General features: G+C 34.9%; 2 long non-coding RNA genes across 8 annotated transcripts; both read left to right on the forward strand.

Annotated features, from left to right (window-relative positions):
• Window positions 1–7,924: 7,924 nt before the first annotated feature.
• On the forward strand, window positions 7,925–77,224 carry LOC102153892. Of its 7 annotated transcripts, none has more exons than XR_005381003.1 (8): window positions 7,925–8,010; window positions 11,167–11,261; window positions 38,585–38,655; window positions 50,808–51,117; window positions 54,271–54,549; window positions 62,091–62,297; window positions 71,837–71,959; window positions 73,064–77,224. It is a non-coding gene; the product is annotated as an uncharacterized LOC102153892 (long non-coding RNA). The 7 variants fall into 7 exon arrangements; XR_005381005.1 differs by having other exon boundaries at window positions 7,934–8,064; XR_005380999.1 differs by lacking the exons at window positions 7,925–8,010; window positions 11,167–11,261; window positions 38,585–38,655 and adding exons at window positions 27,135–27,246; window positions 28,215–28,407; window positions 28,562–28,659.
• Window positions 77,225–90,382: 13,158 nt separating this feature from the next.
• On the forward strand, window positions 90,383–102,117 carry LOC111093148. Its single transcript, XR_005381008.1, has 3 exons — window positions 90,383–90,567; window positions 100,721–100,801; window positions 101,738–102,117. It is a non-coding gene; the product is annotated as an uncharacterized LOC111093148 (long non-coding RNA).
• Window positions 102,118–144,179: the final 42,062 nt, after the last annotated feature.

Here is a 144,179-nt window from a genome sequence, read left to right on the forward strand (position 1 = left end):
CAAGATGTATCAATCTTTTGCCATCTACACTGCTATCACTCTTTTCCAGACTACCATCATTTCTCACTTGGATTATTCCAATAGCTACTGAATAGGTCTTTTTGTTTCCATCACACTCCCTGAAGCCTATTCTTGACATAGCACTAGACCAGTCCTGCTAGAACATAAGTCAAATTATGTCTTTGCTCTGCTCAAAGCCTTCCAATGACTTACCACCTCAATGAACATAAAAAACACAAATCATTCAACAGCCTATGACACGATCTTTGCCATACTCCCTACCTCTGTCCTCTGACCTGATCATTTACCTCTGACCCCCAACCACTTCAATTATCCTGATCTCCTCATGATTCTCCTACCAGACAGACTGCCCTGTCCCAGGGCACCACTCCTATATCCCCACTGCTTACTTCTCCACAGTATTTAACACCTGCTAACATATTGCATCATTGACCTACTGTGTTTATTGGTATTCTCTCCCTTTACATTGTAAACTTCAAAAGGGCAGAATTTGTGCATTTTGTTCAGTGTTTCCTACTTAGTAGGTACCTAATAAATGTTTGTTGAAAGTTTATTTACTTAAAGTTTAGTAAAATGGGTATTTCTTCAAATTGAAATATGTTTGCCAGTGAGATTTATGTTGCAATAATATTTAGATAAAATAATAGGCAAAATGGTGTTATAATTTCTTATTAATTAAAAGTGTAGAGGAAATAGGACTAGATTGGGGATAAGTTTATTTTGTTTTTTAGGCAGTTCTGCCAGTAAAACCCCTGTGGCTTCTAAACTTCCATTTGTGTTTGAAATATAAAAGTAATAATAGTAATAAAACTAAATTTCTCAGGGTAGTTGTGAGAATAAAATCAGATGATGAATTCAATCACATTTTCATTCAAGTGCAACAGGCATTGTTCCAGGTATCAATGCGAAAGCATTTTGTAAATGTAGAAAGCCCAATGTAAATATAAGGAAATACTATTTTCAATAGGAAAAAAGTTTTCAGTTGAGCAATTCTGAACTGCAATGCATATTTAAAAATGATTACAAATGTATATATATTATCTCTAAACTATAAAAATTGGAATATAAAGCTTTTATTAGTGAACTTTTACTAATCTTTTGAAAATATTCTGGAAAACTGAAAACATAAAACTACAAAGACAAGTGATTTGGGCATGTTTTACTCACCAAAATAAAGTTTCAGTAAATTGGTAACTTTCTTTTTGAATTAGCTAAACCTTAAACTAAACTTAAAAGCCAGCACACATAACTAATGCAAAACACAACAACAAAATAAACTCATGGAGCTCTTGAACTGAAAAATCTAAATTTTCCATAGATTTGGTTAAAGCCTCATATTCATGCCCTAAATCATATAATTATGAGATGATTTTTCATAAGTTGGGAATCTAGCCTATTGTTTTCAGCCCCCATACTCAATCAGGAAGACTTCTGATTGTGGCAAAATGTGACCACCTTAAGCCCTTCCCCCCACTTTTATATCATTTGGGTCAAACAGGATGGAAGTTTACAATCTTTTGAATTTGTCTAAATGTCAACTCAAGTGGACACATTTTGCTTTACTAGTTTCCATTACTGTAATGACTAGAAATAACTTTAATGAGATTTGAAAAAATTCTTTAAGTGATTATATTAAAATTGATCCTGCTGATCCTTTTTAATTTACAATGACATTTATACTCTAGTGATATGTCTGTCTATAGCACTCTTTAATTTATTATTTACATGAAAACTGAAAATGTTAAGGTCTTCAACCAAAATATTAAGTTCCAAAACTGAATGCAAAAAAAAAAAAAAAGAAGAAGAAAACTATGAAATTCACACTTGCATTAAAAGAAAAATTTTCAGCAATTTTTAAATTTATATAGGGTGAAGACATTGGCTCTGGTTTTTTTACATATCACAATACATGAGGTTACTCAGTAATCTTTAAAAAAATCATTTTAAAATCTTGCTACTCATTTTATTAAACAAAATGAAAAAGAAACAGGAAAAGTGAGTATCTTCAAATATTGTTTTTTAAAAATGGCAAATTAGAGGATGCTTGGGTAGCTCAGTCAGTTAAGCATCCAACTCTTGATTTCAGCTCAGGTCATGATCTCAGCGTCATGAGATTGGGTCCTGTTAGGCTCTGAGCACTTTCAATGGGGAATCTGCTTGTGATTCTCTTTCTCCCTCTCCCTCTGCCCCTCTCCCTCTGCTCTCTCTCTAAAATAAATAAATAAATCTTTTTAAAAAGTGGCAAATTAGCTAGCTAAATATTCATTAAAGGAGCTACCTGTAAAGAGATTTGAAGTACTGTATGGTTAGAAAAAAATAATGAAGTTTTATAAAAAAGATTGATTTTTTTCTTTCATTCTTTCTTTTTATTTATTTATTTATTTATTTGGTCTCCTGTTTATACTTTAAATACTAAGAAGGCTTAAAATAGGGCAGCAATAGTTTTTCACATTGCTTACATTCTGGGTATTTGATAGTATTTAGTATAATGCTACATTACCTTGTAGGTGCTCAGTAAAATGTAATTAAATTGAGTTGAATTTTATGGCTTCTTGGAAAATAGCTGTCTGATTGTAGACTATGAGGCACTATTCTCTGAACAGGACAGAATTCCATCTCCTTCCTCCATTTTGTAACTGTCTTTTGAAAAATAAATACCTAAATACATAACAGTACTTTGGCCTAATACAAGAATCCTTCCAACTGGCCAGAAGGAAGGACAAGCTACCCAACCTGTATAATAAAGCTAATGGAATAAATTCAGAAGCTAGCTTTGCTGACACTCTTGAAAAGACAATAAAAATAGGCACTGAGTTTTTTGGAAGTCCATTAACTTTAATGACTAAACCAAGAGCAGAATTCAACTATCATTTGATTAGAGAATGTGTGTGTGTGTGTGTGTGTGTGTGTGTGTGTGTGTGTGTGTGAATTAAAAAAGCAATCCAGAGGCAAAAGACCTATGTAAAACCATTTGATATTTGTTTAAGATCTTCTTGTTTAGGGCTAGAAATCAATTCTACTTGTTGAGCAACGAAGTATCACAACTGACATTATGAGATCCAAAGTAATTGAAACAAGTATGATTTCCTTTAACTTTGACCTTTCTTTCACCATCCCTAGAGTCTGATCGCATTCCTAGACATCCAGGGGAAAATGTCAGTTCCTCTAGCACAGGCTAGTATTTTTTCTACATTCCAATGGCTTAGTTTAGATTAAACAGAAGAATGACAGGAAAATCTTAAAAAGGGAACTATTTCTTCCCATCCCACTATCCATATATACAAACACTTGTCTCCACAGGCATTGCAGGAGCAATACCGTAGTCTGTTCATAGATTTTTGTTGTTGTGAATGAGAAAATCAGACATTGCCACGTGAGAAAAATGAATGAATTCCTAGAGTTGCAGATGAAAGCAGGTGTAGAAAGGCCTCTGCTCCCTTGTGGTAAGTGCCACCAGTTGACAGGAAGCTTCTCATTCTGCAGCATTAGAAATGATTTGGTCTCTGCCAGAAAATAACAGCTGCTTCAACCCAACTGTGTCCTTCAGCGTCTGATGAGCACCCATATACAACTAATTTCTATTCACTTTACAACCTGCATGGTTCCAGAAGGCGAACATGAGCAAGAGTGAGCTAGCAGGCAGTCCATAAATGTAAAGCTAGATGCTTCAATATATGGAAAGGTACTTTGTCAGATACCCACAGATCGATGAACTATATCTGTATATGTAAATTCACACACACGTCTAACTACATGCATACTTTTACAATATCAGATCTTCTTCTAGAAATGATTTAAGACAGCTAAATGAGCAAGGAATTCCCCTTTTTACTTTCATAGTCTAACGCATCTTTAGACAATGCTGAGACATATTTCTGTGGGAAAATTCCTATGAATTTACAGAAATAGAAAATATGATTATTCTTTTATCTGTTTTCTCTCACAAGTAAGGAAAATAGCAAGCATTTCTGCCATCAAATCTTTATCTAAATTAACAAGAAGTTTTGGGTTTTTTAAAATTATTTTGTTTTGTTTTTTCTTCTTATTGTCATAATTCCCTAGACCAAGGCCAAATCCTTTCCAGCAACTGGCTCCTGGTTTCCTCCACCAAACAATCCTAAGTTCAAATTCTTCTTTCCTAAGACCACATTCTTTGCTTAGTCCAGATTCTTTCTCTTTCTTTCATGTGTAGAGAGTAAATGCTATCCCTGCTGGGCATCATACTAACCTGCTGACTCATATGACTGCCACTGCCAAACATCTTGTAAAGGAAGGTCCTGAGCCACTGTGATGGACTTAGTAATCCCCACCAGTGTTGGGGTGGGAGGGCAGAGTGGGGGGGCCTTGACCTGGTTGTCAAGATTCAGGATTCTGGGAGCTTCATGATGTCACACTGGCACCTCGAAGCTAACCCTAGTAGGAGAATTTTCACAATGGAAATCAACAACCACGCAACTCAGACTTTCATTTCTCTTTTCAGATGGTCCACCAGAGCTTTGCTAACTGACACGTCTCACACAAGCAATGACAGTTCTTGTTACATTGCCATGTTCTTAAATCAGGTTACCTGGGTTCCAAGACCCAACTTACTATGTGACATGAATGAGTCAAGATACTTAACTTTCCAAACACTGGTCTCATAGTAATGGAGTTAATACTGGCTCCTACGTCATAGGGGTCTTGAGAGAACTAAATGAGATGATTCATATAAATATATGAAGGTACACAGCACTCAATAAATGCCAATTGATATTACTGTTGATGTTAGTATTATTTCTTCTTATTATTTTAATTTTTAATAAAATAAACTTCTGCATTCCATCTATGTTTGCAGGGAATTCCCATAATTTTTATCAGTAAGTATAAGAATAATGCCTTGTATGCAATCTAATGCTAAATCTGGCAGCATGGAATCAATTAATGAACTGCAGTAAAATGACACAAGCAAAAGGCTATTCACATGTGGATCTCACCTTGTTCTTCCATACCAGTAAAGAGTCCTGAATGCTGGATGGATGTATATCAGTTCCCTATACCCTTCTATTATAGCAGGAATAAAAAAAAATTCTCACAGAACTCTGTTCTACATAGAAGAAAGTGTTTACCACGCACTCGTTCTTTTAAATGTTAAGCATTTATTACATTTGACAACATGTTCGCAATCTTAGGGAAATAAAAGAATAACAGCTAAATTAATTGAGCACTGTGTGCCAGGTTCAATTTTAAGTATTTTACAATGTATGTAAGGTATGTGCAATTATCATTCTCATTTTGCAAATAAGAACAGTGAGGCACAGAGAAATGAAGTAACTTGAAGTCTATAGAACTTCACTCTAATAAACAGTGGAGTCAGGATTGAAGCTCAGAAATTCAGCTTCAATCATCAGTTGTACACTCATCTAAAACAACCCCAAGTCTTTACTCAAACCATTAGCCTGTTTCTGTGTCCAGGATCTGGCACCAGCCTTATCCATATTTTTTGTGAGAAAAGAAAATAAGCACAGAGTAATTTCTTTACAAATATCAGGGAAGTAATTATTCACATGCAGTCTATGAAATATACCATACACACTAGAGCACCATTCCAATAATTTCTGCTAAAATTCTGAAGAGCTGTATGTAAAAGAAAAGGCCATGATTACATACTGACAAACTCATGCATGTTCATCCTTTCGAAAATTGCGTGTATGCTGTGTGTGTGTGTGTGTAAGTATGGCAAATTATTGTGTCAGTCATACCATCATGTTCTTGGTGATGGAAAATCATCACGGTACCAGACAAATTCAATTCCTGTCCTCATAGAGCTTATGAGTTGAACACTTAAGTAATTATACAAGTAAAAATCAAGTATTATTTAGATGAGGCTTCAACGCCTTGCTACTTGAAGTGTGGTAATAGGATAGTTAAGAATCAATAAGTGTGCATTATGTATGAATCACAAAAATTAATGAACTATATTAATTTTGTAAAGGAGGCCATACAATATAATGGGATTAGAAGCACAAAAAACCAGTAAAGCATGTGATAATTAGACAGAGATATTTTTTAGCAAGAAGACAGAAACACCAAAGTTCAAGAAGATATTTAGAAGTTGTTTGAGGAGCAATCTAGGGAGAGGTATCATGGACACTCAATTGTATCTGACCACAAATGGGCAATTTACCTCTAGGTTACCAGAAAAAAACATAGCAATCTAATGATCCAAATATCTATTTAGACAAAGTCCTGGAGATACTCAACATGTTCTTTCAAATCTATTCCCCACACTTCACCCTATGGCCAAGTAAGCACCTGTGTTAAAATCAAACTCACCTGAATCAAGCAAAGGCAGGCTAAAACCAAATTCATTTGGTTTGGGGAGTATACAAGCCTTCTTTCAAAGTTTTCAAATATTAAATAGGCATCATAAAAGCATAATGGAGCAGACATTTTCTCTTTTTCATTAACTACATGGAATTAAAATTTTGGATCCAGTTCCAGGGTATTCCAGCTGTATCATAACTATAGGCTGAAATTATATAGATCCTAAAGTTCTTTGACTCTTAAGATTTTTAGTACGTTGCCGAATACACACACACACACACACACACACACACATACACATAACACTAAATAGGTAAATGAACAAGCAAATTATGAATGCATGCATGGCTCACATATTTCTGAGATGAGTCAAAATTCTGAATACTTTTTCCAAGTTCCATTCCAAGGGTCAACTCTAAAATGGGCATACCACCTTGTTCATTCCCTACCCTTTGTCAGCTTCATCTATTCTTACTTACTCTGTCCTTTCTCTGACCATAGGCTGAAATGCATTTAGGTTTTAAGGACTGTCTTCAGTTTGACCTTAACTACTAGGTACTCCTGAAACTAAATGAATTACCAGAAGTTGGTTGCCTAATTTAAATGATTTGGTTCATGTTTAGCACTCCTACATTTTCCCATTTCATTCTCTGTTAGAGAAGGAAGGAATCTGGGATTGTATCACTTGAAGATGTCTGCATTTAGTTTCTATTTGTGTCTCTAATTATAATTTTAATAGCACGAGGGTGAGGATCATGTCTCTTTATAACTATGCTAACTGCAATATCTAGCAAATTGTATGGTTATATAGTAAATACTTAATAAATCTTTACAGAAAAAAGTGTCACTTTCTACCCCACCCATGCAATAATCTCAACAAAGTACCCTTAGATATTTCTGACTCCTAAGGGGAAAAAAGGGAGAGAGAAAAATGTGTTGACATTAAATCGACAATAAAACAAAACATAGCTAGTATACAACTCTTCAAAACAGCCACTTAGCTTCTATATAGTATCCTGGAATCCTGTAATGTAAAACTAAGTTTTGAAGTCTCTAGAAGAGTGCTATCCATAAAAGTTTCTCCAGTGACATAAATGTTCTATACCTGCGCTGTTTGGTAGGGTAGACACTAAGGATGTAGCTATTGATCGCTTGACATATGACTAGTTCAATTAAGGAAATGAATTTATTTCATTTTCCTTCATTTAAATTAAGATTAAAATTACCACATGTGACCTGTGGCTATTATTTTATACAAAACAGTTCTAGGTTAAAAAAAACTGGCATTATTTCACATGCTGACATTTAGGGACGCCTTTGATGCCAAAGAACAATCTACACTCATCCCAAACAAATACTTTGGACATAAGACTAAGGAAAATCATATGCTAGCATGTTAACAAAATTATTTTTATTCTATTGTGACTGAAGAAAAATACTATCTTCTGAAAAATAACTCTTATTGAATTCAAGCCTTTAACTAATTAACAATAACCTCCAAGCTAAATAATTCAAACTTCCTTAATTTCTTCTTCTTTTTTAAGTCCCTTTAATTTCTTAAAGGCCAGCACAGTTCTATCTGTTGTCATCTGGTTGTCATGTCAGTGATGGAACTCAGAACATGCTTCTCTAAAATATGAAGCCCTGGCATATTGAATATTTTAAGTTGAAGGATTCTGAAAAATGGTAGGTGCAGGAAGGACACTGTGATCTCTCTTCTCCCCTGAACCAGGTGGAAAGGTGAGAGGTGCCTTCACGTGAGAGATGTCTTCCCTAAAATCTATGAAGACAGAATGATGCCCACAGGCATCTATAACAAAAAGGGCTTTCTAATTTCTCCCCCAGGTTACTATCCATAGCTCATATCTTTTTGTCCTATCATTTTTTCCATGACTCTTCACTCTTATCAAGCCTACTACAAAATAGGCTTAACCATTTGGGGGCGGGGGGCTCTTCATTTCCTTATGAAGCCTCCTGTGTCATGTAAAACTTATATTAAGTAATGTGTATGCTTTTCTCCTATTAATCTTTGTCAGCTTAATTTTCAAGCCAGTCAAGGACCATAAAAAGGTCAAGGAAAACACTTCCTGTCCGACACAGTCTCACAGGAGGCATGGGGAAGGAAGGGTGTTGTTGCCTATGACAATGGCATGGCAGAGATATCCAGAGTTGTAGATGACCACGTGTTACACCAGTATCCTGCCAATTCCACTGCATGAATTAGCAGTGAAAGTTGAGAGGAAGTGAGGAAATACAAGTGATAAATGGGAACAGGACAGGTGAAGGTATACAAAACAGAGGTGTGGGCAGCCATACTAGTCATAACACCATGAATGTATGTGCAATGTTGACAACTCTCAAAAATAAAATTTTTAAACTTCTTATCAACTTGAAGTTTATTAACATTAAGCCCTAAAATTGCCATGCTTGCTTGTTCTTTTAACATAATTATGCAGTCCTGGAGATGGGTCAATATTAATAATAGGGATAAAATATTATGATTCTCATTGAGGTCAAAAGAGCCTTAGTGCTTCCAGTGAGCCTGACCAGAAAGAGAAGGCAGACTCCACAGCTCACGTGCAGCATGCTAAGAGGTGTGAGTGTTTGTGTGTGAAGAAATCACTTTAATTTCAAACTGCACTGCTCCCTATTTCCTACTCTTTAGCAGGAGGTCTCTAGCCTGTTCAGAAGTAACAATACTCTAAACACAAAGAGGTATTTCCGAGTCTCTCCTAAAAGTGGCAGAGCCAGAGCCCTCCCGCAGGGCTGGGCTCCCCTTGCCTACCATTATTCATGGGCAGGCTGCTCAGAACCACTTCCACCATCTGCCTCCAGCTGTGTTGGCATAACAGAAAGTCAAATGTGCTGCAACAAGCTCCAACCCTGAATTTATTGTAAAAGCCACCATTTCTATTTCATTTGGCTAGTAAACAATCTCACACTATTAGGATGGTTAATTATAAATAACAGTCTAGCCTCTTTTAATTGAAATCTACATTTATTTAGAGCCTTTTCATGAGACTAGAATTAAGAAACAAAAAGCATTAGGAATGAATAGAAATGGACCACACTATTCAAACAGAAAAACCTCAAAAGCTAAGAATTAAAGTGCTTCTAAAAAGTAACAATATTTTCCACTTTAGCAGAAATTTTGTTCTCCTGTTCTCAAATTACATTGTCAGTGTTAAGTCATCCCACATTCCCGAACTGAAACAGGGGTTATCATTTTTGTTCTGACATTAAAATATACCTGTAGATATACGTATAACTGAATGGTACATAGAGGTGTTTTAAAGAAAATGAAGAAATTCATGAAAATCCATTCTTTTGTTAGAAAATACTTATTGATTGCCTATTATGTACAAATAACTGAACTAAATGCTGTAGGACTGTGATCTGGGAAATTTTGGTTGTAAGAGATTGTAAGAAACATATATTATGATGCAGTATACACTTACAAATATATTTATATGACTTAATACTTCTGAGACAATATTTAACCTTAATATGTGTGATATATCCTGATATTTTCAATTGTATTCTAATTAATAATGTATTATTATAATCTACCTAATAAAAATGATGATAAACCCACTGAATTAACTTAAAAACCCACTAATGGATTGAAATCTGTAGTTTGAAAACAATATTGAAGAGATAGCAAGGCAAATAATACTCCATTTCCTGCCCTTTAGGAGCTTATGGTCAAATAGGAAAAATAAAACAAAAAACAAAAAGAGGTAAGAAGAAGAAGAGGAGGAAAAGAAAGCAGCCTGAGACTTTAATTAAAGGAGAGAATATAATAAAAGAATATTGCAACATCATAAGAGTTGAAAAAAGAGATAGATCATATGCAGTCAAAGGAAGGTTTAATGAAGAATCTGATGTATATGATCTAACTTGAAAGCAGGTAGGATTTTGAGAGTCAGATATATAGAAGAGTAGAAATGATATTGCAGATGGAATTCACAGCATGGGCCAAGGCACACAGATGAATAGGAAAAGGATTTAGGAAACAGTGAGTCACCCATTTTGGCTGGAGAATAGTGTGTAATCTAAAGTAATAGAGAAGAATGTTGGAAAGATAAAAGGACTCTTTGATGTCAGAGTGAATATTATTTTAAAGTTTAGTAGGCAATGAAGGAAAATGTAAAACTGCCCATCCATCCATCCATCTATCCACCCAACAAGAATTTATTAAGTAGCAATAGGCAAGACCCTCTACAAGCTACTGGAGAAAATGAGTGAGCAAACATCCCAGCCCCTTTATTGTTTACATTCTTGAAAGAACTATAAAACTATTAAACAATTAGCAATAACACAAGAAGAAGCCATTTAAGAAAATTAATTTGGCAACCACTTGGAGAAGAACGTTGAACTATATAAGAGATTAAAAGCAGGAAAGCCAATTATGAAATGGAAAAGACTAATTGTCTAATAAGTTCAAAGGTGAAATGCAACTGTTGCTCTAAGTTTGCATGTTTTAGCTCTGCCATTCAAACTTCCTCTGTCCTCCTTTCACTGTGAAATTTGTATGAGTTCGGCCAGTCCAGCACTCTTCCGTCGTGATGGACTTACAGAACCACCCACCTATCCTCTACCACTCATTGGTTTATGGAGTATAATAGATGGGCATATATCTCTTTTGTCTGAGAGGTTTCATTTTAATGTCATTATTGAACCATTTTGGCCAGTCATGAGTTAAGTCTCAGCTGGAGATAGCATGCTCTCCCTCTTGTCTATTATTTTCCTTGTTTCAGTTTTTCTGTCATGGTGGATTTTAATAACACAAAAGTCAGGGTAGGAGATTGTTATTAAACAGATTTTTCTTTTTTTTTTTAGTTCACTTCGCCATTATGTCCAGTCAACCCGTGCCTGGTATTTCTAAACGTTATAGACGTCACAGTAACCTAACTACCTCTAGCACTAGGGGAAAGGTAAGCTTATTTTTTAGCTGCATGATTTATGTTTGGGATGATTATTATCTACTTTCCTTTTTTTTTCAAATCTATTGTATGATTTTTCTCTTTTATTTTAAAACAAATACTTTAATCCTTTTTATTTAGGGTAGTTGTAGTCGGTCATAAAAGGGGCCACTTGGTATCAGAACACCCTCACATATTTGCCTAATAATCCCTTTTAAGTAATCTGGCCCGTTGTTAATGGCTTTTTTTAAGCCAGTCATACACTTAGAATCAAAATTAGCATCTAAATGAGGATGTTTTAAAACGCATGCCTAGGGGTTGCTAGTTTCACCTTTTTTATAGTTTGCCATGTTAAATTATGTAAAATAGAAATGGTATTTTAGTATTTAATGAGCTAATGCAGAACCTATTGAGACAGCCTCCCATCCCCCCTTCTCTCTTGTACAGCCCACAAAATGCTTTTTAGGTATGAGAAATGGCCATGAATTTTAAAGCTTGTGTCAGAATGCAGAGAACCTTTCCTTCTCAACTACCCTGAATCAAAAGCAAGGTATTACTAGGAAAAATGCTAGTGTAGGAATTGGCTTTAGAATCAAACATTTTTTTCTGATGTTGTTATGCGCGATAAAATTAATTAATTTAGCATTTAGTTTTTCTAAAAAATGCATTATGGTTTATATAATGTTACAGTCTCAATTCAATTAGCAAAAAATATTAGTTAAAGCAAGAAATGATGGCACAAGCAGAAGAAAAATGAAACATCCATTCAAAAATATCCGAAGAACATGAAAAGAATTATGGTCAGAGAAGTTACAAATATTATGAAGAAAAGTGGAATGAATCAGACCCATGTATTTTAGCCTGACATCACGAACATTTCCAGAAAATTAGATCTATTATCTGGTAGTTTGTTCCTACAAGAGAAATAGGAGCTTCATTGTTTAAGTCATTTAGAAATAGAGGACCCCAAATGATAAGGACTGTGGTATAGAAGAGGGAAGAAGGGAATGATTAGATGAACTGGTAAATTGGTTCTCTCTGTAATTCCAAACACTCTCTTTTGTAGTGTAGAAAATCAAGGCAGAAGAATTTTTATGTGAGATTTGATAAAGATAACATTTTTTTCTGTTTAAATATTAAAGCAATCTTTGGAGAAAAGATCCTAGGAAAAAAATACATAGATCAAAAACCACAAGAGATTTGCAAATGATGAAGGCTTAAACCATCAATAGCACTCTGGAATTTCAAAGCCCTGGGATCTAAGGTGATTGTTTTCCTCTATTTCTCTTCTGTTTCCTGGGTTGTTTTTGTTCTTCATCATCCATTCTCTGTACACAATCTCCCCACTTCTATCTTAAAACCAACTTCTTGTTCACTTGGAAGATTGACTTTTTCTATTTAAATAACTTTGATTTTTGCTGAAAGAAAGCCAAAGTGACACAATCTTCATGGAAAATCATATTTTGCCTCCTTTTTTTTGAAGAATTTTTATTTAAAGTGGTATATTTGGTACAAAATTGTGCACCTTTGTCTAAGTAGAAATTAAGATTTTCCATTCTGCCCATATCACCATCCACTCCTTAAAAGTGGCTACTAAAAATATTTCTGTACGTATTTGATGTTCATGCAGACATTCCCATGTATATATGAGTGTTGTATACTACTTTTTACCTGGAATTTATCAATTCTTTGCTAATAGATACATTTATGTTGGTTCCAATAATTTACTATTACTTATGGCATTGTAATTATAGTCTTTGAATTTAAATACATGCTGAGTCAAATGTAAAATATTTGTTGGGTTGTATCTCTGAGTTTAATATCTTTTTTCCCAATTATCCTCCAAAAAGCTTGAATTAGTGGCCCAAATTATGTGAAACTTTCTCTTTCACATTCATATCTTCATCAAGAAAGAATTGATATTCAAATATTTTAATCTTTGCCAACCTAATATTTGAAAACTATTGTTGTCTTAATTTGTGTTTTTCTATTATGTGTAGCATCAGTCTTTTTTGTATGTGTTTATTGGCATTTATATTTCCTTTTTCTTTGAAGAGCCTTATTTAGACCTTTTGCCTATTTTATTGTTAGTTTCTTATCATGTGAAAACTCTTTGTATGTCATGTAAACTAGCCATTTGTGTGGTAAACATTTTTTCAGAATGTTGTTTGCCTTCAACCTTGTTATTTTTATAGAGTCAAATTTATTAACTCTAATTGCATTTATGATTTTTATTTTTCATGTCATGCTCACAATGGTAATGCTTGACATGGTATTTCAATAGAATCGCTTGGTCCTTGTTGCTCCCATTGTACTACCTTTTCTACAGGACTAGCAGGTTGTATTATAATTATCTGTTCCCTTCACTAGATTGTTGATTCCAAGCAGAACATGACACTGTCATATTTGTTTTTGTAGTTTAGTTAGCAGAAAAGCCAAAATGCCATTACATATAAATACTAGCTGGTAAATGATAAGTAAATAAACATAATTAAATGTAAATAAATGAATTAGTGAATGAACAAATGGATAAATAAAATCTGAAGCTTAGGATCAGCCAGATGTGAAATCTGGAAATGAACTCATAACCTTGTTATGAATTTATCCCATCCATTTATAAAATCATACAGTTTTAATTCCTAAAATTCATTATTATTTAATAATCATTTTCTATAGTACAGTTTAAAATTTTTCTTGAAATCTTTTCTATATCTCTAATTTTAATCTCTTCTTGATTCTTTTTTATTGTAATTATTTTTCTCATTTTATTAATTAGATAGTCCCATACTCTGGTTCTCCTTACTTTAGCAGGCATAGTATTTTATTAGTCACATGCTTTGCTAACAAGTTGAACTAGCTTTTAAAAAAAAATGCTGAATGCTTTGTCTAACCAAATATAGTCCTACTCAAAGTAGTTAAAAGTAGGGCACAGTTACCTTAGGAACAACAGAAACCAGGTATATGAAACCATTAGGACATCCTCCCTCATTCTACTCTACTTCTTCTGCTGTCAATTCATTCTCTGGTTTATCCTCAATACTAGAAACATATCCATTTGCACCTTTTGGGTTTAATATCCTCAAAGCTTACAGTAATCAGAAAAATAAGGACTATTGCCTCCTGGGTCTGTGTTAAAAAAATGAATGAATAGATAAATAAATAATAAAACAAGAGAAGGATTAATTGGCCAGGCAGCAGTCAAATACACCCTCTTGGAATAAGCACTGTGTATCTGTGGTGATGTTATACAATGATTGGGTGATTATGGGCCTCATAAAGAACAGATTCCATTAACAAAAAGAATAAAGGAAGGTCTCAGCAAGTGTCCTGATTAAAACCTATTTGTTGGAAGTCAGACAGACCTAGGCCTTATAGTGCTTTTGACTTAATCTTCCTGAGGCTACGTTTTGTCATCTATAAATGGAGTAATAAAAGTATACCTAATAAAGGGATGTTATTTAAAAATGCAATGATATAATATAGGTGCTTAGCATATTACTGCTCAATAAATCTTAGCTATCATCATCCTCCTCAACTTCATCCTTATTATCATCACTGATGAATAATCAGAAAGAAGTTTTAGAAATGGGAGAAGAATTTTTAAGAGGAACATACATGAGAAACTGAAAAGAAGAATATGGAGGATAATTTTTGCAAAAAGGCAAGTAAATTACAAGATGCAAATGCTCAAATACTTTAGATACTACAGAACCTAATAACAATAGTTATGTCATTAGCCCCTTACTACTGTGCTAACAGTAGTATATTGTTTCATTTCATCTTGCAACAACCCTAAGAGTCTGCTTAAGATTCTCTCTCTCCCTCTCTCCCTGTACCTCTCCCCCCCTCTAAAAAAAAAGATTCAGGAAAATTGTGCTCTGATTCTGAGTCCGCCTCCAGTAGGTGCATGGATATAAACAAATCATGCAACTTTTCTGAGATTTCATTTCTATACTTGTCATATCCAAATAATACCAGTCTCTACTGGAGAGTGCACACACAGCACTAGACATACCAATAACCCCTTTCTGCACAAAGAGCTAGAAACAATTTCTTTACCCTTGGGACTTTGTGCTAGACATGAAGGCCTGACATGAAATCAACACAAATAGATTGGTCCAACATTCATGGACACAGAAATACATGCAGGTAATAGGACTGACTGATATAAAAAACAAAACAAACACACACACAGAGAGAGAGAGAGAGAGAGAGAGAGAGAGAGAAAAGCCTGTAAGCTAAATCCATGAATCAATAGAAATCATGAGTCAGCAGGAACCATGAAGTTTAAAATAGAGAAGAGAGTACATCTTCCAGAGGCAGAGACATTGAGATAAGCATAAATAGATGTCTACCAACCCCAACCACTACTATCAAGAAGGGAGAAAAAACTTGCTTTCAGTTTATTGTCAAAAGTACATTAAATCAACTATGGAGATTTTGAAATCTAGGTTCTCTGACTTCTGTCTACAAGATTGTTAAGATGGTTTCTTTTTCATTTCCCTGTTGATCTCTACAATGCCCATTAGCTGAAGTAACCTGATCATGTTTCTGTAAATTGAAACCAGGAAGACTGACAAGCAGCCCTATGAGCCTCAAATAAGAATAAAATTAAATATGAAAAGGCTTTAAATATTAAAAACTAAACAAAACAGGATATTTTGATAGTAAAGGGATGTAACAACTGTATGTGTCTGAAGAGACCTAATTTAGTAAAGATTTAGAATGTCTTTTAAAAAAACTAATTATACTATTTACATTTACTGAAAGGTGAATATGAATGTGTTTGACAATCATTTTTAAGTTTCTGATTTCCTTCAGAGTTCTAATGAGGACAACTGTCAGGATATGTTTTCCCCCTCAAAAAAAAAAAAAAGAGTCAGAATAGTTTTCCATTAAAATATCTTAATTTCTCCATACTGTTCCTTGAGAAATAATTGAAGCTCCTTTGCTTGGAATACTGGTAGGGAAAATCATTAAAATATGCTGGAGGGAACTAGCCTGTACTATCCTGGGGATGGAAGAGTTGAATGTAAGTCCTTTCATCTTTATTTAGACTCTTCTGTAATATATTTCTTTTCTGAGAAAGAATTTATCTCCCTCCAACAACATGCTGGGGAAAATGGCAATACCAAACTATATCATAATGCAATAATCTATGTAATTAAATTATTTCATGGATCAATAGGAATGTGCAAATTGTGAAAAACTGTGAAATGTAATAATGTGTCTGACATTATAATTTCTGATGGCTTATTTATTCTTCAAGGGCTTTATACATTGATGCTCATTTGATTTCCCTGAACAAAGAAATGTTTCCTGGTTTGCTTTGGTTCTTCATTCCTTAGACAAATATATGTAGAGAGCATGTTCTGTGTAAGGCATTGTGTTAAGTGCTGTAGGGGATAAGAGGAAAAATAGGGTCTTTCTCCTTAAGGAGGCTATGTTCTAATACAGACAGAGAGACTGCATGGTACAGTAGAGAGAAAAGGACTCTGGGAACACACAGACTGCATTCAGATTCCATCTCTGGCCCTTGCCAGCCGGGTATCTGTCTTTTTGCATGTAAAATCATGATAAAAATGCCTCTCTGAGGTAACTGTTCTGAGAATGAGGAGATAATGTACATAAAGTACCTAGAGAAATATTCGTATTCAATTAATCAGTGTGACTTTCCTTACTCCTTAAAGAAACAACAACAACAACAAAAACTATAATCAGGTAATATGTGCTAAATATATAAATCAATTACCTAGAGAATAATGTGGGAACTTTGCTCTAAGTTTTTAAATATAGTGGCTGCCAACTAGGAGAGTGAACTATCAGAAACACCTGGGAAGCTTTTTTTTTTAACTCCTTCAACTATCCCAACTACCCCTCAATATCCACCCCACTCCCTACTACATCCATACATTCTAAAATGTGTCAATCAAGTAGAGAGACAACCAAGCAAGTAGGGAAATGCTGAGTTCTGACACTTACTGATTTTAGCCAAGACATTCAATCTAAGTTTTAGTTTAGGGCAAATACCATGATTGCAAAGGTTTTCCATTCCCTGTAAGTAACATTGTGAATGTCCTATATTAAATACCCAGCAACTGTTTCCCCATTAGCTAAATAAACTGTGAAATAGCAAAGTTGTAAGTATAGTACGGTATTACTCTAAGAATTAAAGTAGTTTCTGTAAAACACCTTCTCAGTGATGCACACACTTGATATTTAATAGCAATTATCATGGAAGGGAGAGACATCCAAGAAAAACATCCCAGAGGAAATAACATCGAACATAGCAGGATTCTGATATGCCAGAGTAGACTGGGATAACTTAGCAAGCACTGTGGCAGGGTCATGTATATTTGAGAATAGTGGATAAGCTAGTTTAACTGGTGTTTAAGATCCATAACAGCAGAACGTGGCAGATGATGTTGCAAAGTAGACTGTGGTCAGTATGTGAAAGTCCCTGAAAAAGCTATTGAGGAGATTTTATTACATCCACCGTGCAAGGTGAAGCAAACGAAGGTTGCAACACAAAAGAAAGAGAGACATGATTAGAACTTCGCTTTCAGAGGATTAATGTAGCACTTCTATTCAGGATGGGAGGAAACCTGACAAGAGGTGTGCACATTACCCAGGAAGCAAGAGTGTTTAAATAATGGTAGAAGTATTAATGGAAGGAACAGGTCAAGAGACATTTCAAGAGAGCAATCAACAAAGCTTGATAATATGGTGAGGTGATGAAAGGATGACAAAATGTTCTAGAATTAATTCAAAGTTTGGTAATTATTAGAATAATTATTCCCTTTACAAAAGCAGAGATGTCAACAGGAGAAACTGTTTTGGAAAAGGAAACTATTTGTTTAACAAAAAACTGTTAAGCATTTTAATTCGGTTTTGAACTTGATGCATTTGAGGTATCAGGAATTTATCCAGGAAAGAGTCAGAGATTGGGGCCAAAGATGTTTTTTGACCATCATTTCAATAGAAATTTTAAAAAGACTTCATGAAGGATTAAAGATAGGGCCTCAGGGACATTCATCTTTCAGAGGCAAGAAAAGAAGATAAACTTGTCTATTTTACCAAAATAAAATTGTCCTAGTACCATAATCACTTAAGACTATGCCTTCGATTTTATTTAAATGTGTATTTATGGCTTCACATTTGTATGACAGGAGATTTTTAAAAAACTACTGATTACTTTTATTTTCAACACAACTACTTATTAATTGTTTAAAACTCCCTTTTCAGAAGCTTTATTTACTTCATATAGGAATAATTCTCCAAATGGCCCTAGACAAGTTTTCCAGTTTACTTAACTCCAGGAATCCTGCATTTATTTTCTTAATGCCCTTGGTTCTTTTTGCCACCCATAGGATATTGTGAGAGGAATGATTCACAACAATTAAAACTCGGTTTGCAAGAGAATTGTAGACTTGGCAGATAGAAAGGGACCTGCATAATCAATCGTAAAACAGGTCTTCTGCCATCCATTAGGATTTTGACTTCAATATTAGAGCTACCATTCAGTTAATGAAAATTGCCTTATATGGAATTACATGTAAATGATACATATTATTTCCGCCATTTGAAGAAGTTATGCTAATCGGTACTTTGTGGTCTATTTAACAGTACAACCATGCCTGGTGGTGACTCAATCCAACTTTTCTAGATATTTTATTTCAGTGATAAGCAGAAAAAGGGCATTCCAGGAATTTTCAGGATGAAGGTCGAGATAACAGAGACTGGTGTGTGATTTTAATTAATCAATTAATTAAGCAGATATCTGCTAAATCCTAGAGTGCCAATGGCGAACAATACTTCTGCCTTCACAGAGTTTTCAGTGCAGCAGAAAGACTAACGTACCCAAAATCAATTTCAACGAAGGAGATGTACTTATGGGTGGGGTGGGGGTGGGGGGCCAGACAAAAATGCCACAGGGCCCAGAGCAGGGGCAGCTACTTAGCTCAGAGGTATTCTGGAATGTTGCCAGTAGCAAAGTGACATTTAAATTGAGGCCAGAAGAATGAATAGGAGCTGTCCAGGGAAAAGAGGAGAGAGGAAGTGGAGCAAAGCACTTCACCTCTCTGACCCTCAGTTTCATCACCTGTGAATTAGGGAACACAGACCTCACGTGCTTTTTGCAGGTATAAAACCCAATGCCCTAATTTAACGAGTTCTTCCTTATACCCAAAATGCCCTTCCGCCTAGTATCCTTCTTCCCCTGGATTGCCTGGTTAATTCCTATATGCCCTTAAAGACAACTCAAGACATCTTTTTTTTTTTTTAATTTTTATTTATTTATGATAGTCACAGAGAGAGAGAGAGAGAGGCAGAGACACAGGCAGAGGGAGAAGCAGGCTCCATGCACCGGGAGCCTGATGTGGGATTCGATCCCGGGTCTCCAGGATCGCGCCCTGGGCCAAAGGCAGGCGCCAAACCGCTGCGCCACCCAGGGATCCCAACTCAAGACATCTTAAAGCTCCTTCTTGAAGCTCTTTTTGAAGTCCTCCATGATTCCAGCAAGAGCTGCTCTCTCCTCCCTTACCAGCATTCCTGTCATTTTGCAGGATTCTTTTTTTGTCTACTTCTCTAACTAGATGGTGAGCTAACTGGGGCAATGACTGAGTTATATTTATCTTGATGTCCCTAGCATCTGTCCACATCTGGCATATAGTAGGGGTTCCATAAATCTTGAATAAATAAATGCATGATTTTAAGAACTCTCAAAAAAACATTTCAAGAAAAAAATCTTTTCTACACCCCTATACACAAAAAAGAACACAGTGGAAGGCAATAATAATGCTATTCTTTTGACAACTGGGAGGTCTATCAAAAGAGTTTTTCCAATATTATGGCAAAATTTAGAATTAGATATGAATCCATTGGAACTTTGGTGATCCAAAGCTTTATCAGACCCCACAATGGTCACTTTTGAGGATTACTATGCTTAAAAGTATAAGTATCTGTTTGGGATAAATTACTTTTTCTTATCTTCATACTTCACCTTCATTTTTATCATGAAACTACCTTATTATTCACAGTGGTTTTAAAAATCAATCATGCTGATATAAAAATAATCAATCATTAATTAAAAGAGCAAACAAAATTTATTTATGTGACACATAACTAAAAACAAACATTTAATTATAATGTTGAATATACATTTTGATAGTAAAATTAATATGTCACTGTTTTAGGAAGGATTAAAACTTTGGTTATCTATTCACTTTTTGAAGATTAAAAATGTTATCTCCTATTATGAAGGTCGAGAGTTTTATCAACTGAATTAGAAGGTAATTTTTATTAAGCATTGATTTAATACACTGGTTTTCCTTTTCTCAGCCTCATGACATGCCTAATGTGATTTCTGAAATTTCTTTATCAACAATAGGCAACTTTTCACATTTGCAGGAGTCCCTTGAATACCTTGTCAGACTAGCTTTCTCATAAAGGCCAATGAAAACTACAGTTGTAAAGAAAATCACAACCTCCTACTTTTAGTTCATTTAGAGACCCTTGAGTGTTCAATGACGTGAAAAGTGACATATATCTGTGAATTAAGGAACTTTAATTACACCAAGAGTGCACTTCATTATATAATACATAATTCAGGAGATGATTCTCTATGTTGAAAATTCAATCCACCTCCAGTGCTCAAATGTATCCCCTGCGTTCAGGCATATTCAAAATATTATAAAACAAGGATGAAAACTTTTGAGGCTCTATGCTGGACAGAGTCAGAAGAGGGAGGTCCACTGTGATGGATTTATCTAGAATGATTAAGAGTCACCAGACACAAATTTAGGAGCATGTTTTCCTTTAGCACAAGTGAACCCAAGAAATGGTGCCTTATAAGGATGCAGATTTCTGAGCCAGAATTTAATGAAGCCTTTCCTTCCATTCAACTACCTTCTGCCATTTTTCCATCATGTTAAGTGCCTCATCAGAAAATATCTCTCCCTTTCTCCATCTTAGAAGCAAAAGAATCACTAACACTGATAATTAGCTAAGTAGGAAATTACCAGTGTTACTGATTTATGGAATTAATGGTTAGTATTCACTGCTCAAGCTCCATCACAGAAACAACCATGGGATGGGATGGGATGGGAAATGACTGATAACAGAAAGAACCAGGAACCTAGTTCCTTCTAGTTTAGCTTCTGTAGTTTGGACAAATCTTTTAGCTTTGGGCAAACCTATTCAATGAGCTTGCTTTGTCTTCATTCTTTTACTTTTTCATTCATTCATTCACTAACTGTTTATATGGGCATTGGCAAAATCAATCCCTGAGAAAGGAGTTTACTATAAATACCAGCCACTCCTGCCTCAAAATGTTCTGAGGGGCTCTTAGTCCTGCCACATTATGAAGCAGCCAGGTCCCTTCCAGAGATTGATTTTTCTTCTTATTTAGTGAAAAGGAATCTAATTGTTCTCAGTGCAAATGAAGACAGAAAGTCCCACTGGAGTATACTTCAAGGGACCCTTCTCAGTTATATATTGTGTACAGTTGTGGTCCTCCAGAGGGACATAGACAAAGAGGTCCTCTTGAAATGTAATTCAGATCAAGTCTCTCCTCAGGTTCAGAACCTTCCAGGATCTCCATCTTTCCTAGAGAAGAGCCACAGTTTGTAAGACAACAAACCAGGCACTATGGACAGTTGACACCCCTCTCAACTGGATCCCCCTAACACCTCGGTTCTCTTAGCAACTCTCTTTTCCCCAGGTACCCTCCTGCCTCCAGGCCTGTGTACCTGTTCCCTTCCCTGTCTAAACTACTTTCTCCTCAGATGGACACATGGCTAGCTGGCTCCAATGTTTCTTTCAAGTCTTTATTCAAAAGTTACCTTTGTAGAGTCCTCTTCTGACTACCCTTTGTAATACCTAACTCCTTACCTTGAAACTCCACACACTTTTTCTTGTATTTTTTCTTTTCCTTAGTACTTATTACCATCCAGAAAACTGAACATTTTTTTTATTCATCTTGCCTAGTTTCTTTCTTTCCTAGGAGAACGTGAGTTCCATAAAGGCAAGATATTTATCTGTTGTGTCCTCTCCAACACCCCCAACATCTAGAAAGATAGACTCAGCACACAAAGGGTGCTTAGTAAATATATGTTGAAAAATCCTTTTGAGTTTGGTGTATCTTATCCAGGCCAGCCCTTCCTAAGGGGAAGAATGAGCTATTTTTTCTAAGAAGCCTAGGGAATCCCTTTGAGAAGAGATTGATATCAAACCTTTCAATAAGCACTGCAAAGCTGGGCACACTAAGTCACTTGTTTAATGAACAGCTTGATTTGAGGGTTAGCAATTTGCAAGTAGATGCTAGTTCTGTGTTGGCTTTTTCCTTTTCAGCAAGCACCTTCCACCACGGGGCTTAGGTTGTATGTGGCTGATCCATCCTCTGAAAAAGGTGCTTCTTGCCTGATGAACCCATTACCTAGTTCTCTCCTCACCCCTTAGATTTCAGCTCTAATGTCCCCAGGGGAACTTCTTCTGGCCCTGCTCATAGGACAGTGTCTTTTTCCTTAGCTGCGCTTTTCACTTACAATAATCCAAGTAGCTATGTGATTATTTTATTAAACTCTCCTCTTCACAGATTGTAAGCTCCACAAGGGCGGAGATAGAGTATACTTTTATTCACTATTCTTTGCCCAGCACAGATTTCAAACCACAGCACTGAAAGCAGCTTAACAAATATTTGATGAAAGAATTTTGAGTAAATGGAGAGAGCTGACTGACTCTGAATAAGAAACTTACATCACTGCTTGGACAAGCCAGACATAAGGAATGAAAAATGGCAATAGAAAGAAGAGAGAGAAGAGCAGCGAGTAAAGTGATTAAGATAGCACCCTTAAGAAAAAAACTTGAATTAAGCTCATTATATTTGTGAATACTTGGGCCTGAAAAAAATTTGGTCATGCAGTCTAAAGAGATAGGAAAGTCAGGGAGGCATAAGACTCCTTTCCATCCCCTCAAAGTCTTGGGGAGGGATTTGAACTTCCACCAGAGGTAAAAATGGGATTGAGTGTGGAACAAAGTAATTTCAATTAAAATCTAAGGCAAAAAGATCTGCAGATGAAATCTGGGTTATATATCTCCCATGTCCCTCCCTCTGTTCTCTCCAGTTCAGACTCTATAGTACACCATTAAGATCATGATCATAGGTCTCTCAAACACCACTGTCTGCTCTTTCAGTCTTCCACAGCCTGTAGAGAATGAGTGTAATCCAAACCCTAAACTGTATCCAGAGCTCTCCATAATCTAGCCCTTGCCTCTGATCTCTAGACTCAATTTTTAAACCATCCTCCCAGGTATAGACTGCTCTCCAGCCCAAATAAACTTCTCCAAACATAGCAGGCTGTTCTATGATCTCAAACCTTGGTATTTCTTATTTCCAATGCTAGGAATGTCCTATCACACATATTTACGTGATGTATTTCCATTAATCCTTCAAATCAACCTCCAAGATACAGGATGGCATCTTGGAATTTGCCCTAAGCAGAGTTACTGCCTTCAACCTTTGGGATTCCTTAGTACTTTGTTAACCCTTTATTACTGGGATCACTATGTAATTTGCAGTATTTCTACTAACTTGATTGTTCCACTAGGCTGTGAGGCACTTGAGAGCACAAATAGGGAGAGTATTTACATCAACATATTCCTAAACTTGAACACAGGAAAAGATATAGGATAACTGCTTCACAAGAAGTGGTTCAATTAATAAATTAATGCAAGCCTGTGTTGAAATAATGTGCAACAAAATTTGCAGTTTTAATGCAACCATATCTGAGACAGAGTATCATACCCAGAATAGGGATCACATTGTGATCCAGAGCTATACAACAGTTCAAGAATGTATTATAATGTTGTTCAAGTGTAATTTTTTTGAAAAATAAGGGGAAGTGAGGAAGTGCTAGGATGATTGATCTAAATAGTGTTGGTTTCCTTTATTTCAGGATATATTGATTAAATCCCTCTAATGCACAGGGACTTAAGGCTGCAGCAACAGCCCTTTCTTTGAATGTCTACATTTCTTCAGTGTTCTATGGAGTGACAATGCTATGTGGTATTGCCCAGGACTCCTGTAGTAATATTGTTCAGTACACAGGCTCATCAGTGTAAGAATACTTGAAATTTCAAAGTTTGTGTAAAGACCTTATATAGGGTTTCTCTCAGTGACAGTTATAGATGCAAAGTTGTAGATATATGTTAGATAAAGATTATATATATATATATATATATATATATATATATATATATATACACTTACATATAACGTATATAAAAGTTATAGAGTCAAAGACAGACATGTAATTATTCCAGGTCTTTGTAGACATCCTTCTCTATGATGACACCTCAGTCCTGTGACAAATATCCAACATCATGCCAGGCACTTGGCTCTCAGTAAGTGTTGATTGCATGAAGGAATTCACAAGTTTGTTTGTGGCATGGATAAGATATGTACATATTGAATTCCTGTGAATGTGGAAACTTTTCTGATTTCATATCAGTTAAGGGTTTCTAGTGTTTTTGAGTGCTAAATATTTCATGAGTGACTTTTAATACCCTAGTTGACTGTCATTGGGAATCCCAGCAAGTTATGTAATAGAACAATATGGAGAGGGGAAAAAAAATCAAAAAGTAAACTCCAAATTTAATTAATATTCACTCAAAATATAAAATGTGCCGGGTTCTTTGAAGGTACTTTCACACACATTGTTTCACTTAATTCTCATGACTCAATTAGATTTTTAACAGTGATGAGATTTAAGTAACTAAAAGCTTTCCTTAGCCTTCAAAAATAAGGTGCCTGTTATCCGTACTTTCATTAGATCCTCTTTCATATTTGGTTAACACTCTTATCCTAGAGCACTACAGTTTGTCATGATCAACATCTTCCCTACCATCATATAGGGAGATCATGTATTATGAGTTAGATTCATAATCTCTTTTAATCTAATGTTCACAATAGCACTTTCTGATAAATTATTTTTTAAATATTTATTTATTTATTTATTTATTTATTTATTTATTCATGATAGACATAGAGAGAGAGAGGCAGAGACACAGGCAGAGGGAGAAGCAGGCTCCATGCCAGGAGCCCGATGCAGGACTCAATCCCGGGACTCCAGGATCACGCCCTGGGCCAAAGGCAGGCACCAAACCGCTGAGCCACCCAGGGAACCCTGATAGATAATTTTTATTCTGATATAAACACAGAAGAAAACATAGTTGACAGTTTAGGTGACTTTTCCAAGTTCACAAAGCTTGGAGAGGTATACCCAGCTTTTGATTTTAAGTCTTCTGTCTCCATAGATCATGCTCTTAAACACTGGACTACAATGCTTCCTGTTGATTTTCTTCTCTGTCTGCTTCACTAAGCTGTCAATTGTTTGAAGGCATGAAGCATATATCATTCAATTTTAAGACCTCACAATAGATGCTCAATACATGTTTGCTGAATTAACAGAAAACTGCTTCCAAGCATATCTTCTTTTGCTAGATTTTCTATCCAATCTTGAGAAAAACTCTTAACCATTAGAAGCTTTCAAGAACATATGATATAAGCTGAAATTTTATATTTATTTATTTATTTATTTATTTATTTTTAAGGTTTTATTTATTCATTTGAGACACAGGGAGAGAGAGAGAGGTAGAGAGGCACAGGCAGAGGGAGAAACAGGCTCAATGCTGGGAGCCTGACATGGGACTCGATCCTGAGTCTCCAGGATCACACCCAGGGCTGAAGGCAGCGCTAAACTGCTGAGCCACCAGGGCTGCCCTAATCTGAAATTTTATTTATTTTTAAAGATTTTATTTATTTATTCGCAAGAGACACACACACACACACAGAGACAGAGACTGAGACAGAGACACAGGCAGAGGGAGAAGCAGGCTCTACGCAAGGAGCCTGATGTGGGACTCGATCCCAGGACTCCAGGATTATGCCCTGGGCCGGAGGCAGGTTTTAAACCGCTGAGCCACCCAAGGATCCCCCTAATCTGAAATTTTAAATGTGATCTAGAGTTAAGTTGAGTAAAAAAGGAAGAGGAGAAGCATTTCTAGAAGACAGTATGGCATGATACATTCAGAGGACAGTTCACAAACAGATATGGCTAGACTAAAGAAAGGGTGTGGATGGGTAGAAGAAAGTAAGATCAGAAGGCAGATTATTCACTATCTAGTATGCTAAGCAAAATGTCTTAATTTTGTTTTTTTTCTTGGATGGTCAAGGAAACAAATGAAGGATTTAACCAGAGGGTAACGTGATACTGTCTCACATGTTGGAAAGATTACTCCTGTGGTATCACAACGAATGGATCAGAGGACAATAGTGGAATGACCAAGGCAAGAAATTAATTATTTGAGCCAAAACTAAGGCAGTAGGGAAGGGCATGGAAAATAAAAGAGGGGCAGATATCATGAAGGCAGAACCTAAAGAGCATCATGACTGATTAGATGTGGAAGAGAGAAGAGTTAAAGATGCCTCCTCAACTTCTAGCCTTGAGTGACAGGGTGGTTGTTGGGGGATATCCACAAAATAAATCTCATAGGAAAAGCAGCTTTTTGAACAATATAATTAACTCTAAGTTTTGGTTGCTAAGCAGGTAGATAGATAAATAAATCTTAGCTGAGATTTGGGCTGGATGGATATACCTTACTAGGGGTTGGAAAAGGTCACCAGAGAAAGCATAAAGAATGTAAAAGAACAGAGTGCTAGGGGACACAGTCCTTGAGGGAAGACATAATTCATAGTTGAATGGAAGAAAAAGACTCCAAAGAGCAGACTGGGTGGCCTAGAAATAACTAAGGAGGAGAAACTTTCAAAAGGATGTATTATTAAGAGTGTTAGATAAACCCTAAAGGTCTCCTTAACTATTGTTTTATAGTAATCTGGCCTATAAGAAGATTTGACACTACTTCGGTACGTGGTTTCTTTTCTAATGAATTAAGACGAGATGAAGCTAATTATTTTCTGTGGCCCAAGAAAATCTTAGAGGTAGGTAGCACATGAAGCACATCATACTCTGTGCTTTTTTCCTTACTTCCTTTCCCCAAGGGCTACACTTTTTCATACAAATGCAATTTTGTCAAAATGAACAGCAAGAGTAGCTTGATGGGGGACAGAATCACAAAAAGAAAATGTATCTTAGGGGCTGAGGCTGCAGGAATGGGGATTTTTTTTCTTTCATATACATGAGATGATTATGAACAAGTATGAATATGTGTATATGTGAACTTCAATGTCCTTTAGCATTTCCTGACAACTTCTCGATTTGCTTTCCATATAATTGCGTCTCCCCAAAACAGAATGATAACCCTGATATATCAAGCATGACTGCTTGCTCAGCTCTCTTCTTTTCTTCGTTTCTTCCCCTTTCAAATATTTACATGCAGTTGAAAGTCTGAATGTCTATTAAGCACATACTTAGTCTCAAGAGTTAACTTTAACAAAATACAAAATACATGTAGGAGAAAATACTAATTCTACTAGATTTGCACTGATATCTGTTTGTTACTCCCCTGCAAAAAATCCTGCCAGTGCAGATGTCATCCCAGATGACTTACCACTTAAAAATGACAGCTGGGCAGCAGTAGAATATTTCACATCTGTTTACAATGTATTTATATGTAATTAACACATTAAAAATAATTGATGAAAATAACAAATTGACAAAATATACTACATTATTCTTAAACTCTAAATCAAAAGATTTCAGCAGGTATAGGAAAATAATAGTATAATTGTGTGCTTCCACTCGGGAAAGGTTAATTAAGTTGGTCAAAGTCACATAGACAATGAGTAATGGGGTTATCATTAGAACTAACAGTCATGTCTTCAATAACTACTGTCACTTCTTGCACAGGCTCTTTGTGCTCACACCCCTAAGGTGAAAAACCCAGATAAAGGAAGGAATCCATGTGTAAAAGTATATGAACTACCTTCTTATCCAATTTCCAATGCAGACACATGTGTGTAATATCTGAAAACGGCAATAGAATTGAGGCATATATGCAGGGATGGGAAATATAACTTAAAATCTCCACAAACTACTTGAGTTCACCTCATTCCCGGAACGGCATTAAGGAAGAGAATTGGGAACACATGGAGAATGGAAAGCTGCAAACCTAAACATCTACAGAACGTGGAAAGAACTAGGTATATAACCATGAAAGATATTTTGGTTGATAATGGGTTCCAGTGACATGAAATGTGTGTGTGTGTGTGTGTGTGTGTGTGTGCATGCTTGCACACATATTCAAGTATACCTTAAAATGCAGGCTCAAATTAATATTTTACCTTTCTTTTCCAGTTAGAAACACAGATATCTTCTTGGTAGTGGGATGTAGGGAAATATCAGTATGACCACACAGACCTGAAGTCATTCCAAGGATCTCCAGTTAAGCCCCAGTAAGAATTGCCGTTTTTCTAATGAAGACATAAAAGTGATAGAAGAAAACTAGAATGATTCTTTTTTTTTTTTTTAAGATTTTATTTACTTATTCATGAGAGACAGAGAGAGAGAGAGAGAGAGGGGCAGAGACACAGGCAGAGGGAGAAGCAGGTTCCATGCAGGGAACCCGATGTGGGACTGGATCCCGGGTCTCCAGGATCAGGCCCTGGAATTGTACTTTCTTACTAGCACAGCTGGATTTGACATTAGCAAGCTTGGACACCTTTGGAAAGTTTCATCCTCATAGGAGTCAGTCTCTCCGTCTGTAAAATAGGGTTAATAATAGTACATATTGTATTGTTGGAGAGGGGAATTCAATGAACGTTAAGTACACTACCATTACTCTTATGCCTGTTATTGTTACCATCCTTAACTCTCATGGAATATTATCATCAGACATTTCTGTCAAAACATAAAGGTTCAGGACAAATCAGAAAATATATGTTCTCAAATTACAAAGCTTAAAATATTACTATTTATGTTTCCCAAAGTGGAAATACAGGCATATTCTTTAATTACTTCTTTATTCCCAACCATATGCAAAGAAGTCACCAAATCTTATTGAATCTATCTTCGAATGATTTGTGAGTCTTACTACACTATTTGTCTTTACTCTGGATATTACATGATTCCCAGTCTTTAAAAATAAGCAAATAAACAACAAAAAATCTCACCCTTGACCTTCCAACTGTCAAACTATATTTCTGCTTCTCTTTATAGTAAATGTCCTCAAAATGTCATCTATAATCACAGACTCTGCTATCAACCTTCAAATTTGTCTTGAACAAATGACTCTCATGTTTGGTAGAATGATACATTCCACTAAAATAGTTCTTATTGAGGTCACCTTTCTGATGCTAAATCTAATGGCCCATTTTCAGTCTTAATCCTTCTCAACCCATCTGTAGCTTCATCACATTCCCTATTTCTCTGAACACTCTGCACGTGGCTATTAAGATACCATGCTCTCAAGACACTCCTCAATCTCTCCAGTATCATCACTACTAATCTCTCCAACTTCTGAACATTTGATTACTCCAGTTCTGTGACTTTGAACCTTCTTACTTCCCTACCTACACCACTACCTCGGTGACATTATCTAGTCTTCTGTTTTAAAATACGATCTATATGCTAGTAACTTCTAAATTTCCATTTTCTCACCTCTTACTTGCCACCAGCATTCTATATTCAATTGCTTGTTTAACATCTCCATTTGGGCATCTAGTAGGCATCTCAAACTCAGTATGTCTAAAGCAGAATTCCTGATGTGGCTGTAGACCTGTTCCTCCATAGTTTCCATCAAGCAAATTCCATTCTTCAAATGGAAATTCTAATTTCTCAGATGCAAAACCTTGCAGCTACCCTTAATTCCTTTGTTGCTTTCACATCCAAATCAAATCCATTAGTATAGTATGTCTGTTTTATACCCAGTCATATCAGACTAGATCCAGAATCTGACCACCTGGTCAAAGCCACTACCATCTATCACTGGGATTGCATTGAACTATTCATTATTTCCTTGCTTCTACATTCTAGTCTATATTATGCATCCAGGAAAGTTTTAGGTCATCTGATAAAATATCTCCATGGCTCCCCTTCCCACTCTCACCAAAAACCAAAGTCCTTACAATGAGCCAAACACAGTCTGCCTCTCCACTACCACCCTCTTACATCACTCACTTTTCCCTAGCCACAATAATCTATTTGATTTTCTTCAGAATTCCGAGGCATGCATCTATCTCATGGCTTTTGCCTTTTATGTTTCCTTTATTTGGCATGTTCACTCCAAACACCTCTATAAATTATTTTAGGTCTCTGCTAAAAAGTCACCTTATCAACAAGCTTCCCCTGTCTCTTCTTACAAAATAATGAACCACTACCTTAACCCAGCACTGATTTTCCATATAATCCTTATCCTGCTTTATTATTTTCCCATCACTGTCTGACATATTATACATTTCCTTATTTATTTTCATTTCTTTATGTTATTTTCCCTCAACTAGAATGTAAGCTCCTGGAGGGCAAGGAATGTGTTTTAGTCACTGCTAGATTTCTAGTGCCTAGGAGAGTACTAGGAATAAAGCCTTGGATAAATATTTGTTGAATGAAGAGAGAGTTTTTTAAATGTACGGAATTAATAGTATCACTGCTCTATTTCAAGCCCTCATCTCCCCTCTTAGGAGAGTGCCCTAACTCCCATGAGACATTCCTCCATCCTTAGTTCACTTTTTGTACTGCCAGAGTTACCCTCCTAAGGGTAAATCTTGGTGTCTTGTTCCCATATTCAGCCTTTTACAGCCTTACAACATCTATAGAATATAATTCAAATTCCTTCATCAGGCAAGGGCCAGGATCTATCTGGTCCACATTTTCATATATTTCAGCCACATCAAATTGTTCTGTGAATTCCTCTAGTAAACTATTTAACTATAAATTATCTAGTCATCACCAAACTCACATTTGCTAGGATATGATAGATATTTAATAAATGTTATTGAAAAATGAACAAATGAATTAATGAAGTCATTTTATTTGACATATGATCATTACTACCCTGTGTAGAATGACTCTTCCCTACTTCTCTACTTGGAAATTCTTCCAAATTCTTTAAGATCCAGATCATACATCACCTCCTATCTATAGGTAACCTGCTTGGATTCCCCCAAGCAGATGATGTGATCACTCTAACCTTTAGGCTCTTCGTTAATATTTTTTATATAGCCTTCTTGAATATTAGCTTCATGAGAGCAAGGTCTTTATCACTTCTCTATCTTTAAGGCCTAAGCCAGTACCTGACACATAGCAGGTGCTCAATAAATTTCAGTTCAACAAGTAATTTTCACCATCTGCTTTATAATTTTTTTGCTAAAAAATATTTTGCCTCTGTTATACCATGAACCAGAGGGTAGGGACTCTGACTTATTTCACTGAAACAGAATGCTTCTCACAAGTACACATTCTATAAATACTGCCTGAATAAATGGGATTTTTATAATAAAATTTCATTTCATTCATACATTAAAGTGCCATATTATTCTACACACAACTTGCTGTCAAATGTGCTTTCTCCCCCCTTCCAAGTTACTAATTAAAATACTTGAAAATGAGTCGTGGGTCTTCAGGGATCGTCAGTATTTCTTCCACTGACACCTCAAATAGCTTAGTCTCCCATGGCACTTAGTCAATGGCAATTTCACACATGCCACATGCATGGGTTTTACCTCCTATCAGATTCACAAACCAATCTGATCATACTCCAAATACACTTAACCTAATCTTCTTGCTATGCTGCCTTTTCTACTCTGGCTTAACTGCCAGGAGATATGAAGAAAAGTAAATGAAATTGAGAGTGGGGGAGACCCAGGAACTGGCTTCTATCCTGCAATCCCCACATTTTTCATCTATGTATTCCAAGCTGGGCTAAAAAAAAGCAAGCAAGCAAACACACAGCAACAAAACTAGTCACATGATTGCTGACACCTATGATCAGTCCTCCCTGTCTCCATTGATCTCCTATGATTGAGGAGAAGAGAAGGCAGCAATCTTCTGGACTATCATGAGTAAAATAGAATCCAGGAGCCTAGCTAGGAATATAAAATGCAAAGGATATGTGAATCAAAAACTGGAACAGGACAAGGGAAGAAAGAGCCAATACTTGATGAGTCCTCATTTTTTTTCTATAAACAATAGTCTTTGAAATTGAGATCTATAATCGTGCTAGAAAGCCTTTAATTTAAAGTAGACTAGTGAAGAATAAAAAGAAAAAAAACTCTGGTGATAATTAAAGGATTCAGGCATATCAAGAGAATCCTTCTACAATACTCACATTTTCTGAAATAAATCTGTATTCACAGTTGCTCCGAAGTATTTCAGCATTTAATTTCATTTTAAATTACTGAACAAAGAATTTTTGGCCAGTAGAAACCTAGCCACATAGCCGCAGCAAAATAATAGTTAAATATGAAAGTGAAAAACACATGCAGGACACAATCATCTTCTTAACCTTTCTTTCTGGCAGAGGTAGCACCTAGGATGGAGCCTAAAAGTCCAGATACTCACTTTTTCTATTTCCCCTGTAGTTAGGGCCTGGCTATGTGGCCCATTCTGGCCCAAAGGACCTGCAAGGGAGGTCTGCTGAGTGAGGGGGGTGTGGATAGAGTGCAGAGTTCCGAGAGAAATTTAGCTCCATATTTGACATGGCTGTGAAGATGTGATATAAATTTGAATCAGTAGCAACATCACTGTCACACTAAGGATGGTGGACCTGAAGGATGGTGAGAGACTTAGTCCTTTCTGTTTAGTGAGCCACAGAGCCACTCCACCACTTGCTTCTTTTTTTTTTTTTATTTTTTTATTTTTTAAATTTTTTTTTTTAATTTTTATTTATTTATGATAGTCACAGAGAGAGAGAGAGGCGCAGAGACACAGGCAGAGGGAGAAGCAGGCTCCATGCACCGGGAGCCCGACGTGGGACTCGATCCCAGGTCTCCAGGATTGTGCCCTGGGCCAAAGGCAGGCGCCAAACTGCTGGGCCACCCAGGGATCCCCCCACCACTTGCTTCTTATTATACAGAGTAATACATCCTTCCTGCTTAAGTCCCTTGAAGTTCAGATATTTTCTTACGCTAGGTAGCCAAGGTAGCCTACCTACTAATTAATCAAAATATGCAGGCAGGCCAGTTATCAAAATGTCAAATTCTAACAAGCAATAACATCTTATTTGCTGTTACTGTATTTTTGTCTCAAGATAAGCAGTGATTTCTACTTATCTTGGATTAAATATTTAATGTAGTTAAAGTGGTTATAGACATAAAACTAAGTGGTAGTGTGATAAATAAGTTTATCATGGCTCCTTTTATGACATAGTTATTAGAATAGATTAGGATTTCCCAAAGTATTTCTTGGAAGATTAGTTCCTAAAGATGCTCCCAAAGAAAGCTGGCTTCATGGTCATGCATGTTTAGGAAATGTTTCTTATTATACCTGTTATAAAGTTTCCAGTACATAATAACATGAAAGATATTGAGAAGCTCAACAGTTAAAAACAAACAGTGGCGCCTGGGTGGCTCAGTTGTTGAGCATCTGCCTTCAGCTCAGGGCATAGTTCTGTGGTACCAGGATCAAGTCCCACATCAGGCTCTCCCTTCAGGGGCCTGCTTCTCCCTCTGCCTATGTCTCTGCTTCTCTCTTTCTGTGTCTCTCATGAACAAATAAATAAAATCTTTAAAAAAAAACAAACAAACAAATCAATTTTATTTGCATGATAATTTCTCCAAATTTTTCAGATCCCCAAATCCTGGCTAATAGCATTTACCTATTTCCAATAATCTACAATTAGAGACACTCACTAGTTGTGTTTGCTAGTTGTACTATTGCTGCAGGACAAAAGGTCCATGCAACACACCACTGATCTACTGAAAGGTTTTTGAGGGCAGATTTTGAACAAGTGGATGCCCCATAATGTTTACTACCAACACACAAACATATGTACACTTTTCTCCCAGATATTGGCCTCCTAAATCTTTTGTTATATCTGGATATAAGAATATAGGAAGTCACAGATGGATCAGGTTCCCCTGATGAATAGACTACTTTGGAAAGGTCCTTCTCACACTTGTAATCATCTAGGTTCTGTCCCTAACACAATAATTTGTAAATTGTGCCCATCATCTTTTTTTTTTTAGCTCTGCATTCTAGTTCTAGAATATGAGATTTAGTTTTGCTCATCAGCTATCAAATTGGGGGTAGTCTCTCCAGCTCTCTGGATCTCAGTTTTTCTATCTCTATAAAACCAAACTTTGATGTTCAACATTCATTATCCGGCATTGTCAAATTTTTCAGTTTGTGGCTACTTCATTCAGCTGATTAATTTGCACTTCCAATGATGCCAAGTTTGAGAATTAAGTTCAGTTTATCAGCTGGCAAAAAAGTTAAAGACATTTTAAGGATAAACTTTTTCTGTCCTTTTATAAGACAAATTCTAACAAATTTCTTAGTAATGACATGCTAAATGGGTGCTTGAAAAATACTGAAACAGAATGTAAATACTTCCAAATGTGGTTTTCTTTAGAAGTAAATAGATTAATGGATACAGAATTTCAGTTTGGGAAGATAATGTAGTCCTAGAGATGGATGGTGGGGATGGGTGCACAGCAATGTGAATGTACTTAATGCCATTGAACTATACACTTAAAAATGGCTAAAATGATAAATTTATATTATGTAAACTTTACCAAAATTTAATAAAGTGAGTGGAACATTATGAAAATTATGTTTTTGTCCCCCCAATCTCTTAACATATGAGAAAATGACATAAAATAATTTTCTAAATTCAAAATTTTAGTGTAATTCCTTTAACTAAAAAAAATGGATCCACACAATAATTCATTCAACAAATATTCACTAAGTACATTAATGAAATGAGGGAGATGCTACCTCAGCACAGAAATAAAATGTGTTTCATTTGTTCCTAACTTGGATTGTTTTACATGAAGACTTTAAAATATCTGATAAGATATCAAATAGTGTCTTCATTAGGAATATAGAATAGAGTAGTATAATCAACTACACAGACTATAAAGTTAAAAAGGTTTGGGACCCAATATTAATTGTGCAACCTTGACCATGTTATATAACCAAAAACCAGTGGACACGATGAAATCTTCCATGAATGATCTTATAAGATTATATGAGACACCCAAGGAAAAGCACAACATATAGTGTGTGTTTGATACTTGGCAAACATTTAATAAATATTATTTGTATTATTACTACATTACTGTCTAAATTTTTAGAAAATTTTATTGTGGTAAAAACACAATATATCTACCGTCTTAACAGATTTTTTTTTAGTGTGTAATACAATATCGTTAACTATAGGCACATGTGCATATCTCCAGAACTTATCCAACTTACATTATTGAAACTTTATACCCACTAATTGGCAACTGTTTTATTTCCCTTTTCTCCTTGTGCCTGAAAACCACCACTTGACTATTTCAGACACGTGATATAAGTTGAATTGTACAGTATTTTTCCTTCTGTAACTAACTTATTTCATTTAGTATAATGTCCTCAAGGTTCATCCATATTGTCACAGATTATAGGATTTCTTTTTTAAAGACTGAATAATTATATATCTATATCTAGCTCACATTCATCCACTGATGGATATTTAGGTTGTTTCCAAATCTTGGCTATTGTGAATAGTGCTATAATGAATATGGGAGAGCTAATATCTCTTAGAGATCCTGATTTTGATTATTTTGGATAAATACTCAGAAGTGGGTTTGCTGGATCATACAGTAATTCTGGTTTTAACTTCCTGAGGAATCTCCATATTGCTTTCTATAGCAGCCACAATACTTGCAATCCCATCAATTTCTTTACATTCTTGCCAATGCTTGTCATGTTTTTCCTTCCAATAGTAACCATCCTAATAGGTCTGAGGTGATATCTCTTTGTAGTTTTGATTTGCATTTTTCTGATGATGAGTGATTTTGGCATCCTTTCATACACTCATTCACCATTTGTATATCTTCTTTGGAGATATGTCTATTCAAGTGCTTTTTAAAACTGTTATTTTTTAATTGATGTATTGGGTTTTGGTTTTGGCTTTGGTTTTGCTATTGAATTATAGGAATTCTTTATATATTTTGGAAATTTATCCCTTATCTGACACATGGTTTGCAAATATTTTCTCCCATTCCATAGGTTGCTTTTTCATTCTGCTGATATTTCCTTTGCTGTACAGAAACTTTTTAGCTTGAAGTAGTTCTTCTTCTCTACTTTGCTTTTGTTGCTTGTGGCTTTGGTGTTACACCCATGAATTCACTTCCAGGACCAATGTCATGAGGATTTTCTTTTATGTTTTCTACTAGGAATTTTAGTTTTGATTCTTACAGTTAAGTCTTTTATCCATTTTGAGCCTATTTTTGTGTATAATGTCACAAAGACCCCAAATAGCCAAAATGATCTTGAGAAGGATCAAAACTGGATGCATTGATAGTTCTTGATTTCAAACTATGTTACAAAACTACAGTAATCGAAACAGTGTGACATTAACATAAAGACACACATCCAGACCAATGGAACAGAATAGAGAGCCCAGAATAAATCTTTCTGTGTTTGGTCAAATCATCTTTGATAAGGGTACCAAGACCATACAATGAGGAAAGGACAGTATCTTCAACAAATGATGTTGGGAAAACTGAATATCTACATACAAAATAAAATTAGATCATTATCTCTTACCATACACAGAGAAAATCAACTCAAAATGGATTAAAGACTTAAACATTAGACATGAAAATGTAAAACTCCTAGAAGAATTAATTGCTTTTTAAAAAAAAAAATTTAATTTATTTATTCATGAGAGAGAGAGAGAGACAGACAGACAGACAGACACAGGCAGAGGGAGAAGCAGGCTCCATTCCATGCATGGAGCCTGATGTGGGCTAAAGGCAGAGCTAAACTGCTGAGCCACCTGGGCTGCCCAATTAATTGCTTTAAAAACAATCTATACAGGCCACTGAATGGGCCAGTAGTTGGTTGAGGAAAGGGGCTATATTTATTATTTTTGTCCTTCACAAATCTTAGAAAAATGCCAATAGCATCATCGGAATTAATATAAAATTAATTGCTAAAGAATTCACAAAAAATTGATCTGGGTTGAAACTTAACCACCAGACTACAGTGAAGTAACATCTAGTGAGAATCCTGTAATTCATGCATCTAGTTACATGAAAATTATGGTGATGGTGGTGTTTACTTCTTTTTATATTTAATATACATACTGTCTAGTTCATATCTACAAATATTATATAAATCTGATATTTGTATCTCATGGTAATTTTCAAAAGAAAATCCCTCAAAACTTCAATTCCAGAGGTGCCTGGGTGGTAAGTTGATTTAGCAGTTTAGTCTTGGTTTCAGCTCAGGTCATGATCTCAGCTCCTGGGATGGAGCTTCATGTCAGGCTCCACACTCAGTAGGGCATCTGCTTGAGAATTCTCTCTCTCTCTCTTTAGCCCCTCCCCCTTGCTCTCTCTCTTTCTCTTTCTTTCTCTAAAATAAATCTTAAAAAAAAAAAAAACCTACTTCAGTTCCAGAGGTTTGTGTTTTTATTCTTTAAGATTTTATTTATTTATTCATGAGAGACGCAGAGAGAAAGGCAGAGACAGAGGCAGAGGGAAAAGCAGGCTCCATGCAGGAAGCCCAATATGGGACTCAATCCCAGGATCGCGGGACTACACCCTGAGCCAAAGGCAGATGCTCAACCACTGAGCCACCCAGGGGTCCCATTTCTGAAGGTTTTAATAATGATAATATCAGTCATCACTTTCACATTACATGTGAATGTAATTCTTTTTCAAATGCCCAAGAAAAAAATTTTACATTGACCTTATAAAAAAGTCATCACTGGCCAAGCCAGCCATTTAAAAGTCACCAGCTATTTTTCAGAGTACCCAGGATATCTTTAATTAATGTGTTACAATAGTAAACACCAATTAAGAAACAGCTAAAGTGTGGTTTGGAAGTTTTTTCCTGTCTTTGAGAAACTTCAGGATTCCTATAAGATATCATGATTCTTTCAACATCCGCCTCATCACCCTCTCTCCTTGGCTTACACTGCAACATGAAAATTTATAAAAATGCCCTGGCTTCACTGACAAATATTTAAGACAACAGGAGAATAAGACTATTCAAATTGAGTAGAATAAAAATTGTTAACAAGACTGAGATCCTCAATTACAGGTATAATAAAACAGGTAGCAGCCCTGGCCCTCTCCTGAACTTTTGCCCCCACCCACCACTGGAAATATGTTTTCTGGTTAATTTGTCAGTATTGTCCTCAAACAAAGAGCTCCTTTTTATTGACAGGTGCAGACAAAGCTTGCAAACGCTACACAAAAAGGACTCAATAAAAAAAGAGAGATGGCCTTGCTGAGAAGGTAGTTCTTTCTGATTTTCTGTAATAGACTTCACTTTGCTATGAAATTAAATTTATAGTATATCTGCTAGACACGGGGACTCCAGCAAAGCTTCGCTATTCCCTGACTTGACATTAAAGCAGGCATTTTCATGGGGAGGCCATTTCAAGCCAAATAACTGGTTATGTGAACCGTTTACAGAAAGCCTTTATTTAAAAAGAAAATAGATAGGCACTGTCATTTCCAGAAACTGTTAGTATACAGGCACACATTCAAATTTTGTTTTCCTTTGAGAATACGCTAAAAAGACAGATGTAACATTAGACAATGGGAAGCTTTCTGGCCTACTACAACACCTCTATGTTTATTATTCTGACTCATAATCTAGCATTTATCAGGTGGCAGGCTGCAAATGGAACAGCAAAATCCTATTTCAATAGTGGGTGATCCCATCATAATAAAAATCTAGCCTGTGATTTCAGCTCTGGAGTGGGTTTTGCATCAGGTGGTGTGGAGTGCTGAACATAATCCATGAAGGGATCTACATCAAGAAAGTACTCACTCCTGAGCCTGGGAAAAACTATCCAACCTACATATATAGTCCTGCGGTAAAATGAGCTGATATTGACATACTGTGTTTTGGGCTTGTACAGTGGCTTCAAATTCCATTAACATAACCAATTTCCATTAATGCAACCAATTTCCAAGTTAAAGAAGAATTAAAAAGTCAAACAAATCAGGAAAAAACTTTCAGGGGTCAAGCTGGGGAAAGGTGGGGGGGGACACTTATCACATACTTGAAATCATGTAATTATCAGATAAAACTTTAGGTCTTCTTTAAAAATCTGAAGTGACAATGTCAGAAGATTAAATCATGCTACAAAATATAAGAAGAATGGGGAAAAGTAGCTTATTAAGGATCATTAATTAAAGTATTCAAAAAGTAGTCAATTCTCTACCTGGTATAGCTCCTTGAGATGATGTGGTTCAACTTCTCATTGATAAAGGGCAAGGCTAAGGCTCAAATGAGTGAGCTCTCCAATAACAAACCTATAGCACGAATCCTCAATTCAATCATCTTTCAACCAGGATATACAGCTTCCAAAACAGAAACAAATCTGGCAATAATAATACTTAGACTCAAACTTTCTAAGGATCTGGAACTTTAATCAAGTTAATTCTTGATATTGTTTCTTAAATAAGTATCTTTTGTTTTGAGGCTTAACATCACCCAAGCACCACACTCTAAACACTGATTCACCTCTATATCATGTGATATACAAGAAAACTAAAACAACAGCTAGAACATAGCCAGTTTAACAGCATTAAAGCAATGATTAACATAATTCCTCTAGGCAAGAATTAGGTGAAGAAAAGACTAACAAAAGCCAGCTAAGGCATTGTCTTTGTAGGATTAACCAAGGTGGGTTCCTCACAACAGGAAGAAACTCATTAAGGATCCGCGTTGTTCAGCCTAGAAACTGGGACTGGTAGCATAACTGCATTTGGTGGGAAAAAGGCCAACTCAACTGGCATGCAAGCATAATGGATGGACCTGCTCTTCTGAGAAGAAGCTTTGGGCCAAACTTTGACAGAGACACATGGAATATGGGAGCTAGAAGTTATCTTCATGTGGCTTGGGTTTATTACCTCATTTTACATGTGAGAAAAGAGTTTGCATGGTTTCATTGAGTTCATAGGCCTAAACACTATTTAAATAAAGAACACAGAAACCGATCGAAAGGAAAATTGTGATAAATATTTGATGTGGAAAGACTATTTCTCTCTGAATAGCTGATCTGAGTTCATGTTCTGTGAGTTCTGAGCTTTGTGTATTTGAATCTCTATTCCTTTTTCTGTAAAATGGGGATAAGATGTTTTCATAAATTTTAAGGATTAAATGATAGATTACATTTGAAAGTATTTTGAAACCATAAATTGATGCACAAACACACGAACTTTATTGCCTAATCCCTTCTGGGAGAATCCATTTTTAAAGTAATATATAATGCTATTTATGGCAAAGATGACAGGGCATAATGAAGGACATAAAACATAAAGCATGTTGATAGCTTTGGAAATACTGTCATTTGGTGTGGCTGCATGAATATCTAGCAAGAAGAATCTACTGCAGAAATGTACAAATATTTATAGGTACACAGCCTCTCTTGAGTGTTTGATAAACCCTCTGGATGACATTCCCAGGAAAATGCACATAATATACACATAAACACAAGACTTTATATAAAATTCCAAGTACTGACCCCACAAAAATCAAGTTAAATACATTGTACAAAACAAAACTCTATGAAAAGAGAATCATCTGCACAATTTGGAACTCCTTTCTTTTCTTTCTTTTTCTTTTTCTTTTTGTTTATAAGGCACTGCACACCATAAACCAAACAGCATTCTAAAAGTCACGTTGAATTCAGGTCCCAAATATTAATTCACCTCCATCTATTTAAAATGAAAGGAATAATGGAATGTATATGATGATTCCAGATCAATTTAACATGGAAAACAAAATTAATAAAACAGACAATATAAATCCCTGTAAACTTCTGAACTAGAAATAATAGATCAAAGAATAAAGAGAAGTAATTGTAATTAAAAGAAATCAATGTAACTAGAAGCATTTTGAAAATTCTAAAACACTGAGCATGTGTGATGCATTAATTAATTTTAATACAAGTTAAAACTTGGAAATGTCTTCTATTGAATACACAAACATCATTACTGACTTAATTCTGAGACCCAATGAATCACGTTACTGTTTACAAATTACATTTATACATTCAAATATGTATTCTGATTTGTGCATGGATAATTCATGATTGACTGAACCTTTACTACTTATTTCTATCCAAAACCACCTTGTAGCCGAGTCCTAATTATTGCCATACTTACTGTAACTGAATGCTTCAGAACAGTCACCTCACATAAGAAGGCAATTTGTAAGATCTCTTCAACCTTTACTTGAAGAGTCTTTTATTATGATGATAAAGGGCCTGAAAACCACATCATATGATGAACAGCTCAAAGAACTCTACTCACATAATGCTATTGTGAATCCCTCTATTAGCACTTCTTCCTCTACTCTAATTATTTGTTTATATGTCTGTCTCCCCATCTAGACTGTGAGATTTTCCAGAAAAGGGGCTGTGTTTTATTCATTTTTGTATCCATATGTCTGAACATACAACCTAATATATGTTGGCACTCAATAAATCTTATAACAGAAGGAAGAAATTTAGTCAAATGGTAGATTAGTTACAAGGAGGCAGATTTGACTCAACATGGAGCAGAAAACTAAAATTTTGTTGTGTCATAAGAGTAGAAGTTGAGCAAATCCTGTCTTTGATCAGTAGCTACATAACAAAGAAGGTATAGATAGGAAGTCCTAGTTTAGGTACAGGGTTATGTGAGAAAACTACTGGAATGGACAACACTAAAGCTTTGTCATTTTTGCAAACACTGTTTGTTGACAGTGTATTGCATTTCCCTCCCTGCCATTCATGCTGAAATTTTCTAAATGTGTTTTTTTACCCATTATTCTTTACATCTTCCCAAATTGTTTATTCTTCCACAAAAGAAAAAAGATAGAAGGAAGGGCAAAACATTCCAGAACTACCTAAAGATAAAATTGTAGCAATAGAGTATATATCAGACTATGAAAAATGAACAACTGTTAAATATATAATTGTGAAAAAAAATTGTTGCCCTCAATGTCTGAATTTGATTTCTTGATGATATGAGCAACTTAAATGAGCTTAATAACAATTTAAAAACCTCAACAGATAGAAATCTATAGTTTGCAAGCTTGACTTTTTTAGGAGAATTGTCTTCTAAAAAGGATTTTCTAAACCGTGTCCTTCATCATACTCAGCAAAGAATTAGAAGCTTTGAGAAGTTTAGATAAATGAAACATTACATCACTGGGGTAGTGCATAAAACACTGAACTAGAAGCTGAAAGACATGCTTTCCAATAAAAAAATATCTTGTCCACTTGGATTCTAAAGTAGACATACTCTAAACTTAGAGAGATCTTTCCACTTCAATTCTTGGTATATGAATAGAGAAATAGAGCAATTTAAGTCTAGAGCAGGGTGAAAAAACGATGGCCTAAATAAAAGCATATATTTTAAAACGAAGTTGGAGGGCAAAATAAATACCTTGTTTCAAAAAGCAGATTCCAAAAGCTCCAAACAAAAGGATGTGTACAACATGTTTTTGACTCACTACGGTGGGAAGAGTAATGGCTAAGGGATTATCACATGAAGAACTAGAATAAGAGCAGTGAAGCAGAAGCGTCCTGCAGATGTGTGGGTCAGTTCCAAGAGGTAAATTTTTAAAAGATTTTATTTATTCATTTGAGAGAGAGAGAGAAAGCATGAGAGAGAGAATAAGAGAGAGAGCATGAGCTCAGGGAGGGAGAGAAGGAGGGGGAGAAGCAAACTCCCCACTGAGCAGAGAGCCTGGTGCAGGGCTCAATCCCAGGACCTTGAAATTATGACCTGAGTGGAAGGTAGATGCTTAACCAACTGAGCCACCCAGGAGTCACCCAAGAGGTGAATTAAAACATAGAGGACCAGATTGACACAGTCTGAGTCAGATCTAGAAGCCTGGAGGTAAGCTAGCTTTACATAAGGACACACTTGTAAATAATGCTCTCTATCTTGTTTCCTACAGCAAGCTAGAAAGATGTTGAGCACAGGCTGTTTCAAGCCTATCAGTGAATTCTACTCTTCACCAAAAGGGAAGGGAAGATGCCATGGTCAACTCAAATGTTGATATATGCTATAGGCTCCACACTTGGGCAGGGAAGAGTAGAGTGTCTCCTTTCCTGTTGATTTTGGACTCTGGAGGTAGCTGGTGAGGTGTAAATTGGTACTAAAAAGGATCTCAGATTCACAATCAGTCAGAGATAATATTCAAAATACTCAACGGCTATAACAGCACAAGCATGTACCAATTAGAACAGACACTCCAAAATCGGGATACCACCTATGAAAAACAATACCAGGGTACAGTGCATACCTCTTGAATATCAGTCCTATAATCAATTCCTGAACACAGCTCTTAGGATGAAAAGGGCCTCCCTTACTTTGACTCAGTCTCTCACCATCAAAAAGCTTATCATAACCTGGATTTATTTTATATTTCCAGAGTCCCCCTGAAGTTTATTTTATCCTTTTTTAGAGAAGGAAATAAGGCAGATCCTAAATGGTAGGTGGAAAACATGATATTATTTGCCCCAAGTTCTGGAAACATTTAGAATTATATATAAGATAGGAAAACAAATATGAAAAACAGTAAATGTAACACAGGGGAAGATAGAAGCTTTATCAGAATAGCCTGTGGAAGTGAAGGAAGCAAATTGACAGTTATTTGTTTGCTTGTTTGATTGGTCTGTTTTTCTCACTAGACTGGCCTTTAAAGTTAATGAACATGTAAGAAGAATTGTATCTATTTTGCTTAAGAAGCATTGTACCCCTAGTGCTTGAAACATAGTAAAAGCTCAATAAAATTTTTTATCCTCTCAGCTTTTAGCCAGTAAATACACACACACACATACTACACACACACACATACACACATACCACATTTTGAAGAATTTCAATTTCTGGCAGTATGACAATTTAAATAATTTGTTTAACCCTTATCCTGGAAAAAATAATAATAAATTCTGAATAAAACATAGTTTCAACATTTGTTGAATGCATTGATGAGTTAGTGAGAAAATAAGGCATAATCAGATGTAAAAATTAAGTGAAAGCAGGGAGCCTACAGAATGAAGACCATACCCACAAATAACTAGTAAAAGAAAAAGTAAATTTTCTCTGAATAAATTAACCTTCAATGCAGGTTTCAAAGAATGCTCATCACATCAAGGAATATGAGTATTTGAGTTAAAAAAATCATAATAATTACAAATACACAAGGAAACAAAGCATCAAAAGAGAAAGCCAGCAGGAAGAAGAGAAACAATTATAAATATAAATACCTTAAAATTTGGAGTTGTTAGACAAAAAAATAAACATAAAAACAAAAGTCAAGTCCTAGAAATAAAAGTTTATCAATTAAAATTAGAAACTCAGTGGAAAGTTATAATAACAAATTAGACATAGGCAGAGAGGGGAATATTTCTTGGAATATGGAGCTGAAAATACTAGAATGTACCACAGAGAAATTTTGAGATAAAGACTATAAAATAAAAGAGTCAGGGAGGATAAATAGACAGGTCTTAAATACTTCATGCACTTAAGGAGATAAGAAAGGGGATGCGGGAAAAGTAATATTTGAACAGATAATGGCAGAACATTTTCCAAAGCTGGAAAGACACCAGATTACAGACACAGGAAATCTAACAAATTCCAAACAGTTCATTTGATAAGAAACTCAGTTCTAGACAAGGAAAATGCTAAAGCAAAAATAAGATTTAACAATAGTCAGAGAATGATAATAGATCACCTTCAAAGGAATAAGAATTGAACTGAAAATTGGTAGACAGAAGTCAGTATAACAATATGGTAGCCAGAATTCTAATATTCTTTGTCCAAGGTAGACACATATCTTCTCCCAACTAATCAAACATTGAGGTGAAATGTAACTTACATTTTGCAAATGTGACTCAGATCATAAATTAGTTGACCTTAAGATAGGGAAATTATTTAAGATCTGCCTCACCTAGTAATATGAACATTCTAAATCTGGTATAGAGATCAGAGAGAGGAGAATTTAAAGATTTGAAGCAAGGGACACCATATAGCTGGTTATAGGTAGAGGTAGCCACTTGGACTGGGGGCAGCCTCTAATCAGTGAGAGCAGCCCCCAGCAGCTTACAAAGAATCAGAAAGAACCTCAGTTCTACAACCACAAGCAACTGAATTATGCCAATAACAAAAAGAAGCTTGGAAGCAGAATTTTCCCCAGTGTCCAAAAGAAGTCAGACTAGTCTGTACATTGATTTCAGTTTTTACACATCTGACTGACCATGCCAGACTTTTGACCTAAAGAATGGGACTTAACGAATGATTATTGTCTAAGCTGCTATGTTTATGGTAATTTGTTACACAGCAATAGAAAACTAATACAGATGATACTTAAATGTACTGCAGCAAAATTACTGTAAACCTAAAATTCTGAATCCAGCAAAAATATATTTCCAAAATTAGGGCCAAAGAGTCACTTTTAAACAGAAAATGATATCCCTGAAAGAGTTTTTAATGAACACACTCTTGCTAATAAAAATTATAAAAGATATACTTTTCATATATTGATAGAAAAGGACACAAACACTGATACGCGATATAAGATAATATAAAAAACAAAGTAATAAATTTGCAAATATATTTAACCTGATATTGACTGTAGAAAATAAAACAAAATTAAAAATTATAGAATTAAAATATATAACATTAATATATAATTCAGAAAAATGATAATAACAGTTAAGCCAGTATTTTTATAATTTGATTTAAAAAGAAATCAAGGAAGACGACAAACCATGATAAACTCTTAATGACAGAGAACAAACTGAGGGTTGAGGAGGGGAGGTGGGTGGGTGGGTAGAGTAAATGGGTGATGGGCATTAAGGAGGGCACATTATGTGATATGCACTGTGTTACATGCAACTGATGAATTATTAAATTATACATCTGAAACTAATGATGTACTATATGTTGGCCAATTGAATTTAAATTTTAAAAAATGTAAAAATATAAATTAAAAAAATAATAAATGTAAAGTTTCTAGGAGAATACCTAAAAAAATAAAAACAATGTATAAATTAGAACTAATATTAGAGAAGAAATTTTAGATGAGAAAACTATATAATAAACTTAAAAGGAGGCAAAATAAGAGGGAAACATATAGGATGATCAAATTGAAAGCAAAAAATGATAGAAATAAAACCAAATAAATTAAACCAAAAAAAACAAACTAAATATCTTGGTTAAAGGCTGAAGATGGGGCTCAATTGCTGAACCCTGAGATCATGACCTGAGGTGAAATGAAGAGTCAGACACTTAACCAACCAAGCCCCCCAGGTGCCCCGAGAAACACACTTCTAATTAATGAATGGATCAAATAAACAAATGAAAATTTAGAAGTTATTTGATAATGAAAATCTGTGGGATACTACTAAAATGGTACCTCAGGGCACAGCTATACTTTCAAATATTTATAGAGAAAACTGAAAGTAAATGAGCTAAGAATCTCTGTGTTATAGAAAGAAAAAACAAATAAAACCAAAAAATAAAGAAGGAAGAAAATAATGAAGATAAATGCAAAAATAATAAAATGGAAAGCAAGTATACAACAGATTTTTTTAAAAAGGGAAAGCATCATTATTATGCTAGGTTTATCCCAGCAATGCAAAGTTATTTAATATTAGATGTCAATTGATTTAGTTCATCATATTAATCAATTAATGGAAATAACATATTAATCTTAATATTTACAGAAAAAGCATTTGATAAAATTTAACATTCATTTCATGACAAAAACACTTACAAAAAAATACTTGAGAATAGAAGAAAATTTCATTAGTTTGATAAGTATTATCTACCCAAAACTTGCATCAAATATCATACTTACTAGTAAAACTTGAGTGGTAAAGATCAAGAACACATAATGCCTAATCCTTTGCCACTTCTATCCAACAACATACAGTGCAGTAGGACAAGAAAAGAAATATATAAGAATTAAAAAGGAAGAATCAAGACTGTCTTTTCTTTAACATACAGATGATACACTTCTTAAGATAAATAGAATCAACGGGAAGAATTATCAGCCTCTCTAGATTAATAAAAGAAATCTAAAATACAAAAATCAATTGTGGGACACCTGAATGACTAAGTCAGTTGAGTATCTGACTCTTGCTTTGGCTCAGGTCATGACCTCAGGGCCATGGGATTGAGCCCCATTCAGGGGCTCCACCTTCAGCAGAGAGTCTGCTAGAGATTCCCTCTGACTCCTCCCTCTGCCCTTCCCCCACACTCTCTTTCTCAAGTAAAATTTTTAAAAAGTCAATTGCATTTCTGTATGTCAGAATCATACAGTTAGAAAATGTAATCTTAAAAATGCAACAGTTATAATACTATCAAAACTATGAAGTATCAAGAAATACATTTAACAAAATTTATGCAATAAATTCTTGGAGAATTTTAAAAAATATTTTTATATTTTATAAGCATTAAAGAAGACTTAAATAATTAGAAAGATATACATCATGCTCATTTATTGGAAGACTGTAATCTAAGGATCTCTTTAAATTGGTTTATAAATTGGTTTATAAATGGTACTTTCAATATTTTTGTTTATTTTTTTTATTAAAATAGACCTTTAACTCATATCTCACACAAAAATCAATTCCAGACACATTAAAGACTTAAATGTAATAAACAAGGTAATAAAACTTATAGAAAATAATATAAAAAATAACTATGATCTCACAATGAAGAAGAGTTTCTTAAATAAGGGGAAAAACCTCAAGCCATAAATGGAATGATCAATCAATTTGACTACATTAAAATTGAGAACTTCTGTCCTCACAACAAGATAAAAGTCAACATATAAGCCACAATGTGAGATAAGACTACATAAACAATCCTGGTCAGTCACTAGCAATTCATATGGCACCTTTGGACAAATTTGTAAAGACATTACTTCAATTTTTGGGGAGTATAGTTTCATATACCCTGAGAAACCTTGTAAGGTTATGTCAGAATTAGAGCACCACTGTAAAAGTGTAAATTGGTACATCACCCTGGAAAACAATTTTGCACTATTTGGTAAAGTCAAAGATATTCATACCTTTAGATTCAGCAATTCTGTTCTTAGGTATAAATCCTTGCACGTGAGCATCAAGACACATGTTCCAGAATGTTCATTGCAACACAAATTATAATACAAATAACTAAAAATTGAAAAATGATGTCATTTGGCAGTCTGCAAATTAGATGCTGCAAAGTAACATGCTTCTATGTGGGCAAGGTTTTAGAAGACCCACTCTAGCCCTCCTAACAGGGTGACAGGTCCATGGGACCAAAGGAATACATCAAGCTAGAGAATTTACTCCACCTCTGTATCATGTTCAAGGGAATTGGCACTCCACAATATCCCCATGTCTGCTTGCATGGTCTGTACTACTATTGGTCTGAATTAAGGCAAACCACACTACTGATAAGCCTGAGGAATGGTCAAAGAGTGGCTGTAGCTGAAGGCCTGGATAATGGGCATGAATAGAGCTTGGAAGTTCAGACTGGTGTGTACACATTCCTGTAGTTGGGACACAGTGAGAGTAATAAGGGGTCAGGCTGTGGGGGACCAAGGGCCAGTCTCTCCATGTCTTGGTGTTCAGAGTAAAGGAGTCTGAAAATTCTAAATTTAAACCTAACCTTCTAGGTTCCTATGAAGGTGTATTTGCCCAGAAAGTAGAATAAAAAGTTTTAAAGAAGAGTTTATTAGGGGATCCCTGGGTGGCTCAGTGGTTTAGCGCCTGTCTTTGGCCCAGGGTGTGATCCTGGATCCCCGGGATTGAGTCCCACGTTGGGCTCCTGGCATGGAGCCTGCCTCTCCCTCTGTCTGTGTCTCTGTCTCTGTCTCTCTCTCTCTCTCTCTCTCTCTCTCTATATATATATATATATATAATAAATAAATAAAATTAAAAAAAAGAAGAGTTTATTAGCTTGATTTATAAATTTCAAATATTCAGTCATACAGTATACAGAACTCTATCTGTACTCTTTCTCTGGCCATGCAAAGACAGCAACAGGCCTGATGGTAGAAAACAAAAAGACATACTTCAATGGAGAATTATAAATCATTCTGTACGATACAAAATAGTGACCACATTAATGAAATGAATAGAAATAGAGATAATAGAAAAATAATAGTAGAAGTAGTAGTAGAAATAATGGTCACAGCATTATCATCTTGAGAAATCCAAATGCTTTCATCTCTCTGGGTACCTTCCCAAACTTTTTTATCAAAAATGTTGAGATACCAGACATAGCTGAATAATTACATATGAAAATAAGCGCTGTATATTATCTGTTGAGTTTTATTATATATTAGACATTATGTTGAAATATCTTTATATTCAATTTTAAGGTATAAAAAATACGGGCCACTAACTTAAATCAAATATTGTAGAATAGAGTTAAGAAAGAAATTCAGCATCTGTTTCACCATTTTTTATTTTTATTATTTTTTTTAATTTTCAAAATCTTACGATTTACAAAAATTCTATTTGGCTTAGAAAGGGTGACCATTTCTTTCTTTTCAACAACCCCATTACTTTTTGTGGAAGAAGTTTCCTTCTACTATAGTTTTTGATTCAGGGGCCTATTTTTTGATAGTCATACAGGATGACTATGTTCAGTGTGAATTTGTTTAACCATCCCCAATGTCCATTCTAAATCTTGGATTATTTGACAGAAAAAAAAAATCATCCTGCAGAACCATTCTCCAAATTCTAAGAATATGAAAGTCCTCACTCAGTCGAAAAGCCATGAGATCCAAGTACAAACAAATGGAAAAATATGGCAAAGGTCCCTGAGCTTCTGCCAAAATAAACTCAAGAGAAAACAAAGGGGAAGTCATCATAGATGTTTTAGCATTGGACAGGATTTATAAAAATCAACTATTCAAAACCCAGTATTCTACATCCACTTATCATCCAGCTTCTCACCTAGAATAGAAGTTTTAATATTCTGGAGACCCACATAAGGAATAGTCCTGACATGTGCGAGGTGCTCAGTGGTAAATATTTGTTGAATGAATGAATGAGCAAACATATTTTCTTAATGGGTTATCTTGCTGGTTGTTATTTGTCATCCTTTTATTTATTTTAGGATATCAGCACATTAACTAATGTTTCTTAAAGCTTAGTTTTCTCCCTTAATTCTTTTTTTTTTTTCCCTTAATTCTTAATTCTTTTTTTTTCTTTTTTTTTCCTTAGAGCACTTTGGTGTGTAAAAAATTTCAGAGAGCTTAAAAAAGTTAAATATCGACCCAAGCAGCATAGTCATGCAACCACCACATTTCTTCTTTTTAAATAAAACTAGTACAATTTAATAGATTATGTTTCATTAACAGCATCTTAAATAAATCTCTCTTTTAGAATTACCTTGCTTAATCTCTTGTTCCCAATGGTTTTATTTTGTAGTCCAAATCTGTACCCAGTTTCATGTTGGAAAGACAAATGGAGCAATGTACTAGTGTATCTGGAAGTGGACCACATAACATCTAGTGTGCTTTATTTTTTAATTGCTCTTATTCTGAGCTAAGTGTTCTTCTGAAGTGTTATGCTGTTTGCCAAGAACTGAAGGTGAAGAGGAAAAATAGCAAGAGCCTCCTTGAGCAAGAACAGAAGAGAAAATTAACTAAAAGGGAAATCAAAACTAAGAATTACATAGGGAAAAAAAACAATTATGAAGTCATTAGTGTTGCTTTACTATAAGCAACATTAAAAAAAAGTGAGTACTTCAAGTTTCTGTAAATAAATGCAGAGCAGTATCCTATTCTGGCAGACCCGAAATATGGGGTAAGTAATTAACCTTCAGGTTGTCAGAATTGATACTCAGTCGTCATCAGTGTGTCTTCAATGGTATAACCCCCAAAGGAAAACATAATTCTTGTTGCTGTCACTCTCATTTGTGGCCCCAAATCACACAGAGAAAGTTTTTTTCTGCTTCTTTCTCAATGCAGAATGCTGCCTATGAAATTGATTCCTGTAGAATAATAAGCCAGCTGAAATGTCTTCTGAATGATAACATTTCAGAGTCTAGATTTAGGTATCACATCATTGCATATTGAAATCCAATTCATACATTTTACTGATCAGATGAGACATCTTCTAAATTCTTGTGGTTAGTTGACATATATTCAAAATAGTTATCATGGGATTCTTAGGAATAGCAAACTGATAACTAACCTCCACATAGAGGAGTTAGGAGTTTTGAGCATTAGCTCTCACCATATGTATTTCACAGCTTCAAATGATTAAAAAAAAAAAAAAAGAATCCCCAAATTATCCTTATAAACTAGTTCTCCACCCTGGGTATAGAGAGGGTTGAATAAATGAAATCTCACTACTTGCTGGAAATAGATACCAGTTATCTGGGCAAGAAATATAAGATGTTTATGCTGTTTTCTTAATACAATCAGGCTGTGAGATGAACATTTTGCTTTATAGACTTCATGAATTTTTTTGGAACTCATTTTCTTCATTTTATAACTTTTTGATCCATTTGTGATCCTTACATATACATGCATAGAAATACTATTAGTTACATTAGGATTACTACTACAATCCTTATGGCTTTGTCTTACCGTTAATATATTCATAGTGATTAAGCTAAAATAAATCAGCACGAAAAAGCTTTACTTCTTAGGACAGATGTGTCTATCTCGCAGAATCAATAATGTATTATTTGTATTTCTAACAGACTTTCTACCTAAATACTGGTTCTACTATCTCTTTTCAAAAAGAACATATAAAACGTCCGTTTCTTCATTTTTTATTAAAATATTTAAGTTTAGAATTGCTTCCTTTATTAAATTAAGTTCCCATTTTAAGACACTTAAGACACAAGGACTCCACCAAAGTATATAGAACCATAATATAAAGTGAAAGTTTAGTAATAAATGCAATATGGAAATTTCTTTAAGATTTAAGATAACAGCCAACATTTAAAATTTTTATTTCTTCTTTGGAAGATAACTAGAGCCATATATTCGATTCAAAAAAATGATTTGAGGGTAAGAAAAGGCTTGTTTTATCTTGCCTAGTAATAGATTTTTTTTCTCTTTTGCTGAATTCTCTGCGTGAATAACAAGAGTGGCAGCCATTTTCTCCCAGCTCAACATCAAAACCCCTTTCATCTGCTGTCTAAATGCAAACAAAGCAAACCTTCCACCAGGCCTTTCTTTCCAGATAAATTAAAACTCTCATGTCCTGGGGCCTAAATCAAGCCTACAGGCCTTCCCTAGATAAATCCGCTCTCAACCTGAAATCTTCTTGCCACACGTGCTCCTTGTAAGATAATTTTGCAGTAGCTAATCAATAATGCAACAGTAAATTGCATTTAAATAAACATTAGCAGCCCCTCTTAATGAATAAAACCTCATCTGCAATTTGTCAAAGTCAGAAATACTGGACTCTTTTGATATTCATTGGAATATTGGAAATTGGAGCTTTGACAGATTTTATGTACATTGCAATTACCATTGTGTGTGTGTGTGTGCACTTAAAAAAGGCTTATTTTTATACATTTTGGACTGAATATAGTGGAATGTACAGCAGGTTTCTAGACTGGAATTCATATGTCTGCTACCACTCTGGTTAAAAATATATCAAGATAATCCTGCTTTCCATTGCAAATTATGAGGCAACCAAGTTGTATGTAGCTCATTTGAATTTTCTGACTTTAGATGAAAAAAAGTAGAAATCTTTATTCTGAAATGATGATGAAGAAAACTACTTGATTTGATATTATGTATATCATTATTTTTGTATCTCACTGAAAATTGTTATTATTTAAGGAATTCTGAAATAATTATAGAAATTAAGATAATCATTGACTTTCATACTTAATATCTTAAATTTATAAAATTCCTTTTTCTAAAAATAAGCATTTTTATGTAGATTGTGAATAACGGGTTTAATAATTCCCTGACATTCACTTCTATTATTCTACAGAATACTTACTTTACAAAGTAAATGGCTATTATTTTAAAAGTGCTTTAAAAAGACTAAACAAAATATTAAGACATATCTTTAGATAAATCTGTAAGAAAGAACATAAGACCATATTCGTGTATTGTATTTTAGGGTGCTCTGGGATATTTTTCTTAAATCCAAGTTTAATATCATGTTCTGTATCCTAAATACATTGTATTTTAGAGGTCCATACTAGAACACTCACTTAGAGTCAAAATTAATGCCATTTAACACTATAAAAATAAATAATGCTATTTTATAGGAATTTCAAAGTGTTTAGCATGGGAACAAAACGAATAATATTATAAAGATTTACTTGAAGAAGGAAGCTATTCTTCCAGAATAGCATCAGAATTGAAGCCATTTTTAATTTATATATTCTTGATATAATGTCATTGGAATGAAAAAGAAAAGTAATCATGTTTTATAGATGGAAAATTTGGATTAGTCAGAACTACACCCAAGAATTACACCCAAGAACCAGTATTCAAAGTACCAGGTCATTTCCCATGTCATTTCCGAGCTCACATGCCAAATGGACATTCAAAGATGTGACTGAAATAGGCTGAAACAAATAAACAAACAAACAAACATACAAATAAATAAATAAATTAATTAATAAATAAGGCTGAGCATGCATAGACAAATCCACAGAGTCATTTTGACCCTTTGAAATATTCACACTTTCCACAGAGTCATTTTGACCCTTTGAAATGTTCACGCTTTCCTACAGCTAATCATTGGTAAAGACTTCTTTATTTTTTTAATTTATTATATTTTTAGTAAAGACTTCTTTAAATGGCATATTAAGAAAGATATAAACATGAGAAAATTATTTGTGTTCTAATTTGTTAACCTTTCTGTCTCCCTCTGCTCCCAATTCCTATGTACACCACCGAGCATTCAGTTGCATTCGATACTCCAGGCATCAAGAGCCTATTGCAAGCACCAGGCAGCAGAGGAACATCTGCCACTATTTATCTTACTCAAAGTTGAAGAGTAAATGTAGATGCAGACCCAAAAACTTAAAATGGAGAAAGGTTACAAGCTCATCAAAAGTTTAGGCCTTGCTCCTATTATGTCTTTCTTACCTTTTGGAGAAGGAAAATGGATGCAACAATACTCACCAGAACACAAACTTTGAAGCTCTATTCAAAGCTACAGTAAAGTAACCCAGAAAGCCATGGTAAGCCTTAATAAGGAACAAAATAGTTGTTAGAAATATCCTGATCCTCCATTATTGAGAATGAAAGTGACCAAAAGGACGTGTGTTTCTGTCAAAAGTTCTAAGACTTCACATTGTCTAAAAAACCCCAAACACCACAGGTTTTAAATATAAGAGCTAAAACCATAAAGCTCTTAAAAACATAACATTTTTGTGACTTTGTTAGTGACAGTTTTTTAGATATGGCAACAAAAGCACAAGCCAGAAAAAAATAATTTTTTCTTTATCAAATTAAAAACCTTTGAATGTCAAAGGGCACCAGTAAGAAAATGAAAAGAAAAATAAATAAAACTTAAAGAAAAGAAAATGAAAAGACAATACCATAGAATGGAAGAAAATATTTACAAACTATATGTCTGATAAGGGACTTGTAACCAGAATACATAAGTAATTTTTACAAGTCAACAATAAAAAAGGTAAATAACCCATTTAAAACATGGGTAAAAGATCTAAATAGACATTTCTCCAAAGAAAGTACACACATGGCTGAGAAGCACATGAAAGTATCCTCAACATCATTTGGTGATAGGGAAATGCACAAAACCATCATGCAATGCTCCTTCATTCTCATTAGTTTGGCTATAATTTAAAAAATAGTGATAAGTTTTGGCAAGAATATAGAGAAAGTAGAGCACCACATCCACTGCTGGTAGGAATGTAAAGTGGTGCAGATTCTGTGGACTTTCTGAAAATTCCTCAAAAAGTTAATCATAGAGTAACAGTATGATCCAGAAATTATACTTTTAGGTATATAACCAAGACAAATGAAAACACGTGTCCACACAAAAATGTATACACAAATGCTCATAGCCACATTATTCAAAATCACCAAAAAGTGGAAATAATCTAAATGTCCATCAACCGATGAGTGGATAACAAAATGTTTTATATCTATATTATGGAATATTACTTAACAATAAAAAAAGAATGAAGCATGCTACAACATGGATCAACCCTCAACGCATTATGCTAAAATGAATACAGCTAGTCATGCACACACACACACACACACACACACACACACCCCACATACTGTATTCCATTTATATGAAATTTCCATAATAGGAAAATCCATACAGGCAGAAAGCAAATTAGTGCTTTCCAGGGCCTAGACAGACAGAGAAATAGGAGTGACTGCTAATGCATACAAGTTTCTTTTGGGAGTAATAAAAATACTCTAAAATTATAGTACTGTAACAATTGAACAACTGTGGATATCCTAAAAATCACTGAATTGTAGATTTATAAAAGGATGGATTTTATGGTATGTGAAGGATATCTCAATAAAGATTTTATTAATTATACCTGCACACAAACAGAGGCTTAATCGAAGTTAGACAGAAATTGATTGGACTCCGCTCTTCCACTCCTCAGCTGGGTTACTTTGGGGATTGTGGCTTTTTATCAGTAATGAATTTAGAACCCCCAGGATCTGGCCGGTTGTAAGTATTCAATAAGTCAGAACATTGCAATTAAGAGGACAGACTCAGCAACCAAACTGAGTGAAACTCTGGCTGTACCACTTAGAAGCTGTTTTGGCCAAATTATTAATCTCTCTGTGTTATTATTATCTTAAATGTAAGAAGGGGAAAAATAATAGTACCCACCTCATCTGAGTTGTCATGAGTCCTAATTGAGTTAATATAAGTAATGTGCTGGGAGCATTTGAGATATTTAAGACAACAGTATCTGAATGCAAAATGAATAATATTTTCTCAAATTTCTACACCAGTTACCCTCGCACTGTGAATTACAGACAAGAATTATTAGATTGCAGTGTTTATACTCAGCCTGAAGACTTTTAAATGGAAACATTAGAAAGTTATATTTACTGCACATATACATATGTAAACGTGTGATATTTATGTTAAGATGTAAGTCACTGACAAAGTCTGGACCATCTATGGATGATATGGTCATATGGAAAATAGCAAGAGGCCTCTGGACAAGGCTAGGGGAAAGTTTGATTCAGGCATTCAAAATCAATTTGAATTGAAAATTTTATTTTGTAATTATGGTTAAAATATCAGAATTTGGGGGATGCCTGTATGGCTCAGCAGTTGAGAATCTGCCTTTGGCCCAGGGCATGATCCCAGATTCCCAGAATTGAGTCCCACATTGGGCTCCTTGCATGGAGCCTGCTTCTCCTCCCTCTGTCTGTGTCTCTGTCTCTCTTTCTGTGTCTCTCATGAATAAATAAATAAAATCTCTTTTAAAAAATATAAGAATTTTCCTAAAGTAACAATTTAGCCTTTGATGTTAACTGCCTAGCTCATCATAAGTAGAGTACTCAATAAAAATGTCTTTGAAATGTTAAAGAGTAATGCACAAATAATTTTTCAAAACCACTTGTTCAATTTTCAGTCCCAAATAGAGCTTGTCATTCTATTTGGATAAGACTACTTTGATAATTTACTTATTACAAAATTTTCTCATATACTAAATATTAATGATATGGGTAAAAAACTTTTATTTAGCTATTTTCCCTAATGAAGAAAAAATACCGAAGAAAAAGAAAGTTGATGAAGGTCGTGTGGTTTGTAAGTGGCACGGCCAAGACTCAAACCAGCATCTCTAAAATTCTAGGCCAAATTTCTTTCTACTATACTATTGGATCTCACACTTTTTCAATGAAAGAAGTGAAAATAAAACCATAAAAAAGATAAATAAACAAAAATTAAAAAATAAAACCGATCCAGTTTCATGGATCACCCACCACATGATGGTAATTGTCCTTCTAGTACCTGTTGAGATGAAGACAAAGTGCTATATAAACTTAGTAGCACTTTTAAATTAATTACATTGCAACCAGCCCATCAGTATCTATATATATTTGAAAAAAATAACAACTTATGCAATTAATGAGCAGACTTGGCCAGCATGGCTAGAGTCCATTCAAAACTCTCTTCAGAATTCTCTCATGATTTTTCACCATCTACTTACTCTTCATGCTGCAGAACTAATAATCTGACTGCTGTTTAGGGTTTGGTCTGCTTTATTTGGGACACCATAAGCAATTACCCTTGAAATAGCGCAAGCAAAAAGGTAGTTTGGGATGCTGTATTTAATCACCAAATATCAATTCTTAATGTACCAGGAGGGGATTTAAGAGTTCACAAGCCAGCTAGGCTGGCAAAGTGAAGCCTAAAATGAGGCCAGAATACGGCACTTATCCTGGGATTTGGGTTAAACATTTTCACTTATGTCCCCCAAATGACGCACATCCTAGAGGATACCTGAGGATTGACCAAGCAGCTCAATCAGGAAGGAAACACACATTTCAATTAGATATTCACCATAGAAGTGGATTATATACCTTTTATGATCTAATCAGACATGGCTATGGGGAAACAATCTTAGCAGATTTCAGTTGTTTTTCATCAGTGACTACAAGCCATAAAAAAAAAAAAAAAAAATTTTTAAAAACAAAACAAAACCAACCAGGATCCTAACCCACACAGCTCTGCCTGATGCTAAATCTTATGGTCTTTCTACTCCACCATGCTGTTCTTCAATTAATCCTTCCATAAGACTCTTTAGGGAACTAATGGGGTAACTTTCTAAGTTTACCCATAGTTCTCCAAAATCAAAGCCAACCTGAAGTCACAGTTGGGTAACTTCAATAAGGGTATATAACTAATTCTTCCTAGAGCAAGGAAAAGAATCCCCTGAGGATTGTCAAGGATAGATTACAGAATTCTTAGGAGAGTTAAAGACCTGGCCTCTTGTTCCAAGTTCAGTAATTGAATGTCTTGGATGAACTCACTTAACTTTTGGGTGCTGCAGTTTTCCCAACTATGAAATAAGAATTACCAAATGAAAAATTTGGACCTTCAAACCTTCAGTAGGTAATCAGAGAAGCTTCTCTCTATGAAATTTCATAAGTACCTGTAAAAATTATAAAGAGAAATACAAGGCACCAAAAAGCAGATTAATATTGGAGAAGGACAGCATTTTAAAATTTGGCTTAAAGGTAAGGACTCAAAAAAAAATAAAAATAAAGGTAAGGACTCTGTTCTGGAGTGTTATAATTAATTTCTCAATTGAATGAAGCTGCTTTGTTCTTCTAACCCAAATTAAAACAATGACATATTTTATATAGTTAAAATAACAAGAAGAAAATAAAAATTTTAACTAACAATAGCATACATTTATCATTCTTTGAACAACAAAGTAACTATTTCTTAAAATGTTATATCACACTTAAAGATATGAATTTTGAAGTTTAAAATCTGTAATAGAAACAACTTTTAATATAAGGTATAAAAAATAATGGTTAGTAGTATTCAATTTCTGATGGACTCAGTAGTTTATAGTATTGGTTTCTGTAGAAACTGAATCAATAATAAATAATCTCAGAGCTAACAAAAGGACTCCTAATGTGTAGGTGGTCCCAGAAGAGCAATGTAGAGATATATATAGATATATATCTACATATATATATCTACCCTTAGTAAATTAAGTTTATCATCCATCCAAGTCCTTTTATGTTGAGAGAAGGGAGCTTCTCTCCTATTCCTCCCCACCACACACACACCCTGCTATGGGCATATTCACCAATTGCTTTTGTCTACAAACTACTAGATATAGTAATTTTAGTGTCCTTGGGGCTACCTACTAAATTGTCATTGCTACTGAGTGACAAGACAATCAGATCATCAATGGAAATATTCCATTCTCAAACAGAATATTTTCAAATATATTTGTAAATTTTTTAATAAAACAGAACCATGCACAGTAGTGAGAAATTGAGATTCAGGTAATTTTCCCAACTTACAGAATTTCCAAGGGCACCGGGTATGTCACATAGTTCTCAGTTCATTTTAATCTCCCAAACATCTTAGTGAATCTATATAAATCCCACCTGAAATACATGCTACATCTTTGTGCCCATGTTTCCCTCCAAATGTTATCCCTTCTTGGGGGGAACAGGCACTTGGTGATGGGAATCCTTGGAAAAGAGCAAAACGGTGTCTAGGGATTCTCACTGGAGCCTTTAGGGAACAGCTGGGGAGCCTCTCAACATGAAATGGAGCTGGGCAGCTGGCAGGCTCTCTCTTCCCCTTTGTTGATTTTTTTTTTTTTTTCTGTGCAGGGTGACATTCCCCTCCCCCACATCACCCTTTTCTTGAAATCCTTTCTAATCCTCTTCATAATGCCCGCCTCCTTGGTGGGACAGAACTTTTCTAGCCCACCATAAGCACCAACAGGAGCCAAGAACTTTGTGCTTCCACCTTGTTAAAAAAAAAAATAATGTAAGCACTTTGAAGTTTATGCACCCAAATTGCCATGCACTATCCTGATGATTCTAATAGCCTTTAAGTAGGTTCCACCCGCTGTTTCCAATCTATCCCTTTGTCCATTTCATTTACCCTTAAAATTTCCAGATAGATAAATATGGAATTTAGAAAATAAAAATGATGGATAAACGTATGTTTCTTTTTCTTTAAGAAATCTTTTCTTTTGGGGAAATCATTCTATATTAATTCAGTAATTAATTAACAGAAAAGAGGCACTACTTAAAGCAGTTCATTTGAAAATCATTATTTTTTTTTCTATTTTCTAATACAATTCACTCTGAAAACTTTTTGAAAACAAAGTTTTGTGAATCTTTCTTATTTTACATGAGGTAGGGTCACACATCATCACTGGTCTTACTAGTGAATCATTTACTAGCCAAATATTTTATTAAAAATCAGTATCTATTTAATAGACCTTTCTAATAGTATTACATTATCCTTTAGGGTGAGAGCTGTTATTTATTTATGCAGGATCTTTCAGCGCAGATGGGACATCTCTTTTCAAGGGTTTTTTAGCATAGCAATGATGAAGAAACAAAACTAAAAGCAATCAGTACTCAAAATGATAGCCCTTCTTTAGCCAATACTAGGGCAAAGCTCATCATATCATTTTATTATTTTTTTTCTAAAAAAAAAAGTATTGGGAGTCCAAGAAAAACTACAAGTGAAGAGAATATCCAATAATAAAAGCCTGACCTTGATTAAATTATTTTTACCACACTGGACCTCAGTTTCCTTGTATGAGAAATAAGGAGATTGAATGAAATGATTTCTAACATCCATTTCTGATTAGGAGACAGATCTCATTGCAAGCATTAGAAATGATTCCTTTTGTTATTTGGCCTTGACTCAATATGAATAAGGAAATGTGTCTCCATATGTAATTAATATAGCATTTGAAATGGTCTTTTGCAACAATTGAAGGATAATATAATAAAATTGTAGAGATATTTTCAATTTAGGAGAATTTGGAAAAGTTTGCAGCTTAGAGGAAGCTTCTGCAGAGTATTTCCAAGAAGAAATTAAGGTAGGGGATTTGTTGCTTTCCCTGGCCATTAAAGGGATGGGTCTGCACTCATCTGTAGCAGTGGAGGCTCACGTCTATGTGAGATATAGATTTGCAGATCTGCATTACAATGCCTTACACATGACCTATGACATTCTATTAGGATGTCTTTGGAATTAGGCTCTTAGAACAAAGGTATGGTTTCTAATTTATTCATTGCTTTAAAAAAAAAAAGAAAAGAAAAAGAAAGAAAGAAAGAAAGAAAGAAAGAAAGAAAGAAAGAAAGAAAGAAAGAAAGAAAGAAAGAAAGAAAAGAAAGGTGGAAAGAAGAGAGAGAAAACCAACCTTTAGATAGTAAAAGATAGAAAGAGAGAAAGAAAGAAAGAAAGGTGGAAAGAAGAGAGAGAAAACCAACCTTTAGATAGTAAAGAAATCTAGGAATTATTTCAAATCAGGTACTTCTTTTTATCTTTAATAATGGTTTCTCCTTGAACTATAAGCTTTAGTGTATCTAGAATGTCCAGAGGTTACCAGGATACAAAATTTCCTCTAAGCCATTAGAACTCCCAATCCTGATTAACAAAAAGTGGTCAGATACTAACAACCTTCTTTATCTATTTCTACAGGCATCTTAAGATTAACAAATATATGTGTTTACCTTTACAGAACCATGAATTTACTTGTTTTATTAAGTGAATTTATTGAAATACCCATAAGAAAAGGACAGAAAAAAGAGGTTTTCCCTTATCAAAATATATAATAGAAATGCAAAGTGTCTGAAAAATATTTCTTTGTTCCTCGAAGATTTAATGTGTTTGTTCTTAATATAATAGAAATGGGAAATGTTCTTTTACAAGGCTTAAATACATTCTTAAATTACCTGTGAATGTAAATATTATGATCTACTTGCCTGGTTTTGTGTGATTGTCAAAAATAGCATATTTCATATAGTAAACAATATAAATGTAAGTTAGTAATATAGTTAAACCCACCATGCTTTCAAGAATACCTTCACAAATAAGCAAGATGATGAACTTAGCAACAGGACATCCACTGACCAACCTGCATTCCAGAGCCTGACATAGAAGGGTCTGGGTAAGTAAACTTAAAGGTTTTCCTGAGGTACACCAGCTGCTTTGCCATTTGCTGCATTTTTCACTTGTTTGTTTGTTCATTGTCTCCCTTCCACATCACAGTTTCTGAAAGAACGGGTCAGCTCTGATTGTGCACTGGGAATTCTATTGGCACCACCGTTTAGCAAGGACCTGAGAATGTATCAGTGAAGGACCAAAAAAATGAAGGGCTAAAGATTACAAACTGAACTTCTTAAAATAAGGCAGCTCTATGCTTTCTGTGAATCAACTAAGAAGCACGTGAACAGTTTTATGGATGACCTGTTTAAGGTCAGCAAATAAAAACAAAATGTTGAAATCCATTCCCTAGCTCTGTTATTGCAGTGATGTCACATAGAAGGAGAAGAACCTCATCGGCCCTCCTGTCGTCTCAGGGTTCATGACGTCAGCAGAAAGCTTCAAGTAATTTATAGCATTTTGTTTACTCTGGAGCCATTTGATATGTATTAATACATGCAGCAGCAGCTGTCTCTTTTACAAGAGAAGTGTGCTCACATGAGCTCTCTCACCCAAACTGAGAACATAAGCACACTCTAATAGCAAAAGAGGCAGCTGCTGTTGCATGAATTAATATATTATAAGTTACTCTCTCATTTGTTATTCTTTTTAAAATCTCACTATATTTTAAAAATAAAAACACTCAAGACTTAAAAAAAATGGAACTTCTATAGAGAACTCATAGATTAGTAGATACCATGAGGAAAATTACGTCCATTTCACTATATTTTTAGGGATGAATTCACTTGTATATCAAAATAAAAGGCATCTGGTGTCTTTGAAATGCTCAAAGTAGGAAAAGAAAGGAAAAGGGGTTTCCTACTTCTAGTTCTGATACAAGACTAAGAATGGAACTTATTCAATAGCTTATATATAATATCAGAAATAGAAATGACCATTAGTATTTTATTCACTCAACTTTCTCAACATTAAAAAAAACCATTTTGCAGGTATTAAAATCGATTTATAAGCTACCCATGAGTTGCAAATAGTTAAATTTAATATCCATCCTTGGAAATATTCTAAGAAATAAAGTAATTCAGGATTCTTGACTCGGAGTATACCTTCTTAGAACCCCAGTGGATACCTGAAACCATGGATAGTACTAAACCCTATACATACCATGTTTTTCCCATATGTACATAAAACTTAATTTATAAGTAAGTCACAATAAAGGTTAAGAACAATAGCTAATAATAGAATAATTATAACATTGTAATACAAGTTTAGTGAATGTGGTCTCTCTCTCTTTCAAGATATTGTAATATACTCACTTCCTGTGGTGATGTGAGATGATAAAAGGCCTATGTGATAAGACGAAGTGAGGTAAACCATTTAGGCATTGTTATATAGCATTAGGCTACTACTGAATCATCTCCTTCTGGCCTTTGGTTGACCACAGACAACTAAAACTGTGGAAAGCAAAACCATAGCTAAGATAGGCCTGTTTAACAGTTATCCATACTGCAGCTAAAAGGGTTGAAGAGTTGTTTTTTATACCACCTGTTCTTAAGTCAATATATAGCTCAGCTATATCTACACATATATTTACATACATGTATATACTTATATGTTCTGCTTTATGGCATGCAAAATTACTAAGAGCAAAAGTAATTAATGCAACAAAACCTCAACTATTTCTAAATAATAGAGATACTTAAGATGATAGAAATTTTTATACTGTTTGAGATTGGGTTACTTCAGTTTATTGTCTGTTCATTTGTTGTTTTAAGAAACTTTTTTTTTAGAGAGCAGAAAGGGAATTTCTTTTTAGACAAATGGAGAGTTGGTTCCATTTCCTTGAGTCCTTTCAATTCCATTTTATAATTTCCTGTTCTTCTCAGCACTAAGGTTACATTTCCATTTTGTAAATATTGTACTGTGTAAATCTTATACTTATAATTTTATGCATTATTTTATCATTGTAAAATATCTGCAAATGAGTTTTCTGTTTATCTAGGAGTCTTAAGTATTTAATATCTTTTTTTATGTTATGCCAGCTCTGTTAACAATATGGCTCATTATTTAATTCAGAAAGAATTTAAAAGGTGTGAGGTTTGTAACGGAAAGTGCTACGGTGATTTGCATTGACCTAATTAGTTCATTTACATGTTGACCTTTAAAACCAGTGAAATTTTGTAAACCTAACTTGTGGTTGCAACTACTCCACAAAAGAGATCTGGCAGATGGGCTAAGAAATGGAGTAAGGTTCATAAAGAAATACTGATGATAAACTAAGGGAAAATAAAATTAAAATAATGTACTATCATTTCAAAGGATTGTATAAAATCACCTTAGTAATTGGAATATTTCCCTGTAACATATTCAGAGCAGCCGGTCAACCAACTGGATCTTTCCAATTGCATTTTTTTTTTTTTTGAGAGAGAGAGACAGAGTGCACACAAGCTGGAGAGGGGGAGAGAGAGAGAGAGAGAATCTTAAGCAGGCTCCACACTCAGCATGAGCCCAATCCAATGTAGGACTCAAGCTCACGACCTGAGATAGTGATCTGAGCCAAAACCAAGAGTTGGACGCTTACCAACTGAGCCATTCAGGTGCCTCTCTCATTGTTTTTTTTTTTTTTTTTTTAACATTAAAAAAAAATTATTTGACAGAGAGACAGAGCACACGTGAGCGCAAGCAGGGGGAGCAGCAGGCAGAGGGAGAGGGAGAAGCAAGGTCCCCGCTAAGCAGGGAACCTGACGCAGGGCTCGATCCCAGGACCCTGGGATCATAACCTGAGCCTAAGGCAGATGCTAACCGACTGAGACACCCAGGCACCCCTCCAATTGCTTATTTTTAAGTAGAATGGAAAAATAAGTAAATATCAATCAAACTACAGTAGAATTCCATGTCACTAACATCACATTAAAATTTCTTCAATTACAAATGAGCACCCTGAATCCACTGTATTCTCACAGATTTTGCAATGACATCCCACAAAACTCAAAATCTTAAAAACAATTTGAATATGCACTTTTAAAAAATGGTGCCATCTTGTATTATTTGAAAAGCACAGAATAAATATTGTTGTGGATCTAGCAGAAAAATGAAATGGACAGGTGAGTTTAAATAAATTCCCATGTCTGAATTACCAGGAATGGTTATATTGGGCCAGCCCTCAAAATGCATACATGCTTCTCCACTCACCTGTCTTCTACCAGTCATTAATTCAAATTCTGTAGTTATCCTCCCAGCCCTGCCCTTTTTGCCTATTCTTTAACTAAATCCTTGTCTCAGGGAATCTTCCCTAAACCCCCAGCCATGGATTTTTCACAAAACACCTTCCCAGCATTCCTAGGTTGCTTGATCATCCACATGGACTCTCAATCTTGCTCTCTATGTGGCCTTTCAAATAAGAGCTGCTTTTTCTCCTTCTCCTCATGTTCCATAGCATTTGAAGAATGAGGGCAGCTTGGGAGAGAATGGTCAGAATTTTTCTTGCTGCCTCCAGCTTTGCCTCCCTCTTAAATAAATATGTCTTATGTGATGCTCAAACTCCTGTGAATATATGACACACTATTCCTTCATGTCATTATCATATGTTATCTCCTTGGTCACTGTCCAGAGTACATTCAGCACTTGAACAATTCACTCAATCTCTCTCTTCAGCTCTCTTGGACAAGTTTAGTGCCTATCAGATTAACCAAAAACCTAGTTTGAATTCCTTGATTTCTTCAAGTTAAATGCCTTAGTCTTATTCCATTTCAGCCTCTATTCCACATGGCCTTATCCTAGAACTTGTCAACACCTGGACTGCTTTGGGCCTGAAATCTTAAGCTGTGGTATGTAACTCCACAACCCTCATACTTTAAGCTCTTCAAGATCTGGTGAGCATCTCCATTCCTCTGGCTTCAACTATGAGCTAGGCTTAATTTCTCCCCTCCTTAAGTTCTTCTGCCTTGGGGACATTTTAACCTGTACTTCAAATTTAGCAGGTCTCTAATGAAAGACTATGTGGTACAATAGTTGAAAGAATGAATTATTTCCAGAAGTCAGCCCTCCTCTTGGGGATATTCATGTTTCTCTTAATGGCATACCCATTCTCTCAGTTACAAAACTTTACATTCATCATTGGTTCATCCATTCTTCCTTCAAAATAACTCTTGGTAAGTGGGGATACAGGTGAAATAGATGGTCATCATTAAGGAGGGCCCTTGTGATGAGCACCTGGTGATGTATAGAATTGGTAAATCACTGTATCGTACACTTGAAACTAACATAGCACAGTATGTTAACTATATTGGAATTAAAAACTTTTTTAAAAAAGAAGCAATGGCTAATATCTAATAATTCTGTAGAAGTTCATTGAATAAATTATTTTTATTTTTACAAAAAAACCCTCTTGAACCCATCTTATCATTTCTCCTGGTTTCTACCAACATTGACCTCGAGAGAAATTATTATAGAAAACTCCTAAAAGTTGTCCATATCTGGCACCATGATATCCACAATATTCAGCAGATATTTGTAAAGCAAATTCATGTATGATAAATGAATGAATCCTTCCTAGAACTAGCAAATGAAGCCTCTAAGAGTAAAACTTGAATCATGTTTTTGTACAAAACTTTGTTGTTTCCACTTTCTGAGGAACAAAAATGTCCTTTAGTCAAATATTCAAACTCCTCTTTCATCTGACTCCAAACTTTCTTCTAGCCTCTTCTCCTGCTACTCCTTTATTCATAATTCATTTCCACTCAGAGTGGTTCTCAAACTATGGTCTACAGACCAGCAACATCAGTATCACCTTGGACACTTGTTAGAAATGAAATTTCGGAGGTCCCGCCACAAACCTGTTGAGTCAGAAATGCTGGGTGTGTTTTAACAAACCTTCCATGTGATTTGGATGCAAGCCAAAGTTGGAGATTATGTTTTTAGCATCACATGTATGTTAATGTCATTTTTTCCCACTTGAAATATCTCCTCTACTTTCCATTCTATGAAAAATATTACTCTTCTATTACAAAGCTTAAATCAAATGTTGTCTTCTCTCTGAAATCTTCTGTGCTCTTCTAGTAGCATCTAGTTACCAGTTCTGCTCTGTGGTCCCTCTTCTGAATTCCCAGGTTAAGGCAAACTTCTGTGTAAGGTGTAACTGTGTAAGGTGTAACTCATAGCATACTATCAGTAATTGTGCTTCCTCAACTCCCTTCTCAGTCATCCCATACCTCATTAAAATCTTGATTAAGTACCGATTACCTCACTGAAATTATTTCTCTAAGGTCACCAATGATTACCCAATTTTATCAAATCCCATAAACAACTTTTTTTCCCCCTTAAATCCCTGATATTGTGCATTGTTGACCACACTCTCTTTTGTGAAACTCTTTGCCTCCTAAACTTGTGTGGCATCATTCTTTCCTGGCTTTCCTGTTTTCTTTTCCTCCTACTCTACTTTCCTCTGAAATGTGTTTTATCCCAGTGAATTCATTCTTAAACCTTTCCCTTTATAATCCAGTGTGCTCTCTCACATACTCTTAGTTAATAGAAATTTCCATCTTGATACGCCACAGGATCTCAAATATATCAAATTCATCCTTTTCATCTTTCCCTCCCATATTCCAGAAACCTTATATTTATCATAAACTCCTCCCTCTAACTTCTCCCATACCTCCAGTTTGAAATACCTTTAAACCCAAGAAATAAGAATTCCATATCTCCACATGTACTTTTTCCAATAATTCAATTTCCAGTGTCTCATTCAAGCTTCAACACTACTTGCCTCCTGGAGGGTTCATCATCAGCCCCTTCCCCATTGTCTTTCTCTTACAATGTTTCAAAATGATTTTTAAGACTAGTAGGCTGATCATGATAACTTCATTTCTGAAAACCCATCAGGAGCTTCCCATATTTTTCAGAATACAATCCTTAGCTTATCACCTTAGATCCAAAATGAACTATGTCTCACTGACCTGTCTAGCTTTACCATCTGCAAATATTTACCCAAAGATGTCCTTCTTTTTCAAATATTTGTTTGTCCCTTTGTCCTGTTCTATGTCTAATCAATATATATTCACCTGAGAACTCTTCCTGAATATCCCTCCAGTGCCTTTTTTTAATGCCCTTCTTCTACATGCTTCTACAACACTTTCAATATAATTTTACCACAGTAATCCGGGTTCTCCAATTTCCTTCCTCCACTCCTAAACTGAGATCTCCTTGGGGCAGGGAATGTGTAGCATTAGACTGCAGCCTCACCTAGAATAGAAACTGCACCCTGGAAAAGCCTCACCAGGTGTTTATTGAATGAATGAAGATATGAGCCTATATACTCTGTCTTAAGATATAGGAATAAAGCTCTCTAAAAACCCAGTAACTCTGAGTATATTGCATTCACCAAGGTAATTAATTACTACTCATATCAGTGATTGACATCCAATTCAATAAACAAATCTGTGATTCTAAAGACTTTAAAATTAAAATGTGCTGATCACCTGTATTTTGACATGTGGATTAGAATGAAGATAATATAAGATTTATTTAAGATGTTTAAATTTTGTACTTCATCATGTTGCTTCAACAAAAGTATACCACAGGATTTGATAATAGTTCATACCTATAAGTAAGTGAGGCCAAAGCTTTTTTAAAAAATATTTATTTATGTATTTATTTATTTATTTATTTAATTTGAGAAAGAGAGAGTGGGCGGATATTTGGGGAGGAGCAGAGGGAGAGAATTTCAAGCAGACTCCCTGCCAACTAGGGATCCTGACTTGGGGCTCTATCCCATGACCCATGAGATCATGACCTGAGCTGAAACCAGGAGTTGGAGGTTCAACTGACTGAGCCACCTAGGTCCCCCAAAGCCAAAGGAAAGAAAAATCATGATTTGCTTTTCTATCTATAATAAAGCTGAAACTTACCAAGTTTCTCTTAGAAAACCCATCTAAGAAAAGATAGAGATGGATCTTGATAAAATGCTTGTGGTAGCCAGTCAGTAATAAAGTTTGTGAGAGCCTAACAGGGCCCCACCTCCCTCACTATGCTGCTTAGAAAAGAAGATGAGAAGTAGGAAGAGTCTCATGATTAAAGTCTGTCCCCCATCCAACTGCCAGCAATAAGTACATTTAAATTTCTCACTTGTACTTGGAACAGGGCTACAGATTAAATAGATACAATTCAGCCAATATTTACAAAGCACATACTATGTGCCAGGCACTTTTTGGCTACTGAGAATTTAACAGGGAAAAAAATCCGTTAAGAACACAACCCTCATTGTAACAGGGAAAATAGGATTTAATCAAATAACTGAGGTTTACATCATATACTTGATCATTTTCCTAGGGCTAGTGTATTTTTAGGACCACTCTCTCATCACCTACCAATATTCCAGAATGATCATTTCAGCCACGTCAACCTAGGGGTGGTTGAATAATCCTCAGCCATTTAAATTGTAACAAAATCTTGCTATATTCCATGTTTTTATTGGTACTTACCCACAATTTCTACAAACTTAAGGAGACTTAAACTTTGCTTTCTTATTTTATTAAAGAAATGATAAATTAATGGACATTCTCTTACCATTTTGTGTAATCACTTTGATAGATTTAGAGGTAAGTAGCAAAGAGCAGTAATCTCAGTATTGAAAACTAAGAAAGATAGATGAAGAGATGCAGAAAAGCTAATATGCATCCACATTAACGTCCTCTTACTTTGCAAAATCTGGTGTTCCTGTGGCCAGTCTGAGGAGCCCATTCCCTGACTTGGGTCAGCTTGGTTTTCTGGGTTCATAGGTCCCAGAAAGCATCTGAGTTCAGAGAAGCATCTTGTATAGGTGTCCCATTGCTCTCCAAAAGCTACAAGTCACTGTGTGATGATTGTAGAAATTCAAATAGAATTTTTAAAAAGTCAGCCCTTCACTAGACTCTTTCAAAGGTCAATTAATGTTTCCTCATGTTCAAGTTTGTAAAGGCCTCCTCATTACAGCTTCTGGATATATTTAGTACTTCTATGATCTAATATTAGACCCAAACCTGACAAAACAAAATTTTAAATGTAAGACCTTTAAGGTCAGGATTATCAACTTTATACTCAAGGCATTAAAACAAACTCAGCCATTATTTTGACTTTCATATTCCTAGACCATGTAGACTAAATAAAGTAATAAGTGGATACAGCATACTATGGCACTGATTCCAAATAAATGCTTTCATGAAAAATATTTACATATTAAAAGTGGTGCATTCGAACTATTTTTAATGGCATGTGGGGTAGCTCAGTTGGTTAAGTGGCTGCCTTGAGCTCAGGTCATGATCCTGGGGTCCTGGGATAGCGTCCTGCATCAGACTCCCTGTTCCATGAAGAGCCTGCTTCTCCCTCTACCTCTCTCTATCTCATGAATAAATAAATCTCTCTCTCTTTTTTTTTTAAGAATTCTTTCTAGTATCTTCACAATAGTATCTGACCACTATAAATGGGGGACTATTTCAAAGTTTTGATGACTGCTGAGTTCCATCATGGCCAGATCTCGAGAAAAATAAATACTTGGAAAACCGATTCCACAATTGGATGGGTCCAGATTTCTCAGGGTTTTAACTCTAAACCTTATACATGGCATTTTCTCCATGAGACAATGCCTGGAAAGGGTTATGTGCATTTGAGATACGAAGAGAAATAAACCAACAAGAATTCATTTAGGAACAATCCAGTCAAATTAGCTATAGGAGAAGATCAATTCAATCTCAGCCATCTTCCTTTTGATCCCCGAGAATTATTTCTTCACTCTTCCACATACCATTTCCCTTTCACAGTAGTCCTTTTTAGGACTACTCTATCTTTATTTAGACACTACTTCAGAGAGTGCACAAGAAAAATAATAGAAATTAAATTATACCCACTCAGATTTTCAATTGGTTAGTAGCTCTGGATTTCAGTGGGGGGAGGAAGTTAAGATTACTTGCCTTAAAAATGAGTCTTAGTAATTAGTGGTAAAATTTAATTGTCCATGCTTTTCCTACTCCTGGTTACCAAGGCTACACAATTTTTTAAAAATTTCTTTGATTATCCATTTCTTCCTATTGAGGGAGGAGAAGAGAAAAGCACATTTGTGCTTAAACCTCAAAAAAATTGAATAACCTTCTAAAACCTTTATAAGTATCTTTTAAAATATAGCATTCTAGCAGGCATAAACTCAAAATGAAGTAAAAAAAGAAACCTCTTTTCTACCCCCAGAGAAACGCTTTTTCCCCCCAACAACCAGTGTTCTAGTTAAAAATTTTTCATTCATGTATAGTAACTATTGTCCTGAGTTATTCTAAATTGTTAAAGTTTTAACAATACTAAAGTCTTATTTGGCCCAGAAAAAAAAAACCAATTTATTCAGGCACCAATTTATCTCTGGAAATAATATATCTCTGGATATAATTCTTAAAGTATCACAATTAGTTTTTGAGGGAATATTATTAAATAAAATAAATTTAAATTCCTATTCAATGATCCATTGTCTAAATAATCTACTGACCAATGCTTTTAAGTCAGCTAATCCTTTTTCCCATATTTTATCAATACACTTGTTTATTTTTGTTAAGTATCATCAACCAAAGCATTTTTATATGAATAGGGCTAAATAAAAATTAAACTTCTTGTCATCTGAGACTCAAATATGTACCCTCTCTAACATCATGCAAATGAGACCAAACAAGTGAGTTTCTCTTACAAACTGCTAGAAGCCAGGTGAATATAGAAAGCAAAGAATATCCATTCTTTGCTTATAGAGACTAGTTCGAAGGAATCCTAGAGATACTGAGTGGTGCTAGCTTAATTTGATTCTGTTTAGTTCAATTCAACACACTCTCAATACCTCTTGTTTGTAGGGGCCAAGATGGTAGACCACATGTAATGTTTAGAAATCCCCATTTGGATAAAACGTTGGAAATCATCTGGTCGCTGGGCTTCAAGCTGTGTTCCAGGGCAATACCTGAAGCAACCCAAGAGAGGTAACAGGAAGGGGGGCCAAAGAGGTTCTGACTGAGCTCCTTTCCCTTGCCAGTAGGAGATGCTTTGCTTTTCACTGTTTTATACCTTGCAGTACCAAGAAAAGACTGTAATTCTAAAATGCTGTTACTGAAAAAAAAAAAGTCAGAAAAATGAAATTTGGCTCATTCCCCCACATTTTTATATAAGGAAATGGAGACTAACAAAGTTAAGTCATGCGTTGGGCACTCATAAATACTTTACAGCAAAATCAGAAGCTCTGTTTCAGTGGGTTCTCAAGTCATCCCAGCAGTTTGAGTCACAAAGCCTAGATCAGTGCCTTATAAGTGTTAAGGAGTTTTAAGGTTTGCGGTGATGATACATACAGGGATTTTTTTTTTCAATATTGTAATCTCTGGGGTATAACCAAGAGATTCTATCTTCTACTTCCTCACAGCACATTGCAAGGATCTCATTTACTGAAAACACATCATGGAAACATCATACCAACAGCATATATTCTTAGACTTACTCCAAGTCCTAGGAGAGGTAACAAGAAAAAAGAAATACAACAAATGTAGAATATGAGATCCAAAGTTTCAATTTAATGGGAAAAGAAAGAGAAAGCCTCCAAAAAAAATAAAAGAAATATTGGGAGTATTGCTTGCATTGCAAATTGAATGGAGAATAATGAAATGAAATCTGAAAAGCAAGCTGAGGGTGGAGATGGGGATCAGAATGAGAGAAATAACTTATCTTTGGGAGGGAAATAATAATAATATCCATAAAAATAACTAAAAGGTAAGCAAATACCAGATGTACACATATCAACATATTATCTAGAAAATTTCTTTCTAATTCAGCAACTTTTAACCAGATGTTTGATTGAATTCAACAAGTATTTAGCATTCACTATTTCAATGTGGTTATTTTGTTAGGATAATAAATAAAATGAATAGGAAACTCTCTTCCCAAATTACTTGTCATCTATAGCCATACCACCCTGAACACACCTGACCTCATCCAAATTACATGTCTTTATATGTTATTATATGCTTCAGATTTTGTATAACAGACTGCTTTTATGAACTGCTGTCTAAAACATGCACATTCTGCTGTATTCCTAGTTGAAATGGATATGCACAATCTCATCTCTATTTTAACACCGGACTCACCTACTGATGGACCTTTGTAATGTATTTGGCTGGATGACAGATGCACTTGGTGTCTATAGAACAAAGAGAAGCTATATGACTCATGCTGAGATATTGGACCTTGGACTTTAATCTCATTAGCCTGAGCTAAGTAACTTCATTTCCCTAAGTAAAGAAGACCTACCAAGAAACTAAAAATTCACCCCAAAATTTTTTTGCATGCTTTAAAGAACAAGAACATCATCATAAAAACACATAACTCAAATCAATCTAAAGTAAATTAGATATACTATTCACAGTTAACACATCTCAGATTTCAAAATAATATAAATAACAAATAAAAAAGATAAATAAATGTGGTTTATTATCTACCCCCAATCCATTTTTCCTACTTGGAATCAGCTATAACTTACATTTAACTGGACTGCATCTTTTAGGTAAATAGTTTATGATCGCTAATAAAAATAATTATTTTCAATCCTTTTAGCTACCCATCTCTCACATTGAGACAATCTTATCCGAAATACACAGATGAGGTAAATAAGACAGTAACAAAACATTACAAATACTAAAGGTGGTGCCAGAACAATGATGTGAAATACATGACAAAAAATTTAAATAAAAATAAATGATAGTTCTATTTCTAGATTTATGTAATCCAAAATTATAGAAGAACATTAAAACGAAATGTTACACCTAATGAACATTATGTAGCAAAGGGAATTCAAATACACATTGCAATATATTAGTTTACACTACAGCAGAAAAAAGCAAAAGAAAAATTATGAGCATCACAAAGGCACAAAGCTCACTTTAAGTAACTGAAAACAATTGACAAAAGTTATTCATAATTATTGTAACTATATTTCTCAGTTGGTGAGCATGCCTTGGCGGCCTATTTTGTTTAATGCCAGATTGATATTTAATACCCCTATAGCGACATATCTTGTTAAAGTGAAGTATAATGGAACTGTCCAAAAAGTTTCTTCAAATTACAAAGCTTTGTTTTTTTATCTGAGGCATTGTATTAAGCTACACATTCTCCAGAGGAATAGTGATATTTAAATATGTGATATTGTTTCACATCAACATGATTCTTCGTCATGAAGAAATATGTATTAAGTATCTATGAAAATATTTTAATTTCCACACCCATCCCTACCTCAAACTTTTAAATCATAGTTTGATAATTCCTCTTTTGAATCAAGAAACATTTTTCTGATATCTTTCAGGAAATTTTTAATTTCCTATATTTCCACAGTTCTCTAGCCAAGAGCCCTGATAATAAAATGCATGTTCATTCAATTTATGGTGCCAAGTTAGGCATACTATCTAAACTTTGAGAAACACTGTTATCATTTCAAATGATCTTAATATTTTGTAGAAATCAGAAACAAAACAAAAAAGGCAAACACAGTGTCAGAGAACTAAGTGTGGGCATAAAGTTCAAGAAAGAAAATAGGAAAGGATTGTGGTAGAACTTCATCTATGGAACTAGAGAATTATAAATTAGATAATCAGAATAATGAATGAATCCTTGAGTAGTTCTCTTATTGCATCTAGACAGGGTTGGTCTTTCCATGTCAAGATGATATTGGAAAGTCCATCCTTTAGGAGAAATGTTCTAGACCAAGCATTGTCAAACTGTAGGCCAAATCTAGTCTACTGTCTGTTTTTTTTTTCTTTTTTTTTTTTTACTGCCTGTTTTTGTAAGTAAATGAAGTTTTATTGGAATTCAGTCATGTTCACTTATTTCTGTATTGTCTTTGATTACTTTCATGTCAAAACAGCAGAGTTGAGCAATTGTGATCATCTATATGGTTTGTAAAGCATTTATTTATAACCTCGCACTGTATGGTAGAAGTTTACTGATCCTTGTCTAGACAATGCCTACATACTAACATTACTTTCAGAATAACAGGATTGGTAAATCTTCCAAATTATTCCAATGACAACATTCTGTCTACAGAAGCACTTTATTATTTTTGGTATTTCATTCTTCCTTTTTGAGTTTCAGATTTTCTCCTCCATACATCTCAAACACAATATGTCTTACCATGCCAACAGCATTAACTTCATGGTGAGTTCTGTTACTCACTAGTTGAATGATCTTTAGTTGGATTCTCTCTTTTCTAATTCTTGTCATTATCCTGGTTAACCCCAGCCTTTATATCTATGACATACTCGACATTATTCCAAATTCCTTGGCTACTTATTTCTAAAAACTCTTGCTCACCTTCTTTCAGAATTTTTGCTCATTTACAAAATAGTTACTAGTAGATATTACCTAAGATTTTTGTGAGAATCGATGAGATAAGCTATTATAAGATAATAGATTTTGCCACATGGTAATTTAAAAGCATCAAAATAGGAGGGCTCAAGAATAGGAGTATGGCACATTGTCTCTTTCAGTTCTTCCCCTTACTATTCTACTGTGTTTTCATACTCCACCTTATCTTGGTACACATGGTAAGCTTCCAGACACCTGTTAGTTGTCTAACTTACCTCAATGAAAACTAGTTCCCTTTCTCTCTCCACCTCAGTCCCATTTAGTTCTTAAATTTCTTTCTGATGTGGAGCTATCACTTAACCCCTCTTTTGCTGTTTATCCAACCCGAAACCCCACCAAAAAATACAAAAAAATAATACTTAAAAACATAAAAGCATATACATGAAACAGGAAGTTATACTGGAGTTTTCCAAATCACATTGTCATGTTTAAGTTTCTGGGTTTTCTTTTTTAAAATATTTATTTATTTATTTATTTATTTATTTATTTATTTATGAGAGAGTGCCTGCATGTGTGCATGAATGGGTAGGGGGGAGTGAGAGGCAAAAGAAGAGGAAGAATATCTCAAGCAGACACCATGCTGAGAGCAGAGCCTTACACAGGGCTTGATCGCAGGACCTTGAGATCATGACCCCAACCAAAACCAAGAGTCACATGCTCAATCTACTGAGCCATCCAGGCACGCCCAGGTTTCTACTTTTACAGGCTTCACCAAATTTTCCTCTCCTTGAAGTCTAATGCTATCCTGCAGTACTATATTCTATTCTTCTATCTCCCTATCATTTACCAATTACCAAATCACATCTTCAAATTTGGTACTGGCTCACATTCTTTATCCACTATCTTCTAACATCAACCTGGTAGATTTTATCATCTATGCAAATAATATATATTCAATAGACTATGATCAAAATTTCTGGATCCACAACTCAAAAGGCCTTCTTCTACCATCTCAGTTTAGCTGTACACTTCTGTGGTAACTCCAGAATTGTTATCACTTATGTCTGTCCCACCTCTGAAATATTTCACTCCAATATCCTATACTCTGGCCACAACTTATATCTTCCCATTTTCTCAATCTCTCACTTTCACTTCATCTGCTCACAATTCACTAAGACATAAACTAAATTTAGATCCTCTATTTTTCTCAGTCTCTCACCCTTCTCAACCTCTAGTTTTATGTATTCTCCTATCTAGCAGAGACATCACACTCCATCATAAAATCTTTATCACCAGATGTCATTTTGCCACATTCACCACAAATCCTCACTCAAGAATCAATCTAACCATCTACCTAGGGATGGCACCTAAAGACAGTCTCTATAAGAATGGACCCAGTAAGAGAGGCAGCAGATTTAGGGAACGAATGATATAGCGGGCATATTATTGTTTTCTCTAATCAACTAATCTCTCTGTGCCCAAGTTTGTCGATCATAGCATCATTCTGTTAATAACAGATGGTAAACTCAGATTCATTCTTGACTCCATACTCTCACTTATTAAACTAAGTGGTTTCAAAGTATAGTTCATATTTACACTGGTTGATATTTACACTTTGTGTTTTTCCTGTTATCACTGAAATTTAAGTTTCTATCATTTCCTATCTAAATCATTGATATCTATCATAATTCATTGCTTTTTCCTTGCCTTCAACCTAACATTGCCAGATTAAATTTCTTAAAGCAATACTTTCTTCATATTTCTATAATATTCTAATTTCTATAATATTCTCCAGTGGATTCCTTTTGCATTTAGAATTAATTTCATAATCTGGAGTGCCCGGGTAACTCAGTCAGTTAGCCCTCTGACTCTTGATTTCAGCATAGGTCATGATCTCAAGGTCTTGAAATTGAGCACTAACTCAGGCTCCATGCTCAGCAGGGAGTCTGCTTGAGATTCTCTCTTTCCCAACCCCACACTCCTCTCTCTCACACACAGAAATAAATAAATAAATCTTAAAAAATTAATTTCATAATCTTTTGCCTCACATCAAGGAATTCTGTAATCCACTTAACACCTATATACCAGTTTGTAATTATCTACCATGAACCTACATAGTACCTATACCTTCATCATCATACTTTTAACCATCACACACATATTTTGCATTTATTTTTCTCACCTTCACACTCTTACTCATGCTTTTCTGCTACCATTTACCTCCTCCTTCTCATGTCTGCTTCTTTCTCATTCTTCCTATTATTCAAGGGCCCTTCCAAATGTCACCTCTTTTTTAAGGCACTCTCCACATCTGGACTCTTCTTCTCCCTTTTATTTCCCTATATCATCTTGCTACTCAAAGTGTGGTCCTTGAAAGTGGCAATCAACATCACTTTGGGGCTTGTTAGAATTGCAATATCTCAGGCCCCATCCCAAACCTACTGAACAAGATTCTGAATTGAAAAAAAAATCCCTAGGTGGTTCACATGGTCACTAACATTTGAATGCATTGTTATAGGACAACTCCTATGTGGTTGCTAGTGCATTGCATTACTTTGTGTACGTAATTTTAGCAAGAAAAGTTAGGGTCCTGGAGTCCACAAAAAACTAGTTTCAGTTCCAACTCTGCCTATCTGTGTTATATCAGGAAGTAACTTAATTTCACTGAACCTCAGATTTGCAAAAATGAAGAAATAATACATAACTTGAAGGGGTATTTGAGGATTGAATGGCATCACTTTCTCAAAATGCATTGCACAGGACCTGGTACATAAGTTTTAAAAAAGCCGATTTTATGTTTTTCTTCCCTTCCTATTGAAGTGAAATTTCTTAGGTGGAAGAATTATGTCTTACACATTTTTTAGGTTCCTCAATGACTCTTGGCAGTGTAAGGGACCCATTGGAAGGCAGGAAGCTCAGCTGCTTGTTGATCAATGTATGCCCAACTAGAATGTGCTCATTAAGAATATATTGTGAGGGAAAAGGCTTTATAGTGAATGATGATTGTTAGATAAAGTCATTGCAACATAACACATATAAAAAAGGTTTAGAAATTATAGATTCCTTAGTCTGGAAAAGAAAAGCCTGGGACAACACATGTAACTGAATTCTAACATGGACTTATTAAATAGAGAAGAAATTACCATTTTTCATGATGCACATGAAAGAACTATGTACATATTTTGGACTACTGTATCCATAATGCCATCGTTTATTTTAAAGAAAAGACGATACACACAAAAATATAGTCACAGCAGCCTAAAAGTATCATACTGCTTCTCGTCCCATTTTCAGGTACCCAAATGTAACTGTGAGAGATGGAGTAAAGTTGAAGTTACCTATAAGGTCAAGAGGAAATGCGAGAGATTTGCTTTTCTCCAGTAGAAATTTCCTTAGGAGAATAACCATTTCCAACATACCAAGACAGCCAAGCCTAACTCAGTGGGAAAAAGAATTTTAAAATGTTTCCTAATCTTTGCCATCTAATTCTTCAGATTAAATTCAAAATAGTTGAATGATGATAAGCCCATATTATATGTAACAATTTTTTTAAATAAGAGTTGTTTAAAAAATAGGTCACAGTGAAAGTTATAATATTTTCTTTCTTCAGGATCTTTGCTAATGGGACTCACTTTGACAGATCCAGATTTGCTGAGAAGAGGTAAATTATTTCTTTTGGCCTTTCAACCCTAGAATCCTGTGATTCTGTATGCTAGCAAGACTTGAGCTGCAGACACTTTAAAACATACAAATAAGACACCTTAGAACAAGTAAATAAGCTGGCTCTCTTTGTTTTCATGTCCCTATTCAATTCACATCAGCAATTAACTTCATCCTTATTCTTTAAGAGTTTACTAGATTCCATGAACTGTGAGAGTTCATGTCAAGTCTATTGTCCTAGGCATATCCTTAACCCCAAATCAGGACATCTTCCCTTTAGCCCGTCAGGGCTTCATATGTCATTTCACACAATTAATCCCTATAAACTGTAAATGACCTTTAACAAATGTACCAGTGACTGCATCAAACGTTATGTTGAGTTTTTTAATGACTGAAAATTTGAGGTCCATTGTAGTAATATAAAATAACAAAAAGATGGGAGGGGGGAGTAATTGCTTTAAAAAAGGGTTAAAAAAAGTTTCTCCTTCTGCCTGTGAAGCCTGTCTCCACCTTCCTAACCTCTATCTTACCTCTTATTTTCAGAATGTATATATAATCTACAAGAAACAAACTGTCTTGGGGCCTATATCTTCCCATCATCAACCACCCCTCAAATCCCACAGATTCAATTCCAGAAATCTGAAGAATAGTGTAGACCTGTATTGTAGATTTTTCTAAAGGGGAAAGCAGGGTTACACAAAGCATCATGCTGTGCTAAGCCAAACATGTTGAGTGCTTCATCAGTCCAACCCCTAAGGTCCCCACAATGGCTGCTCAGAAATCACTCTACTTCCATAAGCACACCCTCTTCACACAGCCTCCACACTGCTTTGTCTCTCTTCTCTGTCCATCATGACCTTGCGCATGATCCTGTCTGCCATTATCACCTTCTGCAAAGTGAAGCCATGTCTTTAACTCTTCCCTATCAAGGACCAACCTTCTGAAGAGCTGGATAATAAACTTTTTGGAACATTTTAATCTAATTCAAGAAACATTTATAAACATACGTATAATCTGTGTTCAAAGTCAGTGTCTAAGAGCTAGGAAAATCAGTTGAGGAACAAAAAAAATGTGCATAATTTGGGGCCTCTAAGAGTGTAATGGACTGCATGTTTGTATTTACCCAAAATTCATATGTCAAAACCCCAATCTCCAAGGGGATGGATTTTGGATATGGATCCTTTGGGAGATGAATTAAGTTTATAGGTCAGAAGGGTAGAGCATCCATGATAAAATTAGTGTCCTCGTAAGGAGAGAAACACACTGGAGCTCTCTGTCTCAGTCATGTAACGATAGAGTGAAAAAGCATCCATCTGTAAACCAGGAAGAGGACCCTCATCAACAATCCGACCATGCTGGCATCCTGATCACAGACTTTCAGCCTCTAGAAGTGTGAGAAATAAATGTTTGTTGTTTAAGCAACCCACTCTATGCTGTTTTGTTAGAGCAGCACAGACTGACTAAGAGAAGAGTACTAAAGGTATAATTAAATGTTGTAAAAGTGCTGAGAAAAAAAAAAAGAAATTTGGGGTGGGGGTGGGGGACTAGGAAATGAATATCTGAGAACAAGGCATTTAAGCTAGAAGCATAATTTCAATAAGCATAAAATGCATTTCTGACTGGAGAGAGATGATAAACGTAGGTAGATAAATGTGAAAGCACATTATATGTTTGGGGAGTATCATACTGACATTAAGATAACTGGATAATAAAGAGCACAGGGAAATGGGAGGATGGTGGAAAATGAAATTGGAAAGTGACTTTGAGTCCATTCAGTCATTCAACAAATGATAATTAGGAATCTACAGTATGCCATACTATGTTAGGTGCTGGGAGTATATGGTGAGTAAAAGTACACACATAATTCCTGCTTTCATGTGATTATACCATATCACAGTGGCATAAATAAATAAGAATTATAAACTGTAACAGGTATATGGAGAGGTTTGCAGGGTGGTGGCATATTGCATGGGAACCTGGCATGGGGACTGGCCTACCTGAAGGTTCATTGAAGGCTTCCTTAAAGAAGAATACTAGGGTGAATATCCCAAAGATTATATTTCACTATGAAAAGAAGCAAGAAGACACAAACATTCTAGATATAAGAAATGGCACATTCAAAAGTTCACAGTGTGAGGATGAAAATTGAGAGCTAAATGTGAAGAGGTAAAGAGGAAATAAGAGGTGCAGGGCCCAAAGTCTGCCAGCAGAAAAGACTGGGGAATCCTTGAAAGTGATGTACAGTGTTGATTTGAAAAAGAAACTTTTCCCTGGATCAGAGAAGTCTCTTATACTAAGAACTTGGCATATAAAGGGTATCCCATTTAACACATTTGTAGAACGAAGAAAATGGGATCAGCAATAATTCAGTCATCCTTAGGGAGATGATGTCCTTACCGCGTCATCTGGATAAAGGGATAGAATTCCTCTTTCAACCTCTTCAAAACTCCTGAAATCATGGCATACCTCCAGCTCTATATGCCTGCAATTGCAGTTCATATAATGGTTGGTCAGTACTTCCATGCTGCACTAATGCTTTTGATGCCCTTTATAAAGTCAAAGCACTAGTCCTTAATTGCCTGTGATCTTTATCTGCCTCTGAGTACCATTTCATTAAGCTCCTTCAGCCACTTGCAAAATTAATCTTTATATTTGGTAGTACATTCTTTGCTTGATTTTGGGGGGATGAGTAGGTCCATTACATTTTCTGGCAGCCATCCTGAGTCAAAATTATTCACAGGAATATATAATAATGGCGAGAAGAGACTGAAATTGAGAGCACTTGCAGTATAGTACACTGACAGTCATTGGCTGAGAGGCCAAGTCTAGCTCAGACTGTCACACTAGCTCTTATTGGCTGAGAGACTCTGCCAGCAGACAAAGCCTGGAGAGCTATATCCAGACAGCTTATGGTTTATTATAAATGAGTAGGTATGCATATAGGTTATTCTTAGAAGAAAAGATTTAGAGACAAATAGAATAATAACATGTCAGGTCCTTATAACAAATTGGGGCACTAAATTGAGCTTATATATATTTGGATAAATAGTTTGTAAGATATAATCACTTTATTATGATTGGCAATATTTTTATATAATGTTAATAGAACTATAATAATAAATTTAGTGCATTTAGGAGGATATTTTTAGTGCATAAAATACACAAAGGCATTATTAAAATAATCTCAAAAAGGCAGATACTACAGGAGTGGGTGCCTGGGTGGTTCAGTTGATTAAGGTGGACTCTTGATTATGGCACTCTTTATTATGGTCGTGATCTCAGGGTCCTGAGAATGAGCCCCTAGTCAGGCTCTGGGATCAGCACAAAGTCTGCTTGAGATTCTCTCTCTCCCTCTGCTCCTCCCCCTGCTCAGGCTCTCTCGCTTTTTCTCTAATAAATAAATGAATAAATAAAATCTGTAAAAAAAGGAAGAGACTATATGATTGCAGTCATAAAAATGACAGCTCCAAGTTGAGAAAAGGTCCTCGCTAAAAAGAACTGTATAGTGTCACTCCTGATAACTTCTGCTGCAAGATCTGCTCTTCAAGCTAATAACATTATAATGAGCAGACACAATATGCAAATATAGTAACTAATAATCAGAGGCAGAGTAACATGTGGTCTTGTGAGATTCACTTTGTTGGGGGAGGGGGGTTAAGATATAAGGGCTGTGAATTGAGAAGAGGACAAAAAGTGAGATTACAGAACAGGGAATGATTTGAGTGATAAATGTAAATGAATCCACGGAGCCTGGGATGTAGAGGACTTTGTTTTTTATGCAGAACACTAGCTTGCTTGTTCATTTTCACTACAGAAACAAATTCCAGACAGAAAAACAATGGAATTCATCCACTCAGTGGGTTTTGTTAACTGGTTGAGACTGTAGCATTTTTCTCCTTTGAATGTTCCCCTTACCCACTGATACTCACAGAAGTCCAAGCCAGGTGAGGAGAATTAGTATAAGAGAGTCAAGGAAAGGATATGTGTTTTAGAAAAAACAAAACAACGCTGAGCCTCAGTATGGGAAAAGAGACTTAAGAGAGGGCAGGGGTAGATAAAAGGAGACCAAGAGAGAGATTGAGGCAGCAGCCTAAACAAGAGGAAATGGTTTCTCTGACTAGATCATTTCATGTCTTAAGGAGTTCTAGGCTTATTCTGTTGTCCTGACCCTTCATTTTGAGATTGCACTGCACAACCAAACTGGTTCAATTTCTTCTTGTTTCAGCTTCAGATCAAGAAGAGACTTCTTTTCCCCACTCCACACTCTTCCTCCCTGTCACCCTCTACAGACTCACACTCTCTACCACCATTTTATTATACACTTACAGGGCTGCCTAGCACTCTCTAGCTCCTCTGCCAGTCATTAAGGCTTCAGCTTAATGGGCAGCTTCACATAGGTGGCAAGCTAGGAGCAATTATAAAATGCCTGTGGGCACCTTGCATGGTACATTGCTGCTTCAGGCATTCTCATTATAACGCTCCAAAGAAAACCTATGCCCACTCCCTGGATGAAGAAAAGGAGACTTGGATGGAGTGAGAAGGTCTGGTTCAAGTTACATACAGAAGGTCTATGATTGGACTGATTTGAATCCAGGTCTTCACTGATCTCAAAGTCCTGGACCTTCTCACAACGTTGTGCTGCCTCCTAGTGGAACATCTGCCTTTGGCCTACTTTTATAGTTCACAATACCAAATGAGAATATTATGCTTGAACTGCTTTGCAAATAAAAAGATTGATATCCAGTTCCTTGTTTAGGGCATACTGTGGAGCTTAAAAGAGGATTTACTTTTTCCTTAGATTTTCAAGTATTCACCACTGCCAACTGTTGGTTGATCAATAAGCTGTATACATCAAGTCTTATGGTTTCTGTGGGAAATAGGTTTTTTGGTGTGTGTGTGTGTGTGTGTGTGTGTGTGTGTTTTAATAATTCTAAAGGACTTTATTACTTCTGGTGATTGCAGCAAGAAATATAACATATCATATGGAGATCACTGGACATGGCTTAATGAAATGAACATGGGATGGTGGATATTCAATAAATCCAGGATGGAAGAATAAACAAGAGCTCAAAATAACAATATTACTGAAATAACAATAATAATAGTACCTTGTATATGTCAGCAGTATTCAAGTTACCATTCAGATATTGAGTCCTTTAGTCTCCTATGAACTAGACATTCTTAAATCTATTTTACACCTGAGGCTTAGAGAAGTTAAGTAATCTGTCCAAGGATGCAGAGCTCATGAGTGAAGAAGCTGGATTTATAGCTCAGGGTTGACTTACTTCAAAATCCTTGATTTGCCTCCTATGCAATTCTCTCTGCTTAGAAATCTGTATGCAATAAATTAAATAATTTTTAAGATGTATTTATGTAAAGTACTATGAGAAGTATAGTGAAAACAAAGATGGATAAAATAAAAATAAATTATGGTGTCTCCCCTTCAAAAGCTCACCATCCAGTAAAAGGCCTCTAAAATATTTATTAAGCCTTTCTGATACTTTAGTGGTCTAACCATACCTTTAAAAATCTATTTCCCATATGCCAATGAAGGGTACTTTTCTCTTTATGTGCTTTCCATTTTAAGTTGAATAAGTCATCAGTTCAAAATAAAGTCATCAATATTTTTAACTTGACCTTTCTATCCACATGTCTTTGTATAGATATAGAGACATTTATGTTTATCTACATTTATATTTATGTATCTATATGTCCTAGATATAAATATAGATATATAGATCAGATACAAACTAATTAATTTTCAAGGAATTCATATATGAAGATAATTACCTTCTTTAAAAATATCTATTATTTAAACAAATTGGGAAACTGAGGTACACAGCTACTTTTGTTTTATATATTCAGATGAGTGGATTCAATGTTATTAATATATAAGTTACTTTCAGCATTTCATTACTCTTCATTGAATTCTCTAGTCATTGCATCATATTTCACTCAGAAATATACACAATTTGGGAGGCCTAGATGGTTCAGTCAGTTAAGCGTTGGACTCTTGATTTTGGCTCAGTTCATGATTTCAGGGTTGTGAGATCGAGCCCCACCTCTGCACTCAGTGTGGAGTCTACTTGTCCCTCTCCCTCTGCTCCTCCCCCAGTTCGTGCCCTTTCTCTCAAATAAATAAACAAAATCTTTAAAAAACAAAGAAAAAAGAAATATGCACAAGTCAATTTGATATATCCTATTTTTTGCAAATTAACGAAGGGCCAGAATAGTCTCACTCATGATTCCATCACATTTTAGACTTGATTCTTTTTCCAAAATGACTACGGAGAAAACAAAAATAACACCTTCTATGTCCAGATTATGTTGCAAATATAGAGAGTAATTTTAATTACTAAAGACATATGTCAACTAAAAATAAGGCCAAGACAATTAACTCATTTTATCTTGACCACCAACTATCAGCCAAAAAACAATGACTGCCACTCGTTGGTGCCTAGTCTTGGATTTGAACTGATGACCTGAAAATAACAGGCTTTTTACTTCCCACTTCTCAAACCAATCCCTTAAATCATATCCTTCCCCTAGTTGGACATCCCCAGATGAGTAATTGGACACGTAACAAAGCAACAGATGGCCTTTAGATAGCTAAAGATGAAATGTTGAAATGTTTGGTGTTTTCATTTTGGTCTTCCTTTGCCTTGCCTTTCTAGTTGACAGTTAAAAAAAAAAAGTTTATAGCATTCTGTTTAGATGCTCTAGGTTGAATTTTTGCACAACCGACCATCAAATATGTTTCAAATGGAGGAGAGACGAATCCTTGCTGGAGAGCCTTTGCAGAGTAATGCAATCCCCAGAGAGCCAGAGCAGCACTCAGAGACAGATGCTCAGTGAACTAACTGTCTCCTAACTGCAGGGGTGGCCTACCTCCTATATAAGTGTAAAGCCCCATGAAAGCTAAAAATAAAGGGAACATAGAAAAGTAATGTAATGTGTTCACCATTTTGGGCTTCAGAAGTGCACGGCAAGATTTCCCCTTGGGATCACTCCACTTTGTAGTTTGTTTCTCTGTATGTCCTACATCATTACCTTCTTTCAGACACCTGAACTATTCATGTTTCCTTAACTGGAGCTACGCTCTTAAGAGCAAACCCCAAAATCCTTCATTGCAAAGAAGGTCATTATATAGTAGATAGAAATCTTAAGAGGAAAAAGCCTATATCAACTGGTGGTATAATCCCCAAGGGGAAACAGACTTTAGTTGAACAATCAGAAACCTGGCTTGCTTTATGGTGTTTACACTGCTGCGTGCTAATGGATCACCATAAAGGAAGCAAAAGGGCTCTTACACCATTGAGTAGGCTATCATGGGAGTCTTCTGAGTGTGCCTTTTTTATTTGCTGCAGTCAGGTTAATGAGCTCACCAGCCCACTTGATGTTGAGGACTTTGTAACAAAGCAATCTCTCATTAAATGCTGCCTGGCACCACTCTCTTGAAGCAAAGGGACATTCAGATTATTGAATGCCTTTGTACTCCTCATTCCTACCAGGCTATGGAGTCCAGCAGTGGCATCAGTCCCACACACTTCCTGGCAGGCATCCAGTCATCCGCCTGCCCTCTTCAAACTGCATGGGCATTTGCCAATCTAAGCAGCACTGGTAGGCAAACAAGCATGGCACACGACTCCTTTGGCTGAAAGCCAAATGTGCAGCTGAACAATCTAATTTGTTTCTACTGTAGAGGGAAACATTCTTTCCCATTCTTTCCTATTCAGTTGAATTTACATGTAAAAGTTTTGTTGTGCTACAAAGGAATGTGCGTTTATCTACATTTCCTTTCTGCCTTTACACCTTTTTAGTCTCAACAGTGCAGGTCATGATTTTGTCTGTGGCTTTATTTTAAGTACCTCCTGGCTGACAGTTTCTTCAATGAAATGACCCCAGAGTGTTATCAGCTAGCTAGCAGGTGTGTCTCTATTCAGAATCTTGCAGACAGAAGTGCATCCTGGGTAAAGAGCAATCTATGCACAATCCGTTTTTTTTTTTCAATATTACTCATGAGATTTAATGGTTCACTGTTATAAAAAAAAAAAAAGCTAAAAAGATTTTTTTTAATTTCAAATTTTTTAGGGTGTTGATAATGCCCAGAGACATACTGATCTAAAATAGGATCACATAACTACTTTCTAAATGCATTTTTATTATGTTTTAATAAACAGTCATCTTTTTTATATTAATAAGTTCTCTTTCCAAGCTATTAAATGCTTACTTAAAAAAATTGTGAGAGCATATAGAACAGATGCTCAAAAATTAAGTGTAATTTTGGCTCTGGTATTACATTTAGGCATAGAAGAACATGTAAGGGTATTCTGAGATAAAAAGAATTGTAACCAAAATTTTACATTCTTATTTCATTCAATTTCCAAATAATATCTATATAAAATTTTTCTCACTATTTTAGTATGGCTCTTTGAAAAAAAACAATTTAAATTACAATAATCTTAAAAAGCCAGAACATTTTGGAGATTTGTGCATATTTGGGAAGAGGCTTGTCTATCAAATCAAGTGAAAACAGTCCACCTATATTCGTAAATTTGTTTGAGAACATAAATGAGGCAATGGAATGCATACTAAAAATTGCTCCCTGAAAAAGATTCAAATTTAAAACCAGACCAGAGTAAAATAAAGTATAAATGTGTAGTTGGCATACACAGCAAATCACTGTAAGAAAGAAAATAATCTTAAAATTAGCACACTTTTTTCTCATGCGTTTAAATACTAGGATGGGACAGATAGTGATGTAACAATACTAATTTAATTTTTTTCAAGCTTACATGCTATGTCATATTTCCATTTTTATCATAATATATTCAGTTTAAGAAAAAGCAGCAGTGTGAAGTATAAACCTAAAGCCATGCTCTTATAGATCGTTTATTCAGCTTATTGCATAGTTTATGTATACATGTTTACAGTTTGCTTAGTAATGTCAATTCAACTACTTCCAAATTTTTAAAAATATTAGCTATGTTCAGATAATTTGGTATCAAACCTACTAGTTATTAAATTTTTTACACATTTAACTTTATAATGATTTTCAAAAAACATTTTTCATTTCAGATCACTGTACTAAAGGCTAATTTTATGTCTGGTTCTAGGTATTATCTGCTTACATAATAAGGTAAATCCATATTTTAAAAAAATCTAGACCTCATCTCAATTTAGTCGGTAATTTAACATCATGTGCTAGATAGCCTTTATTGTCAATTAAAGAGGAATATGAAAACAAAAAGGATGTCAATAATCCAAGATATCTGTGTTCATTATTTTAAGAAAAGAGTAGATCTGGATAAAATTTATGTTGCCTACCATAATCTTTCCTACAGGAGGGGATGAAGGTATTATAAAAACCCAAACTGCTGGCAGCAAAGCAAAAGAAAAAAAACCCTAAAAACAGTAAGAAATGAGCTGGTACGTAGATAGAGCTTTCTTTCTAGATGATTGTCCTTTATTCTCCCTTAGGATGCTTCAAATGACAGAACTTTGTTCTGTATTTCAGGTATACCTACATATTCATATCTTAGATCAGTCTGGATATATGACATCTTAGAAATAAAGCGTTCATTTGACCCTCTAACTAGATTGAGTGCGATAACCACATATTTTGGTAAACTGTAGGCACAGGTTATCTACAAGGTTTCAAGGAAGTCTGTCTTCCTGATTTGAAGTAGTGAAATTCTCTGTTACTGTGACCCAGGTAACTTGCTATCATCTTTCCTGGTACAAAACCAGGAAAATTGAGGAATACCTCATCACAAAGCATTACAATGTTAGCCTGGTGGAAACAGTTTGCAATTTCAGAGTATTTGTAGAGAAACTGATTCATTTGAAAAATATAATCTGTAACTATCTTGAGAAAATTGCACAGAAAAAAATGTTAGAATATGACTGATTAATCCGAAATATGATGAGTCGGAATGCATATAGGTTCTTTATCATTTGCAAATATTCATGTCTTTGTTATTACCTCAGCTGATTTTTTAAAACCTGACAATCATTTGATGATAGTCATCTTGTCTGATATGTTATTTTTTACTAAGTTTTTGTATATAAAATAAATTAGATAAAAAAATCTATATGTCCATGAAGACATATAGTGAGATGCTAGGACATAGCCTACCCCATTAGATGTTGGCCAACATCTAATCAGGTTTTTTAAAAAGTCACCTTTTAAAAGAATCAAGTTATAATAAAGGTATATATACACTAGCAAATTTTACATGTCTACCAAAAGATTCTGCTATTAAAATATCAATTTACAATGAAAAACATAGACAATAATAAGATTTTTAAAAACCAGAATCTTAACGTATCTTCAATGATTTGGATAAGCAGATTGGTTGACTAAATGCTCTGCAAGTAGTCTTCAATTTTTTATCTAGCTATTTATAGAAAGCTGCAGAAACAGCTGAGCTGACTGAAGTGATGTCACATTTGCTGGTGGAATGGCTCGTTCTAGAGCACGCTCAGAGACTGCATGAGTCTCCTTAAGGTTTGGTGTACAACCCTAAGCAGTGAGAAGGTGTAAACATGGGCATTTTTCAGGCCCACCAATCAATATTGCATTGATGACTTTCTACTGACCTTTAACCCCATGAGGAATACCAATAGCACCATACTGAATCTTCCCGTCTTCAAGGGCTGCCTAGCATAAGCTACCAATTTTACAATCGATCAAAAGTCATCTCTGTGAATAAAGCTTGAGATTTCAGGCAACAGCAAGCAATTTTTGAAAGGTCAGGGCTGGGTTTTTATTTGCTTGACCTGTGCTTTCAACTTGTATCATAGTTCTTTATAACCACTAAAAGTAGTAAGAAAATTTCAGATTTTTTCCCCATGTATTTTTAGTAAGCCTTTGGGCATTTTCACTGTCCCTAAAAGAATATGGTTGCATGGCAACCTTCACAGTTGCTATGGAGACTCCATGTGTAAGCAGCTGCTGCAATCAGCATTAACTCCAGGCTTGCAGGTTTGTCATTCCAATACATAGGGAGGGGGAAACAAATAGGACAGCACATTGCCGTAAAGGGGAAGTCACCTAGATAATGTCACTCACAAACATATGTTCCACAATTATTCTTTCCACTGTTTTATTGCTGCAATTATAGCTAAACTAAGATTACAAAATTATATGGTTTTAATTTGCCTCTATTGACTATGTTTCACTTCCATTAAAATTAAGTCTGAACCCATTTACGTTGAAAACTGTTGGCTTTCTGGAAAAATTTTTTTTTGCTTTCTCATTTAATGTCAACAGGGAAAAAAAATCAATGCCCATAGAAACCTTTGTATGAAACAAGCAACTTAGCCCAAATATAAATTAACCTAACATGTAAAATGTGGCCTCTGTCCCGAAGTTCCATTTGTATTTCTAATATTTTCAGTTGTGTCGGGCAGGATAGACCACAAGGATGCCTCTGATGACACTGATCCGAGCCTTTAAAATGTAAGCAGAAATGCCAGTTAAGCCATCTTAAGTCTCTATCCTTAACCCATCCCATCATCCTTAAAGATTGCTGCATGTGATCCCAATGTCAGTCCTTAAAAAGAAAACTCAAGAGCAAAGATGGTAAGAAAATCATCACTGATACTTCTTTCAAACAATTTTTAATCTAACCCTGGTAAACCTGAATATTGCAAGAATCTTCGATACCACAATATCTGATATGTTTATTATATAAAAGACATGAGCACAATACTAACTTAGAAATCATTTACAACATAGCATTAGGTGACCATATTTTTACAACTGTAGGTTTAAAACATCACCAAAAAGTAATCATTTACCACTCTTATCCTGATATTTCAATGTCTCATTTGGAGATACAACGCTTCTTCACTGAAAGCTAAGAATTATCAGTAAAAAATCAATATTTTACTTAAGGCAATTTAACCATTTGCTTTCTAATTTATATGATGTAATACTAGCAGACAAGAAAGTAAGTAGCTTTTATTGTATTTAATTAGATCTTAGTGGCAGCATAGTATTTTTGCTCTACAATATAGAACGGCCAACTTTTTATTTTTCGCTTTTGGATTTTTAAAAATAATTATTAATCCACTAAATAAAAGATTTCTCAAATACATTTCTGTCCTTATATATAAATTGCTGAAATGGAGCTGTGTTAAAATAAAGCCCTTCATAAAACTTTTAGATATAGGTGGTATCAAGTGTTAAAGACAGTTCTCTAGTTTTAATATTTATGTAGAAAACAACCATTACTATTTTTTATTATCTATCACTTAGAAACTTATACCCCAGACATGTCAGAAAAGATATTTCTTGAATTAAATAGTAGCATATAAAAATCTTTCTGTGTATATATGTGTATATACATACATACCTACATATATATACATATATATGTTCATAGAAAGTATTAGTGGTATTATCTTTACATTAGTAGAATAGTATATGATAATAAAGCATAATTGCCCATTCTAAAAAGCCTTACTTAGACACATTTAAAAGGTGAAATTTAACAATAGCTAAAAGGTAGTACATTAATATGTTCATGATTAAAATATAACACACACAAATTTCAGAAACTTATAATTACCATTTTAATGGATCTTTAAGTAGATACCTAATTGCACAATTCATAGACCTTTTCAAAAAGAACCAAATGTTGAGTTATCCAATGTTAGGATGATTTTGTTAATCTGATGTTTTCATTTTTTACCTCTTAGCGTATATTAAAGCAAACATTCATTTTTTAATTGCAGTAGACTATAAAAACATGCATCCTCCCACAGACCTCGTTCACTACCATTTGGATGGAAGCTTATTTAGGTTTAGAGAATCAAAATACAGTCTACAAACCCTGAAAATGAAAACACTGATATACCCTTAAGCACAGCAGCGTTAGCAGGTGCTGCTGTAATACACAAATCCAGATAACACTGAGTGACCTATTTTTAAAGCCTGTCCAAGAAAAGCGACATCAAGAAATTGAATTCTTTGCCCTTTACTTTAATAGTTCCTTGTCATGCAATCTTTAAATCAGAAAGGGTGATCACCACAAAACAAATCCCCAACCTGATGTATACAAAAGGGGTCTCTTTGCAGTTCTGTAGACTGGTACTTATGGCCTAGTCATTACAGTTTGCATTTTACCAGAATATAGGGCAGAGAACTCACACTCAAGTAAATACAAATTTACCCATCAGGATATAAAACCGGGTCTACTAGATAATAAGAAAGGTAAAAATCATATTGGATTTTTAAAAATATAGTGATCATTTCCCAACACATTTTACATTAATCTGAAAGATATTTCAAATCATATAATAAAGATGCTTTAACAACAAAAATTTTAGTTTGCACAATATCAAACTAACATTAGGATCTATATTTCCCATTCCCAAACTGATCAAGCACTGGAGTCTTTGAGTTCTATAATAATAGAATACATCCCAATTAATATAGTAAAGGATACACCTATAGTTGTAGATACAAAATACACTTCAAAATGGTTTTCTGGTGAATGAACCATTGTGCTATTTTCTGTAAAAGTGACATGAATCCATGAAGCTAATTATTTAGACAATTTGAATACTACTTCCCGTGACTGAGAATGAGAAGGTTTTATTTCGCTTGAATAATAGGAATTAGCTTGTGTACATTGAATGTAGGATGCCAGTTTCAACTAAATTGTGTTTTCATGGCTCACTAAAATAAAACAAAAAGTAATTTTTTTCCAACTTATTTGAAAAGTTTTATAGTTACAGAAGATTTGAATAGTATAACAAATACCCATATATCCTTCAGTTAACTCAACAATTGCTAACATTTTTGCCACATTTGCTTTCTCTTAGTCAAAAATTGTTGAATGTTGGCAATATTGTGTTTCAACCTGAAACATATCTTCTTATGCTGTACCATTTGAACTTTAGCTTAAAAACATCATGACATCTCTCCTCTAAATACTTCAGCTTGTGCCTCCAAAGAGCAATGGCATTCTGCTACTTAAACCACCATATCATTACCACACCCAATCAAATTAACGTGTTACGATAATAGTATTATCTATTTTAAAATCCATATGTAAAATTTATCCACTTCTCTTGTAATACCCTTTACAGTTTATTTGGTGGTGGGAGAAGGAATCTGGAATCCAATCAAGAATTATGGAGTATACATTGCATTTAGTTATATAGATCTCTGTAACCACCTTTAATTTAGAATAGTTGCTCAGCATTTGTCTTGCATGCATTAATTTTTTTAAAGAACTCATGTCGGTCATTTAAATGTCCCACAACTTAAATTTCTTCTTCTTTTTTTAACAATTAGGTTTAGGTTAAATTTTTTGGCCAAGAGTACAACAAAAGTAACATTATGTCTGGCTATAAAAGATTACCCTCTTTAAAGGACTGTACCTAGCCCCTATTCTGGGTTTGTTCATTTTTCTATCACTAATTTGAATGAATTGCTAAGAAAGCACAGTCATTTGCCACTGTCACTGAAAGTATGAAATCCTACAATTCATTTAAAATAATTTGGTTGATTACACCTTGGACCTGGATCTCCCAGCCATTTTACTCATGTGACTTATAATGACAATTTGGGGTGCCTGAAATACTTCGTGATTAAATTTCCTTCTCCCAATCCCTCCACCTCCTTACAGTTGATAGAATGGCCAGATTGGAAGTAAAGGAGTTTCATAGCGTTTTGGTATTCTAAGGCTAGCACAATGCATTTTTCTCCCAATACTGTTAAATATATATTTATTATATCATCATTATATCTTTAGAATACATAGAAAAACAGCAAAAAATGGAAATTAACTGCAAAAACAAAATCATTTCCCCAATCTATTTCAGAAAGCATATGAAAAGCCTAAAAATATTGTTCACATTTAAAATTTTAAATAAGTCTATAATTTAATAATAATATCAAAAAGCAAAAAAAAAAATACGCTTCTCTCTCAAATAGATAGAAAATAAAGGAATTCTAAAAAATGTTGACAACATCCAGTATCTACCTGCTTTCAATCCACCTGGCAATTTAGATGTATAAATGAAGTTTTGTCATTTTTTTAGAGCAAAATTCAAGAAGAGATCTTTCATATCTCTTTTCTAATCTCATTCATTCCTGCATTATCTAGTGCTTGGTTCTGATTTGCAAATAGAAGACTACATTTGAAACACCTATGCCCAATAGGCCACTTATATTGGATAAAGTATGTAGATCCTACAGCCCCTTTAAAAAGCCTTTCTATAAAATGTAAAATAATATGTATTTATCCTTGTCAACCTTATCAAGTGTGGAGCTACCCCAAATGCCAACAAATTCATTTGCCTTTCAAGCATTTTAGAATTTTTTTTATTAGAACTCATGATATTAGAATCCTTTATATCAGGATGCTTTGTAAATTTTAAATCTTTTACAAATGGTGGAATAAAAAGGCCAAGTAGATTTAAATGGACATTGATAAAATCTCACATGTACTGGTGGCATTACATCTGGCAAGTCACTTAACCTCTCTGATCCTTAATTTTCCTTATAAAATTAGAATGATAATAGCTACCATTTAGGAGTAAATGTATGAAAAGTACATGACATGAAGTTGGTGCTCAGTAAGTTGTAACTATTTGTAATCTTGTAAAATCATGATCATAGCCCTAATTTCATATACTACACTACTAATAACAGACTTGTTTAAATAGGTATGTGACATACATTTATGTAACCTTTCTTTAGGTAAAGGTCCTCCTCCCTGGAAATCTATGGCTAATTTAGACATACATATGCGCATACACATAGACACACACTCATGCTCACACAATTACACATGTATCAATGGTAAAATTTGGTGTGACTAAAGTATTGCAATGATATAATGAATGTAATCAACTTCAGTGGATGGGGGGGAAATAGCCACATACTTTGTTTTCCAGAACCCCGGCATACCTGTGTTTGAGGACCTATAAAAGAAATACATCCTAGAAAGCTAGAAAATGGAAATCCTGCTTATGTCCCTATAGCCAAGAATTTTGCCCAAAAACACATGTATTACTCATGCTGTTAACATGCTTATCAAACCAAAAGAGATCAATTATCTAGAATGTAGCAATGCCCACCATTAATTCTGCATAAGTGATTCAAAGCTACAACCAATACTAATGTTTAAGAAGGGCTTTCTTGAATTCAGTGAAGTTTTTGTTTTGCTGGGTATCCTCATTTTTAATTCAATTTTTACTTTTATTTGCATCATTCAGAACACTCAGCCAGTATTCTGTTTCGCCATCTAATCTGTTTTGATATTTTTCTTTTAAATGGAAACATATTTTCTACTAAAGAGGAAAAAAGTGTGTTTAAATGCTTCCCTGCCCAACAGACCTACATTTGAATGAATAAAAATAGCGACACTAAGTATATAAACCTTATGTAGTGCAACTTGTATAATAAATATATGTGTCCCAAAAATAATAGAAAAAAAAAGAAAACAAAAGCTAGTTTAAAAAAAGAAAAAAGAAAAACCTCCATAGGCATTTGTGAGCCTTCTCATAATTCCCATACAGCCAACTCGAAAATACTAATGTATAATAAAATTAAAATGTATTCTTGCACAGAAAAGATTCAAAAATTCATCTTATATAATAATTTTTAATAAAAAGCTAAATCACTTATAAGATTTAGCTCTCTGAATATACACTTATGAATGTCACTGCTTTAGTTTATATTTGGAAAGAAAATTACTCAACTGATAGCCCTCTTTTATAGTCTTTAATGTCAGATCCGCTAAAGTTACTGCTAAAAGTGCAATGTTATAAATTAATATTAGTATGATTCTTAGCAATAGGAAAATATAGGCCAATTTACAATGGCACAAAATTATAATAGCACAAAGGTTTTATATTTTAAGGCAAAATATTGCGTTATATATATGTATATTACTAACTCAAAATAAATATTTGTTTATTTATAGCTGTAAAGCAGCAAGCATTTAAAAGCCGCATTTTTTTCTAAAACAAAATTGCAAAACCTCTGCCTACAGTGAATATCACTTCTAAGGTCTGAGAGCAAGCTTATCAGGACTCTCAGTCTATATTCCAATGCAACATTATTGTAATTAACTCTGTAAATGATTATACAAAATATGATTTATTATTTACAAATCTACATTTATGGCAGTAAGACACAATAGTAGTTACATTTTAAAATATACTACTTATTTATCCTGATCTTTAACTTAAAGGCCCTAATCGCATTCTAGCTTCTTTCTTAATAAGATAAATAGGTTTGGGCTAGAGACAATTCAAGTGATGTAACAAATTTTAAAACTGAACAGCCTAAAATAAGTACTTGGGAGGTGTTTTTTTTTTTTTCTTCGAAAAACACTTTTTCTCCTCTACCCTCTCTAGTAACCAATTTTTTTCCAAGATGGGGAGGGAAAATGTTTACATTATCATCTACTATAGCCATAAAAATTTACCAAAATCTCGTATGCTTTTCTAATAGCATGGTTTCCTATTACTGTCATTTTAGTCCTTTTGTGTTTTACAGAGGAAATCCTCTCTGGTCCTAAAGGCTATAATGCCAACCCTCATTCATGAACAATTCCCTTATTATAGAGACTGGTGCAAAGTAAATCAGTGAACAGAAATGTAATACTGACCCAAACCCATCAAAATTTTCATGGAAAGAGGATAATCACATTCCAGGCTACTTTTGTGGGCTTTCATGGGAAATTCCTTTTAACAAAAAGTGATATAAAAATGATATTCACACAGCAAGGATAAGAACAGCAACTAAAGGTTTGAAAAGCCCACCAGGAGAGAAAATTCAACCCACTTACAATAAATCAACTGCTATATATTTCTCTAGGTTTAGTACCCAAAAAGAACATGATATGAATCCATTTTTCTCTTCAGATTCTTTTTAATCCTAGAGATAAAAACTACCCTACTGTTTCCAAATGCTTTTTCATTTTAATGGTAAAAATAGCTACCAAAAAGATGGGATTTCACTGTGAATCTCTTACCCCTACATACTACTGCAAAGTATAAAATATATACACACTTTATTTTAAAGTCACTAATTGCTAACTTGTATTTTAAGCCCGAAATATTTTAACAATTTCATTAATTAGAGTATCAATACTCTCTCAATAGTATAACTTCAAATACCAAAATAGCATCAAAGAATCACACTATTAAATAGATTTTATGCACACAATACTTTTAGAGCAATATAGTTCTCACAACCAATACCAGCAAACTGCATTTGTTTGGCAAACTCTTAACCTGCCTAATTTCAAATTCTTACTTCTTAAAAGCCATGATATAGATTATTCATACACTTAGTAAAGTGCAACAGAGAAAGAGGCTTTTGACAGACTAATCAAATTGACTTATAATAATCCCTCTATTTGGGAGGATGAGAAAATTATGATAAAAGATTTTAAAACAAAGTTCTGATATTAAATGCTATATTCTACTTGTATTAATTGCTCTAAACAGGAACTTTAAAAAGAAATGAAATTATATTATCCACCCAATATCCCATAACTGTCAAAGTATTACTCTATTTTATGGCTCACATTTTTTCTTGAACATACTTGATTTTTAAATATTTGTTCAAAAAATTTAACTAACATAATTTATTCTCTTAATGGGCTTATTTTATTTATTCTTGTGGAAAAGAATGACTCATGCTGACACTTTTAAAAGATAATTATTTTGACAAATATAATATTCATAGAAATCTAACAAAACGTATTTTTACTTGAGGTGTTGAATGTAACACTTGTAAAGATGGTTCTCTAATATGTTAAATTCTCTCACCTAGACTCATAACAGGCATTTTGTTTTCACTCACTCAGTTACTCACAAGGACATTCATCATTTCTGAATGTGCTTTTGAAATTTGCACAATTGTAATGAAAATTATAAGCTATAGTGTACAAGTAATTATTATTATATATTTTGTAATTTATTTTGTATTATTAAAATACTTATTTTGTATTTTCAAAGACTTTGTGATAACCTAAATTGCCAACTCTTAATATCGGCTATTGTTTACATTTTAATGATTAAGCCAACTACTACAGACTTTATTTTTAAGAGTGCAATGATTACATCACTATTTTTTATTACCGTAAATCATAATTATTAATAGTCAGATATTACTTTATTCTCAAAATAGACCTTATCAGCTAGCTGCAGCTGTTTTTCTAAATTGAAAGACAATACTGATTATTAATTATGCCATTGTGTATCACTTTCATACATGATCTCTCTGACTATATATCATTTTGAATCAGTTAAAATAGGTGATGGCTTTCCATATAATTTTAAATGTATGCACTCTAAAAGTTAAAATCAGAATAATGCTCTGAAATTATGGTATTTTAACCTTTCTCTAAATTTAAAGCCAATCTTTCTTCATAATTAACCAATGTTTGTAACTCAATTTTTATTACTCCTAAAGTGCAGGAGAATATCTGGCTAATTGGAAATATGGGACAAAACTTTCAAGTAAGTTAAGTTAAAAAAAAAAAACTTGGACATAATGAACTATGTCACTTACTGCCCATGAACATTAGGTATCTTTCTCTCCTGGTGTGTCAGCAAAGCCACACACATTCTTTCTTGCTACAAATCTGTAAATCTGAAAAGGAGTAAAGAACATGAATAGAAAATCTCTTTATAGAATAAAAAAGCATGGGGTGTTATTAAGGAGAACTGTAAGCCCTATTCTATTCATAGTAATTACAGGATCAGATCAGGTTAATGTGCGGACCTAGGTCAATAAAGTACTGTAGGTTCACGGCTTTAATCTCTTTCAATCCTATAGTCTGCGGGGCTGACTGCTCTGCTTGACTCAACAAATCACTATAGGTAACATGGATGGCATGGGAATTTTTGGCAGAGTGGAAATATGTATTTGCAGTCAGTCTCAAGTTTCACAAGATAAAAAAAAAAACCCACTAATGTCTCAGAATAATTTGACAAGTTTTTCTCTCTCAACTCAAATAATAAAGGCCAAATTTCATTTCTAGGTAATGCTATTTTTAGTCCTCTTTTCACAATAAAATCTGTTTCGTTATTAAATTTTTCACCCACCCATCATTCACAGAAGATATTACACAATCTTGATAAACATATAAATGAGAACCTAAACAGATTAGAATTTGGCCTTATGCACCTTGAGATAATCCTTTTTGTTTTCCTACATTTTTCTCTAAAATTTCTATGGAGGATAAATAACTAAAAATTCAAAACTTGATATCTCATGCACAGAGATAATTTGGTTTTTTTTCCCTGAAAAGTGTTTTCCAGGCTCTGTTTCTCTCCTAATATTGTGAAATTTTCTGCCAGTAATGAATACAAAATCCTTTTTTTATGATTTGTTAGGGTTATGATGATTGTTCTCTCTTTTTATAAGCTTGTTTGAGGTTAGTACCAAGAACATCTTACTCTTGGAAAACATTTGAAGACTATGCTAAATATACAATTCTTTAAACAATTGTCTCATTGTATAGTGATCCATGTAAAATATATTAAAAATGAGAGACACTAAAATTTTGAAAATAAAATTTCTCCTTTGAGTTTAATGCATATGAGTGAAAAATACAGTAATCCTTAGTGATTCTTTTCCTTCTTCAGAGTTCTGGTAATTGTTTTGCCACTGTTTTCCTCTTAAATTATCAGTCTCTAGACAACAGCTTATATTCAAAACCTACTCATGTTAGATGATGGAAGAAGCCTATAGAAGAGAATAAATAGTAAATGAAAGAGAATTTGTGTATATGTGATTGCATCTCTCATGCACTCCAGCATTGGAACATCTCACACTTTGTTTCTCTTTACCTTCAAAAAAGTAGAGTACTTATGAACAAAACAGAGAATAATCATAATAAATGAGGACTTGTCAAAATACTCCACAAGGCTATTAAGGTATTGTTATAATGGAATAGCCTACTCTGGACTCTGAACATGTATATTTTCACTTTTTAAGCACTTGGCTTTTCTATAGATTGCTAGGTAGTTATGTCTAATGTAGACACCAAAGTACTTAAAACAGCAATATTAAAACAGACTTGTTTGTCTTCTTTGCCCTGTTAGTATGCAAGCATCTTGAAGGTAGGAACTGTGTCTTCTATATTTCTTTAAAGTTATTGTGGACTTACTAATTTGAATCATAATTATCACTTACTACAGATTTATTCCAAGCATTAAATAGGTAATTATTTTTATTTACTTTAACTCACATATTTAATATCAATATAAATAATTTATCCTATGAAGACAAAAGAGTATGTTGAAAGTTAAATTTAAAGAACTATTTAGCAGAGCTGACCATTTGACATAACAAAGGAAAAGATGTGTTTGAAAGCAGAGGTCATCACAAGAAAGTTTTTAAAAATGGTTAAAAAAAACCCAACCTACCAAATATGTTACTACTTGAATGATGTGACGGTGGTAAACGCCAGCATGCAATATGGCAAAAACGAATCAATCAGTTCAGCTTAGTTCAGCCTCTGCAACTGGCCATCTGGCACAAAATCAACCGAATGTATCCCTGCATATTCATCTTCATTTTCACAAATACTCAAGAGAATGTCATTCTAGGGCAAAATAAAATTAAATCACCATAATTTTTAAGACATCTTTCCTTTCATACTCTCTTGAGAATACTGTGTTTATATGAGAATTTCTATTGCTATAGGGTTGTTGTACAATTCTTATTTGGATGTATTCTCCCTTTTCTAAAGGTTGAAGATAGAAGGTTTAATTATGAAACTTTTAACTTTTCAAAAAATATTCTTTTGGAAGAGAAAAATTTCTATAAATAGGTGAGTTTACTTTTAGTTGAGTCAATCAATAGTAGATCAAGTGACCAAAGCCACTTTTATAGAACTTAATAATTTCATAATTGCACTAATCTTGAATGAAGTTGGCCTAACATACGATTAGTTACATTCAACATGGGCAAAATAATACAACATTAGCTCACATTTCAATTTCTATTCACATGAAATCATAAACTAAAATTTCATTTGGTCAAATGAAAGTTTTATATAGTATTATTATATAAAATTAGCCAAATACTTTATCAAATCCTGAAGAAAGAAGGCTGGTTGCTATTGCATTATTTTGTAATAGCTTTGAAATTCTATTAAATATTTGTTTTTCAGGTGGAAATTATAGTTTATACTAACACTCCTTGGTTCACTTTGAATTAAAATAGAAGAATAGTTTCTATTTTAAAGATTAATATCAAATAGAAGACTGAATCAAGTTTATTGTTGATTTTATCCATTTGTTTTTATCCCAGAACTGAACCACTGAATTTTAAGCTTCAAGTCCTTAAATAAAGTAGATGAATGTTAATTAAGACACACCAAAATATACTAAATAAATCAATTTTAAGCAACCTTATTTCCCAAATTATGATTGTAAGTATAAGACATATGGAACATTTAATTAAAGAAATAGTAATAATTAAATTCCACTCACTATGATTTTGCTCATTAAAAAGATACTTTGTTAGAAGTTTTTAACTTTAAATGGATGGGAGATAATGACTTAGATTTCTTTTTTGTACATTGCTCTTTTTTTCATAACTTGAAAGGTTAAATTGCAAATAATAGTTCATTCTGTATTTGAGAAAAGAAGCTTATCAGCAAATAATTTCTGAGCCTAGTGTATTGTTATAAAATGTTTCTTTTGAGAGTTATATACTGATCTATATCAATCATAGTAATTTTTTCCCATTATTTATCCTGCAGCCTTTTCTGTTTTAAAGTTACACTGTACCTCTGGCAATGTTTCCTGAAACAATTTCAGCCCAGAGCCAGCTAATGGCTTGGGATCATTTCTATAGATCTTGGTTTGCCTTTTTGTATGTGTGTGGCCTTCAGGGATGTTACAGTTTGCTGTTTAGTAAATTGACTCACAGTTTGAAAGCATTCTTTTGTCATTAAACACACATGAAAAGGGGGACTCTCTCCAGGCAGAATGCACCATCAGATTGAATGGACAAAAACTTGGAACCACCATCAGTATTAAGAATCCTGGACTCATCATCTTCAATCTGCTCAACTTAAAAAAAAAAAAAAATCAGAGTCAGGTTTACTGTGGCTCATCTTTCTGTTGCATCATTGATTTAGAAATGTTGCCAAGTACATGTAAATACGAAATAAAATGAACTTGGCTATAAAAGATTTTGTATTTATTTATCTACTTTGTGAATCACTGTACCCATATTTATGGAATCTTTTTAAGGCTTGGAACTTTTTGTTCGTAAATACAACAGCTTTTAATTTCTGAACATTAAGTTTTTATCCTAGCTCTTGACGAATAGCTTACATTCATGTATTTTTAATATTTCTTTTAAATAACACACACATACATTATCTCACTTGATCCTTACAATAACTTGCAAAAGAGTGTAAGTGCTTCCCTCTCATTTAAAAAGCAAAGAGATGGAGTGGCGGAAGTTATACAGTTTGCTCAAGGTTACCTTCTGATTAGTGAGGGAAGTAGATTCACAACTGACAAATCTAGAATGCTCAGTGTTTTGAGCTATTCATTTGTTTCTTCAGAAAAATCTTTAAGCTGGCTATAAAGTGAGCAAATGGATATCATCCAGAGCCCTCTTCTCATTCAAGTGCCACCACTTCCTGCCTTTCATAACTAAAATTTGGAAAATGAAGTTCAAGCATACTATCTCTTTTCTCTAGGCTGGTCATTCCTCAAGCTCCCTCAGGCTGACACAAGTCTGCAATCCTAGACTAGTGTAGCAATCCCTTCTCTGTGTTCCCTCAGCACTATGCATATCTCCATACATGACACATCTGTTTTTCCCACAAGACTGAGTTCTTTAAGATAAAGGACTCCATCCTCTTAACTTCTGTATCCACAATACCTAGCATAGCGGTAAGCATAGCACACACCTCAATAAATATTTGTTGAATGAAGGAATGAATAAAAGAATCATAATGAGACTAAAAAGGCATTATTTTAAGAAAGGAATTGCCTTTGATTGGAAAAATATCTCAATAAGCTATTTGAGATAAACAACGAGAGCTGAAGGCATGGATTGGAAAGTGAGAGCACAGGCAGCAGGGGAAGAAGAACAGCTAAATCATTTTGTACAAGATGAAGAGGAATTTGGTCTTTGCTAGAGAGTTGAGAAAGAGCAAATAAAGAAAAAGACCACATAAAGATGATGAAAGGAATCTCTGAAATGGACAAGTTGGAGACCCCTGGTGGTGGTAGGATCCATCCGAAGCTGTCTGCACTGCTGAAATATAAAACCCACCATATCTCCTCTTATATTATCCCACCCCTTGTTTGAATAAAATTTCCCATACTCACAAGTATTATACATAGTATTTTTTGAAAATTGTGAAAAGACCTGAGTTTCATATCTGGACTAACAATGAGGAAACAAATCATAGTCACCAGAGTTGAGGATCCAGTTACTCATGACAGCAAAAGTCTATCAGAAATATGACAAAATTCGGAAATGAACTTGAATTTCTAGAAACACAGAAATGTGGGCTCAAGCTAGTCTTATATAGATTTTAAGGAGATAAGACATCTGAACTGACATGAAAAGCTTCCTAATGACAGAATGAATGAAACCAAGCAATATAAATTACAAAAAGAGGAATTTGATTCATTTATTCACACAAACATCCATTTATTCAGGTAACTTTCATTAAGCACCAAGGTATCTCAGTTTCTAGAAATAAAACTGCAAAACAGGTATGGATCATGCCTTATAAAACTTACAGTATAGGGGAAATACAGATGACCTCTGACAGTATAATAGATGAAGATGTAGAATATTATGGAGGTATTTAGAAGTGCACCTCAACCTGACTCAAGTTATTGGGAAGGACTTTTAGTAATTAATGTCTAAGCTGAAAATTAAAAGTTCCAGTTGAGAGATTGGTAGCAATATTCCAGGCACAGGAAACAGCATATGTGAAATCCCAGAAATGAGAGGGAGCCTGGCATGTTGAGCATTTGAAAGTAGTGTTGAAAGGCTGGAGCCTCGAGAGAGAGCTTAAATTGACAAAGGATGAGGGTGGGGTGATATATAGGGAACAAATCATGAAGGACTTGTAAGCCATGTTAAGGAGCTTGTGCTTTACGCTGAAGCAACGTGGAGTCACTAAACAGTTCTTAGTGCAAGTAATACATTGGTTAGATCCTCAAGAATGATCATTCTGGCAGCAGCATAGAGACAGGATTATAGCAAGGCAGCCTGGAGGTGGAGAAACCAGTTGGATGAATTAGCATTCCCAGTGAGAGAGTGATGATTGAAGTAGGAAAGGGATCATGTGCATACAGAGGATTTAAACTACTTAGGGATATTTAGAGATAATATTCACTATACGGGGTGGTTAACTGAATATGAACATGGAAATAGAGAGAGTTGTCCAGGAAAACACACAAGGTTGGGCAACTGGGTGCTGCCCCTCACTGTTATATATAAATCACAAGTAAAGAAAATATCAGGGTGTGGGGGGGAGGGAAATAATAGCTTTTGTGGAGACACATAGAGTTTGATATTTATATGAAACTCTAAGTGGAGATCTCCAGAAAAACACTGGGCACCAAGGGAAGCTCAGGAGAGAGATCTGGGATATAAAGTTGAAAGCTATAAACAAATTGACTCAAAAAAAAAAAAAAAAAGACTGAACTTCAAGGCCAAAGAATGAATAAGATCATCCAGGGAACATGTGACAGTGAGTAGAAGACAGGGCTCGAGACTAGCTTCGAGAAGAACTGCCACTTGTCAGTAGGATAAATTTTGAAAGGTATTCACAGATTTTTCTACAAAAAAAGCATTTCTGACCTTTCTGAAGGAGTTTCAGGGACAAAGTTCAATAAGCTGGAAATCAATTCAGCATATGAAGGAATGAAAGGAAGAAGAAGATGGAAAATATAACAGGAGTACATAAAATTTAGCTATAATAAGTACAGCATAAGCTAAGGAAATATGAGGATTTTTAATACATGAGATATTTGAGCCTGCTTAACTGCTGAGAGAAAAGAACTACTAGAGAAGGAAGATGTAAGAGAAAGATGGTCAGTACTACACATATTCTCTTATGTAGGCAGGAAACGACGCAAGTACTGTTCTAGGAAAAGAAGAAATCCTTAGTAAAGTAACAGGATGTGGGGCAGAAGAGATGTGGCATTCCTGCCTAATGACTTCTAACCTTTCTGTGGACCAGGAACCAGGGATCCTCCTGACATGAGGGACAGCAATGGAGAGAGAACACACGTTTTGGCGGGGTCAAATTTTAAAGCAACGCTATCTTGAAATAACATTTGTGGAGAATAGGTAGGAACTGACTAGAAAGAAAGGAGTGCTAGATAGCAACACCAAAAACACAAGTGAGGTGGAGAACATAAATGTGTGTGCTACTCTACCCAATTTATTTTTAGGATCTTGGCAAGAAAATAAGGTGATGAGTGGTGATGTCTCAGTGGAACAAGACATCCAAGCACCTGGCCTTCAAGAGGCTTCAAGGAGAGCAGGAAGGGGCTGATGCCAAGATCTCTCTGATGCCACACACTATTCATTTGGAAACAACTTTAAAATTGCAAGGGCATTTATTTTTAAGAAATAAAAGTTGCCTTCTGGGACACATTACCTAAATAAATGACACCTCTATGACAGTAAAAATTTAGCTCAATTTTTAAGGAAATGGACAATAAAGAAAATTCAATGATCAATTTTCTCTTAATGCATGGAACCAGTTAATCAAATGCACTTCCACAGGCCTTTAAAAGTACCACCTGCTTAGCGCTGGGTTGTATTATAGAAACAAAACTGTATTTTAAAATCATTTATTAGACTTATAACTAGGGATGCCAGTTAATACTAAAGACCTTGAGGAAAATTATAATTGCCAGATTCCATGATACCAATTTTATATATTCATTAATTAAACAAAAGTGTGTGTCTTGTTGCTGGGAACACAAAGATGAAAGCACAGTTCCTATTCTCACAGAACTTATGAAGGGACAAAGATAAACTAATAATTCCAACAAGTGCTATGCTAGGAATGAGGTACAAGTAGAACAAAGGAGAGCCTGACTCTGCCTCATTCATGAAATGAAAGAAGGCTTTCATTGTGGTTGTAAATGCAATGCATACTTAAACTTACTTTTCTTTTAGTTATACATAGATATGGACACATTATAGGGGTGAGTTGAGATCATATTCTGAGATTCTCACCACAGTAAATACTGGCAAATTAGACCTGTAATTCCAATATCCCCAAATTCTACTTTTTTACATGTCTATGGTACTATAAATCAATCACCTGAGCTTAACCTGAAATAGGTTTGCAAAAGCTTAACATCATATTCAAAAATAAGGATTAATCTTTCTCTGTTACATTATTGTTTGATTACAGTCAGCCATCTGGTATTTCTGAGTTATAGTCGATAGTAGTGTTGCCAGGAGCAGCAGAATCCATAGCAAATCTACCCTTGCAGAACACTATATGCTAGGATTGCAAGGTGCGGCACACACGAACAATGCAAATGGCAGAACTAAGAACAATTAAATGGGATTTTTTTTTTGCAATCTTTATTTGAAAGCTTATGTTCTAATGCTGTAGGTCAAGGAAAGTACTAAATATATAATTCTCTGTCCATTGTTATTCAGTGCTTTTAAGCTCATCTCTAACCAGATTATTAAAAAGTACGAGGGAGATATGAAATGAGCTGGTAGAGCAAATATTATATTGGAAAACATTTATTAAATACAGCATGTTATCAAGATAGTTGCAAATACATTAAGTCAGATTCTCTTGAGTGTCTAAGCACCAGTAGAAAATTTGACACTTGATGTAGCACATTAACTCTTTCATGGTAACATTTAGTGAGTTCTTTCCTCTGCTCATGTGCCTTAGTGAACACACATCACCAAATGGGCTTCATTTATCCTGAGACTGGAATCCTCCCACCTCACAGTACATGCTACTCTTTTGGCTGTGGGTTATGATTCCTGGAAAATACCTAACCGATTCCTTAAAGATTTCACACTCTCTGCTCTTATAACTCAACAACTATTTTTATTAGACATATTTGACATGTAATAACTGATACACATTTAACGTGTAGAGCTTCATAACTTTTGATATAGTTAAACACGTAAGAAATCATCGACACATCAAGATAACAGAGACATCCCACACTGCCAAAGGTTTCCTTGGGACCCTTAGCCACCCCTCTCTCCTAACCTGTCATCCCCAGGCAAGCACTGACCTGCTTTACTCCATTACAGATTACACTTTCAAATTTTATATAAAAAGACTCATACAGTATGTATACTTTTGTGTCTGGCTTCTTTCACTCAGCATAATAATTACAAAATTCAACTATGCTATTCTTTGTATCAGTGGTTCGTTCCGTTTTATTGCTGAGGAGTATTTAATTTTGTGAATAGGCCACAACTTATTTATCTCTTAACCTACTGATGGACATTTGGATTTTTTCAAGGTTTTGGTTATGGCAAATATAGCTGCTATGAATATTCATGTACAAGTCTTTGTATAGGCATATGCTTTCATTCTCTTGCATAAATACCTAGGAGTGGAATGTCTGGATCATATGGTAAGTGTATATTTAGCTTTTTAAGAAACTGTCAAACTGTTTTCCAAAGTAGTTGTATCATTTTAAATTCCCACCAGCTTTCTTTTGATTAGTGTTAGCATAGTATATCTTTTTCCATCTTTTTTTTTAATTTTTAAACTATTTATGTCTATATATTTAAAGTGAATTTCTTGTAGACAGCATATAGTTGAGTCTTTCCTATTTACCTAGTCTGAGAATCTCTGCCTTTCAGTTGGGGGTGCTTACATAATTTACATTTAATGTGATTATTGATATGGTCCTGTCAAAGTCTGCCATCTTGTTACAGGTTTTCTATCTATCTCATGTATTCATTGTTCATCTTTTCCTCTTTTTCTGCATTCTTTTAGATTGATGCAGTATTTTTTTCATTACACTTTACCCCCTTTGTTGGCTATTATTCTCTCTCTCTCTCTCTCTCTCTCATATCTCTCTCTCTCTCTGGTGTGTGTGTGTGTGTGTGTGTAGCAATTGCTTTTGTTTTTAGTATATATCCTTAACGAATCAGTCTACCTTCAACTAATACTCCAAAACTTTACATATGGTGTAAGAACCTTAAAATAGTATACTTTCACTGCTGTCCTCACAACCATTGTGCTATTGTTTCAACACTGCTAAGTATGTTACAAAGCTCACACTATTTTGTCACTACTTTTGCTTTCAATAGTCTATTGTCTTTTAAAGAGATTTTTAAAATGAGATTTATATTGATTCCTATTTTTTTCCATTTCTGGTGCCCTGCATTCTTTTATGTAAATCTAGAGTTCCATCTGCTATCATCTGCCTTCAAACTGAAGGCCTTTTAACATTTCTTGTCAGGCAGGTCTGCTGGTTATTAACTCTTCCAGCTTTTATTTCTCTGAAAAAGGTCTTAGTTAGCTTTAATTATGAAAGATATTTCTGGTGATGATTTTTCTCTCTTTTAGTACTTTAAAGATGCTGCTCCACTGATTTGCAGTGGAATGTGCCACAGCATTGTTTTCAGTGAGAAGTCTGTCATTCTTATCTTTGTTCTTCCATATCTAATATGTCATTTTTCTCTGAATTCTTAAAGACTTTTGTAACTCTGGTTAACATCTCTTTAACACTTTATTGTGATGTGCTTTGCTGAAGCTTTCTTCAAATGCCTTGTACCTGAGTTGATATAATTTTTCTCAAAGTTTGAAAAATTTCAACCATTATTTCTTCAAATATTTTTATAACCCTCCCTTCAGGAACTCCAATTTCACATATGTTAGGCAGCTTTATATTGTTCCACACTCATTAAGATTTACCCTTCAGTCATTTTTCTTTCTGTGTATGTATTATCTTAGTCAATTTTACTTTGTCTTCAAGTTCATTGCTCTTTTCTGTGATTTCTAATCTGCTATTAATACCATCTGGTATGTTTTTCATGTCAGACAGTCTTTTTCTTTTTTCTAGAAAAGTTTGTGAGTCTTTTTCATATACATATTCCATGTCTCTACTTAATATGTTCAATCCTTCCTCTACCTTCTTGAACATATAGAATATAGTTATAATAACTGTCTTAATGTATTTCACTAGAAGATCTATCATTTGTGTGATCACTGTGTCTGTTTCTGTTGATTGACTTTTCTCTTTATTGTGTGTCACATTTTTCTGCCTCTCTGCATGTCTGACAATTTTTGATTGGATGCCAGACTTTGTAAATTTTACCTTTTTGGGTACAGGAATATTTTATATTCCTATAAATATTCCTGAGTGCTGAATATTTTTGTATCCCTATATATAGTCTTGAACATTTTTCTGAGCCTTAGGCAAGTTAGTTAAAAACAATCTGATTCTTTTGAAGCTTGATATTTTAGGCAAGACTACAGCAGCCTTTAGTCTAGAGTAAATTTTGCCTTACTACTACAGCAAATAGTAATCTATCTGATGCCCCATCAATTACAAGTTTTTCCACTAATGCTAGTAGAAAGAGGTATTTTTCCTGATCCTGGGTGAATTCCTTTTTTTTTTTTTAAGATTTTATTTATTTATTCATAGACACACACACAGAGAGAGGCAGAGACACAGGGAGAGGGGGAAGCAGGCTCCATGCAGGGAGTGCGATGTGGGACTCGATCCCGAGTCTCCAGGATCACACCCAAGGCTGCAGGCGGCGCCAAACCGCTGCGCCACCAGGGCTGCCCGATCCTGGGTGAATTCCAGTGATTGTTTCCTCTGTTACTTTTAAGTGGATAGTTCCTTCACATGCATATGATGATCAATACTCAGCTGAAGAACTGAAGGCACTCTGAGGGTCTCCACTCCCTTCCCTCTTTCTCTCTCACTATATATATATATATATATCCCCTCTGTAAACTGTAGCTACTTTGGCCTCTCTGAAGTCCCACTTTTGTATCCTCAACTCAAAGATTTTAAGCTCCATATGGATACCCCTTTCTTGCCTTATGGCCAGAAAGTCTCCAGGCAGCTAGCTGGGCAACCATAGGATTACCTCACTTTCCCCCCTCTCTCAGGGAAGGGATTACTGTCCTTCTTTATCTGATATCCACTGTCCTAAGACCATATTTCTTATATTTTGTCCAGATATATACTTTTTAAAGCAGAAAGTTCAATCAAACCCCTATAACCTCATCTTAATCAGAAGCAGAAGTCCACAATAAATGTATTAAATTTTTAGCATTTTCAAGTTTCCTACCCATCTTTCTTCCAATGCCTGTTTCAAAAACAACCTTACTCAAAGCCTGTGTATAACTTGTTAACTATCTGTCTCAAATACTCTACAGTTTACCTAAATCTATAAGCACTTTTTAATTCCTTCCTTCCTTCCCCTTAAACCCAACAGGGGCAAGTCTCCACTTAACATCTTCACTTTGTATCATCAGCATCTCCCTCTGTTCTCACTCCTTTCCCTTGGCTGTCCTTTCTCAAATGTAGTTCATCTTCTTTAAATGATATTAATTCCCCAGAGTTTGTCTTTAGTCATTTATAGAATCTTCCTAGCTGTATTGGTCTACTCAGGCTACTTAACAGTACCACAGATTGGGTAGCTTCATCAACAGGAATTTATTCTCATAGTTCTAAAAGCTAGAAGTTCAAAATCAAGGTGCTGGCAAGGTGAATTTCTGACAAGGCCTTTCATCTTGGCTTTTCGATAGCCACCTTCTCACCAGGTGAGATGCATGCATGCATCTTTCCTTGTGCACACTCTTCTTGTGTCCCTTCTTCTTCTTCTTTTTCTTCTTCTCCTCCTCCTCCTCCTCCTTCAATATTTATCTATTTATTCATGAGAGACACAGAGAGAAAGGGAAGCAGAGACACAGGCAGAGGGAGAAGCAGGATCCCCACAGGGAGCCAGATGCGGGACTCAATCCCAGATCCTAGGATCATGCCCTGAACCCAAGGCAGATGCTCAACCTCTGAGCCACCCAGGCGTCTTTCTTCTTCTTCTTCTTCTTCTTCTTCTTCTTCTTCTTCTTCTTCTTCTTCTTCTTCTTCTTCTTCTTTCTTCTTCTTCTTTGATTTTATTTATTCATGGCAGACATGGAGAGAGAGAGAGAGAGAGGCAGAGGGAGAAGCAGGCTCCATGCAGGGAGCCTGACGTAGGACTTGATCCCAGGTCTCCAGGATCATACCCCAGGCTGAAGGCGGCGCTAAACCGCTGGGCCACTGGGGCTACCCCTTCTTCTTCTTCTTATAAGGACATTAGTACTACTAGATTAGGGCTCCACCTTTATTACATCATTTAACATTAATTACCTCCAAACAGTCACATATCTAGATGTTAAGGCTTCAAAATGTGAATTTTGCAGAAACACATTTCAAACCATAACACAAATTTACTTTATCCTTTCCCATTATGTCAACTCTTGACTACTACCAAGTCCAAATCTCCATCCTGCTGGCCCCCAACCCATTTACCTAAATCTCCACTAAATATTCCTACTTGGAATTTATATCTACACTTGTCTTAATATGTTCAAAATTAAACCTTATTATCTATCCCCTCCACATCAGGTTTCCAGAGTCCATGTTCTCAGTAAATAACACCACCTTTCATCCAATCTATCTACCAGAAACTATGGAAGTCATTTTTTACCCTCATGCGTCTCAATTACCACCTACATCCAATTGCTTGCTAAGTCTTACCAAGTTTGTCTCCTTAATATCTTCAGAATATGCTTCTATCTCTTTATTTCTACTATGATGGCCTTACTTCAAAAGTTCCACTTCGGTTGTATTGTATCTTGTTCAAGCTCACCTCCTTCTAACCATGTTCCATTCTACTGTCATGATAATACTTTCATAAGACAACCTGGAAATATTACTTACATGTTAACATTCTTCAAAGATTTCAGACTATCATTGGCATCAGGATAAACCAAAAGTCCTCAACATGACCAATAAGACTCTTCCATTGACTTATTTACTACATGCCTCTCTAACTTTTCTCTACACTTCCTCTTTTTTCCCAACATTTTACCACCTAAACTTTGTACTCTGTAGTGAATTATTTGTAATTTGTCAAATACAGCTTGCTATAGTAAGGCTTTTTGATTTTGTGTTACTCTCTATAGTGTTATCTTGGCTACTAGTTTTGTTCTTCAAATCTCAAAACAGAGGTTATTGTCTCTCAATTGGAACTGATTCTTCTTATCCTGGATTAGGTGTTCCCTTGCAAGCTTCTGTGGCTTTTCCTCTCCTACATCTCTATGATATTCAGCATTTACTTGCCTGGTACTCTATTAGACATAGTCTTCTAGAGAGCACACATTCCACCTTTTGCTTTTGTTTTTGTTTTTGTTTTGAGAGAGAGAGAGAGAGAGAATCTTAAACAGACTCTATGCCCAGTGGGGAGCCTGATACAGGTCCCAATCTTACAATCCTGAGATCATGACTTGAGCTGAAATCAAGAGTTGGGCACTTAGCCAATTGAGCTACCCAGGCACCCTCTTATTCTACTCTTTACTTCTCTATAACCAGCATCCAGTATGATAGCAGTTACATATAAAAGTGTGGGGAAGGAAAACCTTAATAAATAGAGATATGTAATTGATCTTATTGACCACAGACTCATTCTATAAAACTACAAGCTATCTAAAATATATTTTCATATATTGTAAACAAATATACATTTTATATTTTCATATTAGAAAGTATCTAACATTAGAAAATGCATAACTGAAAAACACAGGCTTTAGTCAAATACACATAATACACAACAACTTTACTTTCAGGCAGGACATTTACTTATATTTATATCTGAAACTGTAGGCTAGAGAGTTATTTACTGGAGCAGATAGTTATAAAGATGTTCAAAAAAATAAAAATAAATAAAGATAGATGTTCATATTGACTTGATGCAGTTTGACATAATACTTAAGCATTAAAAATGCTATTCATTCAGGTTTCACTTCCTAGTCAGGCAGCTCATTACTTGATCCCCGCTCTTCAAGTTATACTGTTCTTTATAAGCCCTCAAGCTCCCTAGAATCTTAGCTTCAGATTAGAATTTCACTGTCACTCAATTCCACTTGGTGATACTTTTCCTACCACTCATTTTCTACTCAAATATCTAATTCCTCTTCCCAAAGTGCTACCCAGATGCTTCCAGACTCCATATTCTCTCCTCTTCCATAGTTTTCCAGATATTCACCACCAGCATGGACATTTCTTCACCCCATTTCAGTGGTCCTATTTCCAGCTTCCTCACTCATTTCTAATTTCCTCCTCAATCTACTCCAGTTTTTCCTATCACTTGCCAACTCCAAGTGCAAAGTTGCTGTACTCCAGGAAAACCATCACTATCACATAGTCTGCCTGGCACAGGAGTTCCAAATAGGACAAATATTCTCAAACCAAAATAATACTATGAATATTCCTACTGAGAGAAATTCTCAATCTCTATTCAAATTCTGAAGAAGGACATTTTCAATACATATTTCAATTTGAATATATGAGTCATAGTGAAAGTCGGCACTTGACATCAAATATGCCCTAGTCCTCTGCAATCAGCTGCACTCTGATAAGTCAGAACCATTTAGAGACTATATTAACTGTGACATATCCAGCCTGGCAGCCCCTTTCTTGCTCCAGCAGCCAGGATAAGTCCCATTCTTCAGTTTGTCCTTAGTTGTCCTAAGACCAAGCCAGACCTTCACCTTCCACAGGCAATTACCTTTGTTACTTCTTTGACTTGAATCCTGGGTCCCAGTTTTGATATCTGAAGTTGTGGTCTGACTCATACATTTTTTGACAGTTAATTTTATTTTATTTTTTTTAATTTTTATTTATTTATGATAGTTACAGAGAGAGAGAGAGAGAGAGAGAGAGGCAGAGACACAGGCAGAGGGAGAAGCAGGCTCCATACGCCGGGAGCCTGATGTGGGATTCGATCCCGGGTCTCCAGGATCGCGCCCTGGGCCAAAGGCAGGCGCCAAACCGCTGCGCCACCCAGGGATCCCGACAGTTAATTTTATGTGTCAACTTGACTAGGCCATGGGATGCCCAGATATTTGGTTAAACATTATTTCCAAATATGTCCGGAGGGTTTCCTTGATGGCATTTCTCTCTATCAAAATGGATACTCTACCAGACCCACATCTCTGCCAAAATCTAACTCATTGTCTGCCCCTTCCAGTCTATAATGAATGTGAAATGTAATTTGGGAGCCTGTATCTATCCAATCCCCAGGAGTTAGATAACTTATTTTAACACAAAATGTCAGCCCAAACCTTTTAAGTGAGCATATCTTCAGAAACTTTAAGCGATGTCAGTAATTTAGTTCATATTGTATAAAGTATGACAGTTTGCTGAGTGCAGTCCACAGTTCAAAACATGAATCAAATATTTGACTTTTTCTACTTGTAAGCCTATTTAATTCTTCTTAATTATTATTTGGTGCTTTATATTTTGTACTTGTTAGGAATATAAAAATAACAAACAGTTTCTAAAATAGGGATAAGTATTCATCAATGACGAAGAGTGCTATTTAAAACAATTGGACAGGGTACCTAGGTTTCTCAGTTGTTTAAGCATCTGACTCTTGGTTTTAGCTCAAGGTCATGATCTCACACTCCTGCAATGGAGATCCAGGGTTGGTCTCCATGCTCTTCTCCCTCCCCCTTTGCTCCTCCCTCTGCTTGTGTCTTGCCCGTGCTCTCTCACTCTCAAATTAAATAAATAAATAAAACCTTTAAAAAATAAAACAATTTTACTTCAATGTATGAATACATATAAATGAAATGGTTATATGTGTATACATAGTTAAAACTAGTCTAACACTTCTGACATTTTTTCTCTATCAATAATATAGTAATATATTATAGTACTATATAATAATATATATAGTTATGTATATATATATGTATCCCTTAGTTAACAATGGATTGTCAATTGACATATTGTCAAATGATATATTGGACTTTGTTGAACACAAAAGATCTGATCTAGTTTTTAAAAAATCACAAAATAACATAAATAGTAGAAAGAGTAAATTGTATTGAATAATTTAGTATAAATTATTTTCCATGGTATATAAGGCAAATTATGATGTGCAAAGATAATGACTAAATATCAGTTTCCCTGACTGTACTTTCTATCTTCAAATATTTGAAACTGTTTCCTGAATTCTAGTATCAGAGATACGCAGTCCTCTATCACTTTGTATAACCTTTCTCAAAAGAACTCATCAATTGTTATAAACACTGAAGCCAAGTTTCTTGAGTACTCAATTGCAGGGTAAGTAAAGAAAGGCAGTGTGAGCATGTGGGTGAAGGGCAGGAAAGGGAAGAAAAAAGAAATAGGAAAGAATTACCATTTATTAACAGCTTACCATAAGTTAGATTCTGTGTTGATTCAGTTATTTTATTTAATTCACAAAACTAACTTAGCATCTCCATTTGGTAGGTAAGGAAACTGAAGCCTGGAAAAAATGAACTAACTTCCCACAAATGACATGGTTAGGGAGTGATAGAAGTCAAAGTATAATTCCAGCTCTTTTTGTACACTCCATGCTATTTCCATAAAACTGTGTTTTATGTATACCTACACATGATTCCAGTGTATATCCAACTTATGTATCCACATGGATATACAACAAACATACATAAATAATACTTATTAAAAAATAAATTATCTAGAACTGCCAAAATAATAGGTTAGTCTTCTTTATTCATACAGTTCTTTATTTAATACCTATCTGTTTTGCAGTTATCATTTGCACTGTGCTAGTCTCTGGAAATAAAGGAATGAAAGCAGTCATAGACTTTAAAAAGCTTATAGTCTAAAGGAGTAGAAGGAAAGCAAACAAATAATTTCAATACCATATGGTAAGTACTAAGGTGGTAAGTACTACAGACCACTACAGGACTGTCAATCGGATGACTTGGAAATAAAGATGGGGACAAGGAGAGACATAAAATCTCAGACAACCAAACCACAGTGTTGGTTTGATCACTGGCTAGATCATGGTATCATTTTTTGGATCCCCAAATTGATGATGTTATAACTCCACTAAAAACTCTTTAATGACTTAGTTTACTATTAGAATAAGCCTAAATCTTAATGTGACCTATAAAACATGTGCCAACATCACTAGCCTCCTCCTCCATGATGCTCCTGTATGTACGAAGTAAAATCATTTCTGCCCAGGCTAGGATTTAACACCTATTCGTCCTCTTCCTTGGAACAATCTCTCTCTACCTTTTCACACCCATCCCTTCAATCCAAATGTTACTTACTCAGGAAAGCTGTCTCTAGACTCTAGATTGGATTATGTTACCAGAGTACATCTCATGACACCTTCAACTTTAGTTTCATAATTCTTACTACAACCACAATTATATAGTTACTTTGATTAATATATACTCCATACTGGTCTCTGTCAAAATAGTGTGGTTATTTTGGTCACTCTTTATGCATATTGTTTAACCCAAAAGCATTCATTTATGAGGACCCCATAAATACATGGAGTGGTGGATTCTGAAAAGAAAATAGAAGGAGTTTTGTGATAGGAAGAGAGTTTTAGATGAAACAAGTGTAAAATATTTGTGGAATATCCATATAGAAACACTCATAAAGCAATTTTCTTTTTAGATATTTTGTTTAAGTATTCAAGTACAGGGGATCCCTCGGTGTTAGCAGTTTAGCGCCACCTTCAGCCCAGGGTCTAATCCTGGAGACCCGGGATGGAGTCCTGCATCGGGCTTCCTGCATGGAGCCTGCTTCTCCCTCTCCCTGCGTCTCTGCCCTTCTCTCTCTCTCTCTCTCTCTGTGTCTCTCATGAATAAATAAATAAAATATTTTTTTTAAAAAGTATTCAAGTACAAGTTCTGATCAGAACACACATCTAAGAGTAATTAGTAAGTAAAGAGTACTTAAAGCTATGGGAATCAATAAAGTAAGCCAAAAAGAGGAATAAATGGGAAGAGAGAAAATAGAAAAATGAGACCTAACAGGAGCAGCCAGAGAGGTGGGGAGAAAACTGGAAAAAATGACAACAGGTTGTCAAGGTAAGAAAACTTTTTAATAAAAAGATTGTGATATGAAATACTTTTTTTACCTTTAAAAAAGTTAAGTAGCAAGGTACAAATATATGTCATATTATAGTGCAATTCTAAGGGTCACTGCCTACCTAAAAAGGAGACATACACTTTCACAAAGTGATAGGAGGAAAGTCTAGAATGAATAAACTCATGTATTCAAACACTCCTCAGTGAAAGTCCACTAAGCACCAGTGCCTGTGCTTGTTCATGGAGACACAACAGTAAACAAAACAGAAATGTCTCCTAACTTTGTAGAATTTAATGTACTGAGACCAGGGGATAAATTTAGCTTTGTTGCACTACAAGCGATTTTATCCTTATTTTCTTATACTCGAAAGCTTAGACACTCATTCATGTTACCTATATGGCCCCTTTACACATGGGAATTAACTCCAGAAAATAGTGTAGAAGTATTATAATCTATTGAAATTGGATATGTACACACAAGAACTATTCCAATCATGAAGGTCAAGGAGGGCTTCCCCCAAAGTGTAGTGAATTGGGACAATTAGAGATGACAGCAATCAAAAGATGGAAGAATCTTATATAATTAAATGGCAAAATCTCAAAATCGAGGGGATTCTAAGAAGTATTTACAAGCAAAAACAGCAAAAGGAAAAGTGAATATTAACACTCACTTCCATCTATGTGGTTTAAGGATGAAAGAAGAAACTGCTTCCACTTAGTATTATAACAATATTTGATAGTAAAGCTTAATGTTTTTGTACATAAATAAAGAGACTATTTCTCCCTCAACCATCTCTGTTTATCTCTGAATTCCAAAGGATTGGTCTCCACTTGCTGAGAACTGAGTGGGCTTTTGTGAGGCCAGTTGCTAGGCAAAGGTCATAGGTACTCCAATAAAGGAACAACAGAGATGAGTGGACCACCCATGTCCCGCACTCTAACTGCTTTTTTTCTATTATTTCTAACACCTATTTTAAAAAGTTACGGAATTCAAATAAATTAACCATATTTTCTCTTCAGTGACCTCAAATTTTTGTCATCTGGCCCTGAGACACCATAGGACACTAAATAGTACTTTCTTTAGATTTCTTTCCAAAATTTAATAGTTGATAATACATTGGCATTTTTTAAACCTGTCTTTATGAAATAAAGGATTCCTTCTGCCTATATTTTTATGTCTACATATTTTATTATTTGAAATAAAAATTTTCTTTTGAGACGATAAACCAGAATATGTATTTAGGGAATCCCATCTGGTACCAAGTTACTTGCCAATAGAAAGGTGACATAGTTATCTGGAAGTTTTAACTCAATGTATTATTTATGGTGCTTTTAGTAGCCATTAGACCAAAAAAAAGTAACTTTTATCATGAAGTCACTTTTTTAAACCATTAAAATGCAATTGTTCAACTTCTGAATTATTAGATTCTATAACTGTTTAGAGTTTGATGTGAAAGATGATAATATTTAAATTAAGAGCAAGAACTATCAGCTTTTCTTTTGGTGCATTTGCTCTTCTGTCTTATCTTTACTATCTTTTTGCATTCCTCTCAGTGATTTTCCCTGATCATTCTTAATATCCTGCTTTTCTTCCCATTTCCCCCCGATCCTTAAAATAAGATTAACTGATATAAAAAGAAAATTGAAATTTGGGGATATGTGCAAAACATTTTTTGTTGTATTTTACGTTATCTGTGATTATAGAGCTTTCTTACAGATATTTTTTTCTCCTTACATAACTATTGGAAATTGGAAAGGAATCCTCTTCTGTAATAGTATTGATATCTGGCAAGCCAAGGCTAAGCCCAATCTCTGCAGAAATTTAAAAAAGGACCTTCCCAGAGAAACACAGTCAGCATATGCTTTTCCTAAGTAATGTTAAAAGAATGTATAGACTTTTTTTTTTTTGAATAAAAGAAAAGAGTAAAAGTCTAGAGTGGCTTCCAATAACTATCTCAGTAGCAGAGTCAGAACCAGCAAGCATGCTTTATAAGACCACCATGATATCCATACACTCAATGTTTTCCAAACTAATTCCCAAGAAATCATGTTTGCATTTTAAGAAGATTCAGGTACTGAGAAGTACCTGGTAAAAGTTCAAATACCTGTTACAAGCGCACTCAATTATACAGTAAGAGCATTAGGCAGCATTACAAAAATAGCCTATGTCATAGAGGGTCCCACCAAGGGGGACAGGGTTCTTTCTCCATTTGTATTCAAGCTTGAGCTCAGAGTGGAAACAGTAGTGAAGCCAGGAGCCAGACTATCCCAGAACTCTTTCTCTACTGGGAAAGGCCGTAGGTTTCAGTAAGAGCTACACAACAGGAGCAATTATGGCAGGAGGAACAGGAGAAGCTGCAGAAAGAGCTATGGCCATAAGGAGTCAAGGAGGTGCATGCAAGTAAGCAGTGACCAAAAGGACCAGTTTTCCAGGGCACAAGAGCTACCTCTGAGTATTCCTGAGCCAGGTGGGAGGAATGGATGAAAGATGCTATTTTCACAGAGTAAAAAGAAGTAGAGAAATTAATTTGTTTGAGCATGCTTTGCTTAAAGCATTATCTTTGCTTCCATGGTGGTATGGCCATTGGAAACATAGGTTACATGATTTACTTAAGGTTTGCCATTGTTGTTTTGGTGACTCTTGCTGAGGATTAATGGTTATAACAGCTAATATTTACAGAGTACCTACAGAAGGGTTGTTTTCAGTCACTGAGGTATAGCTGCCCATTATCGAGAACTTTTCATTGTACTTTGGGCATTATACTAAGTTCATATGCATTATCTCATTTTCCCTTACAACAACCCTGTGAGGTAAGCATTAGTACTACCTTTGGCTTAAATTAAAAATAAGGAAAATCTAAAAAGGGAAAACAAGTTTAGAGAGTTTAAGAAATCTGTCCAAGTTTACAGAGCTAATAATACATGAATAGATTAGAATTAGAATCAAAATTCTAATCTTGTCACTCTGGCCAAACTCTCAACCACTTTATTGCCAGATAAGTTCTGGAAACTGGGAACTGGCAGAAATGTCATATACTCAGAAGCCATTTCAATAGTACAAGAAATCCAAGACACAAGGGGAAAGACTGGTAGGGTCATTCCTTGAAACCTATGATAGCAAAGGAAAATAGAACTTGAGAAAAGGAGCTAGTCCTAAAAATTGACCTCCAAACTTCTCAATAGTCAAGCCTCACACTATTTCCCTCCTGGATCCTAACATGATGCCACTGATTCCTTTCTGACTGATGGAAACACAAATTTCAACACCCTTAATTAACTCAGCGAAGACACTAGCTTCATGATCATCAAGGCTTTATTGAGAATCAATTATGCCCTCAATCTATCATGTCAAATGTAAGGCTAGTATGTCAATCAGCGTGCACATAGTGGTAAAATTTGCTGGATGGAAAGCTCCTTGAGGACAAGAATAGGACTCTGGAGTTCAGTTTCCAAGGTTTTCACAGCTATTTTCAGTCTACATCTCCAACCACAATTCTTATCATTCTTCCATATTAAATCTAGACCTTAGGTTTTCTTCCCCCTCTCCCTAGAAAGCTCCCATCTGCCTCCATTTCTACTTGGCAAAGTTTCTGTCTCATTTTGAAAGGCCAGTATAGAGGTAGTCATTGAGGTTTTGACAGTGCCATGAGAATGTGGGGTCCCCACAATCACCCTCAGACTCCCTCTCAAACAAAGTATTAAGACAAGGTCACTGGGCCCTCTGTCCTAACCCCTACAGTCCTCCTACAAGCCTCAGTCCCTCACATTTAAGAATGCTGGAATAATCACTGTTACCAGATGCCATTGCCCCACCTTCAGGGATGACTATGTCTCCTGCTCTCTGTTTCCAGAGTACTTTATATATGCCTCCATTACAGCACTCATAGCATCATATTTTAATTGCTTTTGGCATGCCTAGAAGATCAAGGATTAAAAATATGATGGATTTAATGTAGTGCTTAGGACATAATAATCCTTCAATAAATGTGATTGACTGATTAAAACATTCTATTTGTTCTATTCTTGCATATAGCACTTAACACAGAACTTTGAATATCATTATATTTGCTTAATATAACATATGCAAAACACATAAACAAATAAAAAATAACCCCCATGATCCCATGACTTGTTACAAGTTTCTTCCTCTACATAGTTTACAATCTTCCAGTTTATATATTTCCGTTATTCTCTATTTTTCAGCAAATGATACTCTGTTGTTCATGCCAAAACTCAATAAATCATCCTTTTTTTCTCTATTTCCCTTATCCCCTATAGCCAATCCATCATTCCATCATCAAAATATATCAAATATATCTCTATCTATCATTCCTCTCCATCCTGACCCCATCTAGTCCTATGTGATATTAGGGACACTTAAACAGATTCCTAATATGTTTCCTTGTTTTTACCCTTGCCTTTATAATCTAGTCTCCATACAGCAGCTAGAGACATCCTGTTTAAAATTTAATAAGACATTATCTTTCTTAAAATGCCTCAATGACTTTCCAACAGCCTTTAAAATAAAATTCATCCTGGCCTCTATGATCTGATTCTTGCTTCCACATCTCTCTCATTCATTCTCTCTGCTCCAGTCTTACTGACCTTTTTCTTTCTCAAAAGGTCAAGCTTCTTGGGCCTTTGCACTCACTCTCACTCTGCCTCTGTGTTCCTCCATTGCTAGCTTCTTTCCATCCTTCAGCACTCAGATGAAATGGCATCTCTACTGAGAGGAGCTTGGAAGTATTCCCTACTGAGTTATCACTTCACCTTGTTTACCCCATAGCACTTGCTATAATCTGCAATTATCTTGTTTATTGGTTTTCTTGGAACTATCTGTCCTTTTCCACCCCAATCCTCCACATATGATAAAGAAGTGTGAGAGTAGGACTTTGTCTATTTTTGTACATTGACTGTTTCTACAGAATCTAGAAAATATTAAGTGCCCATATGGATTTGAAAAAATAGATGGATATATGTATTTAATGTTTGTTGTATGAATTTACATTTATAGTAAACTCTTTTTGGGCAAAGACCATGTCTTCTTTGGAGAAAATTTGACATGGCACCCCAGAAAGTACCACATGACTATTGTTTGTCTGTGACTAATTTTTTTACAAGTTTAATTTTAATTTATTAGAACCTAGTAAGTGATGGTTTTAAAAGGAGAGTTTCCATAAAATTTACAATTATGGGCAAAAATACATTTTAAAAACCTAAATCTTAAGGTAGAAGTAAGATATTATAAAAACCAACATGTCTAATACAGACTGTAAAGTACCACAAGATTGATGCAATAAATATTACTATGGATTTTGAAAACTCCATCAGGACTATCACTTAAAGTGACTCCAGGGTCTCAGCTTTCATGGTGGAAAACAGAATCAAAGAAGCAAAAACAAGAACTTCTGACAAAGCCATGTATAATAATAGGAACCTACAAATAAATGGCTTCAAATGATATTAATAAGATGTAAGGGGCAGCCCAGGTGGCTCAGCAGTATAGCGCCACCTTCCCCCCAGGGTGTGACCCTGGAGTTCCAGGATGGAGTCCCATGTCAGGCTCCCCGCGTGGAGCCTGCTTCTCCCTCTGCCTGGGTCTCTGCGCCTCTCTCTCTCTGTCTCTCATGAATAAATAAAATCTTAAAAAAAAAAATGTAAGGATTTTTTTCCTGAGAATGCTTTGAAATCTGAAAACTTTTAATGCTATTTGCAAAGAGCAGGTCTCTGCTGCATTAATCTCCCTGTGTGCTCTAAGCACCCATGGAGTTTAGCGGTTCTCTTCTTAAGAGGCTCATGATGCCTAGAGTCACATGATCAAGAGAATTGAGCTTAGTAATTCCACAAGAAGAAAGTCCAACTGAGGTAATGTATCTGGATTTAGTACCTAAATTAAAAGTTGGAGACTCAGCTTTCCCAGAAGTAATTTCTTCTCTCATCAGGGAATGTATATGCTATAAATAAGATCGTGTAGCTCAAAAGCTAATTGTTTGAGAACACCTAATTGAAAGTAATAGCTAATGAGAGGGTCGCATTAGTGACTTAATGTTAGTGGTCACATTAGAATCCTGCATTTATACAAACCTGGTTGACTTCCTCTTTCATAGATGGCATTAGGGGATAAGTAAATTATTCTAAGATCATTGCAGCAGCTGATGCATGCTGGACCTGCACCAAAGGACATTAAAGAACATGACAAAGAGGCTCCACTCCTAACTCACAGATTCTTAGAACCGGGATGGAATTCTGCTTAAACTAAAAGTAATAAAGTAGCTCTGAAAGCAACCAATGGATATGAACAGCAATTAGCAGAGTCCATTGTTTTAAACTTAATGTTTAGGAAAACATACAAATAACAAGCTAGGAAGCAAATTAAAATGGCTTCTTCTCCCACAGAAGTCTCTGCATTATAACTAATATGTTCTACATGGGGTGGGATTCGGGTTTAAAAACGAGAAAGTGTTTCCCTCCATCAACAAACCTGGCCTTGGATAGAGGCATACAAAACAGATTCACACATCACTGTCTGACAAGATGTTCACTGATAATTTTAGCAGTGCTGAGGAACTTATTGATACACTTTTCCCTCTTAGAAAAACATCTTAAACTCATGGAGAAAAAGAAATTGAATACAAAAAAGCAAATGGGGAATTTGAAACTTCGCAAGAAAGTAGGTGTCTGAACTAGGACAACTTATAAAAAGGTCAGACGATATGGTGATGCTTAAGAATTGCCTTATTATCAAAAAATTTCTATCCCAACTTCTGAACATAAAAACTGTTGAGTAAAAATAAACTATCTGCAATGTATTAACAACAAACTGACCTTCTTTCATTTACAAATTACAGAATAAAATGACAAATATTACAGCTCTATGTATATAGACGCACAGGGTTCTCTCATCAGAGACCTTCTTACTCCCTTTACAATGACTATTGAACAGAAGTGAGCCATCAGTGATTGGTTTGGGTGAACTGCATTAATCACAAAAAGTAGTTTTCATTATTTGTCAAACATAGATTTAAATAGCTAATTCTTCCAGGCTTGGGAATTTAGACTATCTGGAAAAAATATTCCTCTTTCTACAAGAATTTTAAAAATATCTTAATATGGTTCATTTATTCACTAATCCACTCATTTATTTAATAAATATGTATGGAACACAGAAAGGCAGAGATATCTACAAAGGATGATCGGTATTATATTCATTATATTATTCCTTTCTGCTCAATCTTACAAAATTATTTTCTTCCCCAAAAGGAGATTAACTACCATCTCTCTCTCTTAATCTCTCTCTCTCTTATTCTCTCTCTTTCTCTACTTACTTATGAGAAAATGGAGAAACCAGTCCAAACAATATAATAGGAAAGAATAATCAACAACAGGAGCACTGGGGCTACTCAATCAGTTGAGTGTCTGACTCTTGGTTTCAGCTCAGGTCATGGGTCATGAGATCAAGCCCAAGGCGGGCTCCACACTCAGCAGGGAGTCTGCTTAAGATTCTCTCCCTCTGCCCCTCCCCACACTTGTGCATGCATGTGCACGCTCTCTTTCTCAAATAAAATAAATCTTAAAAAAAAAAAGAAAAAGAATAATCAACAACAGAAATAAATCTTAATACATTAGGAAAGTCAACCTGGGAAAGAAGACTGGTGGATATGCATGGTATTTTGAACAAGCAAAAAGCTAAAACACTAGATACCGTACTTAATACAACAAAGTTATTTCCGTATTTCACTTACTTGTGAGGATGAGGCTTCCAATTTATCATTGGACATCTTTAGGACTCCAGGAAAAGTGGGCCTAAGAGCAAGTATTCTCAATGAAGGAAAAAGCTAAGTGGAGCCAAGAAAATTAGAGACTGAAAAATAAGTTATTCTTGAACCATGGTTACCTGAGACCATGAAAGCCACTCCCACTTACACGTAAAAGCTACTAGTAGAATCCATTATCACCTTGGCAGTATTTACGAGCCTAAAAGTCATAATGTTCAGGAAACATTGAAAGGATTAAAGCTGATCCTTCTCTTTCATATCTGAAAAATTATGTACAAAGCACATTAAATAAACAAATTCCTTCCTCTAACCACATCACAGCAATTTTTTTATGCCTTTAAATATTTATGCTGGGCTGTTATCATCTAGGCAGAGAAGTCATACTCTCTAGATATTTTGAAAAAATCTAAAAAATTGTATATACTATAAATTATATCCTTGGTTAACCTGAATAAATTATTGCTTAAGTTTGTAGCTTTATACTGAATTATGACAATATAGCACAGATGAATTTAAGAAGGTTTATGATTAAAGTGACATTATGATGAGGTATAACTTTTAAAAATTAAATCTTTTAGTTTATATCAAAATATATTCATGATGCTACATGACACACTGAAAGCCACCAATACTTGATGATGAAGAACAGTCCACAAACATAATCATAATAACAAAGCTCTGGGAACAATTAAAAATTAAAGAAAGAAATTAACTTTACTGTGCATGACAAATAAGATTGATAGGCAGCTAATAAGAGTACAGCACATTTAGGTTGCATATGGAGTAGTAGAGACCAATATCAAATAGAGCTAAATATCTAAAATTTAAAGTCACATTTTTTTCTTGTGAAAATAATTATCTTTTCTGTGCACGACAATTAAGATTCTACAGGAATACATAAGCATAACCTACTCTAATGTGTAGGTCTTCACTGCTATGTTGCTTAGCATCTCCCTACCTTACAATTTCAGAATATATGGCTAGATGCTATCTTTATTCATACTTACATTTAGGAAATGTTTCATGGTTCCTACCTGTGGGCCAGGTATGATTCAAGAGGCTAAGGAATATGGGAGTGCAAGTTTCTTTCCTTGTGCAATTTACATACCAAGGGAGAAGCGATAATATACATGTAAAAAAAATTTAAAGATAATTACAGACTGTGATAGATTGGATGAAAGAAAAGAGGGAAGAATTAAAATGATAAATCATGTTTTTAAATAGTGTGGTCAAATCTATGAAAAGCCCACAGCAAATCTCATTCTCAATGGGGGAAAACTGAGAGCTTTTTCCCTAAGGCCAAGAACATGACAGGAATGCCCACTTTCACCACTGTTGTTCAACATAGTACTAGAAGTCCTAGCCTCACTAATCAGACAACTAAAAGAAATAAAAGGCATTCAATTTGGCAAAGAAGAAGTCAAACTCTCCCTCTTTGCAGATGACATGAAACTGTATATAAAGAACCCAAAGACTCCACACCAAAATTGCTAGAATTCATACAGCAATTGAACAATGTGGCAGGATATAAAATCAATGCACAGAAATCAGTTGCATTTCTATTCACTAACGAGACTGAAGAAAGAGAAATTAAGGAAATCAATCCCATTTACAATTGCACTCAAAACCATAAGATTCTTAGGAATACACCTAAAAAAGAGGTAAAGGATCTATATTCTAAAAACTACAGTAAAAACTACAGAACTTATGAATGAAATTGAGGAAGACCCAAAGAGATGTAAAAACATTCCATGTTCATGAATTGAAAGAATAAATATTGTTACAATGTCTATGCTACCTAGAGCAATTTACACATTTAATGCAATCCCTATCAAAATATCATGAACTTTCTTCACAGAGTTGGAACAAATAACCCCAAGATTTGTGTGGAATCAGAAAAGACCCTGAATAGCCAGAGGAATGTTGAAAAAGAAAACCAACGCAGGGGGCATCACAATGCCTGACTTCAAGCTGTATTACAAAACTGTAATCATCTAGAGAATATGGTACTGGCACAAAGACAAACACATATATCAAAGGAACAGAATAGGGAACCCAGAAATGGGCCCTCGACTCTATGGTCAACTAATCTTCAACAAAGCAGGAAAGAATATCCATGGAAAAAAGACAGTCTCTTCAATATATAGTGTTGGGAAAGTTGGACAGCCACATCCAGAAGAATGAAACTGGAACATTCTTTTATACCATACACAAAGATAAACTCAAAATGGTTGAAAGATCTAAATGTGAGACAAGAATCAATCAAAATCCTAGAGGAGAATACAGGCAGCAACTTCTTCGACCTTGGCCACAGCAAATTATTGCTAGACACATCTCCAAAGGCAAGGGAAACAAAGACAATAATGAACTATTGGGACTTCATCAAGATAAAAAGCTTCTGCACAGCAAAGGAAACAGTCAACAAAACTAAAAGGCAACCTACAGAATGGGAGAAGATATTTGCAAATGATATATCAGATAGAGGGCTAGTATCCAAGATCTAGAGAACTTAGAAACTTAAACTCAACACCCAAAAAACAAGCAATCCAATCAAGAAATGGGCAAAAGGCTGGAAAAGACATTTCTCCAAAGAAGACCTACACATGGCCAACGAGCACATGAAAAAATGCTTCGCATCACTTACCATCAGGGAAATACAAATCATACAAATCAAAACCACAGATACCACTTTACACCAGTAAGAAGGCTAAAATTAACAAGACAAAAAACAACAAATGTTGGCAAGCATGTGGAGAAAGGGGAATCATCTTGCACTGTTGGTGGTAATGCAAGGTATTGCAGCCACTCTGGAAAACAGTGTGGCGGTTCCTCAAGAAATTAAAAATAGAGCTACCCTATGACCCAGCAGTTGCACTACTGGGTATTTACCCCAAAGATACTGATGCAGTGAAACAATAGAAGACCTGCACCTCAATGTTCATAGCATCAACTCCACAACAGTCAAACTGTGGAAGGAGATGAGATATCTTTCAATAGATGAATGGATAAAGAAGATGTGGTCGTATATACAGTGAAATATTACTCAGCCATCAAAAAGGATGAATACCTACCATTTACATTGACATAGATGGAACTGGAGGGTATTATGCTGAATGAAATAAATCAGGTACAGAAAGACAATTATCTTATGGTTTCACTTATATGTAGAATATAAGAAATAGAGAGGGAAGTGGGGGAAACTGAGTGGGGAAAAAATAGAAAGATAAACCATGAGAGACTCCTAACTCTGGGAAACAAAGGGTTACAGAAGAGGAGGTGGGTAGAGGGATAGGGCAACTGGGTGACAGGCATTAAGGAAGGTAGATGATAAGATGAGCACTGTGTGTTATACTATATGTTGGCAAACTGAATTTAAATAAAATTAAATAACTAGTGTGCTCAAGAAAAGCTTCTTTTGGAAAATAAGAAATGAGAAGGAGGCAGCCTGTAGAGATGCAAGGGAAGACTTTTCTAAGCAGAAAGAACAAGTGTAATGGTTTTAAGGCAAATATTAACTTGATCGTTTTTCCTTTTGAAGGACTGAATAAAAGGCCAGAATAGCTGAAGGAAAACTCTGCTCCTAATTTGTGCTTTCAGCAAGCTACTTGACTTCCTATGGCAAACAATCAGAAAACTGGACAAAATATTAGAGAAAAACTTGTTTTCAGACATTTAAAAACAGGCAATATTGTGACTCCTAAGAGAAAAGAAACACACGAAATGACTTCTACCATTGCTTCATTTTCTGCTTAAAGTTAACAGACCATTTTTTAGAGGAAGAAAGAATAAAAGCTAAGCACAGTGAGGCTGAGATAGCTGGACTGGCAAAAGACAGTCAGAGAGAAGGAAACTATATGCAAAAATAGCTCCAAAAACTGAAGAGGGTTCTCCTTGTGTTTTTGTTTGAATACAAAATTGCATTATGTCCAAGGTAAAACCTCGTAATGCTAAACAAAGAACTTGGGGAAGCTAAATGATTTCCAGAGCTCAAGCAGAGCAGGGAGACATTCGAATTCCCATAAGCCAAGCAGGGAGAGTTTGTTGAATACCTGGGGCATTCAATAGAACGATTCAGTAGAGAAGAGTCATGCATTAGAAACAGGGCTAACTAAAGTCATGCCTCAGAAATAGTTCTACAGTAAAGGTTTCTTCAGATCCACAAAGGATTAGGTTGCACTGCAAGTAAATTAACTACCTGTCAAAGCAAAAAATTGTTAAAGAAAACACTCAAGACAAAATCCAGACACTCAAGACAGATGAAGAAACAGCAAACTGTAAACCACAGCCAGAAGTAAAATCAGTCAATAGAAGGAGGCCCATAAATATCATAGATATTTATTGATATTTATATTACTTGAGATCATGACCTGAGCTGAAGGCAGATGCTTAATTGACTAAGCCATCCAGGTGCCCCAATATTCAATTGTCTTTTGGATAAATTTTTAAAAATAAGAAAAACTGACTTTTTTCAAGTCCCAACATATTACCCTTGCTTACACATTCATTTGTGTAGATCCCAGTTTCCTTCCCATATTATTTTCCTTCAACCCAAATGATTTTCTTTCTTTATTTTATTTTAGAGCAATCAAGAACCTTAAAATAGCTATTATAGATATGCTTAAGATGTTAAAGAAATATAGGAGCACAATGAGGAAAGGAACAGAAACTATTATTGAACTTCAAAAACTGAAGAACATTATCTGAAATAAAAATTCAGTAGACAGATTAGACAGCGTAGAAAAAAAAGATCATTACATTTGAAAGCATAGCATTAGAAATTATCAAATCTGGGGCACCTGGGTGGCTCAGTTAACTGCCTTCAACTCAGGGGGAGCCTACCCTCTCCCCCTCCCCCTGCTTTTTCTCACTCTCTCTCTTTCTGTGTCAAATAAATAAAATCTTTAAAAAAATTACCAAATCCAAAGCGTACAGCAATAAAATGCTAAGAATAATTCCCAGAGAATAAAAGTAACAGTCTCAATGATCTTTATGACAATATCAAATGGTCTAAAATCCCTGTAATTAGGCAGAAGTGACCTGTGCCAGCAATATGTTCAAAGTAATTCAGAGATCTATGGGGCCAGGCAGTCTGAGTCTGCTCGCCTTCCAAGTCTACACATCACCTAAAAAGTACTCACCTCACAAAACTTTCATCAAGGTTAGTAAGTTTTCACTGTACTCCATTCCTGAGGGTCAATCTAAATATGTAGAGAAGCCAAAGACCCAACTTGAAAGCATCTCACATCTCCAACATTACTGTGAGCCATATACGAGTTGCTGTCCAGAAATACACCCACAAACTAAGCCTAAGATGCAGAGCTTGGTTCAGTGGGGGTTAGATAGCAATGAATATCTCCAAAATGCACCTCTTGGATTTTTTTCCAAGAGCTAGTGTTGGTTTTGCTGGCATTGTTGGACTTCTTTTGGCTAAGAGTTTCAAAAACAAAGAAGCTGGTGTATCCATCTGGGTTCATGGGATTACCTGCCTCTCTATTATCCACAACAAGCCATCGTATTTGTCTAGGTCAGTGGGAAGAAATTATATGCCTGTGGTTCATGAGGATATATAGTCATAGAAGATTTGTAGGACAATTTTCAAAAGCCAGGAAATGTGAAGCATTCACCCAGAAATAAGGAGAATGTTCCATGCTCTGTCCATTTTATTTTATTTTATTCTATTTCTAAAGATTTTATTTATTTATTCATGAGAGATACAGAGGGCAAGGCAGAGACATAGGCAGAGGGAGAAGCAGGCTTCCAGCAGGGAGCCTCATGCAGGGCTCATCGCAGGACCCTGGGATCACGCCCTGAGCTGAAGGCAGACACTCAACCACTGAGCCACCCAGGTGCTTTGCCATTTTAATCTGTTATAGGTAAACATTGGAAACTCCATATTGTAAACCAATATTTCTATAGAAAAATGGCACAAGTCCATAATGAATTTAAAATATTGGTTTTCTTCTTCAGGAAAAACTATTCTAGGCTTCTTTGTTGCTTTGGGTGATGCCATACTATAAGTAGACTAATCAGAAATCCTCTCATCTAGAGATAATGGCTAGCCTCAGAACTCCTTGTTCTCGTGTTGTTATTTATTTACATAATTAAAATTCCAAGTTAAAAAATTAATACAATAAAATCCACATAATTAGACACACATAAAAAAGGAAGCAGAAAAATCTCAAGATATTTGCTGAAAATTTTCCAAATTTGATGAAAACCAAAAATACAGATGCAACAAGGTCATCAAATTCCAATATAACAGGAAGGAACCCACAGGAAAAAATCATAATTAAATTATTATAATCCAGTAATAAGGACAAAACCTTAAAAGCAAGTGGAGGAAGTGTAGACATTGCATAGAGGAGAACAAAGATAAGAATATTTGCCAATTTTTAACAAGAAACATTGCAAGCAAGAAGACTACTGAGTGCCATCTTTAATGTGCTGAAAGAAAATATGTCAGCCAAAATATCTTGCAAGAGAGGAAATGAAATAAAGACATTTTCAGACAAACAAAAGCTGAAAAAATTTGAAACTAGCAGATTTGCTCTAAAATAAAATAAAGAAAGAAAATCATTTGGGTCGAAGGAAAATAATATGAGAAGGAAACTGGGATCTACACAAATGAATGTGTAAGCAAGGGTAATATGTTGGGACTTGAAAAAGTCAGTTTTTCTTATTTTTAAAAATTTATCCAAAAGACAATTGAATATTGGGGCACCTGGATGGCTTAGTCAATTAAGCATCTGCCTTCAGCTCAGGTCATGATCTCAAGGTCTGGGATCTAGCCCCTCGGTAGGTCCCATGCTCAGTGAGGAATCTACTTCTCCTTCTCCTTCTGCTCCCTGCCCCCAACTCATGTGCTCTCTCTCTTGTGCTCTCTATCAAATACATTTAAAAATAATAAATAAATAAATAAATAAATAAATAAATAAATAAATAAAATCTTTTTAAAAAGAGAATTGACTATTTTTTTAAAGATTTTATTTATTCACTCATGAGAGACACAGAGAGAGGCAGAGACATAGGGAGAGGGAGAAGCAGGCCCTGGCAGGGAGCCTGATGTGGGACTCAATCCCCAGACCCCGGGATCAGGATCTGAGCGGAAGGCGGATGCGCAACCGCTGAGCCACTGAGGCGTCCTGAGAAATGGCTATTTAAAGCAACAATATATTGTCAGGTATATAACTCGTGTAGAAGGAAAATATATGTAAAAAACACATAAAGTCAACATGGAGAAAATGAATGCTGTCATAAGGATGACATTATACATGAAATAGCATATTAGATGAATATAAACTGTAATAAGTATATACATATTGTAAACCACAGAACAACCACTAAAAGAATAAAAAATGTAGCTAATAAACAAATACTAGGAATAAAATGGAATACTAAGAATAACAACATTAATTCAAAATTACATGAGAAATGAAGAAGGAACAAAGGAAAATGAAATAAATAGAAAATAAATAGTAAGATAGCAGCCTTTAACCTAACTATATCAATAATTACATTATTAAATAGTCTAAACATATAATTAAAGGTAGATTTTCAGATTGTATAAAAGCAAGACCCAACTATATGCTGACTGCAATAAAACCACTTTAAATTATAAAGACAAAGATAGGCTAAAAGTAGAAGGTTGGAAAAGAATATGCCAAGTAAACACTAAACATATAAAAGCTGGAATAGCTATATTACTATCAGACAAAGATATGATCAGGCTTTAAGACAAGTGATATTATTAGAGACAAAGGACATTTCATAATGATAAAAAGGTCAATTAATCAAAAATACATAAAAATCTTATATGTGGCTAATAATAACACTTCAAAATACATGAAGCTAAAACTGACAGAATTCAAAGGAGAAAGACAAATCCATACCTACAGGTGAAGATTTCAACTCCCTTCTCAATGAATCATAGAACATGCATACAAAAAAAATAAAATTTACATAGCATTATCAACCAACTTTACCTAATTGGCATTTATAGCACAACACACTAAAAAATAACAGAATATACATTCTTCTCATATGCACACAGGACATTCACCAAGATAAATCACATGCTGAACCATAAAATAAGTCTCAATAAATTTAAGAAGATAAAATTATACATAGTGTATCCTCTGACAGCAACAGAATTAAAATAGAAATTAATATTGGAAAGATATCTGGATAACCCTACCAATATTTGGAAATTAAATAAAATACTTATAAATAACCCATGAATCAAAGAAGACATCAAAAAGAAAATTTTAAAGTATTTGAACTAAAATAAACAATAACAAAAACACAATATGTTAAAATTTGCAGGGTGGAGCTAAGGTAGTGCTTAGAGGGATAGTTATACCTTTAAATACTTATGTTAGAAAAGAAAAAAGCTTTATATTTCCACTTAAGGAAGTTAGAAAGAGCAAATTAAACTTAAAATACGTAGAAGGAAGGAAATAGGGGCACCTGAGTGGCTCAGTCAGTTAATCATGTCTTTGACTCAGGTCATGATCTCAAGGTCCTGGGATGGAGTCCTGCACCAGGCTCTCTGCTCAGCAAGGAGTCTGCTTCTCTCTCTCCCTCTGTCCCTCCCCCTGCTTTTGCTCTCTCTCTCTCTCTTTCTCTCTCTCAAATAAATAAATAAATAAGCTTTTTAAAAAAAAAAAAGAAGGAAAGAAATAATAAAAATAAGAAAGGGAATCTATGAAATAGAAAATGGAAATATAATAGAGAAAATCCATAAATAAAAGCTGGTCTTAAGGGGAAAAACAATAAAACTGATAAACGTCTAATTACACTGATAAAGAGAGAAAACAGAAATTACCTCTATCAGGAATGAAAATGGAAATATCACCACAGATCCTAAAAACATTTGAGGAAGAAGGAAGGAAACATTATGAATAATTTTATGCTAATAAATTCAACTTAAATAAAAAGGAACAATTCCTTGAAAGATACAAATTACAAAAATGGACACAGAAGTTGGAAATGTAAATGGATGCAGGGCAGTAAGTAAAGGAGAGAGTAGTACCAGATGTAGTCAGAGAAGAAGATACAGATGAGGTAATGTAGAGTTCTGTAGAACAAGATTAGAGTTTAGATTTAAATTTCAGTGTAAAAAAATAAAATAAAAAAAATAAATTTCAGTGTAAAGAGGCCATTGAGAGATTTTAAAGAGCAGTGGTACAATCTTATTTCAGTTTTTAAGTATCACCACTGCTGTGAAAACAATGAATTCTGGAGATACAAAATTGAAAGAAAGCTGATTGAAGAAAAAGGAATTATTTCAGTACTTCAGGCAAGAGATAGTGTGGGTTGAACTAGAATGACATTAATGGAGAAGGAAAGAAGTGGACAGATTCAAGATCTATCCTGGCATGGCTCACATATTACAGAATATAAAAAATACATAAAACATTCTTTACTCAAATATAAGAAATGTCCTCCAGAAAAATTTGCATTAAAGAGTATGGTATGTTCCCACTGAATTCCAGAGATGTTTCTTCTTTGAGAAAAATTGAGAAAAAAACATATATGTAATAAAACTGCAAGCAAGAGTAAAACAATTAAAATACTCAATTTTTCTGATAAGAAAAAAATTAAAGTAGAACAAAATATTTTCAGTGACTATCTCCAGATTGTGGTCTTAATGTCGATTTTGCTTTCACAATTAATGCTTATGATTTTTCAAATGCCATTCCTTTTAAAAGACTGAAATAACATTTTGGTTCAGATATTTTTAAACACTGAAGTTAATTTCTAAAATATAATAGTAAACTACTAAGACGTTAGCAATAGTGCTAGTTCTAGGGGAATTATCACTTGATTTGCTATTCCTAGGATATAGTTCCCACTGAAAACCTTAATACTTTAGCATTTGACTATTTTTTAATCAGTAAATAGAATCATCATAAGTAGAATCCATCATAAATAGAATCATAATAAATAGAATACAATTTCATAATTTTACCACCACTTTACCAAAGAAATACCTATGCTATTTATTTTAGAATCTTTGCATGCATTGAGAGATATCTGGAAGTACAGACTAAAATAGCTGTTACCTCCCAATCTATTGTACTAAATAGCCAAGGAAAGTTTGTTCCTTTCCTAGCACAAATATGAAATTCACTTTAAAAGTTTATATGAAGGCAGGCTACTGGCCATGAACCCACGTATCGCCCTCAGAAGGAAAAAAAAAAAAAAGACTTCTAAAAATTCTCGACAGCCCAGGATTAAATAAGAGCTAACATCTCAGTTCATTTCAACCGAATGTTCTTTCTCTTTTTCCTCCAACTCAAACATGCATATTCTCACTTAGAGCCTAAAATCAAGCTAGAATTCAAACAAACCACTAGGAATAAGCTTCATTTCAACTTAAACAAATTTCTAGGTACATGCACAAACTGGAATGGATAGAATCATTTACCTCTACTTTGTGCATGGTAAAAATTTATACATTTTTAATCAATGGTTAAAAAAATGAATTTTTGGATTCAGCACTGCTTCATGGCCAAAGTGACTGCCAGTGACATCCCAGGAAGCCCTGAGAAGGCCTCTGTCCCAAATCTAGACCCATATGGACCAGCCCCATAAACATCCAATAAATGTCTCTACACCCTCTTTAAAAAAGGGGGGGATACTGAATTTTGCTCTACCACTTATTATTTTTTTTAATGAACTGTAATCTTAGCCAAGCTGCAGTAATCCTTACATATACATTTGTTGCCAAGATCAGCACCATACCTGACACATAATTCAGTTACTATTTTTAATATTTGTAACTGGGCTAACCAATATAGATGTTTGTGTATTTGTTTAGTCAAAAATAAAAACATCCTCCTTAGAAAATGAAAATATATACACTTTAGATTCATACAGATGTTATATCTCAGTTTATGAATATAATCAGCATACATTCAGTTTTTGGATTGATTCTGTTCCCACTATACCTGTAATGCTTTTCACACTGACATCCTGTAGGATACTGTGACTAGATGATAATCACCTTGTAATTAAGATTAGCTTTACAAAAACAGCTTATTTGTTCAGTGTATATCCTGTTGACTCTGAAACTGTCCACATCACACTCTTTTCCTTGCAGACCACATGTATACTTATTCCATTCAGTGCTTTTCATTCCTGCTCCCAGCAGGTGTTCCCTGCTTCAGTAACATTTTCTGCCTTCTTGCTCTAATCACCAATGCCTTGTAGCACAATATATCTTCCATCAGGCCAAAATCAATCCCAAGAGAAGATAAAAGTTCTGTGGATTTCATAAATTTGAGGATATATAGTGCCCAAATATAGATAGTCCTGAAATATCACAGGACATCTATAGGATATGCCTTTCTATTAAATGAGCTCACAGTTTTCCTTCTTGTTTCCAAGTATTTATAACATCAGGCATTTCTTCAAGTCAGCCTGGATCACTGGTTTGCATTTTACTTTGGATGAGTAAATCCCCTAGGAGATCTCTAATTTGGGTCTTTAGTGCATTGTGCATAGGAAAACAAAACCTAGTAAGTGCGCCACCAAGATTAGATAGGGTTCTTAAGCATGATACAAACAATACTGTGACATTTCCCTAACTAAAAATAGTCTTTAAATTTGATTCAGACAAATAATGTCAAGAAGTAATATTTCTGCTAACTGTGGTTCTTCCAAATACAATTCTGCATATCTTTATCTTCGATTTTGATTCTTTTTAGTTTTTCCCTAATTAATCATATCCCACTGATATACCATCAAAGAGATTTAACACATAAAAACTTAATAGACCTACCCACTCAAGTGTTAATACCAAATTTTGACAGTCTCAACCAAAATAACAATGTTACTTTTCTTAACTGAAGAAATTAAACTTGTTTTTCCCTGAAACATTGATATGATATCAACTCGTAAAGATAGATGACAATCTTACTTTAGATTACTTATTACCTTGTGTTGTAACTAATGTAAAAAAATGAAACAAGTTACATAACTGAAAAATTAGACTTAATAGTAAGGCATTGTAGATGACAATAATTTTGTGGCAATAAACTATTTAAATTATTTTTCACAAAGAAATATAGCATTAGCTGTTAAGTAATGAAAGAACTTTATTTAATAAAATGATAGCAAAATGAATAACCTAAATAAGATTACCCTAATTGTCCCCTAAATCCTTACTACTCAAAGCATGATCTATGCCTTTTTCTCACCAGGGAGTTTATTAGAATCTCAGGCCACACCAAAGATCTACAGAATCAGAATCTTTAATTTAACAAGATCCCCAAGTGATTTGTATGTATATTAAAGCCTGAAAAACATTATATGAAAAGAAAATCCATTTAACGTAGTTAAAATTGTGGTACCAACTCAAAATATAAGGACGCTAATACCACTAAGTATTCGAAGACATCAGCTAAGTGATATTTTAATTCTTAAACATGAAAAAGCAAACAAGTTTTGATTAATACTGAATAAAGTTCTACTTTACTTATTAGGATAAGTCACCAAGAATCTATGGTTTCTATGGTTGTAAAACTTTCATCTCTTTATATTCCTATCTATTTTGTTTTACAGTGTGAATTTCTGCTCTGTTTTGTTAAAGAAAAAAATAATCACAAACTAGATTAGTGTTTATATTTTATCATATATCATTAGTAATTCTTTTTTTACTTAAAAATCTAAAATTGAGGACAGCCCAGGTGGCTCAGCAGGTTTAGCGCCGCCTCAGCCCAGGGCGTGATCCTGGACACCTGGGATTGAGTCAGTCCCACATCAGGTTCCCTGCATGGAGCCTGCTTCTCCCTCTGCCTGTGTCTCTGCCTCTCTCCCTCTGTGCATGTGTGTGTGTGTGTGTGTGTGTCTCATGAATAAATAAATAAAATCTTTTTTAAAAAATAAAAAATTGATATTTATCTTTATAACACAAGCAAACATCTATAGTGAATTTTAGAAAACCAAAATATTGTTTTGCTTTATTGTTTAGAGCATGAGATGAAAATATTTAGAACTGTGAACTATAGTTGTGTCCAACTATAGAAGTTGTCATAAGGCTTCAAGAACTCTGAGGATTTTCACCGTCATCCTAAAACAAGATGATGGCTTAAAATGAATTAAGACAATGAAAGAGTCAAGACAAGAGCAGTTAGCTAAACCCTGCTCTCTCAAGGGCAGTTAGCTAAACCTTGCTCTCTCATGAAACTTTTCCAAATGAATTTACTTAATTTTGAGGTGACTAGAACCAAGAAACTAGAAAATAATGTTTCTACCCAAAATCTTTGTCTCATCTGAGATTGTGGAGGTAGACAAGCAGAGATTGGCTGGTTTGGGGCCAGTCATAGAAGATTGACTCTGGATTGTCACTTAGCTGGTTATTAGGGAATCTCTTACATTGATGTATAATGTTACCATCGCCACACCAATCCCAGACAGTATGCAAGGGGGTCAAGTCATAATCATTTACCTATAAAAATATTTTTTAAACAGGCATTTACAAATGAGGAAAATCTTAAAAAGCCAAATACACTGGTTTGATGAAAATCTTTTGCTAAAATGTCACTTAAAGGATCAGATCAGTACCACCACCTGAAATAAAAAATACTAGCTGATTCTATTGTGCTTTGTACTCAGATACAAAGGTTCAGTGGCTTTGAGATAACTCAAATTTATTAAAAATATGGGATGAACACATATATATTTATATATACATATACATATATTATAATGCATTATGTACACATTAAAATATTTTGGTAATTAAATATGTTTTATCTTACAGAATTTAATGCAATAAACTTCTAATCTCAAGGACATCAGGGTTCAAAAGACCATTTCCCTGTAAAAAGCATAACCAAAGTGATTTTGCAGGATTTGAAGTTGACTGGCTTTGTGGACCTTACTATCAACTTGTTTTTACCTTTGCTACCTAAAGTGGCTATATCTTTCTGGTTTTTAAGGTCAAACGTAATCAGCATGCTCTGGGTTTAGAAAATAATATTTATATATTAATAGAATTTAATAAAAAAATCCACAACCTATTAAATATAGTACTATAATGGGAACAAGACTGCTATTTTAGACACAGGTGTTTTCATAATTCTACATGATCATCTCATGAAATGTGCTTCCTCTCTCTAATCTGTTTTCTTTACATCCTTTTTCATTTTTGTGATTTCAGTTTTATGTAAAAATAAACTTCAAATCTACATAGTTGCCCTAAAATCTCCTTATAATTTCCTGTTGAAAATTTCCACATGTTTATTCCATGGCACCATCTGACCCATGGCCCAAAACAGAACTCATTCATCCTTCCATACGACAATAATTATTGAGCAGTTACTATGTTCTAGGAACTCTTCTAGACACATAAGTGAATAAAACAGACAAGATCCTCTGAGCCTATGGGGGATTCCATTACCCGGGGTGGCAAGGCAATACCTAGAATACATAATGACAGTATATACTATGTTGGATGGTTGCAAGCAAAATAAAGAAATTTATGAATCTTGGAAAGAGACTAAAGAATACCAAGGGGAGGGGAGGGAAATTTTAAAGAGGGTTGTCAGTGAGGGGCTGACTGATAATAACTTTCAAGCAAAATCTGAGTCAGGAAGAGGAGATGAAACCAGGTGGAGGATTTGGCCATGGACTGGAGCACAAATGGTTCATTCCCAGCAACAAGCTGGAAGGCTGAATATATTGAGTATGAGTGTGGGTAGGTGAAAAGTTGGGTATTAGGAGCTTATGGATATTATCTTCCATTTGCTGCTGTTTTCTTAGTGTATTAGAGCAGATACTGCTAAGAGTGAGAATATGGAAAGATGTCTTGGAAGCTTGAGGATAAAGGGAAAGAACTAATATTAGGACCAGGATTGCATTTGATGTTAGAGCTCACTAATTATTCATTTTTTTCTTTGGCTTATTCAGTTTTGCAGATACAAGCATGGGATAGGTGGATATTTGGATGTAACTAAAACTGATGTTTTTGTTAGGTATCTGTACAAAGTAATATAGTAACAAGGGGGTTTAAGGAATATGCAAGGGAGTGATTATAATGATTGGTATGAGAAATTACTATGGGCAAGGAAGAAAGTTTGAGGCCCTGAATGGAGGGAGTCGTGGAAAAAACGTACAAGGGTCGATGGATACAGGTTCCCATTGAACAAATAAATTGTTGGAGTTGGGTATGTGAAGGAGTAAACCAGAAAATTAGAGCTGAGACTTGCAGAGTACAATTACTGAAATTGAGATTATGGACAGGTGCCAGATGTTGGCAAATACAAGGTATTTGACCCCAACAAGGGTTTAACCACATGAGAGAGTGACTAAAATGAGGTGGAGGACAAAATCCCTGGAGAAAAGAAGCTAAATGAACTGGGGGAAAAAACGCAGGATATTAGAAGGATCATTTCAGGGTTATTAAAATCACCAAGAATTAAGAAATAGTATTGGGAAAAGCAACAGTGAGCCAGGAATTGAATGATTAGAGATTACTTTAGGGTTTGCCAATGACAATGGCAAGGAGTGGTGGATGGTTTGATGACATAGGATTTAAAGCTAGGGAAGCTTGAGAAGGAAACAGGAAGAATGGCCTGGAAGTAGCATTGACAAGCAATGAGAATGCTCTCCTTACCTACATGCCTCATGGTAAAAAGTTATGGGAGAAAAATAATCAAAATCTGAGAGCTCATAAAGCAGAGTCTATGGGAAAAGCCAGGGCCAAACAAAGCAAGAGGGTGAAGGAACAGGATTGCTCAACATTGGCTGTGAATTCCACTAGAAAGGGGGTGGGTAACAGATGTGGTTAAAAAAGAGAGAAATAGGAAAGTGAGAGACTGATCTCATGAGCGATGAGATCTGTAGGATAAGATGATCCCAGAGTCTGGATTTTCCTAGAATGATCTATTTTATTATTTATTTATTTATGTTAGAGATAGAGAGAGAGTGTGACAGGGGAGAGGCAGAGGGAATGGGATAGAGAGTCTCAAGCAGACTCCATGCTGAGTGCAGAGGCTGACATGGGGCTCAATCTCATAACTCTGAGATCATGACCCTGAGATCATGACTAGAGCCGAAATCCAGAGTAGGATGCTTAAGCTTAACCAACTGAGCCACCCAGACCACCCTAGAGTGACCTATTTAAACAGGATTAAAGTCCACAATGTAACTGGTTCTGATCCTCTCAAGGTGCTGGGCAGTGGTGAGTAGAATAAGGGAGGGGACTGGCGAGCAAGAAAGAAAGATTCCTGATAGGGCCAAACATGTACCCAAACCCTTTTTCCCTTTAGGAGAGCAACTATCTTACACAGAAAATCCAAACTCCAATTTCTTGCTTCCAGAGCACAAAGTAGTGCTGTGAGAAACTCAGACTTCCAAATCCTTATCTCAGAATCTACACTTATAGATAAAAGATATTCTAGAGATCATGAAGCCCTACTCCTTTCGAATAGAAAGATGAAGATCTCAAGAGGCAATACAGAAGTTTGGTAAGATCACAAAGTTCATTATAGACAACCGGCATCAGGAATCTAATGACTTTATCCCTGATCAAATGTTATTTATCTTATTCAATATTATGATCTTGGAAGGTTACAATTTTAACAATGAAAGTAATTAGCTATTTCAAAAGATATTTTGAAATGTTTACATAGTATAAAGAACAATGAGTTTATCTCTCAATTGATAATATCATATAATATTAAGAAGTATTTTTTAAAATATTTTATTTATTTATTCATGAGAGACACACAGAGAGAGAGAGAGAGAGAGAGAGAGAGAGAGGCAGAGACACAGGCAGAGGGAGAAGCAGGCTCCATGCAGGGAGCCTGACATTGGACTCCAGCCAGGGTCTCCAGGATCATGTCCTGGGCTGAAGGTGGCGCTAAACTGCTGAGCCATCCAGGCTTCCCCCTATTAAGAAGTATTTATGACATGTTTACCTCTCTTAGATAGTGTGATGATTTCTACACACATTTTCCTTTATTGACACAACAATCCACCAAGGTAGGCACAGTGTTATCCTTCTCTCATGGATAAGCAAACTGAGTCACCAACCCAGTTTCTATTCCTGCCTGCCTAAATCTGCTCCATTCTCTCTGACTTTGTAGACTCACACAGACTTAAATCCTCACCAACATATTTTGTTTGATTGTTCATTTTTCACTTTTCAGTCCTTTCCATACCAGCTGACTGTGCACAACACTTATGGGATCCTCTCCCACTCTTCCATCTCACTTGGTTCCTTCTCTGCTCGTACTCTTGCCTGCCTGATTGGCAGTGTCTGCTGGACCTGGGTAGAGCCAGAGATCTGATTTTGGCCCTTTTAGAGAGTCAAATAGGAGTCCATAGTTGCATTTTCAAATGCCTATAGGCCATAGCCTACATGTGCTCTTGGTTACTTGTTCAGAAGCAGCTCATTGTCTTCCTACCATCATTAATGCTCATTTTGCTGCTTCTATTTGTAGCACCTCTATCCCTCTAGAACTATAATGTGAAACTTTATAGAGTCACCTTTTCTTTCCTCCTCTCCCCACCCTATTACATTAGTTTCAAATTTGTTTCAAAGTTGTACATTGTATTCTGTATCCATCTCCTCCTTTCCATTCCAACCTCCATTACACATTCAGGCTTTCATTACTTGCTCACTACCCTTTTTTAAGAGATAGTCCTTGATCCTATTTTTCCACATTTCTATTAATCCTGTTAGTCCTACGGTCAATGAATTTTCCCAAAGCTCTGATCCAAACGTGATACCTCCTACTTCTAAAACCTTCAATAATTGTTTGTATGCAAGACTTTCCATAATACCTTTCCCATCTTCCATCTAAGAATTTACATTTCTTCTATGAACCAGCCAAACTTAACTTTCTGGAACATAGTCTTCCTTTTAATTCATGTCTCTGCTTCTGCAGTCCACTCTACTTGAAAAATATACCTCTCTTAATCCCCTTGTTATGATTTTATCCACTCACCTCTATCTTAATTGTCACATACTTTTGATTCCCTAAATTATTTGATCTCTACCTACTTTGAAGGCCCTCAAGAAGTATATCTCTATACCACAGTTATGGGATTTCTTCTGTGCTTTGTATTATAGTTTTTTGTTCATGAACTGGCTTCAAATATTTGAGAGCCTGTCATGGGGAAGAGAGATTAAACTTGTTCCACAAATCTCAAGAGTAAAACCAGGACTAATGACTAAGAGATACAAAAAACAGCTTTTAGTTCTACATAAGAAAAAAATTTCTGACATTCAGAGTTGTCCTAGTATTGGGTTGCCTCTGAAAAGAGTACATTCCTTGTCATCGTGATGTTCAAGTATAGAATTAAAAACTGCTTTTCACAAATGTAGTAGAAAAAAATGAATTAGACTGGATGGTCAGTAACAGTACCTTACAAGCCAGTGATATATATTTTTAATTTTATGTTTCTAACTGCACATCAGAAACCCAACTTAGATATAATCTTGTCATATACTAGAATGTTGAATCTACTATTACTTTTCTTGAAATCTACTACTGCTCAACTTCCCAACATCAGAATAAAAAGAATTCATCCAGATAGCAAACTTATAAAGTTGAGAGTGAAACCAATAAAAAAGACCTAGGGATCCCTGGGTGGCGCAGTGGTTTAGCACCTGCCTTTGGCCCGGGGCGTGATCCTGGAGACCCAGGATCGACGTGGGGTCAGGCTCCCGGTGCATGGAGCCTGCTTCTCCCTCTGCCTATGTCTCTGCCTCTCTCTCTCTCTGTGTGTGTGACTATCATAAATAAATAAAAATTAAAAAAAAAAAAAGACCTAGATCTTCATTCTTCAAAAAAATTTAACAATACTGTTTTATAAATAATACCTTGCTCCTTTAATATAAATAATATAAATATATAAATAATAGCCTTGCTATTCCTTAAATATCCACTTCAAAAATTACTTCTTAAGTGCTTTATAAAATCTGTGAAAGGCTTTTTCTTCTATTATATTATCATCTTTCATAATACAACAACAATGCTAAGGACTGCAATATCAACTTAAAGTAGTTTTACCTCACTTGACTCTGCATATCACACACTTAGGACCTGAAGTAAATATAGTGCATATGCATACTTTTGACATGTAAAGGGATTTTCTAGTATATCTTTTTATATAAATTCATTTGACAACAGTGACAGATGATTATGATAGTCTTGGAACTTTACAGTGAAATCTCTATCAGAAATGTGTATTTCCTTTTAAAATAGAAACTTAAAAATAATTTAAGCTACTGAAGGAAACATTTCTTAGAAAGTGACTGTTTTCATAGATAAACAGACAAAGTCTAGCAGTCA

This window comes from Canis lupus, chromosome 29 (assembly GCF_011100685.1).
Source record: "Canis lupus familiaris isolate Mischka breed German Shepherd chromosome 29, alternate assembly UU_Cfam_GSD_1.0, whole genome shotgun sequence".
NCBI lineage: Eukaryota > Metazoa > Chordata > Mammalia > Carnivora > Canidae > Canis > Canis lupus.